General features: G+C 44.4%; 2 protein-coding genes and 1 long non-coding RNA gene across 6 annotated transcripts; 2 read left to right on the forward strand and 1 right to left on the reverse strand.

Annotated features, from left to right (window-relative positions):
- Positions 1 to 33044: 33044 nt before the first annotated feature.
- On the reverse strand, positions 33045 to 57706 carry MAP3K8 (mitogen-activated protein kinase kinase kinase 8). 3 transcript variants are annotated; one of them, XM_045003295.1, is made up of 8 exons: positions 57586 to 57706; positions 50858 to 51212; positions 46330 to 46494; positions 43881 to 44142; positions 39391 to 39497; positions 37000 to 37152; positions 36070 to 36316; positions 33045 to 34472 (listed from the first exon to the last, which is right to left on the reverse strand). In XM_045003295.1, the coding sequence occupies exons 2-8, from the start codon at positions 51185 to 51187 to the stop codon at positions 34339 to 34341; spliced, it is 1398 nt and encodes a 465-aa protein (XP_044859230.1). In that variant the 5' UTR covers positions 51188 to 51212; positions 57586 to 57706; the 3' UTR covers positions 33045 to 34338. The 3 variants fall into 3 exon arrangements, with proteins under 3 accessions (XP_044859230.1, XP_044859228.1, XP_044859229.1); XM_045003293.1 differs by lacking the exon at positions 57586 to 57706 and adding an exon at positions 56730 to 56964; XM_045003294.1 differs by lacking the exon at positions 57586 to 57706 and adding an exon at positions 52037 to 52281.
- LOC123362810 lies at positions 56545 to 60287 on the forward strand. The gene is made up of 3 exons (XR_006576580.1): positions 56545 to 56864; positions 58872 to 59020; positions 60180 to 60287. It is a non-coding gene; the product is annotated as an uncharacterized LOC123362810 (long non-coding RNA).
- Positions 60288 to 60410: 123 nt separating this feature from the next.
- Positions 60411 to 83397, forward strand: LOC123362808 (mitochondrial poly(A) polymerase). 2 transcript variants are annotated; one of them, XM_045003292.1, is made up of 9 exons: positions 60411 to 60447; positions 64511 to 64683; positions 65342 to 65575; positions 68348 to 68572; positions 74440 to 74651; positions 78784 to 79010; positions 80385 to 80477; positions 80558 to 80631; positions 82497 to 83397. In XM_045003292.1, the coding sequence occupies exons 1-9, from the start codon at positions 60426 to 60428 to the stop codon at positions 82863 to 82865; spliced, it is 1629 nt and encodes a 542-aa protein (XP_044859227.1). In that variant the 5' UTR covers positions 60411 to 60425; the 3' UTR covers positions 82866 to 83397. The 2 variants fall into 2 exon arrangements, with proteins under 2 accessions (XP_044859227.1, XP_044859226.1); XM_045003291.1 differs by lacking the exon at positions 60411 to 60447 and adding an exon at positions 61291 to 61695.
- The last annotated feature ends 60782 nt before the right edge of the window (positions 83398 to 144179 follow it).

The raw sequence follows: 144179 nt of genomic DNA on the forward strand, positions 1-144179 counted from the left end.
ATCTGAGGCTCTCAAAGTGCTGGTAATCACTACTGTCACCATTTCACTAATGGAGAAACTGAGGGTATGTCTACACTGCAGTGTAAGCCCAGGGTTCAAACTCAGGATCAAGCCTAGCTCCCCTTCTGTCTACACCCAAAATGTGCTAATCCAGAACTCAGACCCAGGTCCCAGGACACTTCAGGGGTGAAGGGTCCAAGCTTGAGTCAAGCCAGGACCCACAGTTCAAGCCCTATTGCTTTGCAGTGTAGATACAGCCCTACTGGACTTGTGCTCTGGGAGTCTGCGGAAGTATTGCATAATCCCTGACAATTCTTTGTTTTCTGGATGATCAAGTTTTGCCATACTGCAGCACAAACAAAGAGCTAGAGAGGTGATATTTTGGAAGTCTGAGATGGGGAGAGTGGGGTGGATTCAGGCTCGCACAGTGCAGTATAGACACTGGAACCCCAGGTTGGGACCAAGAGTTCAACAATTCCTAACCTCAGGTTACAAATGAGTGTAGAGGCTCAAGCCCTACATTACCAAACCCAGAGTCTGCTAACTCTAGTTCTGTGCAGTGTAGACAGGGACAGACAACAACTCTGAAAACCAGGCCATAAGTAACTTGCCTGAGGTTACACCCCAAGTGTGGGGCAGGAATAGATCTCAATTGTCCTGAATCTCAGCCTTATGTCTCATCTAGTAGACAAAGCTTCTACAAGTCCAGCACACAGTTGTGTCGGGTTCGGTCACAGAGATCCCGTTGGGACTATCACCTGATGTGCTGAGATTACCTCTGAGCCCGTTTTCCCTACCAGCTTGGGACTCCAGAACCCTGCCTTGTTGAGCCAGACACGTTAGCCTGCTGCAACACAGACCCTGGTCTGGTCCATGCCCCCAAAGCTGCAGGCTTAACTGAAAACAGCTTAGCAGGTTACCTGCCTCCAGCACCCAGACACTCAGCTCCCAATGGGATCCAAACCCCAAATAAATCTGTTTTACTCTGTATAAAACTCATACAGGGTAAACTCTTAAATCGTCTGCCCTCTATAAAACTGATAGAGAGGTATGCACAGCTGTTTGCTCCCCCAGGTATTAATCACTTATTCTGGGTTTATTAATAAACAGACATGATTTTATTAAGTATAAAAAGTAGGATTTAAGTGGTTTCAAGTAACAACAGACAGAACAAAGTAAGTCACCAAGCAAAATAAAGCAAAAACACACGAGTCTAAGCCTAATACATTAAGAAACTGATTACAGATAATATCTCACCCTCAGAGGTGTTCCAATAAGCTTCTTTCACAGACTAGACTCCTTCCTAGTCTGGGCCCAATTCTTTCCTCTGGTACAGTTCTTGTTAGTTCCAGCAGTCATCTTAGGTGGAAAACAGGGGCTGTCTCATGACTGGCGACCCCCTTTATTCTGTTCCACCCCCATAGCTTTGGCATAAGGGGGAATCTTTTGTCTCTCTGGGTCCCCACCCTTCCTGCTAAATGGAAAAGTACCAGATTTAAGATGGATTTCAGTATCATGTGACATGGTCACATGTCACTGTAAGACCTCATTCTTTGGGGAGGGGAGGGATAGCTCAGTGGTTTGCACATTGGCCTGCTAAACCCAGGGCTGTGAGTTCAGTCCTTGAGGGGGCCATTTAGGGAACTGGGGTAAAAATCTGTCTGGGGATTGGTCCTGCTTTGAGCAGATAACCTCCTGAAGTCCCTTCCAACCCTGATATTCTATGATTCATTACCCATGGGCTGGCCCAAACAGACACAGGCAGGCTTTGTAAAACCATTTACAACCAATTGTCCTAGTCAATGGGAGCCATCAAGATTCTAAACTACCATTAATAGCCCACACTTTGCATAATTACAATAGGACCTTAGAGTTATACTTCATATTTCTAGCTTCAGATATAAGAATGATACATACATATAAATAGGAGGAATATATTCAGTAGGCTATAACCTTTGTTATAATACCTTACAAGAGACCTTTCGCATAAAGCATATTCCAGTTACATCATATTCACACTCATAAGCATATTTCCATAAAACATATGGAGTGCAACATCACAAGAGTAACATTTTAATTCATAATAATAATAAAACTATTATATAATTATTTTAATCAGAAGATCTCAAAGCACAAATATCATTATCCCCATTTTACAGATGGGAAAACTGAGGTATGGAAGGGAGTTGCCCAAGGTCTCCCAATGGAGCAGCAGCAGAACAAAGCATAGAAGCCAGCTTTCCTTAGCACCAGACCAGTGTTACAGCCTCAAGCCTATACCACCCCTCCCACTATGGCCTAATAGAACAATTTCAGCAAAAGGGCATTTAAGGTTTTGACCTGCGAGCTGTTTGCTTCGGGTTCATTCACATATTACAGATGTTGGGTAAACTTTACAAGCTGAAGCTGATGAATATTTACTTTTAAACAATTTTACAAAAAATGCAAACACCTACACACAGGAGCTGTGTGTTTCCATGTGTGTCCCTCTGTGTTTTAATCTGTATTTCCTGCTGTATCAGACATTATATGTATGATCTCTCCCTCACACAGGCTTGTGTACACACACACTCACACAGATGACTGGGAAATACAAAATACCCTCAGACACTGCCTATCCTCTTTTGCAAGGTCTGCTTCACAATGTGGGAATGCCCGAGATATTGCAAGATCTGATGAAATTGTGTGAACACTTTCTCTGTTGATATTCTCACTACATTCATTAGAGTTTCACCCATCTCTAGAAAATAGGCCAATGGTTGCTGTTAGTAATAGTTCTAAGCCCTATACTTAGCCCCTCAAATCCAGCACCCTACCCTTCAGCATCCCCATCCCTCTACTTCACGGCACCCTAAACCCTCCCTTTTGTTCTTCCTATGATCCAAATACCACTATCCTTTGGGACACAGAAAAATTTTATGGTCCTTTTTTGGGATCACAGACCCCAAAAGGTTGAAAAGCACTTCACTAGTGGGCATATGAGCTTTCCTGCATGATAACTGAGAATCCCCACCTCTGCTCACCATCCAGAGATAATAATAATAATCTAGCACTTCTATATTATACAGCACATTCATCTGTAGATCTCAAAGTGGTCAGTATCAGTATCCCCACTGTGCAGAGGGAAAACTGAGACACACAGAGAAGTGAAGTGACTTACCCAAGGTCACCCGCCAGGCTAAGAGCAGAGCCAACCCAGGTTGCTTGAGTCCCACATCAGTCCTCTATCCACTAGGCTACAATGCCTCTCATACAAGAGCAAACATTCCAAGCATTACACCAAAGTGATTCTTTCTGAACCTAAGGAAACAAATGCCCACTGTGAGCCATGCTAGTCAGAAGACAGAAATTATCCATAAGGTGAGTATTTCAAAACCCTTTTCCATCTGACAAGGTGAAGCACATGTTCCTTGGCTAGGACTACATAATATATTTGCCAGTTACTGCCAGGCTTTTCAATAGCACCTAAGAGAGTTAGGAGCTCAATTTCCCTTGAATTCAGTGGTAGGTGGGTGCCTCACTCCCTTAGACAGTTTGGAAATTCCCAGGATATGATTTCAAATAAAACCATTTTTGACTAACCCATGCACAGAAAGAGCAGCTGACAACATAACAGAAACAAATCCCCCCCATACCCCGAAATTCAGTTAATGCAAAAATGATTGAATGTGTTTTTTACAAAACTTTCCACAAAACCAATTCACTTCTGGGCTGATCCAATGCATGAGAGACTTCAGCTTGAGAAGGCTGTAAATAGGGGAGTAAACTGCAAGTTGCCATCTCAACTGGAACCATTGGGCCATTAACCGGACACGATCGTTTCTCCCTCATCTAGCTGTCGTAGTGGCTAATACTGTACATGCGCTTACTAGTGAAATGTAAAGGTCGCTTGACAGATGACTCACTGTAGTGAAATGTTGGTATGGGGAATACCAAACGTCTCCTACCCTAAAACCACAATAAAGGAAGAGTCATACCGTTTTTGTGTGCAGTACCCAGGCAAGTGCACGCAAATGCATGCCAATTCTGTGTGCACGTGTATTGCTATTTACATACTCACAGGGCGAGGCAGGCACGGATCTAATTATGAGCCTAGTTGCACACATAGACACACACATCCAGTACTGCTTGCAAATACACTCATATGTGAGTAGGGAGAATTAAACCCAAATGGGGCAAGTCATTCTGCCCTACTTCCATTACCACATTGTGGTTTTCTGAGAATTTTAAACAAATGCAACATCTGAGCATATGTGCGAAGCCGATTTCTGCACTTCACATTAACACAAAAATGGTTTTCAGTATCCTGTTGTTGTTTTGCTGGTCCTATGTACACATGGCTCTCCTACATCCCCCTCCTCCTTCTGGGAACATGGTAGGGAAGAATTCCCTTCATTGCTGGCATTACTGGGGGGACGTTCTATGGCCTATGTTATGCAGGAGGTTGGACTAGATGAGCATCATAAAATCTATGTATCGATGTCTCTTATTTTTGTTTTACTCCTTTTGCCCCCAAAATGCACCTTTCTTCTCTCCTTCCACCTGTGCACACAGGCACAGCATGTCTAGATACTTACTGCCCGGATTAAGCTGCATCACTCAGTGCCAAAATCACGGCAACAGCACCGATATCCCCTTAGGGTATGAATGCACTGCAATTAGACACCCGTGGCTGGTCCATGCCAGCTGACTCAGGCTCACGAGGCTCTGCTGAGGGGCTCTTTCATTGCAGCGTAGATGTTCAGGCTCAGGCTGCAACCCAAGCTCTGGGACCCTCCCACCGTGCAGAGTCCTAGAGCCTCGGCTCCAGCCTGAGCCCAAACGTCTATACTGCAATTAAACAGCCCCTTAGCCCAAGCCCCTCGAGCCCGAGGTTTAATTGCCGCGTAGCCATACTCTTAGCATCTAAACACAAATGTAGGAGTTTGAGAGGGAGTGAATAATAATCCTCGCTGTATTATCCTGGTGTGGAAAGCTTTTATGTGTAAGATGACTATTCCTTTTATGAGTTGCTACCTGTTTACAATAGCATGGCTTGTTAGATATAGCTGACCAGCTACTGCTGTGGCAAAGGCGGTGCCATATTGCTGTGTATTCAATTCTTGAGGTGTCTGCCCTGTATGAAGTTAGCAGCTGAAGACAATTACAGGGGCCCTCCCAAAGGTTAATAGCTCAACCATGAGTAATTACGCAACAAACAGGTAGCTAGCAGTTAGAACAGGAGCCTTGTGTAAGAGGGAGGATCACTGAATTCAAGTGGGTTTCCTCTTTCCTTGCAAGAAGGCTCCAGACAGATTGTATGGGACTTGGGGGGAGATCGAGCAGAGTGTACAAAAGGGCTGATGCCATCTTGGGGGATAGTGATGCCTAAATGAAGGCCAGACACAGAAGCACTTCTTAGGTTGGGTTGGTGGGAGGGATTTAGACACAGAGTCTGATTCAGGCTAGGTCAGGGTGGTAGTAAAGGGGGACAGAGAGACACAGGAAAGGTCTGCGTTGGAGCTCGATGTTGTCATTTCCAGCTCTAGTAGCCATACTTGTGCTAGCATGCTAAAAATAGAAGAGTGGCTGCTGAGGCACAAGCAGGGAGAGTTACCAACAGTCCCATATCACAAGGGAGAGCCCTAATTTTATCCTCTCTGTACAACAAGATCAGGAGTTGTTGAGTGCTGCAAACAGCAGCAAGAAATAGCCCTGGTGAATGTAGGTGAATACTGCTCATTATTATGATGATGATGATAAAAATTATAATAATATCAGGAGGAGGGGTGGGGCAGGGCAGGTGTGCTAAAAAAACAGTCCCTTGTTTTTGAAATACAATGTTGGCAACCCTAGGAGAGGGACTAACACCACCCCCCTAAGGACAATCCCATCCAAGACCCTAGGCACATCCCCAGGCAGCCAGCCTCTCCCACTCTGCCATGGCTACACTTCTATTGTTAGCATGCTAGCTCAATCAGTGCCGGCATGGGTATGTCTCCTCAAGCTGGGAATGATACCTTCCAGCTCCAGTGCAGACATAGCCACAGACAGCAGTTGCTCCTGGCTAAAGGGCTGGGACACACACATGTTTTAGCTGAAGTCCTAAAGGCAGTTTAGGAAAAGCTAGTTGCTTGGGCATCTTACCTCAAGGTGAAGAGAAACTTGTGTAGATATAGTGAACTAAACATACTCTGGAAAGTATCCTGAGGAGATTGTGTGTCATGCCTCTTGCAACGACCATCTCCCATTGCAGCCATCTCAGGACTTGTTTATACTACAAAATTATGTCAACCTAAGTTATGTCGGCATACGGCCACCGAGTAATTAAATCATTTTTGGTGTCCACACTATGCTCCGTGTGTCAGTGGTGCGCATCCTCACTAGCAGGTAGCAGCACTTGCATCAATGCAGAGAGCACTGCACCCTGGGTAGCTATCTCACTGTGCAACATGCCACTATCTAGCACAGGGTGTTTTGGGAAGGTTTTGCAATGCCGCCATCTGTGTCAGAAGCATTGCTCCTGCACAGCTGTGCACTATTGTGATGAGCGTTGTGAGCACATGGCGCCTGATCCTGCAATATTTGCAAAGCCACCAGAGGAGCTGCGGAGAACATCATGATTCCTTGGAGTCTAGACTGCTGTGGGACATAAAAAGAAACTATTCAAAGTTGTTAGTAGCATTCCCAGAGCAGCTGCAGGTGGTGGCGTGCCAGTTCTGGGCCCGAGAAAGGAGCACTGATCAGTGGGATCTCATTGTCATGCAGGTTTGGGATGATGAGCAATGGCAGCAGAACTTTTGGATGCCCAAGACCACATGCACAGAGCTCACGGGCCCAGCAACACCAAAATGAGATCTGCACTGACAGTGGAGAAGTGAGTGGCAATCACTCTGTGGAAACGTGCAATGCCCGATTGCTAGTGAAAGAGAGCCTGAGACATGATGCCTGGTATAAGGGGCCTGGTGTAAGGCCTCAGATCTGAACTAAAGTCAGGCCCTGTTACAAAACATGCCTATTTGCAAGTTCACAGTACCTGACAGAAACAGGGCTGATGTTGCAAAAACACAAGCACTCCTAGTCACTAAGTGTTCACGTAAACCCATTCCAGAGGGGTCGTACCAGAACACTCCTGTCAAGGCTGATTCCTCACTCTGACACTTCGAGTGCAGAACATGGGGGCCCACAAGGATTCTAAAAATTAATACTGGCCACTCCAGGCTTGTATTAAACTTCCCAGGTTGCAGCCTTTCTCTGACCTTGGATTGGTAGATGCTGCTGGCTTGCTGAGTGTCCATAAAAGGGAGCTTCCTCCTTCATTTATCATAACCCTGATACAAGGTTATGGTGTAAACACACTCCTCGAAGATGATTCAGGGACACACTGGCCTCTCTTAAATATAAGGTCAGGATGACAGCGTGATAGAAAGATGTTTTGATTGAACCAGCATGTACAAGGTGAAGGGTGGTAACTAATCATGTCAGAGGGGCAATATGTAACTTGTTTGTTTTGGTGTATAAAATGGGGTCATAAAGGGGATATATTTGTCTGGCCTGGAGGGGGCAGGGGGCGGGAAGAGAGGAACGGAAAGTCCCACCATTCACTGAACTGAGTCCATTGTCATGGGAATATACGTCTTATTATCCCCGTACAGTCTGCCAGGTGCTATTACCGTGCATCATCGACAATAAACCTGGCCAGGTGCCTTTGCTACAGACAGAGTCTGTGGGTTTCTTGGGCAGTTGGATTGGAGCCTGCTGTACGGGCTATCAGGCCAGAGCCAGTGCAGCACACAGAGAACACACACACGCAGCCAACAACTGATGACGCCGATCAGTCGGGAATCAATTTGGAGCTGGGAAATCCGCCATGGGGGTTGTTTTGATGCAAGTGTGCAGGGCCATTAATCACCTCTTGCTAGGGAAGTGTGACTCTGGGCAGTGTGCAGGACATAGTGGATGGGGTTTCCAAATTGCAGTGGGGCAATAGAGGGCATATCCCTATTTTGGAACCAGAGTGCCTTGCCACACAGAGTATGTCAACAGAAAGGGCTACTTCTCTATGGCATTGCAAGCATTGGTAGATCAGCGGGATGCTTTACCAACATCAACGCAGACTGATCAGGGAAAGTGCATGACGCTCACATCTTTAAGAACACGGGACTCTTTCAGAAAGCCACAAGCAGGGACTTTCTTTCCAGACCATGGATTACCACTGGGGATGTTGAAATGCTAGTAGTGATCCTAGGAGACCCAGCCTACCACTTAACTCCTGTGGCTCATGAAGCCATACACAGGCCACCTCGATAGCACCATGGCGAGCTTCAATTCACAGGTGCTGACTTTTCATTGTCCTGCCCCAGGTCCCACCCCCACTCCACCCCTTCCCTCAATGCCAAGCTCCACCCTGCCCCTGCCCCACCTCTTCTCACCCCCGCCCTGCGTCTTCTGGCCCCTTTTGCACCCTTCCCCGCCTCTTCCCGCCCTGTTCCGCCCCCTCCCCCAAGCATGCTGCGTCCTCGCTCCTCCCCATCCCTCCCAGACTCCCTCCATACCACAAAACAGCAGATTGCAGCGGACAGGAGGTGCAGGGAGGAAGGGGGAGGTGCTGATTGGCGGGGCCCGCCGGCAGGCAGGAAGCACTGGGGGTACAGGGAGGTACTGATAGGGAGGCTGCTGGTGGGTGCTCAGCAGCCACTATTTTTTCCCTGTGGGTGCTCCAGCCCCAGAGCACACACAGAGTCGGTGCCTATCTCAATGGTTATAGTTGCCTGCTGTATCCTGCATAATATGTGTGAAGGAAAGAGGGGAAAATGTCTGCCGGGGTGGAGGTGGAATGGCTGTCTGCTGATTTTGAGCAGCCGGATGCCAGGGCTATGCAAAGAGGAGCTATTCGATTCAGGGAGCCTTTGAAAGACCATTTCAATAGTAAGCCACAGTAATGTGTGTTGCTGTAGTGTGCTCTACCTGGCATTGCTCTTGTCCACCCTGGTATGAACCTCGTAGCACTAGTGAGTAGTCCAAGCAGGAGCGCACCTGCAGTGTGTATCAATACCAGAGAGTTGCTAGGTGTGCTCTCCAAGCAGGGCAATCAGGAAGTGGATTTTCTAAAATTCCTGGGGCTTCAAAAGGGCTGGGTATGTACCTGTGTACCTGGCCACTGGGCAGCAGGGTTCAAAACAGTGACCAGAGCGGTCAAGGTGGGGCATTGTGGGACACCTCCTGGAGGCCACTAAAGTCAATGTAAGTAACATGTCTACACTGACACTATGTCGACCTAACTACGTTGACCTAATCACTATGCCTCTCGTGGAGGTGGAGCTATTAAGTCAATGTTATAGGCAAGTTATGTCAGCAGGAGCAAAATTTTAGTGTAGATACTTGCAGAGTTAGGTCAACATAAGCTGCCTTGTGGCGACCTAACTCTGTATTGCAGACCAGGCTTCAAAGTATGTGTCTTATTCTGCAATACTAAGCAGTACTGGAGCTACACTAGATTTACTGTCTCTTCTGCTGAGAGTTAGTTGGAGTGCAGAGATCAAGCGCAGCTAGAGAGGCGGGTATGGATCTGTTCCCAGTGATGACACTCGAATGGGGCCGAGACAGTGTTAGTCCCTTCTGCGGGCTAGAGTTCCTCTTGTGTCTGCCAGTTTTGGGTATAACGATTGTATAAAAGTTTCATCATCATGCAATATAAGGCCATGCCAGCCGAGATTTCACATTCTCTCTCCACACAGAACTTTCATCAATATCAGCGGGAGGTTTGTACAAAGAAGAGAATAAATCTCCTGTCTAGAGGAGAGAGAGTTACAGTGCTAATTGCCAGGCGGATTTCAACTCAGAAAAGCCATCAAGTTAGGAGACCATGTAGCAAACTTCTGGCTCCATCCTCACCTGCTCATGACTTGCCCCATCTATGGTGGAGAGATTTTCATGGGCTTGGAGAGTACACTCCTGAGTCAGTGCTACCCCTTTCATGCCTCCAGTTACCAACACAAGTGGAGGGAGCACCTAGTTATTAGGGCCACCTGCAGCCCTGAAAAAGCATTTCACCATTTGGCCTCCTGGCAAATGATGGGGGGTTCTGTTCTAGTGCCAGCCAGCCAGCTGTGGCACTGATTCTTCATGAGGCCTGCCACGGAGTTTGAAGGCGCTTGTCCAGGTTGTCTTTTGCTCAGAACCCAGTTCCATTGCTGGCCAGATTTATTTTTAATTATGTTTCTATTTTTAAATGATTTGGGCATGTTAGTAGGAGCTGCTGTGGGTCAGAAACACCAAGTGCTGGCTGATTTGTTATCCCAAGGGGACAGAGCCAACTTTGTCCTGCCTTCTAAATGCTGGGTGCTGCTATTTAGTGACATGCAGCTACATTTATAGTAGAGTGGCTAGAAGTAGGGATGGAGGGACCCCCTGTCATGGGCAGTGGGTGAAGCTTCCCCTGGGGGAGGGTAACTCCCTGTCCCACCTCTTCCACCTGTGGCCCCACCTCTTCTGTCCATGGCCCCGCCCACACTTCACCCCCACTCTGCCCCAGCCTCCCTCCCCACTTGGCCCCCCCACTGCCGCTCACCACATTCCTCCTCTTCTCCTCCCCCCGAGGCCCCCACCACTCGCCGCTGTCCTCATCCCTCCTCTCCTCTAACCTCCTCCCTTTTGAGGCCCCCACCACTCATGCTCTCCGTGTCCCTGCTCTCCTCCAAACACGCCCTTCCTCCACAAATCCCCCACCACCCATAGGGACGCGGCAGGCGGGGCAGGGGCCTCGCAGGCAGAGGGTTGGAGGAGAGGAGGAATGCAGGTAGTGGGGGGGACCTCCAGAGAGGGGGGGATGGAGTGGAGGACAGGAGGGACCCACCAGGCAGCAGCAGGTGATGGGGGCCTCGGGGATGAAGTTGAGCAGGGAGGGGAAGAGGCAGAGTGCAGGCAAGGCCACCACAGCCCAGGCGTCCAACAGTGGGGTGTGGCAGCTGCACCAGGGGAGGCTTAGCCTCCCCTTGTCTATTACACACACTGCCTGTGCCCTATATGAAGGAGATAGAGACTAGAGAAGCCATCTTTTCAAGTAGGCCCTTAAGAAAGATGTATTCTTTTGGTAACTGAAGTTGGATAAGCAAACAATGCAGGAAGAATCAAGTTGGTAGCAGGTTTTGGGAGACTCCCATTGGCCCTAGCAGATAATGAGATGAGGAAAGATCCAGTTGAAAGACTTGCCAAGTGGCTATGTTCCAGCAAACAAAGTAGAACCTCTGGATAAAGCAGAATCCCTAGCAATTAAGGCGTTGTCCTCCTTTCTAGTCTCCTAGAATAAGAGGAGGTGGACGTTTGCTGCAAGTCTGAGAGGCATGCTTAATCTGGATCAGACTGCAGCTTCCCTCCTGCTTAGTCCCACATCCTAGGCTGAACCTGAAGCACAGCTCAGTGGGGTGATGCAAAGAAGTGCTGCTCCCTTCTACTGACTGCTTGCAGCCCCATAACATCTATCTGTCTGTTGGCATTAATCCCACAGAAATACCCAATGCCTATACAAATACCCATCTTACACACTTAATCATGGCAATTGACCTAAAAAATTAGACATACAGTTGCACGTGCATTTTATATGTTCAATTGATTGCACACAGTTTTTAAACTCAAGCCCCAAACCAAAATGCCACTAAGTTTATGCAATCTCAGTTTATTGATATCGACATCTCAGCTAAAGAAGCATGCACTTAGGACGGAAGAATCCCATTCACTGTTACAGAGTAGGGACAGAATGGCTAGGCAGCAGTTCTGCAGAAAAGGACCTAGGGTTACAGTGGACGAGAAGCTGGATATGAGTCGACAGCGTGCCCCTGTTGCCAAGAAGGCTAACGGCATTTTGGGCTGTATAAGTAGGGGCACTGCCAGCAGATTGAGGGATGTGATCATTCCCCTCTATGCGACATTGGGGAGGCCTCATCTGGAGTACTGTGTCCAGTTTTGGGCCCCACACTACAAGAAGGATGTGGAAAAATTGGAAAGAGTCCGGCGGAGGGCAACAAAAATGATTAGGGGGCTGGAGCACATGATTTATGAGGAGAGGCTGAGGGAACTGGGATTGTTTAGTCTTCAGAAGAGAAGAATGGGGGGCGGGGATTTGATAGCTGCTTTCAACTACCTGAAAGGGGGCTCCAAAGAGGATGGATTTAGACTATTCTCAGTGGTACCTGATGACAGAACAAGGAGTAATGGTCTCAAGTTGCAGTGAAGAAGGTTTAGGTTGGATACTAGGAAAAACTTTTTCACAAGGAGGGTGGTGAAGCACTGGAATGGGTTACCTAGGGAGGTGGTGGAATCTCCTTCCTTAGAGGTTTTTAAGGTCAGGCTTGACAAAGCCCTGGCTGGGATGATTTAGTTGGGAATTGGTCCTGCTTTGAGCAGGGGGTTGGACTGGATGACCTCTTGAGGTCCCTTCCAACCCTGAGATTCTATGATTCTATTCTATGTTCAAGCACATTTTACAATGATGGTTCATTTAAAACAACACAATATTTCAAAGCTGACCAAGTTTCTTTGGAATTGAATTCATATCTCATTTGGTACTCAGTCACTGGCAGCTTGATGCTATTCCAGACACTGTTTGCAAGTAAAACACTCAATATGTCATTTCTGATAATGGGATCTATTTTCAGGTGGTTCTGGCTTTAATTTTGCATGCATGCAGCTTGCCTCTGCCAGAATTGCTTCTCACATAGCAGTGACTGTGGTGCACTGAAACCACTTCCTAGATATAAATAGAAGGGATTTTTTTCTGTTTACAAAAACAGTGTAATAAGTGAAGTGTGGTGACCTTTACGATTGTAAAAATTAGAAAAATTATGTAAAAAAATTAAAAAGGACAGTGTGAAAACACGGAAGTATGGTTTATGGCCAACTTCTGGCTAATAAGCCAGCTCACTGCAGTCTGAAATGGGCATAACTTTCCTTAATACAAATAGTGCTTTCCCACTTCCCCATATGAAAAAATAGCTGAAAGGAGGACAGTCTATTACTGTCATCATTTATATAGTTCCGTATGCAACCCTTCTGTCAGGTGCCAATGGCATCAGCAAGGATCAGGTTCAAACTCCCTAAGGGTCCCCGAGACGTACTCCCACTTCCAGCCCTTGGAAATTAAAATAAAACAAATAAAACATCCCCAGTCTGCCTTGCATGTGGTTCTTCCCCTCTCACAAGCACTCGGAGTCCTGTAGGAACATGAATTCACAAGTATCTTTTCACCAGAGGACAAGGAAAAAACAATCAAAAGAAACACAAAAGTCCAGTTGTAACACAGAGGCCCATAGGTTCCAGTTGGCAAAGAGCTCACTACTCTGTAACAAAAAATCCTCACAGGCCTAACAAACTCACTACACCTAAGACCTTGCTGTCATAGTATTTATCTATAAAGAATGTTGTGTGAGATATCAAATAAAAGCCAGTGGCACACTGGTCATCATAAGCATTGGTTGGTGTGTAAGGACTTATGGTACCTACTAAAATACGTTTCAAGCTATGTAGCCAGCAGGACTTGACAAACAGGTTTCTTCCAGACAGGAGATAAGATGTGTATCTCTCTGACACATGTAAATTAAGCATTATAAGCAAACCACAACGGGAGCTACACTGGCATTCCAAGTCAACCTGAGGATGTGAAGTCAACATGAGATGATACTGGAGATTAAAATCACAGGTGGTTGTCTTGTCTCTGGGGTGCAGAGACAATGAACTGTGTGGTATAATAGGAAGGCAAAAGCATCCTGTTTATCCATCACTGAGGGAACAAAAGGACTTTATTTTTTGTTACTATGAATGGTAGCTCTCAGCCATGTGGGCTGAAGGCTTTGGGAGATTGCTTTAGGTGAGAAACTTCTTTAGAGTACGATTTTAGCCTATTAACATTAGGTTTAGACTCTAATAAAAATATATTTACTCAAGTATATATACTTTTATTTCATATGTAACCTGTCATTCTTACCATCCTTGCTCTATCTCTTTAAATGTCTGCTTTGTTAATAAACTTATTCTTGTGTATATTATAAACACATTTCAGTGCTATGGTGTTAAGCAAAGTGTGAATCTTCAGTTGAATCAAACAAGCTGGTGTGCACACTCTCTTTCTGGAGACAGCTTCCCTGGTTCTTTCTGTGAGTGTCCAGTGACAGGGGTGGATAGTACAGGGAGACGCTTCTGAGCAGTGCGGGGACTGGGGTACACCAAGTGTTAACCTGCAAGCCAAAGAGGAGGTTGGCAGAGGAGAATGCTGAGGAGCTGAAGGACTAGCAGAGTCAGGAAGCTGACATCCAGCTAGGACAAGAAAGACCCCCTCTCACTAGAGGCAGGAGGGTAGCATGTCCCCGCAGTCCTGGACACCCCCAGAAAGTGTCACAGTAGCATATTTCCATACAAGGAACTGAACAACCCAAAACTGCACATCCGGAGTTTGGTCAAAGCCCTAGTCCCAAATAATAATTGCCTGGCGTCTTGAGGTCCAGAACGCTTACTTCCATCACAAGACCCACCCATGTATAACCCCACTCACAAGTCCAGTTAGGGTTGGCGATGGTGAAGGTGTGGGCTCTACTGATCTGCTCCACACCATAGAGGATGGCTCTGCCAGATCCCTCTCCGATGTAGATGTTAGGGGGCTTATTCCTTCACCCTCTCACTTCCCTGGTCCTTCTCACATGAACAGAGAGCAACAATACCCGAAGTCCAAAGGCGCAAACAATTCGATGTTTATTGGGGTGAACTTCCAGCAAGCATGATTCCAGTTTCCTTCCTCAGTGTCCCCCTTCCCAGCTCTGACACCACAGAGCCTTGCCTGTGTCCCTGTTCCTGTTCCCGTTCCCATCCCCTGTTCCCATTTTCCCCTTTAGCAAGACATGATTTTAATTTCCCCATCCCCAGTCCCTGTTCCCATCCCCCCCACCCCCGCCACTTTCTGATTGACTGTAGACTATATAGTAAAACTTGAATTCTGCTTAGCTATACCGTAACCAATCATTTTACTGAAATTTAACTAACCAATCCTAACATATTGTAACATGGTTATTTAACCAATTATATTCCACCACCTTCATTGGTTTACACCCAACAAAATTAATTATACAGCAGACAGAAACAATCACAGAACCAGACAGAGACCGTGCAAATAAACATACAAAACAAAACAGAAGTGAGGATTTCACAACTACATCTATACAGACATAAGGGTTTTCCAGCTGTGTCTATTGATAAGTGAGTTCTTGCTATCAAACCAAGTTTTCTTTTACATCTTCTAGGCTCTTCTCTTTCTCTGGAGGTGATAGAAATATCAGGACAGGATTGTATTCCTAATAGCCCAACGGCACCTTATTTCAATGTGACTAGTTTGGAATGTGAGGATGTGACCATACACTTCCCAGCTTATGGCTGCCTAACTACATCTTAGCTGAAGGCCTTAGCCTGTCACAGTAAGAGAAGGCCATTACACAGACAGTGATTTTGATTCTTTCTTTTATACCTCTATAACTAGCTAAGTGATAAGAATACACCGACATTCTTAAAGTATAGGCCTTTGCAGACAGACCTGAATATCTATATCCTAACAGAGAAACAGTGTAGCTACCTGGCTCAGCTCTGTTATATTAGCTCTGATTCCACAGGCTTGATAGGCCAGCGTGCTGAGAAGTCAGCTCTACATTGTTGCTGGGCTAGTCAAACCTTGCTAAGAAGTGAGCTCTTCATCATCGTTGTTGTCGTCATCATCAACACCAGTCTATTCCACTCAGGGTACAGAATCTCCAGGTGAGGACCATAAAACAAAACAGGACCGTTTGGATAGAGCAGGGGTAGGCAACCTATGGCATGCGTGCCAGAGGTGATTTTCAGTGGCACTCACACTGCCCAGGTCCTGGCCACCGGTCCGGGGGGGGCTCTGCATTTTAATTTAATTTTAAATGAAGCTTCTTAAACATTTTAAAAACCTTATTTACTTTACATACAACAATAGTTTAGTTATATATTATAGACTTATAGAAAGAGACCTTCTAAAAACGTTAAAATGTATTACCAGCACGCGAAACCTTAAATTAGAGTGAATAAATGAAGACGTGGCACACCACTTCTAAAAGGTTGCTGACCCCTGGGATAGAGTCTCTGCTCTTGCAATTGAGCTCCTGGCTTTCCTATTGAGCTTAGATTTTGTTACCAAACCTAAGCTCACTGCCTGTGACCTCAGGGTGACCCACTCACTCCAGGACATATCCTGCACATTCTGGTGCACTTTCACAAGTAAGTAAAAATAACAACCTGTGACCATTTATACTAGGGATGGCCAAACTTACTGACTGTCCAAGGTGCATACGACAATCTTCAGAAGTTTGAGAGCCAGGGCGCACCTGCCAGGGCTCAGGGCTTCAGTCACGCTGGGAGGAGGACTTGAGGCTTCAGCCTAGGATTGCCAGCTTTCTAGCTGCACAAAACTGAACATGCTAGCCCTGCTCCTGCCCAAGACCTCACCCCTGCCCCGCCCCTTCCCCAAGGCCCACCCCCCACTCACTACATTCTCCCTCCCTCAGTGGCTCATTCTCCCACCACACACTCACTTTCACTGGGCTGGGGCAGGGGTTGGGCTGTGGGAGGGGATAAGGGCTCTTACTGGGGGTGCGGGCTCTGGGGTGGGGCCAGAAATGTGGGGATGTTGGTGCAGGAGGGGGGTCTGGGTTCAGGCTGGGGGTTAGAGTGCAGGAGGGGGTGAGGGCTCTGGGCTGGGGATACTAGCTCTAGGGTGGGGCTGTGGATGAGGGGTTTGGGATGGAGGAGGGGGCTCCATGCTGGGAGTTGGGGCCAAGGGATTCGGAGTGGGGGAGAGGGCTGCGGGTTCAGGCCGGGGGCTGGGGTGCAGGAGAGGGTGAGGGCTCTGTGCTGGGGGGTGCAGGCTCTGGGATGGGGCTTGGGATGAGGGGTTTGGGGTGCAGGAGGGTGATCCAGGTATGGGGGTACTCAGGGCTGGGATGGGGGTTGGGGCACGGGGATTGGGGTGCAGGTTTATCTCAGGTGGCTCCCAGTCAGCGGCGCAGTGTGGGGGCTAAGGCAGGCTGCCTGCCTGTCCCGGCAGCGCACTGCATGTGTCCCGGAAGCAGCCAGCAGGTCCAGGTCCTGCGGGGAGGGGTCAGGAGACCCCACGTACCCCTCTCACCCGTAGGCACCGCCCCCCACTCTCATTGGCAGGTTCCCAGCCAATGGGAGTGTGGAGCCTGTGCTCAGGGTGGGGGCAGTGTGCGGATGCTGTGCCACCCCCCCACCCCTCCCCGCCCAGGAGCTGGACCTGCTGGCCGCTTCCGGGGCGCAGCACGGTGCCAGCCTGGACAGGTGGGGACTTACCTGCCTTAGCACCGCAGCACCACCGACCAGACTTTTAACGGCCCGGTGAGCAGTGCTGACGGGAGCCACCAGGGTCCCTTTTCGACCGGGTGTTCCAGTCAAAAACTGGACACCTGGTCACCCTACTTCATCGCCATGGGAGGCGTCTGCCTGGGCTCAGGGCTTCAGACCCACTCCTGCTGAAGCCCCAAGACCCTCCTCCCCGCTGTGCAGAAGCCGGAGGTGACATATGGTGGGGGGCACATGAGTACACTTGTCCCCCCAGATTTTTGCCAGGTTTTGCTGACCCCACTCGGTCACATGGTGCCACCAGGCCCCCTCCCTGAACGGCAGCTGCTGGAGCGGGGAAGCTGGGAGCTGCGGCCATGGGGAGAGGCAGCAGCAAACAGCTGGGATCTGCAGGGAGAGCTGCTGCTTTTGCTGCTGCCTCTCCCCACAGAGCTAAAGTAGCAGCCCTTGTCATCTCTGGCAGAAGCCCCAAGTGCCCACCCCCCCATCTGGCAGATGGAGAATGGGGGGACATGGAGGGCTCCGCGAGCTGCACTTTAACTATAAAAGACCCTCAGTTTGGCCACCCCTGATTTGTACAATCAAAACAAACAAATTCCTGCGAAAGCGACACAAGACAATAGATGGAATTCTGGGTAAACAATATTATAATTCATTTAAATGAAGCTGGCCAGAGCTAGCTTTTGCCTTCTGCCCTTACAGAGGGAGCAGAGAATTCCATCCCTCTAAATCTTCTGACCATGGGTCTTACATATGGAGTCAGGGCTCCACATCACATTGATTTTACCTCTCTGTTGTGATGGCAAACTGTGAACCTTGTGAACACGGTAGAAACAAGTGGCCAGGATCTGATGTTTCTCAAGTAAACTAGAATATTTCACATGAGTGGCAATGCTGCTCTTTCCCCTGTTCCCATGGCTTTCAGTGTCTGGGAGTATACACAAGAGTTATTTCAGCCCAGGACCCAACTATTCCACATGCTTCTGAGGCCTGCGTATGACTAGGGTAAGTTTTGATCTAATATGGCTGCTTGTGCACTTAAGATACACATGAGCTTTTGTTCCTTTGCATACTAGAATGTGGGTGCACATGAAGAAAAGTGCAGCTATGGAGAAGTGCTTTCCACATGCAATTGGTTCTGTGCAGAGCTCACCCCATAATTTAGATAATAGCTGAAGTTAATGCCCATATTTGTATTACAAAAAAATGTTTCTAGCCAGCCAGCCACTATTTACATGCAATTCAGAAGGAAGTGCCACATCTCTCTCTTTCTTTTTCTCTTTCATGTAACTTTTCATTTCCTGGTTCTTATCAAACACATGCAATGTCTTCATACCAAAAGGTTAAAAGAAAATTGTTTGTAGAACAAACAAAAGTGCTGAGTGTGCTGCACAACCTGGAAGATGTGGTGTGAAAACCCCACTAGGAGTATTACATAGTCTGGCTTGCAGAGAGACCTATGGGCCTGCCGGCCAGTGGACAGCACTTGTTACAGGCAGGGAACCTGAACCAAAGGTACGAAGGCAGAAGAGAAAAGGCATCCTCTGTGGCTGCCCAGGCCACCGCGCAAACGAACCCCATAGAGTGTCACATGGATACTCAAATTAGTTTCTTGAGGAGTCAGAATGAAAATCAATTGAACTAGTTTATGAAAGTGTATACACAGACGAAGGATAATTCCTGTTCCACGTGATTCATAGAGCCCCCAACCCCATCATAGCTCTACAGCAGGTATCACATTGCATCAGCACAACATGCTCTCATTGGCTGACCCTGGCCTTGATTCTAAGCTGTACTAAACTCAGCTCAGTGCAGTGCAGTCTGGGATGGACCCAGGTGGCTGTACACCACTTTTGAAGGCTCCTGAATGCTAGGGCTGGCAGGGATCCAGTCCCAGGTGTAAGCTAGAGAAGCCAGAGGGCTGCTCTAATTTACATTTGGTTGCACTGGTCCTGAAAGCCTCCTTGGACATCAGGGACATCTGCAAGAGGAAACATGGTCACTTCTGGAATGTGAGTGGAAGACACTGAAAGATTAATCTGGCCCTGTGGGTGCTGAGCACCCCCTATTTTTTTCGGTTGGTGCTTGAGCCCCAGAGCATCCACAGAGTTGGCACCTTTGGACAGAGCAGTTAAAGACTTCCTCTTTGTACAAAACTCATGAGGGGTTGGGTTTTTTTTTGGGGGGGGGGAAGGAATCTAGAGTTGATCTTGAATTACTGTAAGTGAGAGTTAAAGAGGAAGGAAATCTTGCTTTTCCCTCCTATTATTGCTGTTTCAGCCTCCTCCCTGTCCTGTGACACAATCTAGCCACTGAGGGTGTGAGAGCTCTCTCCTCCCGCAGTTCCTGTCATCTGGAAAAGCCTTCCTGTGTATCCAACAGAGGGACTCTCCATCTCACTTCAAATGAAAGATTAATACATGTACCCTGTCCCCACCACACAGCTATTCTAGCTCTCTGAAATGTATTATTTCATTGTGTGGCATTGTGTTAGACAGTTTATATGAGAGACACTATCCAGAGTAAAGCTGGATTTTTTTTTTTTTAATTTCACACATCACAGTCAATTTGTATGGTTAAGGTTTTGCCTCTTTGCTCTGGATTAAAGAAGAGCTATCTAGGTAATACTTAGTGTTACAGCCCCCTACTGAGAAGCTATGGAGGGCCATCTCCCATGTGTCACAGTTTCTTCACATCACCAGAACAGCAAACATCAATCCAAATCCTCCTCAGCTAACTATGTGTATCCTGAGGTGCAGATCAGGCTGCAGGAAGGTTTAGGAATGCCCTCCTCAAATGCATGGTCACAAGAACTATAGGTCTATTTCTGTGGCTAGATTTAAGTGTCTGCTTGTAGTATGACATGCTGTGTTGTGGATACCAGGCACAGACCAGGCTTCCTAATTATTCTCCAACAGGAATGGTGGAGTGTGATCATTTGTGATGCTGGTGTTGGGTGAGACTGATGTGATGGGTAATGGATGGATTTACTGGAGATACCTGAATACATTTCATTGAAAAGTTTTGAGTGTGGTATTTCTAGGGCAGGGATGGCCATTGCTTTACTTGTCTGTACAGCTCCTGGCACAATGGGGCTGATTGGGACTTCTAGATGCTATTGCAATATAAATGATAATACAGAATCCTGACAACCATACAGTGTAACCCTGAGCTGTATAGAGGGCTAATAGAAAGCAAGCATCTAACAGTAATGTAAACAATGTGGACTTCTGGGGCCAGATTATGATCTCAGCCACTCTGGTGTCATTTGGCCAAACTGGCAGGCTGAGGCAGCCTGGACAAAAGCTTCTGAGAGGCTCTCAGAACTTTGCAAAAGATCCACATGAAAGATACAGTGTGTGACCATAGACAATAATTATTTCTATCAAATCCCGCTCCCTCCATCCCAACCACCACAAAAATTCACCAATTCCACCCCCAACCGACCACAAACTCAGCACTTCCCCTACCCTGTCATGCACAAAAACCCATCAGCCCCCCCAGCCCACCACACACAAACAGAACCATCATTTTTCTCTCCCCAAACAAATCCATCTGTGTCCAATCCCCCTTCAGACAAATGCATCTGCTCCAAGTCCCCAGCCCCCTTTTGTCTTCACACACACACGCATGTGATTGAGGCAGGACTGCAGAGGAGAGAGACACCAGGCCTGGGGATCCACATCTGGAGAATGTTTGGGGAACAATCAAGAATCAGGCTGCAGCTGAGGCTGCTGATCAATTGTTCTCCTTATGTGAGGAGTCACAGAGTGATATAATAGCAGCCAGTAGAGGATGCTATTTCTGTGGGTGCCTCCTGAGGCACTTGTTGGGGAAGAAGAGCCAGGGACTGCAAGCATGAAGTACACATGTGAAAGAGACTAGCATAAAGAAGGGAATGACCTATGGGGACATGCCTGAGTGGCCAGAGACCCAGTCCAAGTTGGGAGTAATTCCATTGAAATCACACTGGATTTACACTGGTGTGGCTAAAAGCTGAATCTGGCCCCAACTGATGGGGTTCACAAAGATATTGTTGCCTTGGCCTGAGTGGTTAGCCACTATTCAGGCATTGCCAGGTTGTTTCTGTTAAGATGATGTACAAAGTTTATTTACAAAGAATGTACAAAGTTCTGTTTCTCTGAACACAGCAGGAGGCAGTTTCCTTGCTCACAATTTCCCAGCCTTTTTCCAGCCAGCCCTCTGCCTAAAAAAAGCTTGCGCTCTCAGCTTCTCCCCAGGGACACATTCACACTGTTTCTTTCACTATCTGATCACTTTCTCTCTTCTTATGACACACTCAGACTCACAGGGCTTTATCTATAGTGCCCCAGTCCCTGCATTTGCAGTCTGTCCCAGGGAAACCCTTCTTATTCTTCATGAGTTATTTTTGTTTAGGCCCTCCCATGCAGTCCAATTATTTGGGTGGTAGCTTCTGTTGTTTCAGGTACCTTTCTCCATAAAGGAGCTTAATTGCTTCTTCTGTTTAGCCAGAACAAAAGGTGACTAGCACATCCATCAGCTTCAGCAAGGTCTATGATTGCTCATAGATCAAAGACTTGCTTTCTGATAGATAGCAACATTCTCCAGCATAATATGTTAGGAGAGTTTAATTTACATTTTTACTGTAGTTCTTCCATAACTTCTCAAAATTAACCAGACAAATCTCCAGTCCTGGGTATAGCTCACTTCCCGACCCCAGAGCATAGAAACAGCAGCAGTTTTGAAAAAGGAGAAGGAACAAGGGTGCAACAGTTCTGTTCCCCTCCTCTGTTCTGGTAAGAATTTGCTTACTAGAATTTTCTGTAACACTGGGAACTAAAAATTTCATCTTTGTAAAACAAGGAGTACATATTCTCCAGCTTCACAGGGAGAAAGCTTTATTCCTTTATGCATAAAAGAGTGTAAGAACTATAAATCTGTTACAGGTCAGATATTTGGATAGTTGGGATTTGGAAGGCAGAATCAACACACAGATTAGGATCCAACAGAGAGAGGAGCTCACCTGGTGACAAAAAGAGCAGGAGTACTTGTGGCACCTTAGAGGCTAACAAATGTATTTGAGCATAAGCTTTTGTGGGCTACAGCCCACTTCATCGGATGCACAGAATGGAACATATAGTGAGGAGCTATATATACATACAGAGAACATGAAAAGGTGGGAGGTGCCCTACCAACTCTAAGAGGCTAATTAATTAAGAGAAAAAACTTTTGTAGTGATAATCAAGATAACCCATTACAGACAGATTGACAAGAGGTGTGAGAATACTTAACATGGGGAAATAGATTCAATGTGTGTAATGGCTCAGCCATTCCCAGTCTCTATTCAAGCCTAAATTGCAAAAAAGAGAAAGTGCCATCCCCTACTATAAATTATGAGGGGCAACAACAGACTTTGGGTACTTTCATAGCACCTGAAGAAGTGGGATGGAAATGAAAAAAGGTGGCCCTAACAAAATTAAAAGATGGAATAGGGGATGATCGGAATGGGTGCTGCAAAGGGGGTACTGGGAATGACCAAGTAAGTACACAGGAGGAAAAAGTAGCAAACTAGACTTTCACTAAATTGGTAAATCAGAGGAGGGTAAAAATAGAACAGTTAATAGACCAAATTAGAAGACCGGACCTGTGATTTGATCAGAAGGGAGTGGATAAAAAAGAATGTCAAGATGAAAAACCAAGAGTGAGAAGGTTAACACCTAGAATTGATACATTAACACGTGGCTTTGCCCAGAAATGGTTAACAGCAGCAGGGAAGGGCACTCCTGCAATCCGTTTGGCATGCAGACAAAAGCAACAGACACTGGGGGAACAAATTCAGGTTTTGCAAGAGCAGATAACAACCTCCACTCTCCTCTCAGAGCCAGGATAAAAACCAGGAATAGAGGTTTCCAACCGCCTGCTTTAACCCACTGAACCCTCCTCCTAGCTCAGAGTTGTTAATATAATCTTCTTTCTCAAACATTTTTACATACCAGTTAACTTTTCTTTTATATCCTCTCTCAGTTTACTAAATTTGCTTTTGCTGCCTGTACTTTAAGATAACTTGACAGAGTTCATTTCTCTTGGCTCATGCTTCTCTCCCTTCCTAGGTTGTACTTCTCCCTTCCCCCTGCTTTTTTCTTTGTTTTAAAAGTTAAAAGTGATAGTTATTACAGAAACCTCAACTGCTGAAAAAGAGGAAGCAACCAAAAACAAAATAACAAATAAACAAAGAGAAAACAAGGTAAAAACTTTACTTTAAATAAGCCCGGTGAATTAATTATTTTAACCCTTCAGGAGTGCAACAGCTGGAAATACTCCTAATTTTCTTGAAGATATGGTTGCCAACCAACTGAAATGTTAACTCTACCTCTAATCCTAATCCCTGATTTATATTTGAAATATGGGCTTTTCTTATTTCATTTAATAACATTTTTAAATAATTGTATGTTTGTTTTGTATGTCACATATGTTGTCCTGTGTTGTATATGTCAGATGACTATTTTTGTCTGTTTGTTTTAATTTTGTTACAGAAAAAGTCAATGTTATCCTTTTTTTTAAATATAAGTGGTATTGCACTATTTTAACATGATGGTTGCAATATAACCATCATAATACTAATTAAATGTTTTGCAAACTTAAAATGGCCTCAGTTATAAATATATGTGCATATATTTTTGCCTCAATAAATAATGCAATTTCAAACAAATAATTCTTTTATTAATCACAGGTTTTTTTATTCAAAGTTAAAAATGTAAAGGGAAACCTCAACATTAATGCAAAGGTAATAGTAACAAAATGTTGATTTCTTGTTTGGCCTTTACTAAATATAACATTTTTATAACTATATTTTAATAACAAAAATGTCAAAAAATATAACAAAATATACTATGTCTGGTTATGTTGCAAAATGTTAAAGTTAACCAAACAATTTCAACAGGTTTCCACCTTTGAATCCCAAACACAACCAAGTGTTATGAAAGTTTAATACCTTCAAAGTGTTTGCATAGACCTGTATTTAAAATTCACTCTGATACAGAAACTACAGAACCCAAACCACCAAAAAATAAAATCAACCTTCTACTGATGGCATCTGACTCAGATGATGAAAATGAACATGTCGGCCCACACTGTTTTGGATTGTTATCATGCAGAACCCATCATCAGCATTGAAGCATGTTCTCTGGAATGGTGGTTGAAGCATGAAGGGATATATGAATCTTTAGCGCATCTGGCACATAAATATCTTGCAACGCCGGTTACAACAGTGCCATGCAAATGCCTGTTCTCACTGTAAACAAGAAGCTGGCAGCATTATCTCCTGCAAATTGTAACCAATCTTGTTTGTCTTAGCGATTGGCTGAACAAGAAGTAGGTCTGAGTGGACTTGTAGGCTCTAAAGTTTTACATTGTTTTATTTTTGAATGCGGGTTTTTTTGTACATAATTCTACATTTGTAAGTTCAACTTTCATGATAAAGAGATTTCACCTCATACAAGTACGGTAGTGCATTGACAAATACTTTTTTTGTTATTTACAGTGCAAATGCTTGTAATAAAAAATAAATATAAAGTGAGCGCTGTACACTTTGTATTCTGTTGTAACTGAAATTAATATATTTGAAAATGTAATAAACATCCAAAAATATTTTAAATAAATAGTATTCTATTGTTGTTTAACAGTGCGATTAACCACGTGATTAATTGCGATTAATTTTTTTAATCACTTGACAGCCCTAATTACTGAGCAAAGTAAGTTCATTTGCCTGTGACTTTAAATCTTTATCACTGAAATATAGATGAATTTGGCTACTGTGTAAAAGCAACTGTATTATTGCTGTATATTTCTTTGTTAATTGATATACTAGCATCTTATCGAGATTGTGCATAAGACTCAAGGGCTGGGCAAAAGTCTATAGTGGAGTCTGGTGTCTTTCAAAACAGGACACTCCAAAATCTAGATGAAAATATTGAGTATATTGCAAGATTATCTGAATCGTAATATCCATTTGGAACAGGGGTGATATGAGAAACATGTTTGTATTTATGGGCGTGTGTGTGTGTTTATACACACACAAACAAACATTAACCACCAGGCAGCGGAAACTGTCTCTGAACCTGTAATTCATAGTATTAAGGGCTGACTAGCGAAGAAACAGTACACCATTTACAATGTGCGTGAGATTGCCAAACTGTTTAACTAAATACAAGTAAAAGATAACAAACTAATTGCAGCAAACAATATAAAGGCAAGGGAAAAAAACAAATTGGTAAAGAAAGGTTGAAGGTTGTGGCATATACACAAGACTGGGTGTTTTTCTAAGGCAAAACAATTGCACTTTAGAAGGCCCAAAGTGATTGGTGGATATGTATGTAAATAAACCCCCTCTGTTTTGGTGGCAAATAACACCACGTGCAATAAATAAGAGAAAACTCCCAACCCGCTCTGAAGTAAGCACCTCTACCATAAACTCTTTTAAAGCGAGCCAGAAGGGACCCTGTGGCAACCTCAGGCACTGACTTCCAATTTTCCCCTGGGGTGCTCAACCTCTGCTTAGCCCCTTCCCCCAAGACCCCACCTCGCCTCTTCCCTCCCTCTCCCCTGAGCAGCCCCTGTCCCTGCTCTTCTACCCGCCCTCTCAGTCTGCAGATGAAGGATAATGTGACAGAGGCTATGACAGACTGTTACCCGCACAAAATTATCTGTTACTTGCACACTCTAGGGGCACCCATCCTTGCCCTGTTCCTACGGGTCAGGCATAACCCTGTTAATTTAGGCGCCCACCCTTACCCTTCTGTGGGCTCAGGGCTTAACCTTACACTCTGCAGGTTTGAGGGGTCTTTTACCAGTGAAAGAGCCTTGCACAGTAATATCCTGATCCTCTATTTATTAACAATTACCAAGCAGAATACACATGCTAAGCATACAATGCTATACTCACCAATCCTGATCAGGCAGGTGGAGTTTCCCTGTGGGCCAGGCAAGGTCAGTCTCATCTGAATTCTGGTTGTTGCATGTCATGGTTGTGCAGAGGATTCTTAGCAGCTCTGATCTTAGGCTGTGCCTTTAGAGGTGAGTTCTTTTTCTTCTTCCAGGCCTTTCCTTCTTCTTATTCTTCTGTTCCTTCTGCTGGTCTCCGTCTTGGACCCCCGTTTATATAGTGAAACTTGAGTCCTGCTTATCTGTACTTTAACCAATCATTTTACTAAAATATTACTAAACAATTCTCTAACCAATCCTACCATATTGTAGAACAATTCTTTAACCAATCATACCCCACCACCTTAATTGATTTACACCTAGCAAAATGAAATATGTAACAGAGAGAAACAATCAAAGAACCAATAGAGAAGTGGGGACCATAAAGACAAAACAATAAAGAAGTGAGGCTTTCACAACCACAGCTATTGATAAGTGATTCCTTGCCACACAAATGCTGTCAGACTAAGTTTTCTTTAATCACCCTAAGATCTGTTCCTTTGTCTGGTGATGGCGGGTGCTATTAGGACAGAATTGCCTTCTTAACAGCCCAGTATTACATTGTTTTAATGTCATTTAGATGGAATGTGAGGATGTGACTTTCTGCTTCTTGGCTAATGGCTGCTGCTCTCCAAATATGGCTGCAGACAAAGGCCTTAGGCCTTACAATATGGCTATAGGAAAAGGCCTTCTCCTTACAAGACAATACCGAATGGGAGTCACTGGTGACTAACCTTTTTTGCACCCAGACCTCCCTTGTCCATTAACATCGCTAATTTGGTACAAAGGAAAATAGGGCAAATGGTGTCCATTGCCCAACTAATAGCCAAGCAACAAGCAATTGGGGATAATATTGTTTAGGGAATGGAGACACTCTGGTGGGCTGCACCAGAGGAGGTGAGCTTGCACATCCTGGTTCGTACTTTAAGCCTAATATTAATGGTGATTCAAATTATTACAACCACTGTGGTCTTGGGAATGTGCTGCTGGGTAATAAACTTGGGGGTGCGGGGGGAGCACAGAAAGACAGGAATATAATGCAAATGAAATGAATACTAATATAAAAAGAAAGCAGAGGAATGTAGCTGTGGCCTGGCCTGACATGAGTAATTAACACATGGTGGGAGGCCTCATTTTTTGGAAGATAGGATTAGGGAAGGAAATAAATGATTAGGCTGAATACAGAACATTTGTGTTAAATAAAAAAGTAAATAGGTCAGTAGGCTAAGAAGACAGAACGCCTGAGCCAACTCAGATAAGAAGGAGAACACCCAGGGGACTATTTGCTATAAATTCAATAACAAGGGACAAAGAATGTAGAGATGAGGTAAAGAGGAAGTCGAATCATGGTTACTGTGTGGACAATGCATTCCTGCAAAATAACCAAGCCAAAGCAAAAATGTGTGATGCAATGTATAGCAAATGCAATGAGAGATGTAACGTATATAAAGGGAGAAGGCTTCTGTGTAACTTTAGAGCTGTGATGTACCCTGCATCCATCCCTCCCGTGTTTGAATTTGATCAACTCAGCATAGCACTGCTGTATGTAACTTGCCATTAATATAAACAGATTTCCTATTGGTATCACTCAAAATTTGGGGTCAGTGACACTGCATTCTAACTAAGGCACATGTTAGTCAAAACAATTTTGTTCAGTGCCAGGTTACCAATATCAAATCCTGACAGCAATATTTGATAAATTGGTTACTGTCCATTCAGTAGGTCATCTGGAAGACAGCATCTACAACAAACAAATGAATCTACTTTAACTACTGGTGTATCAGAGAGCAATGCAAACCTAAAGAGCACCACACCCAGCTTGTTATACCAGGAATGTTAACATTGCAACTCCAGTGTGTGGCCACAATAATTGAGGCCAATCCAATGGAACAGAGAAGCTTTCAAGATGGTAACCAGCAGTAAGGGTAATCTGTAACATGGAAGGACAGTCCTGTGTAGTAACTAATTACAATAAATTTATATATAAAGTCCTTATTTTTTATGTCACTATTCCCAATTCCTGTTTTACTTCTCATGTACCTAGAACTGTGGAACATATTGTACTAGTGCCTAGCCCAGTTTTTCAAAATGAATTTAAGACTACACCTCTCAACTAAAGTCTTGGACCTAACATTCCCAGGCCCACGTTATGGGACTAAGATCAAATGACTGAAGAAATCTGTCCGCATGTCATATGAGGGAATGTGCAGACCACTGGACACTTGGGGCATGAATGTATGGCTGGGTAAAGCAAAATGGACAAGAAACAGTGTTTAGCCCACTGGGTCATTTTCAGTTCATGCATTATGCTTTTCTGGTGGGTAAATGTCCTGCTCATAAAAAAAAAGACCAAAAAGCAGGGGAATGTAGTAGAGAGAAAGAGAGCCTGGAACACAGGGCCTGATGCAAGCTTTGAGGCCTGAACCAAAGGCTGTGAACCAGAGTAGGCCTGGCCTTGGCTAAATAATAACACTTGTAAATTTGAAATACATTTCAGAAGGCTTCTAGTACAGATACACCCCAGTCTAGTACAGGATAAGATGGTTTGACAGAACAATGAGTAGGGAGGTTATTGCCGAGATATCAGGAAAAAGGGGAGGTAACAAACAGATGTACTGAAACACCTAAGGTGGTATGTAAGTTGTTTATCCCAGTTGTTTATCTCAGTCTATAAATGTTGGGGTACCTTGCCTTGATCCTTTGTGTGGCCTAGGGCAGAACTTCCCAAATTTTTCTTATTGCATACCCCCTTCCAGATCTACTAGCTGCCTGCATACTCGTACCCTTCTCATCACTGATACTTTGTGCATTCTTCTTAACGCTACCTAGCTATCTATCCCTATTTCACAGTTACATACAGATATAGTTATAGTGCGACATATACAACTGGGAAAAAAACAACCCTAAGTTCTAAACTCCGTTAGACTTGACAGTTCCTGGGCAACTGAACCCATGCTGTACGGTGATTGGAGGTGAGGGTGCTGTACATCAGCAACTCTATGTATCTGTGTTCTCGTTGGTACATCTTGAAGTAAATTAACTGCCGTATTTTATATAATAAATTCCCACAGAGTTTTAAAGCTTTGTCTCAGTAGCTTATTATGAAAATGCAATAAATAAAATCCACCATTACACAATTTCTCCTGCGTACCCCCGCAGAGCTGTCTTGCATATCCCAGAGGTACATGTACCACAGTTTGGGAACCCCTAGACTAGGGGACATCAGAGACTCCTGCTGTTGACTGAGCCATTCCTTGCCACTGGGCACTCATGGGTTAGTGTACCTGTAACCACGGAGCCAGGGCACTAGGGCTGTGCCTTGAAAGCAAGAAATCTGGCCGAGTGCCTTTGTCACCAAACTGGGCCCGTGGTCTTTATGAGTAACATTGAGGTCTGATGAATTAGTAGGCTACATTATATCCTGTTAGTACAAAACCACTGAGCAGCCTGAACAGCGTCACCAAGGCAACGACATTGCAGCCTTCAGTAATAAACCAGTACTGGGCCTTGCCCTAGGACTTAGGCGAGGGACAGACATCTGGATGCCTATGGGGAGGCTACAGTGTGCATGATCAGAGGCTGAAACGTAGATGATTAAGGAACTTTTACTGCAAAAACTTGGGCTCTTAGGGACTTTGGGTGGCTACGAAGTTGAACGTCAGCTGAGCAGAAGTTTTGTGGATTGCAGTGATGCCTAAACAGGTGTTTGAAATAGCAGTGTTTTAATGCAGTAGTTCTCAACCAGGGGTACATGTACCCCTGGGTGTACTCAGAGGTTTTCCAGGGGGCACATCGACTCACCTAGATATTTGCCTAGTTTTACAATAGGCTTTTTGTTCTTTAGTCAAAATTAATCTAGTATTCTGAACTCTGTGGGTAACTCCACTGAAGATGGTAAATTATTGTGTATTGTTCCCTTACAGGGTCAACATACCTTTGTTATCTGAACTGTCCTGGAGAGGGCGGGACAGTGCCTACAGACTACACATTCCTGGGGGGGGGGATTTGAGATTGGGAGTATGCTGGGGCCACCTTGCAAGTTATAACCCAGGCTGGTGGGAGCCAGAATTTGGTTGGTGTCTTGCTGACAAGTGTCTGTAGCCAGAGTTGCTGAACCAGAGCTGTGGTCCTACATGCAGGGTGTGACCTGCATGCTGGTAGGCTGTTTGTGAGTGACCCGGGAGGGAGCTACAACAGCAAAGCATTGTGAGGCACCCAAGCTCACAGGGCAAGGGTGACACAGCCCCTCGCTAGTCTGGATTGCACTTCAAAATGTCACAGGTTGTCACTGATGGTCATGAACCACTCCAGACAGCATGATGCAGAGTAGGGAAATTTTGCGTACACCAGCAGGGTCTACATAGGCCAGTTAGTGCGCAGCACGTTGGTGCGCTTTAGAAATCACGCCCCTCTAGTGCATATAGCTGTACCGCACAGACAAGCCCTGAGTCAGTTATACCGACAACCTAATCCCTGTTCATTTTGTTAGCCACAGCCAATACAAATGGAATGCCCAAATGCCATCCGTGTACATGAGTTTATTAGTGATGTCACACAAACTGTCCAATGTTGCAGTGTTATTCTCACATCAACATTTAGACATTCGCAAAATGAACGCTGAGAGGGGATATGATTGTTATCTATAAATTCATTAGGGCGGTAAACACCAGGAAGGGAGACAAGCTATTTAGACAAAAGGACAATGCTGGCACAAAACCAAATGGATATAAAAACTGGCCATGGACGAACTGAGGCTGGAAATTAGAAAAAGGTTTCTAACCATCAGAGAAGTTAGGTTCTGGAACAGCCTTCCAATAGGAGCTGTGGAGCAAACAACCGACCTAGTTTTAAGATGAAACTTGATACATTTATGAACAGGGTTATAGGATAGGGTTGCCCTGCAGGGGACTGGACTTGATGACCCCAGGGCCCACGAAATGGGGGGGGGGAAGCCGGTACAAGTTACCAGGGCCCGGCTGACCGGGAGGGGGCCCGGCTTCCTTGTCCCTGTTTAGCCAGTCCGCCCTTGCTGTGGGGCCCGAAAAAAAATTTTCACCGGGGCCCAAACCTGCTCTCGGTGGCCCTGGATGACCCAGGAAGTCCCTTCCAGGCCTGTGCTGGACAGAATAAAAGGGAATGATCACGTGATTTTTTTTTTCCCCTCATGAAAGCTCAGAAGCCATGAGTTGAGAATTGCTGAGCCCACTACACGGCCTTTTTCCCCCTCACTGCTACCACCCCATTCATCGTAGCTCCAAGCAAAGAAAGGTGGGGTTTTTAACTACTCTGGAAAGTGAAAACAGGCACCTTCTTACCTAGCAGACCTTGTACAAGTCCACTCAGTTGCAAAAAACAGCAAGATTTTATCGCTTTCTACTCCCATTAGTGCTGCACAAACTGGATTTTGTCCAGATACAAGTTTGTGTTGTTCTCCATTATGGAAGTTCTATCATCAATTTGCCAGAGGTTTGTATTGTTAACATTGAAGAGTGACAACATTTAGGTAAGGAGTTGGGGGATCTTGAATACACTTGTTATTATGAATGTGTCCATTAGCTGCAGAGACAGAGATATGCTTTTGTAAAGTGACAGTCTGCTGGGATAGTGAAAGGGCAGCTTTTTTCTATGACATCCAAGTGCCTCTGTGCCCCCATTTCCCCTCATTCTTGGGCAAAACCTTCCCTGAGCTGGTATGGAGATTTGACCGCCAGTTCAGAATTCCTCCATTTCTGGGGCAAACAAAAGTCCAAATGATGAATCACAACTATCCTAAGTCAATCCTTGTCTTCGTGGGGCAGGAGTATCCTCTCTCCACTCCAGGAGGGACAGCAGACATTTGGGGGAGGCCATAGCCTCCCTCTGCCACGGGCTGCAGCCCAGAAAGCCTAACTAATGAAGCAGCTGTCCAGTTCAGTCTCAAACACCTGAGTCACTCTTCCTTTGGGGCTACTTCTTACAAGGGAGGGCGGGGATCCCACACCAATTTGCAGCTGTAGGGTGCAGTTCTGCCAGTACCAACACTAATGGCTCTAACTCCCTTCCAACTGACAACAGGCTGTCTCTGCAGCTGAGCTGGCTCCCAGGCTGAGTAGCCAAAATGGCTCCGTCCCAAAGAGAGAGAATTTGATAATGAGAGTAGGCTAAACACAGGATTGAGAGCCACAGACTCCTGGGTTCAATCCCAGCTCTAATATCAACTCCCTTGGTGGCTTTAGTTAAGTCAACGCCACTGCCTCCAATGTACCATGTGAGAAACCAGAACACAATTCCTCACATACCAGCCCTTGGAGGGGCAGGGTGACAAGCAGTTAATGTTTGTGAAGTGATCTATACAGATGCCTAACATTCACCAGAGTGCACGCAAAACCCTCCACTGATTGGAGGCTTAGCACTCCAAGACCTCCCCTAGCCTCATCCTCCACCAAAGTTTATTTGAAAGTTGGTACCTCGGAAACTTTTCTAAATGTTGGCAACTATTGATAAGCAGATGGCAGGAGATGGCATGAAGATCACTCCTTTTTCCCTGGTAGTTCAGAGAGGTTTGGGAGCACCCATACAACTGTCACACTGATCTTCCCCCAAACCCTCACGTTGTCACTGGACAAGAGTAATTTACATTGGCAGGGGAAAGTGTAAACAGAGTTCCACAAGCCCACTGTAAGCTCTCCCAGTTGGCTCTGCAATTCAGCCAGAACTAAATATCCCGAAAGAACTGACAGAATGAACACTTCCTAACACATCGGATTTATTCATCCAATCGTACTGGTATCAAAGTGAAAATAATCAGTTTAAGATCATCTCCTGGATAGGCGCCATCAAATAATTTACATCTAAAAACGAGGCCTTGCTTCATAAGGGAGTTGCTATACAACATACATAGTATGCCATCTTTAACAAATGCTTAACAGAGATATGATCCTAAGCATTGAAGAGTTTTATAAAAGTTTACATTCTCATCCCATGGGATGTACAGAACTATGTAGTTTACACAGTTTTACTATCATCCAAAACAACACGTTTTAGATACATTAGGCATAGCGAGAACAAGATAAATTGTTTCCATAGGAACATAAACACAGCTTGTCACTATTGACATGCTTTCCCATACATAGTTATTAAGTCAGTTCAACATGTACAGTTTTAAAGCATTCTGTTCAGCTTATTAGTGATTAATACAACAATCAGGAATTCTCCCAACATTGCTGGCCGCAAACTCATCACTGCCCTAGATATACTTGCATTGGCTCTAATGTACAGAACATTCAGAATCACATGTAGGTTCAGGGCCAGGATGCTTGGCTTGTGAGGGAAGGTTGCATTGCTCTCATAGCACAACGCTGGCCTAAAGCCTGTGGAGGATTCTCCCTTCCCAGAGAACCTCCATGTGCTGTGGAGCCACCTAAGAAACTCCTACATACCCCCCACCTTTTTCGTGGTGTGGGAAGGACAAAGACAGAGTGACCAGTACGCCCCCGTGATGCATAGCTCCAAGGCCCACTGGTGGCTGGCATGGTTCACATCAGTCTGAAGGCTGCCCTAATCTGCCCTGAGAGATTGGCCGAAGGCTGAGCCAGTTGAAGATTGGATAGGATTGCCAAAGATGGCCCAAATTCTCCCCAGCCAGACTTACAGCGAGTGCAGCTCAGTCATGCTGGAGGATCTGCCCCAAAATATTCAATTTTTTTAAATGAAAGGATTTTTCTACTTGTATAAAATTTAAATAGCCCACAACATGTAAAGTGCATGTACAAAAAAACCACACAGTGCAGGGAAAGTCTCCAGATAACAATATTCCCAATAAGGTGTTCTTTTCTCCTTCGTATTGTTGGTTTGCTGTCAGGGAACATGTTATTGCTTGCTTGGGATACATTTACCAGAGTCCACAAATTGGTTAGCTTAATCATCTGTGCAGTTAAAAGCAGTTCACATTTTACAGCTCAAAAAGGCACTATTTTATAAACAAAATTAGCTTGAAGAGACAGATTTCCAACTCCGACCAGCAGACACAAGAAATCACTAGAGTCAGTCGTACTCTAATGTTGGTGGTCCCCTAACAATGTTAAAGTAGCCAGCTAAAGCACCAAGGTCTATGTACAGTGACCTTTGCCTTTTTAACAGCTCCGATTCCTCCGAACTCCCCGTACATGAAGATGAATCTGAAAAGGAAAGAGGTGAAATGCGTTAAATACCTTAGTATCTAAGATAAAAACTCATTTAAAACACTGCCAACATTTTTGAATGGCCTAATTTTTATTTTTACTTTTTTTGGACTTATTCAAAAAAGCTTAAATTTTTAAACAAAATATTGCAAGTCATCAGCATCTCCAGACCAAAAGGGCCAGATTCATTCAGTGGAGGTGGGGGGACTGGAACCGGTTACAGCTCCTAGGTTCCCAGAGCCCGGATAGAGCAGAATGAAAATTGTATCTAGTCTCTAAAGGTCCATACACCAGCTGGGAATTGCCAGAAGGAAGCAGAGCTCCATCATCTCCTGACATTCCCCTAAGCCAGGATTCCAAAGGACAGGCTGGCGTTATAGAGGGAGCTCTGCTGGCATTATGCCAGTTGAGAACTACCCTCCACTGGCCAGATTACATCATCACTTAGGCAGTGCAAAGTGCAGAACTAGGGCTGGGCCTCTGCTTTACTTAGCACATGATTTCATAAATTGCAATGGTTCTGAAGAAGCTATTGCAACCTCAGAACTCCCTCGAGCACTTTTATAATGAGTGTCCTGGGCACTCGCACACCGAACTCAGAGTCCCAGATTAATGGCCAAATGCCCCTTGATCATCAACAGAGCCCTGCCTCTGGAGTGCTGTAGCGGCCAAAGGACTGTGCACCTAACAAAGCAAACAGCAGGATCGTGCCATTATAGAAACATAATTTTATTTTTATTTTATTTACTTTAATGCTGCTGGGGCTTTGTTGTACCATATTACTGATTACACATGGGCATAGGTGTGATTTAAATAATTTAAAAATAAAGTAAATAACAGAAAGCATTTCATCAGGGTTAGGGCTTTTGTTTGGTTGTGTTTTATTTTTCTAAGTGCCTACTGCCAGGATGCGTCCACCAAATTTTACAAGTATTTGTAGACTACAAATATTTTAAAAGAAAGGAAAAGAGAAATACAGGCTGTTAACAGCTTGCCGGCGCCAGATCTCCCTTCGGACCTGATATTATATTCTTGAATCCTGTAAGATTTTAACTGGTTCATGCCTCACCCTTTATAAGCATGTATCGCACACAGTATGGTGGCTTGGTATGTGCGTAATCATTTGCATTTTGTTTTTAAACAGTCCCTTTCAGAGGCCTTGCATGTCAGTGCTGACACTCCTCAACTTCATGGTCAAGGTATAAAGAGTTTTTAAAATAAAACAAAGTCATATTAAAAAACTCCCAAACTAATACCTAATAATAAAAAGGCCTTAGTACTGGAGAGAGTTCAAACAATTCAGTAATGTAATATGTACTTTTAGAAAACTGTCCTGGAGGACTGCCAGGGTTTTCTGGCAAGCTGATTCTTCTGGAATTACAGAATTTAGGCCAAATTCTGGTCCTACTGAAGTCAATGGGAGTTTTGCCACATATTTTATTGAGACCTGCATTTGACCTCATCTTGTCAAGACTTTTACTAAGCTCTCTTGTCAAGAGGCCCTGGATCCCTTTAGCTTTATCTGTTTCAGTGAATACAATATAGATGGGGAATAGAGTATAAAAGCACAAGAGTGGGATGCTTGCTGTTGTACCTGCAATGTTTTCTGGCAACTCCAGCTCCTTCCTTGTCAGCAGCCTTTTCCTTTCAAACAGGGCCGAGTCCAGACTTTGGCATCGTGGCTGGTCCTCTGGTGGAGGATGCAAGGCCTCATGTTTTAGTAAGTCTGCAGCACAGAGTCTGTGATTAGGGTTCCTTTCCAGAGCGGCTTCCAGCAGCTCTCTCATGCTGGTACTGCAATCCTCTGCAATGTCCTCTAACGGGGGCGCTTGCTTGTGTATCTAGCAAACAAGAAAGAAAGATTTCTCAGCATTAAGATGATAACTTCCTCATTGCCATTGGCAGTTTTGACAATTGGGAATTCCCCTCTCATAACTCACAAGTTATAAAAACTTGCCACTCTGGCACTGTTCTGAACAGTCACAATGGAACAGGTAATCATGCAAACCTAACCTGCTTTCAGGTTTAAATGTAAACCAAAGATTCAGACTTGTTCAGCCAAAGGCCTGTAAACCTTTTAAGCAAACTGGAGCCCATTTAAGGCATTGTGCATGAGAAATTCACCAGGCTTCAGTGCAAAACTGGGTGAAATTGAGAGGCTTTTAGTTAATTTCGCTCTGGGATTTTTAGGTTTGTTCAAACCCCATAATGGCAACAAATGTGAACTCACGTGCACTTGAAATGACTGAGCTTTGCATAACTCTAAGCTCATCCTCACAGAACATCCAAGTGCCGTAGAACTGTAGCCGTTTAATCTTAATATTGGCTCTTTCTCAGTCTCCTAAGTTATCACAACCTGCTTTTCTGCTTTATAATATTTCTTTCAGAGCTGGGCTAATGGCATCATTTCTGTGGCAGCAAATACTTTCAGACTCCGCTGGAAGGTTGGGGATTTACCAGCAAGAACCCAGCGGGGTCTCTCTCTGTTTGGCTGGCTGACCTAAGCTGTTCTATGGATACTTACTATATAGAGGTACGATGGATATGAGGTGCGAGGGTATCGATTCACCCACGGTGGGCTGCCAGTCTGCATGTGAATGATGGTAGCCCCCATGCTGTAGATGTCCGCTTTCGTCGTGTGGCCTCTGCAGAGTATCACTTCGGGGCTCATGTAAATCTGGGAAGGGCATTGAAAGGAAGGTGAGCCTCTGCTTTTGCCTTCCCCCTAGGTTAGGCACCACAATTGGACAGTGACATGCCCCCTCGTCATTTGTTCAACTGTACACCCTGCATGTCCTCAATACGCAGCCATCACACTTTCCAGTTCAGCCTGGAGAGAACTTCACTTGGAGCCATCAGCTCTATTCAGTAATCAGCTGGCCAGGCTGCCGGAGACACTCTCTCTTGCTGGGGGATGAGGATGCTGCCTGCACAGCACTCCCAGAGCTCATGGGCCTGGGGAGCTAAATTTCAACAGGCCATTGCATTGTCCACCCATTAGGTTTGCAGGCCAGTATATTTGCTTTAGTTTACATTTCCCCCTCATCCAATGCCCTCTGAACAACTGGTAAAACAACTGGTATTATCCAAAATCACCCTGCAACAAGACCTTAACCTTGGAATGCTCTATGTGGCAAGTCACACACAGCATTACCACTCAAATAACAGAGCTGTGATTGTAGTATAAATACCTGCCTAGACAGAGACTAGCAGTAACCATCCCTCTAGAGCTTTCAGAGGTGACACAGGTGGGTCACTGGCAGCTAGGCCACCCACTGATGGCACAGCAACCTTGCAAGCCGGGCAGGCACTGCTGAGGGTGGGGTTGGAAGGAGATGAAGGCCAGCAGGAAGCACAGCATGAGTCTTTCCTTCTAGGCTCTAAAATTCATGGGGTAGCCTGTGTGTATTCCCACAAAGCTTTACCTAAAGTTTGAGTCTCCCCACCCCCATTCTCCACAATCCCACCTATGTCTCTTATGAGGCTGCAATGCATCAACAGCACAGCAACCACCGAGGCCCATTGCCCTCTGAGTGTCTTTCTCCCGCCCCCAGGAGGTGGAAGATGTGTCTATGCACTAAGGGACTAGATGAATTTGCATATGCCTTGTGAAGGTACAGGACTGTGAGCACTTAACTGGCTTCACACTACAGAGTCGTTTAATCAATCCTATATAAATAAGCAAGTGTGTTTTTCTCACTAAGCAGAACTTGGCTCATGCACTCTTGGTCTAATTCCAAGCAAGCCTAACTCCACCTTTCCATGCCACAAACCTAAATATTCTCTATTTACACACATCTTCTCCCTCCCTTGGAAAGTCTACCTCAGGATTTCACCTCTTTCCCACCACACAGCTCCATACCCAACACTGTCATACAGAATTAAAAGGCATTTTGTCAGCTTAACGGCAAGGAGCTAGTTATTTTTAGTAAGGTAAAAGTATCTCAGTTCTGAACTCTTCTGACTGGAAAGCCAGAAAAAACGTTCCAGCATCCTCCTGAAACAAAATGTTCCCAGAAACATAAATTGTGTCTTTGAAACGTACTAATCTGTGCTGCCCTTGCAAGTAGCACGTCACTCCTCTGGAGAGGGTTATGTAAACGTCTCCTTTAAACACATACTTATTCTTTGCTCGGAAAGGCTATCAAAATGACAAGCGAGTCAGCATTCCAGTGAAAACATTTCCTGTAGCACAGCCTCTTTGGCAGTACTAAGCAAGGCCATGCTTTCTTCGTCCATCCAAGCCAACTGCCGCTTCTCGTTTGCTAAGCAAGACCCCAATCCTGGAAAGACTTAAACCTGTCAGGAGCCCCATTGGCTTATCCAAGAGCTTACAGCTGTGCGTAATTGGGGCCTAACATATATTTTAGACACCTATATGGGGGAACATCAGGTTTGAGGATCCTGCTGGGGCTTAAGCGAGAGCTAGGCACCAGGTGTCAGGATGGAGGTGGATTTGCGCGTGCTCACCAGCAGAAACTTAGACACCTAGGGAATTTAGACGTCTACAGGATTGGCTGCAGCTGAGCAGGGGGTTTGGGATCCAAATGTTGGATTTGTGGAGCTATCCCTCGGAGTGAAACCCGAGCCCTACTGAGGTCAATGGGAGTTTTACCATTGGCTTTAGTGGGACCAGAATTTCGCCCTTGGATCTGGATTTAACCATAGTTAATAAATTGACTAGTTTGAGGATAATAAATAAAATTTACAAGATAGAACAGTTACACTTCCCCACTCACTAATCTAAAAAGTCAATTGTAATTAAGTCTATGTCACAAAACGAATTAAGTGTGAGACAAAAATGATTTTTAAAAAATAAGACATTAATTTCACTCAAGTCTTCTGGAAAGTCTGAGAATCATTACAACGCAACAACGATGCAATCACAGGGCTTTCCTTGTGCACACATTCTTACCTCTGTTCCTCGGAGGTCTTTGGGGTAGTAGGTGTCATCTGTCATTTGAACGCTTAGACCAAAATCCACCAAAACGGCCTTAGTTGACATGAAAACAATGTTGCTGGCTAAAGGCAAACAAACAAAAAAGACAGGGGTTTAGGGTCTAGCAAGCTGGTGCCATTTATTGTGCAACATAAATGTCTCGTACAGAACTAGAATGGGAAAAGGGAAGACAGTCCAAGCTCTAGACGTATATTCAGCCTATATGTCACTTCACAGATCAACACCATCACCGGCAGTAAGTTATTTAGCTCTAAGTATTACATGGATCTTATAGGTCAGACTATTTTCCAACAGTGAAAGCCACAGGGATGGCACTACCAATTCTACAAGGGTCACCTCGAGGTGTTTGGGCTTCATGGAGCCGGTAAATGGCAGAGCCGCCAAATCCTTAGGGGTCCTAGGATTCAGAGCAGAGAGGGATTTCACACGTAGGGTTTTTCTCTCTGCAGCGCTCTGAGCCCTCAGCCTCATTGGCAGCTGTCATAATTCAGTTGGCACAGTGCCACTGGCTTCCCTCACCACCCCTGTGCCTCACTGCCTCGCCCGTACATCTTAGCAGTGCGGAATCGAATTGAATACTGTTCAGACCAATAACTTCTTGATGGTTTTCCTAGTACAGTAACTCCTAGCTTAATGTTGTAGTTACGTTCCTGAAAAAATGCGACTTTAAGCAAAACAATGTTAAGCAAATCCAATTTCCCCTTAAGAATTAATTTAAATGTGGGAGGGTAGGTTCAAGGGAAATTTTTTTCACCAGACAAAAGACATATATATATATATACACACACACACACACTATACACAGAGTTAAACAAACAATTTAATACTGTACACAGCGATGATGATTGTGAAGCTTGGTTGAGGTGGTGAAGTCAGAGGGTGGGATATTTCCCGGGGAATGCCTTACTGCTAAATGATGAGCTAGCAATTGGCTAGTTCAACGGTTAACTCATTGTTGTTAATGTAGCCTCACATTCTACAAGGCAGCACGAATGGAGGGAGGGAAGATAGCATGGCAAACAGACACACACCATGTGTGTGAGAGAGATGTGCATTACTCCATTAAGTACGCTGACCCCACTCTAAGTACATTGCCTTTTTAAGTAGATCAGCAAGCTGAGACCGCTGCTGCTGCCAGGAAGCTCCCTCTGTCCTGAGCCCTGCCGTGTGTGTCCTCTGCTCTATGGAGATGGGGTAAGCAGGGTGCAGGAGCAGGGAGGAGTGGGTCACCCTGACATTAGCTCCCCTCCTCCCGCCCCCCCACTCCTCCCCCGTGCACAGCAAGCAGGAGGCTCAGGGGAGCAGCTCCAAGGCAGAGGGCAGAAGCAGCACATGGCAGTGAGGGAAAGGACAGCTGAACTGCCAGCAATTGATAGCCTGCTGGGCAGCTGCCACACAGGGAACTTAGGGGAGCAGGGAGCTGATAGGGGGAGCTCATAGGGGGGCTGCCGGTGCACCCTGGTTCCAAGCCCCCACCAGCTAGCTCCAATGGACTGCTCTTCCTACAAGCAGTGATCAAAGGAGGCGGCTGCCAAACGACGTTAGAAGGGAGCATTGCACAACTTTAAATGAGCGTGTGCCCTAACTGATCAGCAACGTAACAACAAAACAATGTTAACTGGGATGACTTTAAGTGAGAAGTTACTGTAAAAATTATTGGGAACAGAGCATGCACAAAGTGGCTATTCCCCTGGCCACAGGCCTGCTCTGAGTTTATATCATGGTTTCCTACATCCATGCAGAATTGTCTTTTAAATCAGAGTGCAGGTAATCCAAGTAATCCTCAGAATCACATATTTATTATGTAGCTGTATTTTTCAGGGTAGTGAACATCATAGTTTAAGATGCAAGAAAAATCATTAGTGTTGTTTCCAATTGCTCATAAACTTAAAATAAATATATAAATAAAATAATAAAATAAAAACACCCAACTCTTTGGGGGATGAAACTTTCCATGTTTAAAAACAACCTATGGGTTGAGGTTGTTTGTTTGTGTGTGGAAAGTCTGAGCTAAATCCTTGCAGCCATTCTTCTTTTCAAATGAGTAGTGGAAGATATTTGTATTTTAAAAAGGGGATTTTCTGCTTGCCCAAAACTCAAAAACCAAAACCGCATCCAACCTTGTGGTCCCTGAGAATCTGCCCTTGTGCAAGTTGAAAAATGAAGCAGACTCGTCATTTTGCACCTTACTGGTTCTTCAAGTGAGCTTTCAGCTGTTTTTCTGGTTATGAGTCTGCTCTCTGGTTTCACAGATTTATTAACAACTGTTAGCACAGTTGTGAAGACGCAGATTAATATAGTATGAAAGTGAACAAGAGAGTGACCCTGCTAGAAACACAAGTAGTAACTGAGATAGGTGCCTGAACCAGCACTTATTGTTCCCTAGAGTAGATTACAAAGTTTGAGATATGTGCTTGAAATCTTATCTGGGTAAGCTCTAGCACAAGACTTCCAGTAACTCCTCATTTTGGAAGGGCTGCAAATACCAAGGGCCTGATCCTGAGCTCACTCAAGTGAACGGAAGGACGTCTATTGACTTTCATGGGCTTTGGATTGGGCCTCAAAAGAGCAGTTTCTTGATATCACAGCATCTTAGCCAAGGGTTAAAAATACGGAGCTCAGAGAGGTGCAGCTGAAAGCCAATGGGGAGTTTCTCCTCCTGGCCCTCGCCTGGTGGAGCTTTGCTCCCCTGAATTTCTCCTCCACTGAGGGATGGCGAAGGGAGGATTTGCTGGTAGGGGAATCTGAAGCGGATCCGGGAGTTTGAGATTTCCCCACCGACAGAATCTGGAGGGGAAAGAAATATTGTCCCAGTTGGGAGTCCTTTTTTACCTCTACTCCCTTAAAGTAAGATTCATCCCTTCCACCAATGCTCCCTCTCTTCTACCTAGAAGGCAAGAGGGAGACACCCACTGCAACCTGCTCCTCCTCCAAAAGGAGACAGGAGACTCCATTGCCAGCTCCAGAGATTTTACATAAATTCACTTCTGAAATTTCAACTTGTAGAATGGACGAAATATCTAAAAGCTCCAGGAACAGTCTCCAGGACAGTCTCCCACTCCCGCTCCATTTCCAGTTGGTTTTGCACCAATACAGATTCTCCACCATGGTCAAGCTCTTCATTCAGATAGAAACAGGAGGAGGGGACCACCACTGACATCCCTCTGCCTCACTCAGTACACTGCACACACATGTGCTTTTGTCTGGCTAGCTTCAGGCTGCTTGGCTCCTTTCAGACAGAATTCTTCTCTTATCCCCATTCTCTTGCCAATGACACATCCCGTCACCACAAGATGATACAATGCATCACCACCACACAGCATCCAGGCCTGTGGGGACACCAATCAAAACTGGTGCTCTCAAGCCCGTCTTTTGATCTACCTAACCAATGCTCCTAACCCAGCCCAAAAAGGGAAGTGAAAAGTTGCTGGAAAATTGGGGGAAAAAAAAAAGTTTAAATTCTTCCAAACGTCAAATATGTATCACTCATATGTGGTGTTTAGAAAGACTTTTAATTAATTCCATTGTTACGGTCAATGACTGAACAGCTCTGCAAGATATTTACTGGAAAAAGACACAAAATGCAACTAGGAAAAAAATGATTTAATTTAATAGTTGCCACTGTTTCAAAGTTTACTTGTAAGATTGAAAAAAAAAATCATAACCACAGATTAAGCAGCTCTTGACAAACTACTGGGGCCACCATTTTGTGTATTGTTACTCTAACAGTAAGTTCAAATGTTTCAAGTCCTACTTTTAAACCCCCACGTTTAGCAGAATCAGCAGCAAAGTAAATATTAGAGACCAAATATTAATTAAGACCCATGCTTCCCTGAGAAAGCAGGATTTGACCTCTGTGGTGTTGCTGGGCAGAAGTAATATTTATGGGCTCTAGCATTTACAGGTGCCTTGATAGAAGGTAAACTATAATCCCCAATAAAAAATTAATAATATGCCTAGTTCAATTACAGAGTGGGAACAAAGTCTCAGAAACAGCAATGCAAAGCCACAACACAAACACCAACAATGTAAAACTAAAACAGAAGGGCAAATTGTTCACCCTAGGACAAAATAGACAGAGAGAGGCAAAGTTTTGGCCCAATCAGAGTGTTTGTTTGAACTCTTCAGGTTCTTTTTTTCATTTTGAGTTGGATTACTTAAAGGGCTCTAACGTTTCCCCCCGGAACAAACAGTGATGTTTCAGCACACCAGAATCATTAAAGAAAAGCAGTAAAAAGATCAGTTTAAATGGCTTCTATTCTGAGGGCCTGATATTGTGAGATACTGAGTGTCAGTCAGCCAATTCCCCTCTAAGGCCAATAGGATTTGATGGTCCTCAGCACCTCAAAACTGTCCTCTAAAGTAGAAGCATTAAAAAAAAAGGGTAAGTATTCCATGTGTAACAAGGAAAAGAAATAGCCTTTTAAAGAATGAAAGATACATACGTTTTATATCATGATGGATGACTCCTTTTGAATGAAGGAAATCAAGTCCTTTGAGGATATGCTTTGTCACCCAAATGATCTCAAATTCTCTCATAGGTCCACAGCTCTCCAACTTTTCCATGACAGATCCTCCCTCTCCTGCTTCCATAAAGAGATGGATAGTCTCATCCCACAGAATAGCACCATATAACTCTGCAATGTTCTCATGGCGGAAGCGGACCTGGATTTCAACATCTGATGGTTTGAACTGTTCTACTGGGACCTAGGAAATTGAGACAAAATGAAGACAGATCAGCTTGAACAAAACTTATTCTGAAGTTAGCCGTTCTACGGCTAGGTTTTCTATATGTTAACTAAAAACAAAGGCAAATACAACTATTTACTCATTAAAATAGGCTTATTTTTGCTCTTGAATTGTTCCTCCTTTCTGTTTCAGACACATCCTGTGTAAAACAGACACAGCTTTTGGACTTATGCCCAAAGGGATTGTAATGTCCCAGACAAAAGCAATTTAGCAACATCCATTCCCATCAAAACCTAAAGGAGTAGGCAAAATTCTGACCAGACTTCCTGGCTCCGGAGAAAAAAAAAAGAAAAGCTCCATTTTCCCATTAGCCATCTGAAGTCTCATCTATATGCTGAGAATCACCTGCTGCTGCTAACATCTGTCTGAACAGGAGTGTCTGCCCCTACTTACACTTGCAGCTAAACAAACAAGTGCCAAATTAAAGAAGCCCTGGTTTGGGTCTATGGGGCGGGAAAGCGCATGTGAGTCCCTCCTTCCAGGTCTTCTGCACAGGGGAAAGCCAGGTCCACGTTCCCTGAGCAAAGGCAAGGAGGGCACCCACTCTTGGCACTGTTACATGGCCCATAAGGGGGGATGGGAAGGCATGGAGCATGGCTCCACCTGAGCCTCAGTTGTGAGCTGGAGCCAGTTCCCACCGGTTCGCGGGAACCGGTTGTTAAATTTAGAAGCCCTTTTAGAACCGGTTGTCCTGGTTCTAAAAGGGCTTTTAAATTTAACAAAATCTCTGGCAGCTCCCTGCCCTGCTCCCGGCCCCAGCTCACCTAGCTCTGGCCCCGACTCCAGCCGTGCAGTGCTGCCCGGCTCCGGCCCAGCCCCAACCCTGGGCCCGGCCACGGCAGGGGTAAGAGGCTGGGGCCGGGGGAGGGTTGGATCAGGCAGAGGTTCTGGGGGGACGGTCAGGGGATGGGGAAGGGGGGGGTTGGGTAAGCGCCGCGTGGGAGTTCCGAGGGTCTGTCGGGGTGGTGGTGGATGGAGTCGGGGCAGTCAGGGGACAGGGAGCAGGGCAAGTTGGGCAGGGGGTGGGGTCCTGGGGGGCAGTTAGGGTTGGGGGTCTCGGGAAGGAGTGGTCAGGGGACAAGGAGCAGGGGGGGGTTATGGGTTGCTGTTTCTGAGCGGGGCAGTCGGGGGAAGGACATGGGTGGGGGGTGTACTCACTGGGCAGTTCCCTACTGGGTCTTCAGTGGCGGGTCCCTCAGCCGCCGGAGCCATGCCGCCTAAGACCCGGTAGGGAACCAGTTCCAAAGATTTTGGCAGCTCATCACTGCTGAGCCTTAGTTTGGCCCGACGGGTTTATTACTAAAGACAATGTCGTACTTTGAAGATAAATGCAGAGTTGTTTTCATACAAGAGATGGGCCTGACACAAAACCCCAGGCTGTGGAAAATCATGGATTTTTTTTTCCTACTTATCCTTACAATACACTCAAAGCAAATATGGAAATAGCACATATTTAGTCTCACTTAAGCTGATATAGGAAAGCATTTATACATGAGCTTAAGTCCCAGTGAAATCAATAGCATGTAAGTGTGCTGCTGAATTGGGACCCTAATGCAAGCCTTTCCCATTCAAAAGAGAGTCAGGATGAAATCCTGGCTCCATTTGAGTCAGCCAATGAGAGTTTTGCCATTGAATTCAATGGGGCTACGTTTTCATCTCCAGTGTTGTGTCATACTGATGGCTTAAGATTTAATGTAAAGACTTCAAGAATACTAGTTAGGCAACAGGTCTGCACAGCACTGCAGTAACACAAATCATTGTATGTTTTCAGAATGCTGAAGCCGTTACCTCTTACATCCCCAAAATGAGGGGTTTCCTCTAAAGAGATGTGCTTTCTTAAAAAATGCAGAATGCAACATTTCAACTTTTTGCTGACAGTACTCCAGGAAAAAAGCCATGCTTAGTAATTCAAACTCTAAGCACTCTTGAAATTTTTTTTTATTAGTGCAAATGTTAATTGTAGAACATTTCTTCTCCCACCCCTTCCCCGCTTCCCCCCCACCCCCGCACCATCTAATCCAATAAAACCAACAGCGATACCCCAACTGGCACTGAAATTAAATGCAGAAGTATCCTCTTTTAATGTGTTAAATATATCACATTGCATGATATTTACTTGGGGAGAAAAGCACCATACTAACATACCAGCTTGCATGCCATTCGCTTTTTTGTCTCTCTGTCTTGTGCCAAGTAAACTTTCCCAAAAGCTCCACGAGGAATAAAATCAGAGCCAATATTCCTGTAAGTCAGCTTCCATGGAAACAAAAGCACATCGGAGTCAATTTGATAGCGTCCGTTTTTCGGAGTGATCTATAAAAGAAAAAAAAAGCAAAGAAACAAATGTTAGAAAGGTAGATACTTCAACTTCAGAAAATTCTACATGTGCAGTCATCACATCATTACTTAAGTCTACTTAATTCAGCATTTCTTGATCAAACACCTTTGCACACATGTGATTCCTATGATATATTCAGTAGTCTTTATTTAGAAACATAGAATGAGACTAGCGTGAGGCCTACTCATTATTGGCAGATATATTTACACTTTTATTCAATGATTAATCTTTTATAAGTTGCAATTAATTGCCTGGCAGCACCACCACATTTACTGAGACTAACCATGAGGGTTGTGCAAGTTTACCTGAAGGCTTGTTTGTTCTTTACTGGAATCTGATAACCTGTTATGCCACATAGCTATTACTCACAGAGTATGTTACTGAAGATGAGTAAGACTTTCTGCATTTCCTAACATCACATGTAGTGCAGGGGAATAAGACTTACAAATGATAAAGAAATGAGATTTTCTGCAGCTTACTAAAAGGCAGAAATATGGCTTAAACTTTGCCATGTGTCCTCACATTGTTTGAATTATACCATGAAACAAAGTTCTACATGATTTTATAAATCTGTAAATTTTATTGATGATATACTAAGCACTTCGATTTTTGATGCTATTATACTTCCAGTGAATAAGTTTTCAATTAAGTAAGTCTTATTTTACTATAAAGATATATTCCAGATATGGATAGTCTGTTTTCTGGGATTTAACAAGGTTCTGAATTCACATAAAGAAACAAAAATGGACCAATGCAGTACAGTAACTCCTTACTTAAAGTCATCCGGGTCCCCTTAATAACGTTGTTTGGCAGCTGCCTGCTTTGTCCACTGCTTGCAGAAAGAGCAGTCTATTGGAGCTAGCTGGTGGGGGCTTGGAACCAGAGTCAACTGGCAGCCCTCCACCCCATCAGCTCCCCTAAGTTCCCTGTGCCCAGCAGGGTATCAATTGCTGGCAGTTCAGCTGTCCCTCCCCCCACTGCTATGTGCTGCTCTCACACACACACATTGTCTGCCATGCTGTCTCCCCTCCCTCCATTCGTGCTGCCTTGTAGAGTGTGAGGCTACATTAACAACGAGTTAACCCTTGAGGGCTCAGTCAACTGCTAGTTCATTTAGCAGTAAGGCATTCCCTGGGAAATATCTCACCCTCTGACTTCACCACTGCAACCAAGCTTCACAATCATCACTGCTGTGTACAGTATTAAATTGTTTGTTTAAAACTTATAGTGTGTGTGTGTATATATATATATTAGTCTTTTATCTGGTGAAAAAAAATTCCCTGGAACCTAACACCTCCCCCTCCTCCCCATTTACATTAATTATTATGGGGAAATTGGATTCGCTTAACATCGTTTCACTTAAAGTCGCATTTTTCAGGAATATAACTACAACATTAAGCGAGGAGTTACTGTACTTTAGTTTCACACCTGTGATGCAAGGTGTCTCACATACTGTATTGCAAAGCATCTCAGTTGCACACTACATAAAATAGCATGTTGTGGAGATTAATGTTTTTTTAAAGTGTCATTCAGGTAAAAACAAATCTGATCTATCTATGCTTGAAATAACAGAAGATGTTTTTCAATAACAAAAGGATTTTCTCAACTGACAAAATTGGTATTTATGTATTGCACCTACCTGAAAGAATGAGATTGTACATATTTAATATTGAACTTGTTTCAAGATGTTAAAATAATGAACACTTTTTGTTTATATTTTGATGATTATGAGCAGACACAAAGACCAGTTGTTATATTTCAAATTACACTACACACACACACTGCGGATAGTGGAGCAAAAACTGATGCAAAGAAGCATACATTTAATGTCCACCTCTCTGTTCATTCCATATATTACTAGCACAGAGGCTGAAGAATTTCATATTTCTCAGGAATTTTTTCATCTTTTAGAAATTAGCAGATACATTTGTAAGAAACTATTATGGCCTCTCCTTCTGCCACAGATCAACCGTGAGTTTTCCCCTTATAAAATCTCTCACATTTTCCGAGACAACAAGATATCATCAGAAGGTTCTCTCCACTTCCAGAATTCTGCCAGAGCAAACTTTGATGACTCTGTCAGACAGTGCAAAAGCAATTCTGTATTCTGGAAGACACAGGACTTTTTTATCTTGAAGCCCTAAAAACATATGAATGGCTCCATGGGGAAACCAAGACCAATGGAGCAATTGGTAATTTCACTTTTGTTAAATCTAGCTATTGGGTTGTTTAGAAAATGGAGATGCTTTGAAGTAATCTTCGGGGTTCAATGGTAATTTAAAAAAAACAAGATGAAAACTTTATTAAAAATAAACTAAGAATAGAGGCCTGAATCTGTCAATCATCATAATTTCTTGGGTGCTAACCCAGCAAATTTTGTGAGGGCAATTGATCTCTCACCTCAGTGGAATGAGAAACTGAACATCTGGCAAAACATGTTCCCTAAATTATGATCACCGTAGGATAATTTATTTATATTTAATTTAATTTAAAGTGGCTTGAAAAATACACAGGTAACTTGGTTACTAAAACACTGGGTATGGTGGTAACTAAAAAACATAAGCCCTGTAGCTTTTTCACTAAGAGAATTCCTGCATCCCAGAATGAAGTCCTTGAGGCCAAGCTATGTAAGTGAGTGCAAAGGAATGGGATGGAGGGACATCTGTCCCACCACCAACTACATGGCAGGGGAACCACTTCGCTTCCACTGCAGCAGACCAAAGATGACAATCATTCTGGCACCTTCCCCACTTCTCCTCCACTTTTCAGGGGGCAGAGACTGGTGGATCCACATAGAGGTGACCTGTTGGCAATACCCTGGGCTCCACTCCTGAGTTGCCTAACTGGTTGCGTGCACCCACATATCTGTTATCTGCATAAATGATATGCACACAAAATAATCATGTACCTAATTGAAAGTCTACCCAGGTGCGTCACAAACACGTAACACAATATTTTCAGTAGTTTCTATGTATAGGCTACATAAGCAAAGCCACGTTTCAGTGTCATCTAGTTTAAAAAGTGAACATATGTTCACAAAAATACTGTACAGTTTGCAAAACTTAATCCCAATTGTCTCAAATGTGTATGATTGCGCTAATGCCTTGCCAATACAATGAAGAGAACACATCGAAAAGGAGTGTTCTGGTGATGGGGGCCATGCTAATATTTAGATTAGGACAGAGAGGGAGAGAAAATTTTGAACTCAAGAAAATAAATAGTCACGGTACAGTATACAATAAACAGTGCACTTGAAGGTTTAGATTCATTTGTTTTTCATTCAGGTTTAGAACAGTTCTAAACCTGAATGAAATTCAGGAACCTGAGAAATTCCTGTTATTTATATATGCTCAATCTTTAACGAGAAGGTCTCCTGACAGCAGGAAGACCACCGTATTAGGAGATTTAAGGATGAGAAGAGCTTTGAGTCAACAGAAACAAGTTCTTCATACCCCATGACCTAAAGTCAAGAATTAGTGAAACCACCAGCCCTCCGTTTTAGATTTCTACCAACTCCCAGTGAGCTTTTAATTTTGTATCTTAGAACATGTAATAATAGGACTGCTCTGAAAGCCATCACTCAGTGTTATCATTACTCACGGCTGTGTATAAAAGATAGGCTCAAGTCCAGAGTTCAAATGTTCCCAAAGTTCAGATCCAGGGTTTTCAAATTGGGGGCATATATCGGGATAACAAACATACCTCTCTACCTACCAAGGGCCAAAATGTGGGATGCAAAGTGTGGCAAAGATCCAAAATGAGGGAGACAAAAAAAAATCCTTCCTGGAAACTTTAAATGCTCTGGGATTCATTTGTTTTGTGTGCATAACTCTTTCTACCACTCTGTTCCGTGACGGTTTATTTATGGATATAAGTAGTTTTCAACAACAGATTTCTATGGAATGCAAATAACTTTGGGACCAAAATGAACGATGTACCTCAAAATGAGGGGCATTTGAGAGTTACGGTAACAAAGCATATTGTAATTCATAAACATTCACTGCATTGCTAACCATTCCTTATTGTAATTTTCTACAGTCTGTAAATAGACTGTGTGTATATCAGATTATCACATTTTGTACCAGTAAGCACTAAGAGGGAGAAGTAATTCTATTGAGAAACACTGTTCCAATATTGAATTTAATCAAAAAGCATCCCCCCCAAAAGTCAAGTGGAATAATCTTATTGACCACTCTTTTCCTACAATTATAACATAACTCCTACTGTTATTGTTGGATGTCACTATGTCAATGTGTGTTTAAGAATTTGTAGGTTTGTTTTTAGTTTGCAGTAATTACATTCAAAAATTTCCATTCTTTTTCATGCAAAATGACATACCATGTTTAATAGGATTCCAGATTCTTGTTGTCTCTGTCCATTAATTTGCTTTGCAGTGTTGGACACCTGATTTGCAAAAGCGAGCAAGTCTTCCTCAGTCCCGTACCTGACACATGTCAGCAAAGAAACCTCTCTTCCACGGAATAATAAGGATTCTTTACATCCCCCATTTTGATTTGTTTCTTGGCGCATAGTAATCAGACTGTCTTCATAAACTGCCAGCTCTCCATTTGGGTAAAAGTTCTCCATAATGTCTATCACATCAGACATATTTAAGTGCGTTAGCAACAAGTCAATCTCCTTGTCACTATCAGTGCTCATATACTCCATTACTATCCGGTTTTCTAAACTTCACCTGTAAAAGGCAAACAAAAATAAACATTAGAAGCATTACTAGCATCTAAACAAATAGTTTTGGCTAAATAGGCACTTAAAGAACAGGATGAGGAATGTGTATTTGTTATACTGTTAGATTTTAAACTGAAATCTTTTTTCCACATATAATTAGTAAATCTGCACATAATTAGCAATACACTGAAACGTTAATAATATACCTTGTTTTTATATCAGAAGCGAACAACAGCTTTATAAAAAAGTGTAATTTCTCCTTCTCCACTATGACTCCCAAAGAACACGAGATATCCCATAAAGCATTCAATAATCAAGGATATTGATCAGCAAACAATGAGAGAAGCAAAATGCAGGTTGTGTAACACCATGGTACAAATTAAATGGTGCAACACCACTAGTGCCTGCCACAGCATAATCTATACAGTATAAAAAATATGGGGTTTGACTTTAAGAGGCAAGTATATATATGCTACAAAATGCTCAGTATTCAAACCTGTAAGAGCATAAGGGGATCCAGAGGAGCCAATAAAATGCTACAGTTCCGCAATCTGAAAAAAGTACGTCTGTCCTTACCATCCTCCTCTTTATTCCACGTTTATATTTTTTTCTTCATTTGTTTTTCAATTTATATAGAGCACTTTTCCACTAACAAAAATTCTTAGCATTAATTTTAAATTTTTGTATTTCAACCAAATTATTCCCCAACACACAAACACTAAGAACCTTCCTACTCAAACTGCATCCACACACCAGCCTCCTTAAAATCCATGTTAAGTAAGACTAGGGGGCTCTCTTTCATGCAGATTTCATTAGCCAATGAACTCTTACCTGAAATTAATTCTGGTTGCACTGCACAAAACCATTACAAAAAAACCCTAATATAATGAGTTCAATCAGATTTTTCTGTATATTCAGTCCCTCTTCACAGTTGACTGCACAAAATTCTGCACTTGTTTGTTCTTTTCAAAACACTCTGCAAACCTGTCCAGAAGTGACAGACATCATAACACTGAATGACTGCCCCATGCTCATATGATCATTCACTCCACTGGTCTCATGGAAAGAAAAGCAGAAGATCATAAGGTTCAGATAAGGGGAATTTTTGAAGAAAAAAATATGAGTGCACACCAGAATCAAAAAGATCTAGATTTCCGAGTAAGGTAGGAAATCAGTCCTGCAGTGTCGATTTCCACCTTTTAATTTCTATGCCTGCCATTTGGAAAAACAAGAGAAAGAGGATCCTGCCTTTCCCCTAGAATGGAGTAAAGTGCATCCCATTCACAGATGTTCTGTTTGCCTTTTCCATAATCTACCCTGAGTACGTGGTTGTATTAGAAGAGGAAAACCAGAAAGTGACACCTAAGCGGACATAATCTGCTAAGACTGTCAGGAAGTGCAGTATGTTTCTGGTCAAGATGTTATCTTTGTTCCCCTCCCTGTGAGGTCACGGAACCCTTCTGGCACATATTTCTCAAGTCACACATAGAGAGCATTTACGTCAGAACCAGCGTTGGAGAAAAGTAAAGAAAATGACGTGGCTGACTTGGCTGATAACTTCAGACCGCATGCTGCAGGTCTGAGCGTAGGTCAGGAAAACTCAGCAGATCTGGACCACGGAAAGAGAAGTGGCAGCTCTGCGACATGCTCCCCCGCTTCTCTGCAGTCCCTTCAGGCTCCATGGCTAGAAAGAGGAGGGGGCAGAAAGCAGCAGCATCTCCCCACGCCCACATGCAGCATAAATTAATGTTGCTGCATTAACCTAGACCAGTTCAGATCACCCTGTGCCAAGTGAATGCAAGCACATATGCCCTTGGCCTTAAGAAGGGGGCTTTCGGGGAGCGAGGAAAGCATGGCACTGGCAGGAATTACTAGCATTATAAGGGTGGGAGGGACACAAAAAAACCAGCATTTTGTAGCAGACACCGACTAACCAGAGCCAGAGGAAGATATGAAAGAGGGGAGAGAGGGCACATACCAGAAAGGCGGGAGGTAATGCACTGGTATGAAGTTTACCCCAATTACTACCCCAGCCTTGGGGGGAAGAAAAGAGCACTGGGATTTCTACCACAGTGCTATCCTTAGACCCTACTTTGGGGTCTTTCTTTTTGTATCAGACACTGGCAAGTAGATGTATACATTCAAATCCTCTCTCCTGCCTACCCTTAAACCGCTAGAAAGGAGAACAAGCTTTCTGATCCTTCCTCCCTGCTCAAAGCTTGCTGGCTGCTACAGATGGGACAGGTCTTCTATTGTAAGGCCAGGTCTTTTTTACAAATCTGTACTGTGTCTGAACACACTTGCCAATCATGTAAACTGGCATTCGGCTAAGACAATTATTGACAGCTATCATGAAATCTTATAGAGTAGATAAGACCCACCTCTCCAACAGCCTGGGTTAGAAGTAACTCCACTGCCTGACTTCACTGCTGTTTCTCAAGACTTTCCCTAGCAGCAGCATTTTTCACACATTGACAGTTCTGCTGTTGCCCACAAAGGTCTGAACAGCAATGAAAATGGCCAGAATATTATCTATGGCTTGGGAAAATGCAGACTGCATCAGAGACTTGGGAGGTTACTGCAGGTGGGGGAAAGCAATGAACGACACTTTTTTTTATTTGGAAGATGATTTTCATTACAATAAAGTTTAGAAAGTTTTTCTTTTAAAAAAGGAAAGCTAAAATTCTGCAGAAATTATCATCTTAAGCACCACGCAACAAGGATGGCTCCCACTTGCCCCTGGCGAATTTACTATTTTCCCCCAAGCCTGCTTAGTACTGCATATATTTGAATGTGCAAAATTGGGATCAAATCACTGTCACTTTAATTCAGCGTTGTCCAAATATTTGTAGAAATCAAAAGTCTGTAAATTGGTTTTACTCATGTTTTTAAATAGAATTCTGCTTTCACCTACAGAAGCCAAATAAAATAAAATGTATGGATTCATGTGAGCTGACTAAAGTTTAAGCATGAGACTTCCTTTATCGTCTGTCATCACTTGATCATCATCATCATCACATGAACAATTAGATGATTTTTCAAGAGCAGTTTTTAGTCACAAGCCTCCTCACAAAACAAAAAAAGGAAAAAGGAAAAACTATTGCTTTAACAACTTCTGCATTTTCAGTCTTAAAAAGAAAACCCAAGCCCTACATATAACTGGAGGTCTCAATTTTCTGAGTCCCCAGGGCACCTGCATCCATGCAGGATTCCTTGCAGAATCAGGGCCTGAAAATGAGAACTAATTGACTCAATGAAAACACATCTACTTATCTTTTTCCTCATTTAAAAAAAAAAAAGCCATGGTGTTACTGTAGTGTGACTGGCCATCAGTTATACATAAAAGAGTAAATCCTGTATTTTTACTATAAGTGCTTTCAAGGAAAGATTGACAGGGCTTGACAAGTACACTCTCCCACCATGGAAGAAGAAGAAACTTTCCCTGCAGAAAAGCCTATGCCATTTATTTCTACAAAATTTAGGCTCTCAACAGGAAAAAAAAACGTCTAGCCCTAATGATTGTAACTGATAACCTTCCAGATGTGAACCAACACAACTATATCTCCTTTAGTCTGCAGACAGACAGCTCCCACAAAACCAGAGGAAAGACACCTGCAGCAGTGTAAAAATCTAAATGACTCTAAATTGTCTTTAGGGCTGTTCAGATTGGGGAGAAGAGCCATGAAATTGACAAGAACCATGTCAATTTCAAGCTACAGTTTAAGGAACTCTAGAGGGGAATTTTCAAATTTAACAGACTGCTGCTAGACACAGGCTAATAGGTTAGACAGAACCCCTGAATATGAACAGAGTGCTTTGATAGGAATCCCAGCACCTTCTAAGCAATGTCCCTAGGCTTCTTATCATCACATATTTCCTGGACTTTGTTAATACCAGGTCATTCCCCCATTTTTATATTTGTCACTAGCTACTGATAGTGGGCCAAATTCTATGCTGAGTTCTGTAGACAGACAGTTGGTGTTACTTCATTAAACTCTGTGGAGCTACACTAGACTTACACCCATGTAATACAAAGCAGAATTTGTCCGTGTCTTTATCCCATTAACTGAATACAGACAGTGTGATGGAATATTTTCTGGACAGTAATCTTCATTAGGAGACAGGGATCCCTTGAAAAGGGTTTTCACCGGCAAACTAGAACATGCCTGCACCTCACTGCCACTTATACAATATCATTAAATAAATATGACCTGCTACACCTGTGGTACCTTGAACAGCCATTTGTTCTATCTATATTTAAAGTGGACCCTGTCTAGAGTTTATTATGTAGCCTTTAAACAAGGATGCTTTACATAGTGCTTAACTAATTCAGTGGGAGGTGGAAAAGGTTCCTGGGTATCAGGGCTTTATCAGCTAGTTAAAACACAATCCTGGCCAACTCAAGCTTCAAGTGTGTGAGCCACAGACACATTAGGAGCATACACAGGCATTACATCAGCTGTGTTCCTCTTTAGCAGGGACATAGCCTAATTTTGGAGGAATATGTTTTCTGACTACATCTTTCCAATACCTGATCTAATACAATTCACCATAATAAAATACATGACCAAAGCAGATAATTCATGGTGGGGCCATATAAGGACCCAAAACACATACTTCAATGTGGGTCAAAGGAATATTCTTTTTTCCCTCTCTAGAAGTCCTTAAAAAAAGCCTTCAGACATTGCCATTTTCCCCTCACAACTGAGGAAAACGGATGTGTGCTAACATGGTGTGACTGGAGAATAAAGGAAGAGATGTATTTCAGTTGTTTACAGGAAAAGTCTTTCATGCGAATTTGGTTTTGAATCCCTATGCTCGTAGCCAAGCAGGCATCGGGCAGGGAGTGCTAATTTGTGAGCAATGCCCCTGCTGGAGCCCCAGGGAATAGGTTGGGTTACACTAAACATTTCACTTCAATAGAGAACAAGGTCTACACTACTGCCTGCCACACTGTCTCACTCACCACTTCTTCTATCTTTACATGCGTGCGTCATTAAAACCCACCAAAAGTGTCATGGGGAAAAAGCGAATACTCCATCCACTCTCCTTCCTTAACTTCCCCTCCTCCCCAAAATTCATATTTTTTACACATTTCCATTCTTTCCCACAGCAAGGAGCATCCCACTCCAATACAGTGACCAGCTTGTGCACAGATCGTTTCCCCTCCAATTTTGGCAACAGCTGCCAAAGCATTTTACAAACAATACCGATTAACTGCAAATTGTGTTTGCACAAGTGACATCCCATTGGCGGAGATGGCAGCTCCAGCGACTCGCAGCGTCTGGGAAGCCCCGGTCTCATCTCGAGAGCAGTTCCTGGACCCGGTGTGTATGGAGGGCGATATACAGGAACGCCCACCCCAAGAGCAGTTACATCCCCTAACACGGGGGCAGATGCTCTCGCCATGTGGGTCGCTATGGGGAGCTCAGGGCGGCCCCTGAAACAAGAGGCTCCATCGCCCGAGGTGGGGATCCCCACCCCGCCGCACACATCGCCCAGCCCCGCTCCCAGCCAGCGTTACCTGCCACTACGCGCCCCCGCGGGAGGCAGGGCTCCAGGCAGCGCGGCGCCAGCCGGGCGCATCCAGCGGGGCAGTGACGGGCGCATCGGCAGCGCCGGGCTCCAGCTGACAACTCGGCGAGAGGCGGAAGAGCAGGTAGCTCCGGGTGCCGGAGCAGCCGCCCAAGGGGCGGTGACGCACCCGCGGGGAGGGCCTGAAGTGGTTTCTACTTCACTTGCCGGAACCCGAAAGGGAAAGGCCGGCGCGGCGCGAAACTGGCGGAAAATCCGCCGCCTCCCCCCTGAGCTCTGCTGGGGAAGGGTCTTTCCTAGCCCCGAAGAGGGGTCCGCGGGGCCACAACGCCACCCCTCCTGGGCAACGCGTGGCAGGAGCAAAGTCTCCCGTCCCCTCCCGCTGTATAACGAGCAAGGGAGCTGGAGTGGAGCTGTTTCTCTGTGCGCCCCTAAGAACATTGTCCCGACCCCCACCCCGGTGCAATGCGAGAGAGCAGATGGGAGAGGGGGAGTATTTCCCTGACCCTCAGCCCGGGGGATCTCATTCCTGACTCCCACCCCAGTGCAGTGCCAGGGAACGGACAGGGGGCTGTACTCCCTATCCAACCCCCCCCCCATGCCATGCCATGCCATGAATGCAATGGAGCTGATTGGGGGGTATATTCTCGCCCCCGGGCCTGGTGCATTACAAAGAAGCTGATGTGGGTGTGTAGTCTCACCCCAGTGCAATGCAAGGGAGCTGATGGGGGTATATATCGGGCCCCACCCCCGTGCAATGCAAGGAAGAAAGAAAGAGGCTAGTCACCCTCCCCCATCCACAGCGGAAAGTGCAGATTGTTCTTGGCTTTTGCTGACCTAGTTACCAGAAGTCCCCGCCCAGCTGCCCGGCCGCCGGCCTGACCGTTTCGCAATGCCCGTCCCCGTATGATACAAACGGGGAGGGGGAGGCCTTTCGGAGATCCATCATATACACTGGGACCAAATAGGCCAGGGCTCCTGCCTGGGGGAGCACCTAGGTCTGCACAGCCTGAACAGCATAACCCAGCAGCGCCTCTCCAGCCCCCTTAGCTCACAGAACTCCACCCACACCTCTTAATGCAGATTACTAATTAAATCTCACAACCCCAAATGTTCAAACATCATGAATCAGGCACACCAAAAATCATAAGATTGACTTTAAAACAGGGCTTTGGAGCTGTGCTCTGGCTCTGCTCCTGCTCCAGGCAAAAACCTGCAGCTCCACTGCTCTGGAGCTGCTCTGGGCTCCGCTCCAAAGCCCTGCTTTAAAATAACAGATTTGCTGTTCTTTTTATTTGCCTTCTGCTTGTTGAGTCTTTAGGGTGCACCAGGGTCACATTTTAAAGCTTTCACCACAGCCATGAGGGCTAGAAACTTAGTTTCTCTTTAAGAATGAAGGCTGAAATTATCACATATCCACTTGACTCCAGGAGCGGGTGCTTTAAGGAAAACAATAATTATCATGAGACTCATGACAAAATCATGAGAGTTGGCAACCATTTCGCTTACCACTGAAATGCAGTCACCTATTGGTGGACCAGAGGTGCCATTTAACAGCAAGACACTGGCACACTTAGAGCAGGAAGTGACTACCCTCTTTAGCTGAAACTGCTGGAGGATTTAGGCAGGCAGTGTAAATAGCTTAGAATTTGGTGGAAGCCCTGGAGTGAACTACCTTTACTCTTGGAAATCACTCCAAATGTTCAGGACTACATCCAAACATAGCAATGCGTAGAGGGGCCATGCAGCATCAAGTGCTCCCCAGATTTCTGCTCAGCCTGCAGGGGGGAGGCGGGAAGGGCTCTGTCCTTCTGCTGCACCTCCCCCCTGGCTTGTTCAACTCCTGTCCCTGGCAGCTGGGCCTGGGCGCGGAGCAGGACCAGCCACTTCTCAGGCTGCCTAAGGGCGGCCACTGCTTTCTGCTGCATGGCGACTGTCTGCGAGAACCCAGCTGGGGAGGCAGCTTGGGCCTGGCTGCCGGGGACAGGGGCCAAGTGAGCCAGAGGCCTCCCTTTCCCCCCCCACTGTTTGGCTTGCTCGGTCCCTGTCCGGGCTTGGACAGGGAGTGTAGGCGGTGGGCTGCTGCCGCCTTCCTAGCCAGGCGCTCTCATACAGCTATCATGCTACACAGAGTCAGCGACCTGGAGCGGCCATCTTCAGCCAGCGTAAGAAGCGGCTCCCTCCTGTTCCCCACCCAGGATCTGCTGCCAGCAAAAGTGGCCAAATATGGGGGGAGGAAGGCAGGGCACGACGGGAGAAGTACAGAGCCCTCCTCTGCAGGTAACTCTGGTGGGGTGGGGAAAGTGCAGCAGGCCTGGGCTGGGTGCAGGGGTCACTGGGGATGGTACCAGGAGCAGGTTCCCTGGCTTCTGGTCAGCCGGACGTAGGGGCATTGCCCATGCCCCTCCCGCTGCTGAGGTGTCCAAGATTTCCAGGCAGACCCTGGTGCTGAGTCTCCCCGGGCCAGGGCTGGCCCCAGCCGGGTGCAGAGGCACATGCTCCCCGCTCCTGTGGCCCCAGCTCCAGAGGAGCTGGAGGAATTGGCAGCCCTGGCCCAGGGAGGTGGGGCTGGAAGTTCCCTCCAGAGGCAACTTGGGGGGGTTACATGTTCCCCCCTTTTACATTGTGCCCCCCTAGTTACCAGGAGGCACCAGTTGTCTATGCATCCTAAAGGCAACAGCTCCAGCAGCATAGCTCCATCTAACACTCTGTTCCAGTAAGTTAGCACTTGGTTAGTTAGAGGGAAGAGAGATCCTCCAGAATTACAGACTGCCACCTAGCGAGCACCTAAACCACTTCCTGCAACACTTAGGTGTCCTCTAAGACAGTGGTTCTCAATCAGGGGTACCTCTGGGGCACACAGAGGTCTTCCAGAGGGTACATCAACTCATCCAGATATTGCCTAGTTTTACAACAAGCTACATAAAAAGCACTAGTGAAGTCAGTACAAACTAAAATGTCGTACAATGACATGTTTATACTGCTCTATATATTATACACTGCAATGTAAGTACTGTACAATATTGATATTCAAGTTGATTTATTTTATAATTATATGGTAAAAAAAGAGAAAGCCAGCAATTTTTCAGTAATAGTTTGCTGTGCCACTTTTGTATTTTTATGTCTGATTTTGTAAGTAAGTAGTTTTTAGGTGAGGTGAAACTGGAGGTACACAAGATAAATCGGACTCTTGAACGGGGTACAGTAGTTTGGAAAGGTTGAGAGCTACTGCTCTAAGAAGTGAGAGCTGGAGTACCGAAAAGGGTGGAGTTGCACAGAGGCTAGAAGTTGGGAGGATGAGTTTGAATAACAGAGTTTTACTGGTGGGTTATGTACCAGCTATCATGCAGCTGGACCTTAGCTATTATTCAGGAACCTGATGGGGTTGTTAGTTTTCTTACACCCACAATTAATTTTAATGAGATCATTTTTCTTTTAGACCAACCTCACAGGAAGAAGAGGAGGAGTTTTGCTCTTAATCACCTCAGTGAATTTATGAGGAATGTGTCATAGTATTCCAGAGGAAAAACACACAGTTGCTACATATAGGTGGAGTAAATTGAAATGTTCTGGTCACATGGAAGAACAATCCTAGAAGTAATCTTTAAAAGATCTTCTTCCCCCTGTCCCGTGTCATCCTAAAACCAAGGCTAAGATTACAAAATAATTATTTACACTGATATGAATGTTCATCCATGAATTTCAAGGTACTATACAAAATCAGATATTTCCATTTGATAGATGGGGTAACTGAGAATGAGACTGGTGGTGTGACTTACTCAAAGTCACACAGTCTTATCCCAAGTTTCTGATCCTACAGCCACTCATATGCTTAACTTTATATATCTGTGCAGGGCCAAATGAACCCTCCAAAGAGACCTCTAAAAGATATAACCAAGGGGAATGAATAGCTGTAACGTTTCACTATGGGTACGTGTAATGGTACGGTTATACCACTGACAAAGGTAGGCATGTTGTCATGGCTGTACTGCAGTAAAGGTAGAGAGTGTGTATACTGACTTTACTGCAGTAGCTCATCGTGTGTTTACATCAATAACAAGAATAGGGATCATGCAGCATTGTTTCACCTTATCAAATAATCAGATCACTCACAACGGGGTCCTCACTGCACCTTCCCCCAGCCTGGCTGCTTCCCCAAACCCTTGCCCGGCTCGTCCCCTTTTCTTCGGCGTCTGTCTCGCACCCGCCTTTGCTTTTATGTCCCGGGAAGGAGGAGCCCGTGGGCCCGGTCACGCTAGGCAGTGACAGGCTGCCCTGCCCCGCCTACGGGAGGGTTAGCACGTGGGTTTGTTTGCAGGACCGGGACCTTCTCTTGTGCCTCCGGCTGGGGGCTGGACTCCAGCGAGGAGCCCCTGGGAGCGCCTCCTTCAGCCGAAACGCCTGTTTCCAAGCCCGGCTCACGCCGGGGCTCTCGCGCAGCGGCAGCAGCGGCAACGCGCCGTGCATGAAAGGGGGGGAGCGGCTCTTTGCCGGGGCCCCCGCCCGCGGGATGCTGAACGCCCAGGGGAGCAGGGGCTCGCCGCGCCCTCACCCCGCAGGAGCAGGCCCGAGCCCGCTGAGGCGAATGGGTCCCGGCCCACGGGCGGGGGCTGGAGGATCGGACCCCGCTCCCGCTGAGCCCGGCTGGAGGCTCCTAGGCGCCAGGCAGGGCTGGACTCCGGTAGCCGAGCAGCAGAACTAGGTGCGAGATTTGACTCTCGTGCCGCTCCGTACTGCGCGCGAGTTCGCGCCTGCGCACGGCGGCTCACCCTGGCCCTCACCTCACGTTCCGGTAATGGCGTCCCGCATGGGGCTGCTGCTGTGGTGCCGGCTGCGCTGCCTCGCGCGGGGGACAGGCCGGACGCGCCGCGCGCCGGGGAGGCCGCGCCTCGGCCAGGTCCGGCTCAGCTCCAGCGAGGCCGCGGCGCAGAGGGCCCCTGGCCGAGAGGAGGCAGGTGAGGCGGCGTCTGTGGCGGGCAGGGCAGGGCAGGGCCTGGCTGGGGGGCGGCTGCACTGGGCCAAGGGGGCAGCTCCCGGCTCCGGGGCTGGGCGCTGCCGGGCAATGGGGCGGGAGGCCGCTGGGCGCCGGGGTCTGGCTGGGGCTGCGCCTCCGCCCTTCCGCGGGCCAGGGGTGTGATAGCCCCGAAGCCGGGCGGGGTTGTCGTGCCCCGGCAGCTCGGGGAGCCCCGCGAATGGCGCGCAGCGGGCTGTGACCCGGCTTCTCTGGGGAGCGGCCGTGTCCGCCCCGCCGCGTGGGAATCATTCGCCAGCCCCTGTGGCTCGGGTTAGAGCTGGGAGGGGCCAGGCTCTGCCCGCTCGAGTGAGGGGCTGCGTTGGCAGCTTGTGTACAAACCGGGCGGGTTGCAGCCTCGCTCCGAGCTACCGTCGGGAACAGTGGCCCGCAGATGCTACAGGAGCTAGTAGCCTTCCCTCAGGCTGAGGTGTGTAGGGGCTGGGGGCTGCCCTGCCCTGTGAAATGAGATCACGTCGCAGAATTCCTAGATTCCAAGGCTAGAGGGGACCACTGTGCTCATTTAGGCTGACCTGCTTAACAGAAGCTAAATATGCTCTATGAATTATTTGGAGGGAGATATCATTTAAAAAAAAACTAACCTTAATTAAAAATTCCTCATGATGCAAAATCCACCATGACATTTGTCAAATTACTCCAGTGGTTGATTGTTCTCATTATTAAAAGTTTGACGCCATATTTCTAGTCAGTGGGCTGCATTCTGGGCACGACTATGTTAGAACGTGGCAGAGCTGTCACTGTCTGCCATATACCAGTTCCTGAATATGCATCACTAAGATCAAAAGAGAATAACCATCCTGTTTTTGTCAAAACGGGAGTGGGATGGATGTGTCCAGGAAAGATGCAGTACTAAGCGTCTAGTTTTGAAGAGCATTGTCACGTGCGTTACTGTTTGTATTGGAAATTCCAGTGTTCTGTTTCAGACTGTCTAATCAGGACTTAAATTGTATCGGCTTATATTTTAATAGCTTTTGCCTGGCATACCATGCAAGTTAAAATATCTAATTCTAATCTCTGCAAACCAGAAACAACCTATTTGAATACATCCTATCTTGACTTTTTCCCTGGAATAGTTTAAAAACTGAAATATACTATTTTCAGTATCTAGTGGTTAGGTTTTTTTCCAAGATTGACCTTTTTTCTCATTAAGCATATCAGTTGAACTTGTGTAAAGGTATTTTTTTTTTAAGTTAAATACAAAAGACTGAAAAAGGTTCAATATACTTCTTCATAGAGTACTGCCAGTTATTCCTAGAAAATTGTTCAGGAATCATTGGAAGTTGAGTTTATGGAATCTCTGGGATTCTCAGAAGAGATGGTTCATATGTTAAAAATAAACAAAAGTCCCTACTAGGAATAGCTTTAGAAAGCATCACATAGAATGGACAGTGATCATATTTGTCATGTGTTTGCACAACACACATTAACAGTTACTGTTAAAGTTCAGTACCACTTTGGTACTGTGTAAACCTGATAATTTGTTTTTAAACCCAGCTGCAGTGCTGCAGATAGTGGCAGCAACTCATCCTCTTTATTTCTGTGTGTTTTCCCACCAGCTCGTCTTCAGGTGACTCTAAATAGCACCGTAGCCTGCCAGCTCTGTCCAACAGACACAGACAGCATGTGAGGAGCAGAACTCTCTAGTGCAGTGGTTCTCAACCTTTGGGCAGCCCAATCAACACACAGCTGTGGCCCATGTGTCATCTCAGGCCATACAGATAGTATATATATTGTGTGGATGAGGCCCACATAACACATAGAGAGCTGCATAAGTGGCCCACAATGGTAAATAGGGTGAGAACCACTGATCTAGTGACAGAACCTGCAACAGATAAAAGGTGGGAGAGAAAAATAAGCATAAAGTAGTTGGGAAATGAGAGAGAAAAAATCCCGGGGTCGGGGGGTGGGGAGAATAAAAAGCAGAAAGCAAAACTGAAAGAAAGACAGAAAAGGGAAAAAACAAGGACGGGGGAAAAGAGAAATAGTTGGGGCATGTCAGAAAAAGTGAGATGAGATGACTACACTAAGACATAGTGTATTAAGAGGGAGTTGGCATGGGTTTCCAGACCCAGTATCGTTGCGTATTCTGTATAGAGTTTAATGATCAAGGAAGGACAGGAGCTACTGGTCTGGGCTGAAGAATGTGTCATTATCTGATTGTTGTGCGTTTGTATCACAGCTGCTCTCAACTGTAATATGCTCTGGCTCAGTTTAAGTAGATGTTTTACATAGAAAATATCAAGCCAGTCGATAATGTCAACATAACAGGTTCACTATAGAAATACATTTTCTGTGGAATGGAAATTCATTGTTGTGGGTTTCCCCCCTTATCTGACTTAGTAAAATTGTGGAAGAATTGCACTTACACTTTCATATAGCACTCCTGTGTTTTCTGTTTGTTGGTGGTTGATTGGTTTTGGGTTTTTTTGTTCCCAGTTTCACTGTGGCTCCTGTCAGTGCCATTGGGGAAATACTGTCTGCTGAAAAAGGGCACCGGTGCAAACCTCTTGGGAGTGCACACATGGGAGGAGAAGGAAAAACTAGTGGCAAACAAGTAAAACAGTAGGGAGGTGAAGAAAAATAGATGCAAAGGGGAGAAAGAACTTCTCTTTTGGGGGATTGCCCATTAGTAACTTAGTTTTTAAAACTGAGTTCTGTAGGTTTCTTAACATCAAGCTACAAAAATCTGTATAAAACCTACATTTTTTGCAGAATTTTTTTTCTACCCCCTCTCACAGATTCTAAAGTCGGTACCCGAAAGAAGACATTTCCTGAGGTGCAAGCAGAAAGGCTAGAGCAAGCACAGCGGACTGTTTTAATTAACTGCCCAGCCAAGATCAGTGAGAAAAAATTTCTCAAGTATTTGTCCCATCATGGAAAAATTAACAGTCACTACTTTTATGAAAGCTATGTACGTACTTGGAGTATTTTAAATTAAAATCTTTTGTTAAAAGCTGTATTTCGGCAAAAAGAAATGTCAGTGACTGGTTTGCAAGAAACTAGTTTTTGTCTCTCTCAAAAGTTGGGCATCTTTCTTTGACAAATTACTTGTGTGTATTTCTTTTCATGTTTGTTAAATTTTACAAGATATTAAGTAAATCAAGAATTTTTATTCCTACTTCGCGATGTTTCAGTCAAGATTTGTTTCTTTTAATTGAATAGCGACACCCAAAATGAGTTGAAGAGCACACATTTTTGGGCGGGGCTAAAGCTCTATCGGTAACTTTCATGCCACTTGTTTGCTTGCCTAACAGCAGAACATATTTATTTGCACTCCATTCACTTCCTAAATCTAGCAGTAGTGGAAATAAATATTTTCATTAATTTGATTACTTTCTAATGCAGAAATGTGCTCATTATGTCAAATGGTATACAGCTTAAATTCTCTTTTTGACAGCTTGTGAAAGAGTATAAAGGTGCTGAGGTGTGAATTAGTGTGAAATGCATAGGATAAAAATCATATTGTAGCTAGACAGCTATGATTACTGTTGCAACAGTAATATCAATGTAATTGTTTATGCCTTGTACCAGCTATTTTACCAGGTCTCTTCACTTTTTAATGCTTTTAGGGTACCTACGCCGTGGTAGAATTTTCTGAAAAAGACAGCATAGCTTCACTACAGGATGTTATCCGAACCCCAGGCATTGAAGAGGAATGTGCTGTTCCATTTAAATCTAGACTTTTTACTTTAACATTGAAAAACCCATCAACTCAAGCTGCTGATCAGGCACCAGTTCACTGTCATAAGCAATCCACCATTCTAGTCAATGATCTTGTTCAGAAGCTTTGTAGTGCTGACAGTGTAAGTCTTTGGCAGGGGTGGGCAAACTTTTTGGCCCGAGGGCCACATTGGGGTTGCAAAATGGTATGGAAGGCCGGGTAGGTAAGGCTGTGCCTCCCCAAACAGCCTGGCCCCCTCCCACTTCCTGCCCCCTGACTGCCTCCCTCAGAACCCCCGACCCATCCAACCCCCCTGCTCCTTTTCCCTTGACCGCCTCCTCCTGGGACCCCTGCCCCTAACCGCTCCCCAGGTCTCCACCCCCTATCCAACCCCCCCTCTGTCCCCTGACCGCCCCCTCCTGGGACCCCCTTCCCCTAACCACCCCCCTGGGATTCCCCCCATCTGGAACCCCCCCCTCCCCAAGCCCCTTTTGGATTGTGGCCTTGCGAGCATGGGCGGAGGACTCAGGAGGAACAGGGGCAGCCGCACAGCTGGAGAGAAGCGGCGGTTTCCCCTTTAAAGTGCTGCTTCTCTTTGGACTGCTGCGGCTTCCCTGTGCTCCTCCTGAGTCCTCTGCCCGTGTTCCCGCCACCCGCACCGCCCACCTGCTCCCCTGAGGCTGCAGGTGAGCCTCCCTCCATGCTCTCCCCTGCCACAGCACAGTGAGGTGAGTCTGTGGGGGAGGGGGAACAGCAGGGGAGGGGCCAGGGGCTAGCCTCCCCAGCTGGGAGCTCAGGGGCCAGGCAGGACAGTCCCATGGGCCAGATGTAGCCCATGGGCGGTACTTTGCCCACCTCTCATCTATGGCTATAGCTCTCTTAAGGGTTTTTTTTTTTCTTTTTAATTTTGTGTATGGAAATGTGTAATTATCTAAAGTTCCTTTTGGGCTTTTACAGCTTAATTCCACTGATCAGAAATATTTGTCTGAGCTATTAGGGGGTTGTCTTGGATAAATGCATTTCATAAATTGAAATAAATATGTCAAGTGGTTACTTTATTTGTTATGACCATTAGTGTGTATGAAAGCAATCTCTGAATGAGATGGTCTACTTCTGTTCAGTCTTGCAAATCTTTTTTAGCACCTGTTTGTATTAAACAGTTAACTCTTCAACAAACTGATATTTATTTCCACTATTCCCACACCTTATCTTGAGGTTTGAGATTTATGAATCCATCAGTAAAAACAAGAAAGACTTGGCCTTTCTGATATTTCTGAGCTTCAAAAAGTAGAAGAAAAAATGGTGGAAAGAGGTGGAAGGGAGAGGGAGGTGAATGTTTAAGTAAACTACTATGACTGATACCTTGAAGCGTAATGTCTGAGTAATGCAACATGTCAGGCTAAGACAAGAACATAGCGGACTTGTACAATTTCACTGCAATTTTTGAAGAAAAAAATTGTTTTCAGAAGTCTTACAATATATTAATATTTACCTTTTTTGAGTCTTAGTCCAGAGCACATTTTTTTGCTCTTTATTTATTACTCTAACTCTAAAGCTTCTGTTGAAGATGATATGAGTGAGGGCTCTTGGAATATTACAATATGGGACCAGGTTCCCAGGCTATAAGTAAAAAAAACAGCTCGTAAATGTATTTTAGTTTAAAAAAAAGAAACAAAAAAAAGTGGATATATGTACTGATCAAGTCAGAAGTGACTGGTGTACTTAGGATTCCATGGAGGAAAATTGTAGAGAGGGGCAATGTTCCCTATATGGTAGCAGCAGAATTCCTGCTTAAGCGTTCTGTACTACCCCATCCCAGGAATGCAGGCCGGCCAGTGGAGTTACTCGGGATTTATACTGGTGTAAGAGTGTAAATCCAGACTAACTCCATTGACTTGTGCTGAGTTACTTTGGATATACAGTGCTGTAACTGAGATTGACTGCCCACTTTGGTTCATATATGGTGATTAGATTCTTGAATGGTGGTTAGTAATGAGTATGCTCGGAGAGCCCCAAAGAAGAAAGTCTTAGCCATAAGCTAAGTAGGACATCACTTACAATGTTAATGTCTGAGAGAACTATGGAATACTACCAGTGTTGTTCTACAGCTGAGGAATGTATCCCTCTACCTTTCTTCGTGCTCCTCTTATTTACCTGTGAATTTCTCTTTGATGCACTACTGCTATCAGTACAAAGATATTTGGGATACCTTTCAGAGCTGAGCAAATGGCACCCACTGCAGATGACTGAACAGAAATGGGGGCACCCTCCTGCAGTAGGAAATTGCACCAGTAATGGACTGGATGGCTTGATAGGATGAAGGGATCTGTGGAGGTGAGGGGCACATTCCATTTCTTCTTCAAAACGAAAAAACACTTTTTTTTTTTTTTTTTGGTAAAGCCATTACCAAATTGCAACACCACAGGAGAGGTACTCTGGGTTAGAGCTAGATTAACCCGCAGTGGTGAGTTGAATAGCCTGGGAATTGGGGCATTCAGAATGCATTTGCATCATTTATGGTGAATACTTTGGTATCTGATAAGAGTCAAAATGCTGAGTATCATGGCCAACAGGATTCATGTTTTCATTTGGATCTATTATCTTCTTTTTTTCTTTCGGTTTTACTTTGCTGCTCCATAAGGAAAAATCCTCAATAATATCTCTAAATGTGTTGGGGGTGGTTTCTGAAATGAAGGAATTGGTGTTTAAAGCTCTAGAGGGCATCTTAATTTGTAAATATTTTATTTACTTCTATAGCAATGTAAGTGACATAGCACTGACATTCATTTAAGAAGTTGAAGAATAGCCTCTGAGGGGGGTATTAAATTAGGTCAGAAAGACCGGATGCTAAGCAAAGAAATAAATAAGAAAATGGAACTAATATATATTTTGATGTTTGTTTTTTCTTCATTAGGTAAGTAATCAGTTGTACACTCTAATGGATGAATATCAGCTAACAGAGGAGAACATTAAGCTCCGGTTTCTAGCCTGTTCTCTGATTCAGGAAATTGCATGTGCATATTTCCCAGAGTGCACAGTGAAGCCATTTGGCTCCTCAGTGAACACCTTTGGCAAATTAGGATGTGATTTAGACATGTTTTTGGACCTGGATGAAATTGGGAGGAGCCCTACAAGAGCGGTAAGGGTAAACTGCATGTCTCTAACTTGTAGGAATTTTTTGACAGATTTAACCACATAAAGATATAAGTAAAACTGGATATGCTATACTGAGGTTTTCAAAAGATTTCAAATAGTCTCTCACAAGAGTCTGTTAAGAGGATTTGGTGTTTTGCGGGGGTGTACAGAGCTAGAGACTTTAATGAATTAACAACTGTGATCTGGAAACAGAGGAAGAATAAACAGGTTTTTCTCATCATGGCAAGAAGTAAACTGTAGTGTCCCCAGTAGTGTTCACTGTACTGTACAGCAACTGCACTCCATAGTTAATGCTGAGGACAAGCACCAGGACAAAACCCTTCGGGCTTAGAATAGAAATCTATACTTTAAACCCCCAAACTGAACTTGCTGAGTGAAGTAGCCAATTTGTTTGCAAGTTGGCTTGTTTAAAATAAGACAGAGAATTTTTTTTGTAGAATTTGGAGCATGGAGAATTAAAAACTTAATATAAAATTGTTGAATTTTCCATGCATGTCCTAAGTTTCTAGGACACCATATTTTGTCTATAAGACTAGGACTATGTTTACACTTAAATTGCTACAGCAAGGCCACTGTACTGCGTCAGTGCAGACACTTACTACAGTGAAGGGGGGGTTCTCCTGTTGCTGTAGTTGATCCACCTCCCCAAGAGGTGGTAGCTGGGTTGATGGAAGAATTCTTCTGTCAACCTAGAGCTGTCTACCCCAGGGGTTAGGTCTGCTTAACTATGTCACTCAGGGATGCATACTTTTCACATCCCTGAGCGACATAGCTGTATCAACCTAACTTTCTAGTGTAGACCTGGCCACAGTTTAATGACCCCTCACTTCAGCTCTCCAGCCTTCCTTTGTGACCCACCTCCAACATATGCTACTGTATTTCACTGCCACGTGGAAGTATATGAATGAGTAATGCTTATTTTTCTGATTATTGGCACTTACCAATGGCAGTTGGGGAAGTTTATACTGGGTTTGTATAACTTACTGTACTTTACTGCACTAACTAACTTCATTAATCAGAGCAAATTGAGAAGACATCTGCCAATAAAAATGAATGCAGTGAATGTACTGGACTGTTGGCAATTTGCATTCATAGTCCCTCTAAATACTTTGTTAGTCAGTTGAGTTAAACTCAAGAACTGTGTTCCATAGGTGAACCTCCTTCTGTTGAAATCTATCTCAGCCATTACCCGGGATGTGAGTAGGTCTGAGATGTCTTGCTCTGGATTTTCTTTAGTAAATCAGTCCAGCTGGCATCTAGCACTTTAGTGTAATAGGGTAGATTGATTTAAATCAGCAAGCAGGAAATCTTGATTTAAATAATTTAAATCTGGTTTTGCAGTTGTACTTAGTTATTTTCCTAAAAAAAAAGTTGATTCTTCATTGCTTGGTAACCATTAAAAATGTTGATTTGCATCTAAACGTAGCCTTTACATCAAAACTGATACTGTTTCTTGCTAACCAGGAGGATAGACTTTATCTGTGAACATTTATTTAAGCAGTTTAAGCTTAGCATATGTTTGTTCATTCTTAATTTTTACATTTTGTATTATGTTAGAAAATTGAGAATTATGTATTCTTTATTAGATTTAATGTTTTGCTTGTGATTTGTCTCAAGCTCTATTTGGAAATTGGAATTAACTGCATAAAAAGAGTGTTTTTCAAATGGTTTTATTTAACTGATAAAAATATTTTAAATGTGCTGGATACAAGAGGAAAAAATGTAAGTTAAATGCAAAAAATATTTTGATAAAAACCTAACTGATTTTTAAACAAAAAAAGTATATGTAGTTAGGGAATTGAACTGACTGTTTCTGTTTGCCATGTCCTTCAGGATTTCAGAACTGTAGATCTCATCTCACAATTAGTTTTTGTTCATAGATTGGAAGAGGAAAATAAGCTTTCCTAGTTCAGCTACCAGTCAGTTTCTTAAATTTTAATGAACTAGTCATTGAACTGAATTAGTGAAATAAATTGAAATTAGGAAAATATCTTTCTGCACCTGCAAGAAGGCTGTCAAAAGCTGGTTTACATGTGCTTAGCCGTTGACTTCCACCAGTTCAGTGGTTGTGACTTTCTTTAAAACTTTGGCCACAAACATGTCCTGCCTAATATTTTTTCTAATTTAAATGATTTTTATAGATTATCAAAATTTACTTAATTTAAATGAGTTCCATTTAAATGGAAATCAAATAAAAAAAATAGCAATTCAGTTTTGTCCACCCTGTATTGTAAAATTAAAGCTACAGGTTATCTTGCTAGTTTTCCCTAACCCACTCTATTGTTTGCTGATGCCATTTAGTAGTGCTCTAAAGCCTATTTCTTTGGCAATGCTGTTATTTTAGTTGGCGATATTGACACAAATTCTCAGTGGGGCTCTGAAAGCCATTTTGGGTTTTCTCATTGAGCTCATCCAGTTAGAATATTGTCAGATTAGTAGCAACAAGTGGACTTGAAGATAAAAACAGTGTCCGTATGTAATGATGTTGTGTCAAAAGAAGGAAATAGTACAAAACTTTGTCATCACTGCATGTAATCATGGGGTAAGTAATCATGTGGTAGCCAGCCCCGCTGCTGTGCGACCACATTGTTGATGATAGCAGGTTGCTGTCACACCCCTTATCTGCACTGGCTGTGACAAACAATACAGCTGTCTGATCTTGTAATTTGGGATTCATGATGCCACAACTCACTTTCACACTGTGCTCATATTCTTGGGTTGGTGTTGTGCAACTTGTTAGTTTACTGTTTGGATTGTTGGATGGCATGGTCTAGGCCCATGAAATTCATTTCCTGGCAGTAACCTAGTTGGTGTAGTGTTGTGTTGCTATGTGCTGGCCAAAGGTATGGATCCGCCTATCCCTAATTACCAGAGTCTAAAACTACTGCTTTTTATGGAGGCAGCGATTCTTTTTCATGTGCCTGCACCATCTGCTACCAGAAGACATTGGCAGGGGTTTCAAAGGCTATTTTGAGGCTAGAGAAGACAGAGGCAGCAAATTGCTGTTAGAAGTAGCATAGCAAGAGCAATTCCAGAGGACCATCTGGATGTGGAGGCGTGAACTGAGCGGGTATTGTTTGTAATGGCAGATGACCCCTACTCAGACCACTGCTTCTGGGCCAGGAATACAAACATTTGCTGGTGAGACCTTTTTGTGATGGAAACATGAGATGACCAGCAGTGAGCCCAGAACTTTCACATGAAGACACATTCATGGAGCTGTGTGAGGACCTTGCCCTTGCAGAGAGCATGAGAGCCGGTAATGGTCCTGAATTGTGTTGCTCTTTGCCTTGTGAAAACTGACAACCTCAGACTGATACAGATCTGTTGGCAATCCATTTGGGTTTGGAAAATTTACAGGTAGTTCAGTGATCGTTGAAGTTTGCAAGGCACGTAATGATGTATTGTCCTCCAGGCTTGCCAAAATTGGAAATATTCCTGAAATAATTGCAGGGCTTGAACAGATGGGCTTCCTGAACTATACAGGTATGATTGATTTGGACATATATACCCATCCACCATCTCAAGCAAGCAAGTATAGTAATAGGAAATGATACTACTACATCATTATGCAGGCTCTTGTGGATCTCCAGGGCATGTCCATGGATACCTACATCAGATGCACTGGCTGGGTTCATGATGCCAGGGTATTCTAGAGATCTGGCCTGTTTTAACTTGGGCAAGCTGATACGTTATCTCCCCCCTGCCCTTCTCCAGGAATGGAACAAAATCATATACAAAATAAACTGTCTGCACTGGTGGCATGGGGTCTGAACATACAGGTGTTTGGGATAGTGGTGAGTGCCTTTGAGTACAATTTTATGGCAGTTTATATTTTGGCCAGGATATGTCCACAAACCTTTACACTTTTTAATGTTAGATGCTTTCATTAAAAAAAAAAAAAAAAAAGCTGCTGCCTTCAGCCACTGTGAAGTTCCAGTTTGCATTCTTTTTCTTTGCCTATACGCCATTTTGACGCATGATTGGAAAAGAGGGATGGTGTGGAAGATATTCAAGCATAATGGTGCTGCATCCACCCTTAACTGAAATCAAAATTAGGATTATAAAATAATGTATTTATTTTGTAATATTCTGCATAATAACAAAGATGACAGCCTCCATCTTACTGGCCTGAGATTCTGAGTCCTTCATTACTTCCTCTGCCTGGGATGCCTGTACCATGTTGTGACTTCCTGGGATGTATAAGGGAACAGCTCCTGTAAATTGGGGCCAAGGTTGCCTCCCAGGCTAGGGGCACCTTCCTCTTTCAGTTTCTCTGCTTCATCTCCTTGATGGTTGTCCAGGAGAGGTTGGGTTGTATCTTCACAGACATGAAGGTTCCAGATTCCCTCCCACACTGGCTCTAAAGATGAAATGGGCTTCTCTGTTCATGAGGGTTCTCAACACATCATAAAATGGACAGGTTTTGGGGATTCTCACCAAATTTCTTATTTTTATTTCTGGCCTTCCAGTAGTTCATCTTGTGTCCCATTTATTTTTTCCCTGTCCTGCTGTCCCATCTGGTCAATCTCATGATCAACCAGCAGCTATTTAGATACGTCTTCGTACAGTGTGATATTTTTTCTCTGGTATTAAATGTGGATTTTTCTCACTTTAGCCCAAAGCTGCACCAAAATTCTGGTGTGTTCATATGGTCATGTGGCTGATACACCGGCTTAGGGGCTGCTATTCTGTTGTTTCAAACACCAGAGGTGGACAAGTATGGGGAAACTCCAGATAGGGTAGACCATGGATGCTGAGCAAAGGGATATGAAGATAGACCACTTCCAGTCATGGGTGAGAGCACCGGTAGATGGCAAAGTAATACATAGGAGTGGTGCCCAGTGAGTTTATGGAAAGGTATTGGAGGACCATGATATCTTGATTTGTTATGAGTGTTCACTTCATTAAACCTCGTAGTAGCAACACTCATTAAAAGCTGCCTTATGGCTTAGCGTGTGGTGGTGGCCTTGTGGCAGACGTGGATGTGTGAAGGCATACCATACTAAGGAGGGAAACAGGCTGACCATAAGGTTAGCGTGCAGTGAAGACAAGGCCTGAGAATTTTTTTTAAATATGCTAGAACAGTTATTTCATAAGTGTGAATAAAAATTTATTACTGTAACCTAAACTAGACATGAATTAGCAGGTATGAGGACACATTATAGGAAAATACACATTGGCTTGGTTAGAATACAGCTATAGAGAATTGTGCTGACTCTATAAAATACGTAGAACATTAGCTTTCTTTTCTGAGATAATGAATTTAAGAGTCTTCAAGAAGCTGGGCTGCATTGTGAGGTAATGATAAACCAATGTGCTGAAACTCTGGGATTTTCCAAAAGCTAAAAGGAAATGTTCTTTAACAAAGAACCTCACAAATGTGGTTTGTGCAAGCTAACAAACACCTTGGTCAAAAGAGAGGAAATAACACGTTTTGTAGCTTGGTTGTACTTCTTGTTTCTAGTTTTTTTTATTAAATTAGGTCACTAAAACAGTGTGCTTCATCTTGACCTCTCTGTTTTTACATTACTGAAAAAATCTTGGAAATTACTGTACTATTTACTTGTATACAATAGTGAGATTACAGCATTCATATATTTATCTAAGCAATTGCATTTCTAATTTCCCAGTTGTTAATCTGGAAAAAATGTAAGAGGGGCAAAGATAAAGTGATATTTTAAAATGTTTTCTTTTATTGAGTCCTAAAAACTACTTGCAATGTGTGTTTTTAAAATCTTTAATCACAAACCATTCTTTGCAAGTGGTTCCAGTTGTCTTTCAGAAGTGTCCCAGAATCTTATGTCATTTTCAGAACTGGTAATTTACCTTCATCTTTTTTTGTATTAGAAAACAGGTCCCTTTTATATGGAATATCAGATGAAGAGAGTACCTTCTCAAAGAATAGCATCGCAGAGAATCCTCTCTGTGATTGGTGATTGCATTGACAACTTTGGCCCTGGCTGTGTGGGTGTGCAAAAGATACTCAATGCTCGCTGTCCATTGGTGAGATTTTCCCATCAACCAGCGGGGTTCCAGTGTGACCTGACAACTAACAATAGGTAATGAAATGCAATAGCATTTAAAAAAATTTAAATAGAACAATAATATGTATGTGGAAAGCTATAATGAAAATTACTTATATACACTTCTCTGTGTGTCTGTTTATCAACAAATGATACATTTGAGAAGTTTTTTTCCTTTTCTACATGAGCCTAAAGCACGAAATATATTTGACAACTCTTTTAAAAATAAAACAAAACAAGCACCACATTTTCGAAGACTAATTTTGAGGACTAGTCTTATTTAATTTAGCAGTAAAAATACAGATTATAAATACTTTTTCTAAAACTAAAGACATAAAACTTACAATAATAGATGGATACAAAACAATATAATAAAATGGATATGAAATCAAAACAATATAATAAAATGGATATGAAATCAAGAACATACAGTTTTTCATTAACTTTTCAATAACTTTTTTGATTCTCTGTTGCTTTTAGGACTAGGCAATTGTATAATACCAACATTAATTTATATTCCTGCATTAACCTGAAGTCTGATCACTGTAAGGCAATTTGAAGTTGTCTTTTTCTTGGACTGAACACAGGCAAACAGAGAATTATTTTATATTAGCCTAGCATTCAAGATATATTGCCACCTAAGCAGTGCAAACAGGCAGTTGTTTTAAAGAGAAAGGAAGTGAGACTTGATGTTTCTGTACTTAATGCCTTTCATGATGATGCCCAATAGGGGGAGTAGATTTCTTAAAAATAGCCCTATGGCCTGCCACTTCTCTTCCTAGTTTTGCTTTAATTTTTTGATTACATGTACCAAATAGCCACATGATTGCCAGTGAGGCATGTAAATGTTTTGTTTTTATTGATCATGGGTTGGGAGAGACCTGGTGTGCTGTAGAAGACACTGGAACAAGCTCCTGAGTTATGCCTGTAATTAATTTTTGGTGTTCCTCCTCTTTACTTTTCTGACTTTTCCTGAGACTGTTGCATCACCTACAGTATTTACTTGTGATATCTTGTACATTAGTGATAAAAGTGATTATACAAGAGAGGAAGAGGAGAATAGCAAAGCAAGAAACTACATTTAATCACTGACTATGGGCCAAAATTTAACTATACAGTGTGGGCAATATTGTTGTAGAACCAGATGAGGTTGTCTTCTCTTGGTAACTGCAAGACTTAGTATCGTTTACAATTAATCAAATCTATCAGTTTTTTTAAAAAAGTATGCTTACTATTATTTGTATTACTGTAGCTAATAACTTCTTGAAAGCTTCCAACTGAAATCTGTTTCTTTACCATTTCCCTGCTGTCCATTGCACACTTGTTTATTTTAGTTACATTTCTTTTGACTTATGAGCTGCTGTTCTCTTTTATGCGTATAAAGGTACACACCCAAACCCATAAAAACACAGGAATATGTCCAGTGACAATGGAACATTTGGAGAATTTAGTTGCCAAATTTTTGCAAATCTCTACTAAGTATGCAAACAGATTTTTCAAAAGTTTATAACTTTGGCCACATTTGGGTGATATTTCATGGGAACAGAAAAAGGCACATCCTTGACATAGTGCAAACCTCCTGCCAAATTTCAGGTCCCAACTCCAAAGCACAAAGGCACTAGAGATGCTTAGTGGAATGTGAATTTTAACATAGGCAAAACGTGTTTTTTCCCTAGTCCTGTTCTGGGAAATGGCTGAGCCATTTTCGCTGAAACGTTCCAAAAAAAATGTATCATAAGGCATACACCTGGCATGGAAAATTTCTGCCTGTTAGTTTGGCAACTGAAAACAGGATCTTAAAAATTGCCTACTACTGTAGTTTGTACGCCACTTAATTCTTTCACTGCATTATCATTTTTAAGTCAGAAGTAAACACATACCCTTCCCTGCTCCTCCAATTCTTAACACATTCTACTTGTGGACACCCATGTGAAAAAGGGAGAATATGCTAACTGAAGTGTATATGTAGACTGATTTTTTTTTTAATAGCATGATCGTAATCCCCCTTCCTTTTTTTAACTGCACATAAACTTTAGAGAAAAATTCCTTTGCATTTTTTTAATCTTGTACTCTGCTCAGAGGTGAATTTTTTTTTTTAAGTTAACTGAGTACAATGTGTGCAATTATTGAAATTTTGGCATGCTAAGGGTATGTCCACATTGCATTGTAAACCTGGGTCTGTGAGACCTGGACTTGTGGACTTTGTTTCCAAGCCTGCGCTTGAGCATCCACAGTGCATTGTAAATTTGGGGTCAGTATAGCTGAGAGCCAGGTCCAGTAATTGTAACACATCCATTCTGTGCTACGCAGACCTTCTGTCTTGGGTCTGCAGCTTAAGTTGCAGTCACCATGCAGAATGACAGGGCTTAGACCAGAGGTGGGCAAACTACAGCCCGGGGGCCACATCCGGCCTTCCAGACGTTTTAATCCGGCCCTTGAGCTCCCACCGGGAAGTGGGGTCTGAGGCTTGCCCCGCTCAGGTGCTCCAGCTGGGGAGCGGGGTCGGGGTCTTGCTCCACTCCACACGGCTCCCAGAAGCAGTGGCACATCCCCCCTCCGGCTCCTATGTGTAGGGGCAGCCAGGGGGTTCCGCATGCTGCCCCCACATCAAGTGCCACCCCTTGCAGCTCCTATTGGCCAGGAACCGCAGCCAATGGGAGCTGCAGTGGTGGCCCCTGCAGACAGGGCAGAGGGGGGAGTCAGAGGAGGGACATGCCACTGTTTCTGGGAGCTGCTTGAGATAAGCGCCACCCAGAGCCTGCCACCCTGACTTCTTCACGTGCCTCAAACCCCTGCCCCAACCCTGAATCCCCTCCCGCCTTCCGAACCCCTCGGTCCCAGACCAGAGCATCTTCCTGCACCCCCAGCCCCTCATTCCAAGCCCTCCCGCACCCCCACCCCCAATTTCATAAGCATTCATGGCCCGCCATACAATTTTCATACCCAAATGTGGCCCTTGGGCCAAAAAGTTTGCCCACCCCAGCTTAGACCTTAGTCATGGTGGGACTCTCTGACCCACTCCGCTAGCAGGGTCCTAGAACTTTGGTCCTAAGTGCTTACTGACCGAAGCCAGGCAGATTTGGGTGTGGATGATAGGTGGGCTTGGGCTCAAATCTGAGTCAGAGCTTGGGTTTAGAGTGCAGTGTAGATATGCTCAATGAGGCTGTGGAACAAGCTAAGACTGCAAAGTGTGGTTCAGTAGTTTTGCATGTAGAAAGCTTCCCCCTCCTCTTTTGGTGCATATACAGATGGAGGAGGAATTGTCTTCACTTTTGCTTGTTTTAAAATAGCATAGAACATTGGGGCTAGTGTAAAGCACTTCAGCACAGTCTAAATTTTAAAAGAAAAGTAACTTTTCTACTCCCAAAATCTGACTTAGACTTTACGAAGCTTATGTTTGTCCTTTTGAGGTGGTGCTGCATAATCTAGAGGAGTACGTGCAATGCTGGGAGCGAGTAACTCGTGTATCCGTACCTGCCACTTGTGGTATTAATAGTTTGCTTTTAAAAACAACTTTACACTGGGCTGTCATAAACTTGGGGATGTTTCACTTTAAACCTTCATAATTTGAAAACTGCTGAATTGACTTTCTTCAAATGTGGCTTGTTTTGTAGATCTCACTGAGACTTAGTAGGTCTCATTGAGATTAAGGTCTTTAGATTTTACTTGATTTTTTGAATGCATTGTATTGTAACCCTTTGTATCCAAGGTTATCTAAGAAATTCCAGATTGTATTTGGTTTTTTATTAGATAATTTATGACAGATGTTGTCTATTAAGATACTCAGAAGCATAAGAGTCTCATTTAAGTCTGCACTTTCAAAGTTAATTTTGCATTTTCTGACTCTGGAATGCTTTATTTCTCCTTTGTAAGTTTGTATTAATTTTTCTATGGACATTTTACACAATGCAAATTCCACTTCTAAAGCGTATTGATAGTATTTCTCTTCCACTTCACTTAAGTCTCTAATTATAGGGCCATCCAGAACTTCATCTTAGACATTTTCAGGTGTTCTCTCCTACTCTTATATCATAATCAACAATTTGGAAAAAAGATCCTCTTTCTTTATAATTATTACGTCTTAGAGCAGCATGAGTTATGGTTACATTTGACAGTTGGTGATTCTCTTTAATATTTACAATTTGGTCCTTGGACTTGTGTCTCACAGAGTTGCCATGAGAAGTTCAGAACTCCTTTATATATATGGTAGCCTTGACTCACGTGTAAGAGCTCTTGTGTTCAGTGTGCGGTGCTGGGCCCGTGTACATGGCATCACAAGTACCATTCCCGGTCCCTGGATTACGAACTTCTCTCTAACAATGATGGCCTTGTTTTTCCTTCAAAAGAGAACACCACCTATCATTCCAACACTAGACCAACTTAAAGATCTAGCAGGTAAGAACATTTCCATTTTGGAGTAGGACTGAACTAGCTCTCGTGTTTTCTCTCCACTCTGGTTTCATTGAGTTTAGTGTGAATCGCAGTCACTTTTGATGGTCCAAAATAATCTTGCAAATGCCATATATTTGAGAGAACATCCAAGTCGTTGAGCATTGGTACTGATTCACTGTTGCAAGGTGAATATTTTGGAGAATCAGAGACTTTGATTGATTTTGCCTTTAAAATAAATTTTCCAGTCACAATATTAAATTCCATTGACAACATTAATTTGATACTAAATTATTCATTTAATCCCAGTAGGAGAGCTGCAGTACTTATAGAAAAGCTTTATTTTAACTGGCTCAAAGAGTGGGATTGTTCTGTGCATTAGGCAATTAAAAGTCAGCATTTTCTTAAAAGTCCAGGTTGTTGTTTCTTCTGGTTTGTTGATCTTCTGTTCCTCAATAAATTAACCATAAACTACCATGTAATATTATCTTTTCACTGTCATTTGGTATGATATGTTATTTGTAGTCATCAACTTTGACATCAATATCAAACTTTTAAAGAAATTAAAAGCAAAAGATATATTTCTGACTGATAGCTTTTACCGAAGAGGGCTCAGCGACTTGCAAATAATTCTCACAATGTCCCTGTGAGGTAGCTTTTACTCATTTTATAGATGGGTAAATGGATTAAGTTTTGCCCGAGATCAAAGAAGGTATGCCAGTGAAAAAGTGCGGAATAGAATCCAAGAGGCCTGACTCACCAGTCATCTGTTCTAACCTTTAGATGTGCTCCCTTCCAGGCTTTGAAGTGGAGAATAAAGGCTAAGGTGCATGCTGAATTTTAGTAGTTTTGAAGTAAAAACAATTTTTAAAAGCTTTCAAAATCAGTTTACCAACAAGCTTTATTTTTTAATTCCCTTTGAAATTTCGAATGTGGAAATTTGAAATGTTACAAGAAAAATCCCAATGCACTGTGGGTAAGTATCCGAGAGGAAGGATACGATCATGCAACCCTTCCTTGTGTCTGTAACCCCACTGATTTGTGATGGTACAGGCCATAAGTAGGGCCTCCTTGTGTAAGTGTCTTAGTGGCCGATTTTCAAAGGAACAAATAAGAGTCATGCACTTACCCATTTGTGCTTTTAAAAATCTCCTGTTTAGTCCTAAGCACTTTCCCTCCCCCATCCACAAATTTAAACCATTTAAATCTTTAACTAATTTAATTGTAAAAAGTAATTTACCTTCTGTACCCACTTGCACTGATTTAAGGTACTGCTTTCTTTTTGAAGAGGATGTCTGAGTAATGCTTAATAAATATGGGGGACTTTTTTTTTAACAGTATGTCACATTTAAACACATTGTTCATAACTTGTCATTTCAGAAGCAGAAGATAAGCATATAGTCGAAGGTCATGACTGTACCTTTGCTAGCAATCTAAACAAAATTAAGCCTACAGAAAATACAGAAACATTGGGTAAGTGGATCTTCATTCAATGGTTTTTCCATTTCTGTGAGAACCATATCACTTTCCTTATTTTACCTTTTTCCTTTCAGATGTGCTGCTGAGTGACTTCTTTGAATATTTTGGGAATTTTTCTTTCAACAAGAACTCTATAAATATTCGAAAGGTAAATGCATTTTAATCTCTTCCCATTACTCTTTAACTGTCACAGATCTCACTATATGAGAGAGGTAGAAATATGCAATACTGCATAAAGAGCCAAATTCTGCTGCCCTTATCCATTTATCCTACTAATTAATAGATGACTAACTGTCTAATGTACATTTCTTCATAATCATAAAAATAATTTTCTTATCACTTTCCTTATTTTACCAGTGACAGTTAAGTGTTTTGTGTCTGCTTAGGGACCTATACTGGCACATGCATTTCTTCATGTAATTCATTCAGCACAGTTGTTTGCAATGTTTACAGGACTCCCTAACCATGTTTATGTAACTGGCTTAACCAGCCCTGTTTTACTAGCTCTTTGTGAGATAGGAGATCCCAGAGTATATTGTCCCATGTGCTGCTATGTGGGTGTACCCTTTGGGCACTCAATTTCCTGCTCACGCACTAGGAGATACCTACCCAGATTTTCGCAGAAGACACTGACACAAACACTGCTGGATGTCATGGTATGTGTGGACTTATCGGTTGGTTGAAATGGCAGAGAAGTTATTTTGCAGATACAACCTGAACATTGTTAACTTGTGACTAATTAAGATAACCGTTTTTTAGAATTTGCATATATCTAAATAAATAAGATGGCCATGCTCCAAACTGCTTACCTAGATCACATTTAAAAGTTGCTGTGTGGATTGGGCCCTCAGCTCGTCTATGTTGTTGCTTTCTGTTACATGTATAAGGACTCCCTTGCCTCTTTCTTTCAAATAAGAGAATTTGTTGTTTGCATGTTACCTATTACCTATGTGCAATAGGGTAAAATAGACAGGTAAGGGTTAAGGGCTACCTTCCTGTCCCATGAACCAGCAAGTGATTTAAAGGAAGGTTATGTTCTCCTTTCAGTACTGAGAGAGCCAAAGGAGAAGCCTTCAAGGACTTCAGGGCATGGTTGGCAGGAGAATTGCTTGGTTTTGGTGTTACTCATGAGTTTTCTGTTAACCAATAAATTGTGTCCTAAGGCAAGGACCTGAAACAGACTCTGGCATGGCATTGGTTCCTTCCTTAGTTTGTGAGAGAGCCCATGAGCTTTACACCACAGTGTGCAGCAGTTGGTATTGCCCAGACAGCTCACAAGAGCATTTTATAATAGTGAAAAGGCACTCGGGAATACTGATTTAAAAATACACTTCAGTTTCGACAACATGCTCAGCACTGTAGAAAATACAAGAAGGCAGACCCTGCTGTGAAAAGCTTCAAATCTGAGAGAGATGTGCAAAAGGCAGGAGGCACTGGGGGAAATCCAGGGGAGGAAATAACTTACCGCTTTTAAAAAATTATTAACTCTTTAATGGGCATTGTGAAAGAATGGAGTGTTTTGGAGGGATTTTTGTAGCCATGTTGGCTTAACAAATGGAGCCATAGAAATCATTCCATGCATGAAGGACACCATGGGAGAAGGTATTCATTCCATGCATACAGGGCACAACGGAGACAACAGTGGAAGGCTGAAACTTGTCTTGGTGGTGTAGAAGAGAGAATGGGAGAATTGCATCAGAGACAAAGTCTGAGATGTGGAGATGTGCATTGCCTTGAAGGAGATGAGACATTTAAACGTGCTATGGTGAACAAGAAGTAGCCATTGAAAGGGCACAAAGAGTGGGAATGACATGGTCAGATTGACAGGCTAATTAAGTTGATGAACATCTACTTTCCTTTTTATGAAAGGAATTCCTTATTAGGTCAAAGGACCTTTGCAATCAAGTGATAATATTTAATATTGCTGTAATAACTTAGCTGAACTGTTCTATTTGCTGTATGTATAATACCCATGTGAAATATTTGTCTTTCCTATCTTTAAAATATCTGCAGGGAAAGGAGCAAAATAAGCCTGAGCCTTCTCCTCTCTACATCCAAAACCCCTTTGAACAGGCCCTCAATATCAGCAAGAATGTCAATCAAAGCCAGCTGGATAGATTTGTAGCTTTGGCCAGAGAGTGTGCCTGGATTTTACAGCAGGAAGATAAAGGTCATTCTTCATTGAATAATAGCCAGCCTTGGGGACTGGCAGCCCTACTGCTACCATCTGTAGCAAGTAACTGTATCAAGGGCAAGAAGAGAAGGAAGGGACCGGCGGCAAGTGAACGAATCAAAAGCCTGTTGGACTCTTTGAAGATTAATAATGCAAACAGTTTGGTGAACAATGGTGGGAAAAGGACCTTTAGCAATCAAACACGGTAGCTGCTACTCTGTTGTGAGAATTGCTTGTGGTAATAATTGGAAGAACATTACTTGAACTTAGTTTCTACTTGAGGTGAGATGGAGAAAATTACCTCCTACTTCCACTGTCCTAAACCTTGTGCAGGACTATTTAGTTTCTCTGGGCATTATCTCCTCTAAAGCCCTCCTCACTCTTCCATCTGACCTGTGGATGAAGACCATCCAGACATCAGCTTTCATATCCACCTTCTTAGAAGCAGCCTTATTCTGGGTACAGTTCAAAAAAGCAAAATAGATTGGGCCTGGGAAAAGGACTTCCGGAATCCTGTCAGCTAATGGACAAACAGTGCTAAGCAAAGGAAGTGTCAGAAGCAACTTCTTTCCAATGAAATCATGGCTTAAAAGATGATGCAATGCTAGTGCAATCCCCCCCCCCCCACACACACACATCAATGCACTAGAAACTATTTTAAATCAAAGTACTTGTATGCCTTTTGTAACCGTTTTTCACACATGTAAACGGTGCAAGATATAATAAAGCGACTGGAACTTGTTAGTATAGTTAACATGTAATTTCATATAGCAGTGCTCTCAACCCATTTCTTAACCATTTTAAACTACACAAACAAGGGTTTACTGCAGTGCAGGTTTTGTCAATCCATGGGTCATGACACAAAATTGGGTTGCCTTAATGCATCAAAAGATCACAGGGCTGCTCTTCATGATGACAGGAGAGCGACTGGACCAAATTTGAGTGGTACTGCAGTCCCATGCGCCAGGTCACATGCCTCCTCTCCCCACTCCCTCCTCGGTCAGAGGTGCCAGGGTGGTGCTGTGACCCTGGAGGTAATGCTTGGAGTGGGGAGCCAAGCCCACCTAACCCCCCCAGGATAGGAGCTGGGAAGGAGCAGTTGGTGTCATATTTTCCAGTAAATACTGGCCCTCTGATGTATCCCTTCCTCCACCCCAGGTGACTTCCCCTGTGCCATACCACCCATCCTGGTCCCTAGCACCCTACTTTACCCCCAGTACCCCAAATCCTCCCACGCCTTTACCCTCTGCCGTCATGAGTTGTGTGGGGAGGAACTGTGGGTTTTTGGGGAGTTATTGACTTGCTGCCCCTTACCCTCTGTATCTTTCTCCCAGAAGCCCCAAAACTTCTTCACTGTATTTTCAATCTCCCCACTTCACCTCCAGGCCCCCAAATTTCCCCCACCCCTTACCTTCTGTTCCCAGGGGCCAAGAGGGGGAGGGCTGTGTGATTTATTTGGGAGCTGTATTGCTCTCTGTCCATCCCCCCCCCCAATTAGTGGGGAAGGTTCCCCAGCTGTTCACATCTGGCTGGAGCATCTGGAATCCTAGCTCTAAGCTCCTCTCCTTCCCACAGACATCAGGAGGGAGAGGCATCAAGTCTGGGGGTGTTTTTGGTGGGGACAGTCTCTGGGTTGTGACTGAAGTCCTCAAGGTTTACAAATGGGTCTTGAGCGCAAAAAGGTTGAGAACCATTGCTGTACTGTACACCAAAACTAAAAAGTAATATTGACAATGACACTTTGATACCTTCTTTGCACTTCAGAGAAACAGCCATAATTTGAGCATCATATAGCCATGATATTGAAATTTATATTTACCATTTATTTTTAATATTTCAGACTTTTCAGAGTTGCAGTGGTATGGCTTAGGCTTGGTTTTCCTTTCTGGAACTGCAGTCTGATCTGGTATTGTAGTAGTAACTGCAGAAAAATGTACTTCCTCTTGCCTGAGGTGTGGTGGCTGAAAACAGCACGTTCCTGTAAAGTCGTGCACATCCCCCACAGCAAGGAATATTACTTTTCAACAGACACCACTATAATCTGTTAGGTTCTTCATGTGAGTTAAAAGTTCTTTATTAGATAAATTTCATATTAATATAGTTTTTAAAATAGTAACATCCATCTGCACGTATGAATTTCTGATTCACAAATGCTTTGTCAATAGAATGACTTTTCCTTTATTCATCATCTTAGCATTAAAAGTTAATTCCCATGTTAAAAAGCAGACTTTGATAAGGATTTGATATTAATGTTCAGAAGCTGTTAGTCTGTGGTTGAAGGTATGGAGTCCACTCAAATCATATTTTACCTGTGTAATTTTAAACATTACTAGTGTCAACGTCTTATGTGAAAATGTGGTTCCTTGTGCCTAGGCATGTAAACTACTTCATATTTGGTCTGGTCCTTAAAAAGGTTTGTAGCCCTGGGCATGGTAACTATGTAGCTATTAGGGCTGTCAAGCGATTAAAAAATTAATCGCAATTAATCACGCGATTTAAAAAATTGCGATTAATGGTGCGATTTTAAAAATCGTGATTAATCGCAGTGTTAATAATAGAATAGCATATTTAAATAGTTTTAGATGTTTTCTACATTTTCAAATATATTGATTTCAATTACAACACAGAATACGAAGTGTACAGTGCTCACTTAATATTTTTTTTTATTTGCACTGTAAAAAACAAAATAAATGGTATTTTTCAATTCACCTCATACAAGTACTGTAGTGCAATCTTTATCATGAAAGTTGACCTTACAAATGTAGTATTATGTGCAAAAAAACCCATTCAAAAATAAAACAATTTAAAACTTTATAGCCTACAAGTCCGCTCAGTCCTACTTCTTGTTCTGCCAGTCGCTCAGACAAACAAGTTTGTTTACATTTGCAGGAGCTAATACTACCTGCTTCTTGTTTACAATATCACCTGAAAGTGAGAACAGGCATTCGCATGGCACTATTGTAGCCGGTGTCGTAAGGTATTTACATGCTAGATGTGCTAAAGATTGATATGTCCCTTCATGCTTCAGCCACCATTCCAGAGGACATGCGTCCATGCTGATGATGGGTTCTGCTCGATAACCATCCAAAGCAATGCAGACCGATGCATGTTCATTTTCATCACCTGAGTCAGATGCCACCAGCAGTAAGGCTGATTCTCTTTTTTGGTGGTTCGGGTTCTGTAGTTTCTGCATCGGAGTGTTGCTCTTTCAAGACTTCTGGAAGCATGCTCTACACCTCCCCTCTCAGATTTTGGAAGGCATATCAGATTCTTAAACTGGGGTCGAATGATGTAGCTGTCTGTAGAAATCTCACTGTGATGGGTTGCCCCCTCCTTTCGGGGTGCCACTTGAAGTACTGGGTTCCCACTGAGCCTGCCCACTCCACCAGTCTGGGCTCCCTCACCCTGTCCTGCTGGGCCCGGCCCTCGGGCCTTTTCTAGCACACATCAGTAGGGACACACCCAGCTGTAGAATCACACACAGTCTGCAGTCAGCTCTGTGTGGGAAGACTCGGCTCAGGGATTGCCCACCACTCAAGTGCATACACCCTCTGGAGTGTTAACCCAAAATTATATTGTCTTGTACTGTATAGAGATCTATACAATTCGCTCCCTCTCTCAACGTGGAGGAAGATATACACAGCTTTTTACCCCCCAGCCTCACCCCAGTTATGAATTGCACAAACTGAGATTTAGAAAACAAAACAAGTTTATTAACTACAAAGGATATATTTAAGTGATTATAAGGGATAGCAAACAGATCAAAGCAGATTATTGAGCAAACAAAACACTCAAACTAAGCTTAATGCACTGAATTGACTGGTTAATAGCAAATTCTCACCCTAAATGTTATTTTATGCAGGTTGCAGAGTTTCTTGAAGCTAAACTGCACTGCTTGCAATTTAAATCAGGTATTCCTTCTATAGGCTGAACCTTTCTCTCCTTGTCTCAGCTCCCCCCTTAGTTCCTTTGTTTCTTCAGGTGTTTTCAGCAGTCTTTCTTCTTGAGCGAGGAGGCAGTGGAGAAGAACGAAGATTAATTCATTCCCTAGCCTTAAATAAGATTTACATCTGGCAGTAATCCTTTGTTTCCTAGTTTGATCCCCACCCCCTTCCAGTGGTGAAATACCAGTAGTTCAAGATGGTATCCTGTACAGGTGACATGATCATATGACTCTGCAGTGTGAAAACAGCGTCCCAGGAAGCTTCTCAGAAAGGTGAAGATTAGTATCTTCAAAGTCCTACTGTTCTTCCTAATGGCCCATCCAGGCTGATTGCCTAGTGTCTGGTGGGTGTTCCCCAGCTGCAAGCACTTTTGTAAATGATACATAATCTGTATTCCTAACTTCAGATATAGAAATGGTACATGCATACAAATAGGATAATCATATCCAATAAATCATAACTTTTCCAATGATACTGCACACAACCCATCTTGCATAAAATATATCTTAGTTATGCCATATTCATATAACAATATTTCTATGAAGAATATGGGGTGTAATGTCACACTCACATTGGTACCTTCTTTGTGTTTTGTCAAATCTGCAGTGAAAGTGTTCTTAAAATGAACAAAATATGCTGGGTCATCATCCGAAACTGCTATAACATGAAATACATGGCAAAATATGTGTAAAACAGTAAGAGACATATAATTCTCCTCCAAGGAATTTAGTCACAAATTTAATTAACACATTTTTTTAACGAGCATTATCAGCATGGAAGCATGCCCTCTGGAAAGGGTGCCGAAGCATGAAGGGGCATACAAATGTTTAGCATAACTGGCACACCTTGCAGTGCCGGCTACAAAAGTGCTATGGGAAGGCCTGGTCACCTGAAAGTGAGAACTTGTAAATAAGGGTACGTCTACACTACGGGATTATTCTGAATTTACATAAACCGGTTTAGTAAAACAGATTGTATAAAATCGATTGTGCGCGGCCACACTAAACACATTAAATCGGTGGTGTGCGTCCACGGTCCGAGGCTAGCGTTGATTTCGGAAGCGTTGCACTGTGGGTAGCTATCCCATAGCTATCCCATAGTTCCCGCAGCCTCCCCCGCCCCTTGGCATTTCCGGGTTGAGATCCCAGTGCCTGATGGGGCAAAAATCATTTTCGCGGGTGGTTCTGGGTACAGTCTCACCCCTCCCTCCCTGAAAGCGGCAGACAACCGTTTCGCGCCTTTTTTGCTTGGTGAACTGTGCAGACGCCATAGCACAGCAAGCATGGACCCTGCTCAGCTCAATACCGCAATCGTGGATGTTTTAAACACCTCGCGCACTCTCATGCAGTATATGCTGAACCAGGACCTTCGAACCGAGGCTAGGAGGAGGCGGATACGGCAGCGCGGCGATGACAGTGATGAGGACGTAGACACAGAATTCTCTCAAACCGCGGGCCCCGGCGCTTTGGAGATCCTGATGGTAATGGGGCAGATTCTATCCATTGAACACCGATTTTGGGCCCGGGAAACAAGCACTGACTGGTGGGACCGCATTGTGTTGCAGGTGTGGGACGATTCCCAGTGGCTGCGAAACTTTCGCATGCGTAAGGGCACTTTCATGGAACTTTGTGACTTGCTTGCCCCTGCCCTGAAACGCCACAATACCAAGATGAAAGCAGCCCTCACAGTAGAGAAGCGAGTGGCGATAGCCCTGTGGAAGCTTGCAACGCCAGACAGCTACCGGTCAGTCGGGAATCAATTTGGAGTTGGAAAATCTACTGTGGGGGCTGCTGTGATGCAAGTAGCCAAAGCAATCACTAAGCTGCTGCTACGAAAGGTTGTGACTCTGGGAAACGTGCAGGCCATAGTGGATGGCTTTGCTGCACTGGGATTCCCTAACTGTGGGGGGGCGATAGATGGAACCCATATCCCTATCTTGGCACCGCAGCACCAGGGCACCCAGTACGTAAACCGGAAGGGGTACTTTTCAATGGTGCTGCAAGCACTGGTGGATCACAAGGGACGTTTCACAAACATCCATGTGGAATGGCCAGGGAGGGTTCATGACGCTCGCGTATTCAGAAGCACTACTCTGTTTAAACGGCTGCAGCAAGGGAATTACTTCCCAGACCAGAAAATAACAGTTGGGGATGTTGAAATGCCTGTCGTTATCCTGGGGGACCCAGCCTACCCCTTGATGCCATGGCTCATGAAGCCATACACAGGCAGCCTGGACAGTGGTCAGGATCTGTTCAATTACAGGCTGAGCAAGTGCAGAATGGTGGTGGAATGTGCATTTGGCCGTTTAAAGGCGCGCTGGCGCACATTACTGACTCGCTCAGACCTCAGCCAAACCAATGTCCCCTATGTTATTGCTGCTTGCTGTATTCTCCACAATCTCTGTGAGAGTAAGGGGGAGACCTTTATGGCGGGGTGGGAGGCTGAGGCAAATCACCTGGCCGCTGATTACGCGCAGCCAGACACCAGGGAGATTAGAAGAGCACACCAGGAAGCGGTGCGCATCAGAGAAGCTTTGAAAAGGAGCTTCATCAATGGCCAGGGTACAGTGTGACTGCTGTGTTTGTTGATGAACACCCACCCCCCCTTGATTGACTCATTCCCTGAAAGCAACTCTCCCTCCCCCTTCGAGTACAGCTTACTTATGCAAATAAAGTCACTCTCGTTTAAAAATCATGAATTCTTTATTAATTCATTATAAAAAGAGGGAGAGAAGTAAGGGTGTGGTTTGGGAGGAGGATAGGAAGGATGGAGAAGGCCATTAAAAAAATTTCACATTAACGACAGCCTTCTGGTTGGGCTGTCCACGGGGGTGGAGTGGGCGGGTGCACGGAGCCTCCCCCCACGCGTTCTTACACGTCTGGGTGAGGAGGATATGGAACATGGTGAGGGTTGAGGGTGGTTACACAGGGGCTGCAGCGGCACTCTGTGATCCTGCTGCCGTTCCTGAAGCTCCACCAGACGCCGGAGCACGTCAGTTTGATCACGCAGCAGCCCCAGAGTTGCATCCCGCCACCGCTGATCTTCCTGCCGCCACCTCTCATCTCGGTTGTCCCTCCTGTCCTCACGTTCATCCCTCCTGTCCTCACATTCACTGGCCTCTTTCCTGTAATTTGATACCACGTCCTTCCAGTCATTCAGATGAGCTCTTTCATTGCGTGTAACTTCCATAATATCCGAGAACATCTCATCTCGCGTCTTCTTTTTCCTCCGCCTTATCTGTGCTAGCCTTTGGGATGGAGGAGGGATGGTTGAAAAATTTGCAGCTGCATGAGGGAGATAAATATTTAGAAAGATACATTTTACAGAACAATGGTTATACTCTTTCACAGTGAACAGCACTATTCACCTAGCACATGTGATTTCCCTACAAGGTTGCATTTTTCATCTTAATAGTGAGTGCTTGCAGCTCTGGAGTTACAGATCTCACAGACACAGGTCCAGGCATCAGAATTCAGCTTGCATGCGGCCATGGTAAGCCACTGTCTTTCGGCTTCTGTAGTGATTTACCTCTCCCCCCCAACGCATGGCTAATACCACACTAGCTCCCTGCTAATCAACAACCTTCCCACCCACCCCCCACCCACTGCGTGGCTGGTAGCTTGGGGAAGATCGCCGGTGACCAAACACAAAAAAGATCATCGGCATTTCACTCCCCTCCCCCCGCTTCGCTACGTGCAGGAAAGGTTTTTTTTAAAGCTTGCAGTCCACGAACCCATTAGAAAAATGGCCACCCCCCTTACTTAAATTCCTGATTTTTAACCAGGTTATCCTGAACGATATCACTTTGCTGAGGATAACAGAACAAGATAAAGAACGGATGCTTCTTGAATGCCAGCAGTCACCGGGACCATACGCTGCTATGCTTTGCCACGCAATGATACCTGATTACTTGCTACATGCATGGCGTGGTAAAGTGTCCTACCATGGTGAGCGGAACAAGGCTGCCTTGCCCAGAAACCTTCTGCAAAGGCTTCTGGAGTACCTACAGGAGCGCTTCATCGAGATGTCCCTGGAGGATTTCCTCTCAATCCCCGGACATGTTAACAAACTTTTCTAAGTAACTATACTGTCTGCGAATGCATCCCAAGTCCTCAGGGCAAATCAATCATTAAAAAATGCTTGCTTAAAAAACAATGTTTGCTATTTACAAAGGTACACTCACCAGAGCTCCCTTCCACGGCGTCATTGTCTGGGATAGTTGCTTGTGAGGGCTGGGAGCAGGGTAATTCCGTCAGGGTGATAAAAAGCTCCTGGCTGCTGGGGCTCACGGAGTGCTGTGTACTCTCTGCTAGGTCTTCCTCCTCTTCTTCATCTTCATCTTCCCCGTCTGCATAATCCTCAGACATGGCAGAGATTACAACCCCCACCTCGGAATCCACGGTCAGGGGTGGGGTACTTGTGACGCAGCCCCCTAAAATTGCATGCAGCTCAGCATAGAAGCGGCATGTTTTTCGACCTGCCCCGGACCTTCCGTTTGCTTCTTTGGTTTTCTGGTAGGCTTGTCTGAGCTCCTTAACTTTCACTCTGCACTGCACTGAGTCCCTGCTGTGGCCTTTATCCGTCATAGCCTTAGAAATTCTTTCAAATACTTTTTCATTTCGTCTTTTGGAACGCAGTTCTGTTAGCACTGAATCCTCTCCCCATATAGCGATCAGATCCAGTACCTCCCGAGCGGTCCATGCTGGGGCTCTTTTTCGATTCTCAGGAGACTGCATTGTTAACTGTGCTGATGAGCTGTGCGTGGTCACCTGCGATGATGGAGCTCTCCACGCTGGGGAAGCAGGAAATGAATTTCAAAAGTTCGTGGGGCTTTTCCTGTCTACCTGACCACTGCATCCGAGTTCAGATTGCGGTCCAGAGCGGTCACTGGTGCACTGTGGGATAGCTCCCGGAGGCCAATGCCGTCGATCAGCGTTCACACTAACCCTAATCCGATATGTTAATGCCGATACTAGCGTTACTCCTCTCGTTAGGGAGGAGTACAGAAACCGGTTTAAAGAGCCACTAAAATCGATATAAGGTGCCTCCTAGTGTGGACTGTTGTGGCGTTAAATCGGTTTTACGCTCCTAAAACCGATTTAAACGCCTAGTGTAGACCAGGCTTAAGAAGCAGACAGCATTTTCTCCCATAAATGTAAACAAACTTGTTTGTCTTAGCAATTGGCTGAACAAGAAGTAGGACTAAGTGGACTAGTAGGCTCTAAAGTTTTATATTTTTTGTTTTTGAGCAGTTATGTAACAAAAAAAAAACTACATTTGCAAGTTGCACTTGCACAATAAAGAGATTGCACTACAGTATTTGTATGAGGTGAATTGAAAAATACTGTTTCTTTTGTTTGCCATTTTTAAAGGGCAAATATTTGTAATAAAAAAGAATATAAAGTCAGCACTGTCAACTTTGTATATTGTGTTGTAATTGAAATCAATATATTTGAAAATGTAGAAAAAATGCAAATTATTTAATACATTTCAATTGGTATTCTATTGTTTAACAGTACAATTAAAACTCCAATTAATCATGATTTGTTTTTTTAGTTAATTGTGTGAGTTAACTGCAATTAATCAACATCTCTAGTAGCTATACAAAGCTTTAAAGTGTTGCAACCCTGTTACCCTTGAAACCCTGTATACCTTCAGGGAATAATCCCAAATGATTGTTCTGGCTAATGGTCACTTGTGATAAAGAAGATGTAAAAGGCTATCTTCTTAGTATTTGCATGTGAACGTAAAAAAGGCAGTAGTAGTTTGCTGTAAAGACAGGTGCACTTTGGCTTAGACAGCTAGTGATCAGGTCTGTGGTTGGCGGCCCATACCCCGATTGGGGTGACGGGCGTGCGTGAGTGAGTGATCAGAAAGCTGGTAGGCCATGTAGTGCTGGCAGCTTCGCCTTGCTTTCAGCTGCTCCTTGCAAAGAGGAACCTAGATGCCTGTAAAACATCTGGAAACAAGAAGTCAGCCTGTTTCCACAAGGGGCAGCTGCTACGCAAGAGGAAGAAAGGAAAGAGTAACTGTCATTAGGAACTGAAGCTGCAAACAGAAGGGGAACTACATGCTAAAGGGAGTAAAGCTACTTGTGAGAAGAGAAGCAGGCAGGGAAGAGGAGGGTGAACTCTCAAGGGGCATGTGTGCCTGGGGAGAGGAGGGCAAAGCAGCATGTGTAGCAGGGAGATTCCATGATGACCTTTTTCCTAAAATGACACAGTGCTTATCACATTAGAGAGTTAAAAATCACTAGATGTTTTCCTAAATATTGTTCTTTCCATGGCAGCAGGTGCTGATATTTGTCACAGGGTTGCTGTGCCCAGAAAGTAGTCTGCTAAGAAGCAGTTTGACAACTTCTGGTTTAAATGTGACCGTTGTGTACAAACAATCTAACAAGAGGAAGGGAGTCTAAGTAGATCACCCCTCTGTTTTTTGTTGCTGATGTGCATTATTGGATTGCTTCCTAAGGGAGGGTCTGTGGGCAGAGCTAAAGCGGTGTGAGATCTTAATTGCATTTCCATATTTTCTGTGTCTGGAATTATTTTTAAGTGCAACCTCAACTGTAAATCCCCTTGTTTTCTAATTATTACATTATTTAAGGAAACCTGCAGCATTCTATTAAGGGTGTCTTGCCGTAAGGTGGTAAATATAATTTAACTGCAAGTTAACATAGCCTTTTACTCCAGGATTTCTTTAGATTTTGAAGTTGCTCAGTGACAGTGTCCCAATGGAGCCTGCAGGTAGTGTTGATGGAGGCTGCTGCCACTGACCCCTCAACCCTCTCCCCTTTTTCTCTGCCTCCTATAGTTTCCTTTTGCTCCCAAGACTGGAGGTCTCCACCCTCTCCCTCACTCTGTCAGACAAGAATCCACCTCCTATATGATTCTGTGCCCAAGTGTAGCCACAAAGTTGAGAATTCCAGAGCCGATCGTACTCACTCTCTGTTCTGCCATTGACAGTAGCCTTGGTACCCTCGTTGTCTGTTTCAGTTCCCTTTCACTTGGTATGCCCTTCCTGGTCCTGTTTGCCAAGCCATTTTCCCTTGTCACCTTCAAATCCCTTCTAAAAATTTGTTTCTATGAAGGCTGGGGCAGTAGGAGGGCCGTAGAATGTAATACAACAGAAAAGTAACATAGCTGCCAAGATGCGTACATTCTTTAATGAGAAACCACATTCTTCTTGTCACCCTTAACATCCTCTCCTCTTGCCCTCTCCTTCCCCACATTTCTCTTTCATGAGTTCTGTCATATTGAACTTTGTATGGTCTATGGGGCAGGAACTGTGGTTTTTACTTTGTGTGGTGAGACATCCAACACAAGTTTTGGGTACTTGGAAGAATAAAGATACATAAATCATTTTTACTTCAATAATTCTGCCAACAAACTAGTTGAAGATTCTTGCCAAGATCAACTAACACAAGCTTAGGATTTCTAGACTGAACTGTTTTGGAGCTGTGATGAAGCAACAGTTGGGAAATGGGTCAAAAATGAGATCATCCTTTTTGAAACCTTGTGTCTCCCAGATGCCTTGCTCGATTTCTCAAAATTTTCAGTAAAATTCTACCCTCCTATAAGATCATGCCGTGACACTGAGTAGATTGATTTAGGTTTCATGTTAGGGACCAAGATAAAAACTGGATTTGAAAGAAAACTTGAACCTTAGCTATGAAAAGGCTAATATTTCTCCTTACACTACAGTTTTTAGTAGCAGTGTATCATCAGTAAATACGCTTCTGCTGCGTATTGTTTTAAACAGATTCTCCAGTTCCTTGAGGATCTGCATAGTGACCCATACCTTTTACAAGGGTAGATTTGTGTAGCTCCTTTGGATCCTGATCTTGCATTTGTAGTCCCTTGGGGACTTCCGTGGGACTCCACACAGGGAAGAGGATCTACCGTAATGGATTGGATTGCAGGATCAGGGCCTTGGTTTATAGAGCAGGAGCTGATGGGCCTTTCAGTATCCTGCTTCATGAGTGATCTTACTGGTCTATCACTCTCTGCCTGTCTGTCATTCATTTTGGTAACCTGTCTGTTCTTACTCTAGTCAGTAATCTGAGCTGGATGACATATAAGGTGATCCCAGAATTCACAATCCCCTTTGCCAGTCTGAAATAAATGGGTGGGTGATGAGCCTACCAAATCTAGTAGGTAGGTTGTTTGACATGTGGCTTTGAAAATCTTTAACTAAAACTGATTCTCAGAATCATTTTTAATCCCTCTCTAAAACAGTAGATCTATTTAACTGTAATACTGTTCATGGTACTTGTTCTCTGAGGTAGGTCTTCAACAGCTGTGGTTGCGCATTCCTTATATTTGACCTTTTATTTAAATCTCACCATTGTGATGTTAATGAAAGATTCTTTCTCCCGTGTTACTGTTCTATAAACATTCTGCTTTTGTCCTTCCAGGCTCATCTGGGTTTTATTTGCAAGCAATAACATTAAAGTCAGTTGATCTGGCCAGAGCCATTGGCATCTTGTGGAGACTGTCATATCCAAGAAGTCGGGGTCATTTTTAAGTGGCTCTTCTCAATCACTGTGCATCTCACTTTCTTCTGCACTGCGTAACCCGCCTGTCTCAAGCCCATGCCTATTTAATGGACTAGTATTATGATGTAAATCTTTGTGGCCAAAGCTGGACTTTAAGGGTATGTCTACACTGCAATTAGACACATGTGGCTGGCTCAGGCTAAGAGGTTCTTTAATTGCAGTGTAGACATTCGAGCTCAGTCTGGAGCCCGAGCTATGGGACCCTCCCACCATACAGGGTCCCAGAGCCTGGGCTCTAGCCTGAGCTCAAACATCTACACTGCAATTAAACAGCCTTTAGCCCAAGCCCCATGAGCCCAAATCAGCTGGCCCAGGCTAGCTGTGAGTTTTGAATTGCAGTGTAGACATACCGTAAGTGTCAGATGACTTGTATATTCAAGATTTGCATGAAAATAAGTCTCTTCAGATAAGGAATTATTGTTTAACTCTGTCTGCAGTATGGGAAGTTATAACTTCCATATAGAGTGCCTGAAACTTCTGAGACAGTTTTCCATTTACACTTTAGAAGTAGTTCTGTTTTTCTTTAATGATGAGAAACTTATTTTCAATTTTACAGAAAGGCCTCAGTTACATTTTAGTTCTCGTGCTGATCTCTCTTACTTATGGATACAAATTCATGTTAAACATAAACATTACAGCCTTGTTTTGGAATTTTACATGGAACTACTCCCAGAAAATGTCTATTCTACATATTATCTTTATAGTCTGATACAGGAAGGAAAACCACCATGAATTACTGAGACATATACTCCCATTCATTTTTCTGACATGATTCCTCAGGATATAACCACTGCCATAACTCTGTATGACTCTTTCCCATTTCAAGCATGATAAAACTCCGCTGTTCTCTTTCAAATCGAGGAATATGTACATATTTTTGAATATTCCAAGCTGTTAACATCAGCTTTCTTTTTCTGTCCAGTATCGACTTATTTCTTCCTCCATCCCCTCACTTATTTGCATCTTAACATTGGAGGGTGTTTTAAACCCTGCTTCTCTGTTCCCTTTTGGAGTTTTTCAAGGAGGGAGAACAGGGCCAGCCCACAACATTTTGGCACCGGAGGCGGGGAGCTCAAATGATGCCCCCATGCCCCCTCACTTGGGCCAAAACTTTGAAAGGTCTCAATTCTGCCTTCTTCCTGTTCTACTCCTCTCATGGTACTGCTCTGCTACCAACCCCAATAAAGGAGAACTAACAACTTAAAATGTCTTGTTCAAAAATTGTAAGTAACACTTAATTTTCAAATGCCTGAACAGCAAACATAACTTTTCTTGTCTGCCTAGTAAACACTGGCATTTTTATCTGTTTGAATAACCAAAGTTGTGCTTTCCGTGCCTTCTTGGTTGCGAAGATTTGAACTGCTTCCTGAAGGTCCACAGTCTTGGCCAGCTCATGCTCTATTGAGATGGTTGCAAAGCCGACCAGCCTCTCCTGTGTCATTGTGGAGCATAGATGTGTTTTTTATTAACTTCAGTTTGGAGAAGCTGAGTTCTCCACTGGGAAGTGTTAGAAGTATGCGCAGAGCAACAAAAGCAATTGGAAATAGGGTGGCCATCTTATTTGTGCACATATATTCCAGAACAGCCTTTGGAATTGATCCTGCTGAAATGTACATTGAAAGGGCTTTCAGTTCATCATTAAATCATTCGCATCAATATCGTGCATGTCATCATGTGTCAACACTGTCTCTAGTGCCCTGCATTGCTGGTGTAGGTCTTCTTCAGGTATAATGAGGAGTTTTGGAATATCATACAACATCCCAAATATACTGCTGTGTTCCTTGAGCTGCATGAAATATTCTTCAACTGATTGTATTGCACAATCTAGCACCTGGTTAAAGAATTCAACTTTGAATTGTTGTTTGGGGTCTCTTATGGGATTATCCCGTGCCTCGTAATCAAAATATCATCATCTTCGGTGACTCTTGTATTCTTGAATGGGTGGGAAAATAGCTTCGGTGTGAAATTCCTCTGCCAACTTCTGTGCACTCTTCAGAATGTTTTGAAATCCCTTATCTGACCAGTAAGACTGTAGGTATGACTTTGCTTTGTCCAGTTGTTCCATTGCTTCAGATATATCAAGGTCAACACCTTGGAGTCTCTTGCTTACAACATTTATTTCAAACAGTATGTCATGCCACAACACTAAGCCACACAGAAATTTGAAGTTATATATGTATCTATCTTCCCAGTTTGGTGTCTGATAGGCTTTATCGCCTCCACTTGACTTTCCCATCGTATGGCACTCAGTGGTTTCAGTGTCAGAGAGGATGTTCCCAGATGTTGCTTCAAAATTTGCCATCAATGAGTTGATGCAGAGAAAAATACATAGATGCTTTGAATTACATTAAAAAATTCAGCAGCCTCACTAGAAGCTGATGCTGCATCACTGACCACCAAGTTCAATGAATGAGAACTGCATGGGTCAAAAAAAGCTCGAGGGTTTAACTCTTGGATCTGTGTCTGCACTCCTCTGTTCTTTCCTCTCATGTTGGCACCATTATTGTAGCCCTGACCTCTCATGTCAGCTATTGCAATTCCCGTCTCTTCCAGCTTTTTAAGAAGCACATTTGTCATACCAGCTCCTGTAGTATCATCAATGTCAATAAATTCTAGAAAATGCTCTCTGACAGTCACCATTGCAGGGACATTTTCACTAGGTTCTGTTGTTGTTGTTACAAAATGCACCATTAAAGTAATTTGTTCCATATGGCTGATGTCAGGTGTGCAGTTCAGAATAACAGAGTAATTTCTTGCTGACTTCAGATCTGCCACAATCTGCTGTTTGACTTTTGTTGCCAGTAACTGTGTGATCTCATTTTGAATTGTTTTTCCAAGGTAGTGGTGTGTGTACATTTCTTGGCTGGTGACTCTTCTTAGATGCTCCTGGAGTACAGCATCAAACTCAGCCATCAGCTCCACAATTTTAAGGAAGTTTCTATTGTTTAGCACATACATCTGATCTGAAGTGCCACGCAGTGCTAGGTTTTGGGTAGCAAGCATTCTCACAATGGCAATGAGCCTTTTCAGAACATTTAGGCAGTAAAGAGACTCCGATGCAATCTTCTCTTGATGCTGATCATCTATGGTGGCCTTTAACCTTAGTCTCATCTCAAGCTCTTTCCACCTATGGAACGCTCCCTGGTGACTTGCAGCCTTCTTATGGTATGCCAGATTTTTAGCCAGCTTTTTCCAGTCCTTTGTTCCTGTGGAACCCAATGTGGCTGGAACATTAAACTGGAAGAGTTTGCAACAAAAACAGTATGCAGCATTCTGGGGTTTTGAGTACATAAGTCATGGCCTCTCTACTTTGTCACCATTGGGGATTTCACACCAGTAATGTGTTGGATGGAAATTTCTATTTTCATTGTCTTTGGGGAACATGAAGTTTTTCACTTGCTGTGGCCCATGCAGTACAAGGAAGTCCCTTAGGCTACAGTTCAAGTGGGTCCACAGTTCTGGATCATCTAGACTTAAGGAACTAACCTCAGCAGCAGCTGTTTCTTGCGCCTCCACCACACTCTTCTCTGATCTACACTTTTCTTCAGGAATGTGCATGGTTACATCCATTTGAGATGGCGATATGAATGCTGCAGTAGCTGCCAGGTCACCTGCACTCTGACTAACTGGAAGATCAGGCATCTCCTCATCACTCACATCCTCACTGGGGCTGGAAGGCTCACCGTGAACATTTGTGTCTATGTATCTCAGGAGAGCTCCTTCCTGCTTAGATAGAAAAGCTTCCTTTGCTTTTTTGAATGCTGCCCCAGAGGGGCGTTTTCTTCTTTCACTCATGACTGCTGTTCTGTGCCAGTTATAGTGGTTCTCAACACTCAGTTGAAGGGGACAAATAAGCAGTCTGGTAGCAGGGCCTGAGTGAGGGAAGATATCAGCATCTTAAGGGCCTAACTGGCTCCTACTACTTCAGTTGACTGCCTGTTCTCCTCAAGTGGGTTCGGGGAAGCAGCAGGAAACAGGAAGCTCCCTGAGAAGCTGGTGTTAATCAGTCCAGGCTCCTGGGGAGGCTAGAGAAGTACATAAGAGGCTCCTCCTTCTCTCTCTCCCTGCAGCTCCTGCTGCTTTCTGTTATTCCCTCTCACCTTTTCTCCTGCCTGCCTGTTTGGTCTCTTGTGCCCTCCTTCCTCCAGCACAGTACTCCACCATCTCTGTGCATCTAGAGCAGAGAGAATACATATGCACCAGCAGCAGACACAATTTTCTACACTCTGGGTCCTAGTGGTGCCCCCCACAGTCTGGCACCTGAGGCGGCCGCCTCAGTTCGCCTCATGGTAAGGCCAACCCTGAGGGAAAAGAATTGTTTAGAATGATACATAAAGTTTTCAAACTATGAGTAATTGGATACAATTAAGGGAAGGTACAATTAGACTGAATATCAGGGAAAACTTCCTAGCAGGAACATCTATCTATTACACAGGGAGTAGGAAACAATCCAGCATTAGTAGGATAATCAATTTTCTAAGAGTCTCTGAACATAAATATATTTGTTAAATTATTCTATTGCCCATGCCTCCTATTCCTTAATGATTAATCCAACTATTTTGTAATTTATATGCATAATTCTAGTTTGTTTCAGCCAAGGATTTTTTCCTTAAGTGGTTAAATTTTCATTTATATTCCAAAACTCTACATTGGCATAGCACATTGGTTCAGTATCTTTTAACTTTTGGATTTGTTACCCGTTATTAGGTAACTGTTTCATATTGGAATGGGGGTCACATTCTATTTTCTTTTAATAAAATATTACCTTTCCATCCTCCCAGTCTCATCTGGTTTGATGAGCAAGCAGTAGCATTAGTGTGATCTGGCGACAGCAGGGAGATTTAAGTAGCCCTTGGATAATATGGTGAAGCTTTCTCTATAAATACCATAGATTGAGGCACTGAAAAGATTAATATTTTTAGATAGCCTTCTGTTTTGCTCTTATTTCCTAGTTAGTCCCTCTGAAACTCAATGTGTCAGACCTTTGGAAGTGTTTTGATCCATTGATGCTTTCTCTTTACCTTAACGGCTCCAACACATTCTTCTGCTTCTTTTCAGTGTCCCTTTTGCTTTTCAGTTCAGCAGGTGGTTTACGGTGTGGTTGCTTGGTTAAACTCCTCTCTTTCAGTTAATCTTTTAAAACGTTATTAGGATTCCAGTTTTTTTGTCTCACTTTCACTTTTCACTTTCATTTCCCTGTTAACAGTACATAATCAGTGAGCAGCTGCTGACTTAATATGGCTCTGTTTACAGCATATGCTTTTTAATTAGACTAGATAGAATTCTAAAATTAATACAAAGTAGAAGGCTTTTTCCTGGTTATTAGAGCAAGATTTTAACACAGTTTGGAAATACAGGTTCCAAAACATTATGATACTACTTAAAAATCAGGCTGGTCACACACGGAAATTTTAGAAATACATCTCTTCCCTGACTCTCCAACCTAGTAGCATTGGTTACGCTTTTCCTGTTTTTATGTGGCTTGGGCACATGCCTATCTGCTCTCTGTTGTGCGCAACTGCCCAGCCGACCATGATGGCTACATGCTCCAGACATGTTCCTGCCTGGCTTAAACAGGAGATAATTGGATCTCCTGGGCCTGTGGGGAGAAGAGGCTGTGCAGACACAGCTCCCAACCAGCCGTAGAAACATTGACATCTACTAGCAGATTACTCAGGGGATGCAGAGAAGGGGTACGATAGGGACCAGAAGCAGTGCTACGTGAAAGCAAGGGAACTGCAGCAGGCACATTAGAAGCCCAGCAAGGCCAACAGTGCCAAGTCTCAGACCTGGCACTATTATAAGGAGCAGCTTGCCATACTTGGAGGACACACCACCACCACTGTGGATACCTCTGAGGAGCCCAAATCCCAGGTCTCTGCCATGAACAGCAAGAACCAATGAAGAAGAGGAGTAGGAGTCTGGGAGATGGGCAACAAGGGGATCCAGCTGTGCCGTGAGCCAGGACCTGTCTTTAACTCCTCCGAAATCCAGTCAAGCACAGATTAGCCTGATGCCAGGAAAGGAACCTTGGGTAGGTGTGTAAATTTCCATAACAGTGATGGCACCCCCAACTATCAACTGTTCATTAGTTTACTCATACTACAGGAGGTAATGTAACAATAAAGATAGGTAGAGGTGCTATCTCCTTTTCATTCCCCTGTAGAGTTAGGCAGGGAATGGGGCATGCTGATTACTTTGTTTCTGTACACAGAGATGTCCTTTGAATCCTCAATAAAACTTCCAAGGAAGTTCACTGCAATTCTCTCCTGAAAGTTTCTAAGGATCTCAGCCTTATTTCTTCTTCCATGGTAGGACACTTTCCCATGCCAGTCAGCAACAACTTCAGCAGACACTATTGCAGTACACCGGCTAGTAGCATATAGGCCCAGACACCTTTGAGACCCCAGCAGCAGCTGTGCTCTTTGCTCCTTTGTTACCCCCAGGGGTGATAGATCAGCTAAAACCATCACCACTTGTGGCAAATGGTGCTAGTATTCAGTGCCATTGCCTTATATTTATAATTTTATTCAACTGATTAATTCCCTTCTCATTCCCATGACTCCAGTGGGTCACACTCACTGTGGCTTGAGCTGAGTGCGGCACCAGGAATCAAGAACTCCAAAGCACGAGTGTCAATAAGCTTGTCTTGTTTAATATTTTAGGGAAGCAAGGGAAGGGGGGAGTTCTGAATCTTAAGTTTAGCTTTCTGTTCCTACTCTACTGACAATAGTACCTTTGCTGTGTTTTATCTGTAGCTGCAGCCATTGTGGCCTTGCGGGGTATGGACTGTGGAATGACTCTCTCAGATGAGGAGAAAAAAGAGGACGTGGGAGGACTTGTCCTGCAAGATGCTGCAAGCCCATTGCTGCATCCAGCCTTGGACAGAGGGCCTGTAGGGGGAATATTGGAGACTATATGGAGAAGAAGAGTGGAGAGGAGAAAGGCCTGGGAAAAGGAGAGGGAGATGCCCCAGACTATAATGGGGCTTCTCCGTCAGCAAACTCAGATGCTGCAGACTCTTGTGGACCTCTAGGTTCATGAATTCTGGGCTCATCTCCCATTGCTGTCTGTGGAGAACTGCAGCATTCCTCATGGCCTCAGGGATAGCACACCTACCTCTACCACTCCACACTAGGGCAATGCATGGACAACCCCAGCTTCATCTACACTGACCTGTGAGAGCCACTGCTGATGTGTAGCTACAAGGAACATCAATGTTCCTTTCTCTGGTGAAGGACATAAATCCACACCGTGTAGAGGTCAAGCACAGGAGTTTATTACACACAGTGCTGGCAGTGTCACCTTGCTTATTAGGCTTTGAGACACTGTCAATCAATTGATTACAATAGAATATATAGATTTTCCATGGGTGGGGGAAAGTGACAGGGTAGGCAGTTCCACACCCCAGGATAGGTTTTGCAGCAAGACAAGATAGCACAGTAGCCAATGGTTAATAGGTTACATAATGCTTCCGCCCGTGGTCTCAAGTTAGCAAGTTAACATTTAATTAATACTTTGATAAAATGTTAGTATAAAATATATATGTTGAATTCTGATATGGGGTCCATAGGAATGGGTAGCTCCTCTGATTGTCCAGCAGATACATTCCTAGGGCTTAAAGCAAAGAATCAGTGAAAGCATATGGCAATAAAGATTGTCTCCTTTGTGTTTTAAGGCAGGCATTGGTCCCTTGGAAGGGAAGGTGGGAGGATGCCATATCTTATACTGATATGTGCCAACTTTTTATAAACTCAAGGTTGGATCTGTGGGAAGATCGTCTCCCTACAGAAGAAACTAACACACTAGGAACAGGGATCCTTTGTTCAATCTGCAACTCTGAATAAGACACAATTATTTAGTTCTTAGCTCCAACACCTGGCAATTTGCTGACTAATCTTATTTTAGCAAAACAAGAGTATCTGTTTACCCCAACTTTCTTTTAGCTGATCACTATTTGCTAGGCCTCTGGTCTGTTGACCATACTCTAGACTTTGGGTCTGGAAAAGAGCTGGCACAATCCATATACCAGGTTATCTAAAATGCACATGGATTTTGACCCTTCAGTCCCTCCTCTTGACCCTAGGGTTCCCTAACGCACCAGGTCAAATATATCAATCATAATGTACCCAGCCTACTGCGGAGTCACCGATAAAGCACTAGTAACATTAGGAATGTCAGGATAGACACTGCCCACATAACTTGACAAAATAGCACCCAGATCCATCCCCAGGGGACCTTATTACCTGAGATTGCATTGCCCATAATTATTGCTTTAACCTTCACCGCCTGTTCCGCGCCTTCGAGTACTTCACATCAGCCTGGTCCACAGTTTCCCCTGAGTGTACCTCAGACGGCCTTCCCCAATATGCCTCTGGGCCTCGGCCACCAACTCCTCGATTTTCGCCTGCAGGGCCAGTAGACCCTCCTCTAGATACTAACTGCATAGTGCTATTCTGGATCCCATGTTAAGTTACCCATCATTGGCGGAGTATGGTGGAGCCGCATCCCATCAACCGTCAGGGTTGACCTTCGAGGGACTGTTATGCACACGGATGGATGTCTCGAGGGGCGGGGCTTTCCATTTAGCTCGATGGAGTGGTTCTGGGCAATCACACACCGGTAGGTACCATTCATTTGGACCAGCTCCGTGTGCGCCAGTTTCTCAGTGATGGCCACTTTGAACCTACACAGATTCATAAGAACATTATATGGGCATGTACACAGAATTTCTTGCACCAAACCATCCTACAAGGGTATCTAGTAATCCCGTCCTCTGTCTAATTAAGCGATCACCAATTTGGTTTGTTAGGCTAGTAATGTTTCTACTCATTCAAGGCCTGACCGTTGCACATTGTTCACTTCCTCTAAAGGAATACGCACCTCGACCCTGTAGGTGTGGAATACCACCGAGGTGAGGACCGGTAGCACTGGTCCTATTATTATTAATCCTGGTTCTGGAATGGGGATTTGTTCAGGGCATAACACACAGTCAGGTGGTTCCACTCTGTCTCTGATAACCCAGTTATTTACCAGTCGTGGACATTCTAATTTGGGCCATCGTTTAACAAATGTGTGCCATGCCTTTGGGGTTACCTTCGTCCGTGCTTTAAGTGGTAGGCCCCATCCTGAATCAGCAAGCCCAAACGTTATAGGTACCATGTTAGTATAATTGGCACATGATTTTTTATGAGTGTTTGTTTTTTTCCCCACAAAATCCCACACAAATTTCAGTATCAAGGTCTGTGTGATTCCTCCCAAGCCATTGTGGCAATATGCCATCTAATTGTGTTCAAATGAGGGATAGCCCAAGACTTTGTAATCCTCTTTACTAGTAGTACGCAGCTGTCCCCCTTTAAAGGTAATTCAGACACTGGGTGCATTAAGTATAGACACTGTCCCTCTAAGAGGGCCACAACATCGTCTAAGAGTGTCACCCTGCTCAAAGGGGGAACTCGTACACTTCCATGATTCCTTCCAAATGCCTCCATGAAACTCCATAATCTGACACCAGCCGATAACAGGGCAGTCGCTATTATCAAAATTGTAATGTTACTAGCCTCCCTGTTGTTATGAGCATCAGTGTATGATTTTATTTGGACCTTCTTGTGTTCTACTGTGTGCTCATGTCCTAACCACAGTGCCACCTGTACTTCTGGCCAGGCTTGTTTCTTGGCCACTGCAAGTGTTCTGCAAAAGCTAAATGTTTCTTTAGTGTGGCAATTAAAGCGAAGCAAACCTGGAGGAGGGAGATTAGTGACTCATTTCCAGTCCTCCTTTTCACTTGGCACACTACTTGCATCCTTGCTCATCACCACAGGGACAGCAGGAGACATAGCAGGAGCCTTCCTATGGTCTCTCTGGTTGTCCTGGTCACCCTTCAATTCTTCCTCCTTCACCTCTTGTTGTTCACCTGTGGAAACATTGTTAGTATTGACAGATGCTGATTCAAACAATTTTAACTGATTTTGGTGACGCCAAAATGTCCCCAATTTCCCCCCAATATTTGCACATGTATTAGTAGTCAGAAAGACCCTCATAGGGCCTTGCCATTTTGGCTTTAAAATTCTTTTAACCTTTGGGTAAATGCGACACATTTGTGGCAAGCGTCCAGTAAAATCAATCTGCAAATTTTGCCATGGTCCCTCTGGTCATGGTTGGTGATTCAGAGACACCTTTTTCCTTCTACCCACATTTACTTGTGCACATGTCACACATCTCTTGAGAAATTGTAAAGCATCTTTTTTCATGGCTGGCCACCACCAGTATTCCAGGGCGGCCCTCATTTGTCTCCACCCCAGATGAGCTGGAGAGTGGATGGCATGGAGCAGTAGAGCCAGTATGCACTCTGGGGCTACCAGCTCCTCCCCCCAGCCCATACCAGAGGTGATTTTTATACACACAGCCTTGTTCTTTTAATTTACTTTTCTCTTCTGGGCTTATGGTTGCATATAGCTTTTTAAAATGTACTTCCTCTTCTGGCACTCTAGCTGCACAAACCTTAATAGGACTTGCTTGTGCAATTTTTTTGGCACATTTATCTGCCCAATAATTTCCTTTTTGTTCCTCACTAGAGATCTTATTGTGTGCTTTTATTTTTACTACTGCTAGTTCTGATGGTCGTTTGGCAGCTTCTGTTAGTCTTTGAACTGCTTCCATATTATTAATTGGCTTGCCAGTTGTTGTTATAAAACCTCTGTGTGACCAAACGTCCATGTAGTCATGCACTACTCCAAATGCATATCTGCTGTCTGTGTATACAGTGAGCTTTTTGCCTTCCCCCACTCTCAAAGCTTCAGTGAGGGCTGTTCGCTCCACTTCTTGTGCTGACTTTGTTTCTTCCATCTGACCTGACGCTATCACTGTCCCATCACTGACTACCACTGCCCATCCGGTGTGTGGCACTCCATTTTTATACTTTCTTGATCGATTTACCTACAAAACTATATCTGGATTCTTTAATGGCTCTTCTTTAATTCTTCCCAACACTACTTCTTCTCTATCTATAAGACATTCGTGTACCTCCCCCTCTATGTTCAGATATTCGGCTACATTTATTCCCTTGTCTTTTACTATGGAGAAGTTAGGGGTTTGCAAGCACAATGTTGATTCCCACTGACGCCTGCGGGCATCTGTTACAGATCTTAGTCGCCCGGTGTTAAGGAGATCAATAAGTGTATGAGGTGTATGGAGCACTAATTTTCCCATGAGAGTGTATGATACACAAGCTTTCACAGCCCACGTAACACAATCTAGAGCTGCTACACTCCGGTAATCCCTGGGATACAGGGGGTCTTATGGTAGATAGGTATGCTACCATACTCTGCTTGTCTCCATGGAGTTGAGTTAAAGCAGCTGAATACTGGGTCTCGCTGTGGCTGTAGTAAAGGTGGAACGGCTTCCCCATATTGGGTAAGCCCAGGCTGGGGGCGGAGGCTAGAGCCTGTTTTATTTTTATAAATGCCTCCTCTTGTTCTGTGCCCCATATTACTAACTCATTTGCAAGCTTTTCCCCTCTAGTGAGGTTTTGAATTGGTTCCACCATCTCTGAGTACTCTGGTATATAGGTTCTACAAAAATTAAGGAGTCCCAGGACCCTGTCTGTGGTTTTTTTAACCCTAAAATTGCCTGCTTTCTGTCGCTTGTGAGTGCCTTTTCTCCCTTGGAGATGTTATGCCCTAGGTATAAAACCTGCTGCTGTTGCAATTGAGCTTTCTTCGGGCTTAATTTAAATCCTGCCTTGCGAAGATATAGGAACAGTCTGTTTAGGGTTTTTAAATGGTCCTTTTCATTTGAACTGGCAATTAGCAAATTATCTACATACTGCATTATCACAGTATCCCCTTCCAAAAACACTTGTGCTATTACTTCTGCCAATGCCCTGTGGAAAATGGAGGGAGAATTATGGAACCCCTGAGGTACTCGGGTCCAAGTGTACTGCTGGTCTCCTACTGTAAATGCAAATTTTCCCTGACTCTCTTTTGCAAGGGGAATATTCCAAAATCCATTAGCTACATCCAGGACTGAAAATACTGAGTGTCCTGGTGTTAGCAAATTAAGAATAGTGGCAGGGCTTGCCACGATAGGATGTGCCTTTGGAGTCACCCGGTTAAGGTTGGTGTAGTTTATAGTTAACCTCCAGGTCCCGTCTGGCTTCCTGACGGGCCAAATTGGGGAGTTAGTTGTGGAGATGGTTTTTCTAATCACCCCTCTAGATTCCAAATTAGTGACTATAGCTTTAACTGCCTCTAAGGCTTCCAGTTTAATTGGGTCCTGCCTGTGGGCTTTGTGAGTTGGTCCTTCTACAGATATAGGCTTCATGTTTACTAGCCCACACTCTTGTTTATCTGTTGCCCACACTTCAGGGCGAAGAGAACACAGGGTTTCTACTGGACCCCCCCCACTCTGGTATTATTACCCTATTACTGGCAATCATGGCTATATTTTGAGATGATCTTTCCTGTTTGGACCCTCCGGCCCATTCAATGCAGCTAGCTCTGGGGTTGATTACTCCCCCGAGCTCCTTAAGGAGATCTATGCCGCAAATTGTGTCTCTCTGCTTGAGGCAAACCCAGATTTGACTGACTGTGATCATATCTTTAAATTCTATTTCCACTGGCTGGCTTAGGGTTGCTTTTAATTTTCCCCCTCCCACCCCTTCAATCCATATGGTTCTACGGGTGAGAGGGAGATTTTGGCTGGTTATCGATACCGAGGCTCCTGTGTCTATTAACATGTTGCACAGTTGGCCCCCGACTCGTGTGTTAAGAAACATCCTGGGGTCGCCTTTGATTCCAGCCACAGAGGCCGCTGATACCTATTTGCTAGCCAGGAGTTTGAGCAACTCCTGGGTTTGTTTATCCTTTTCTTGTTCTTGGGCACTAGTTGTATCAGATTTATTTTGCTTGTTTGGCCACTGCCCTTCTTTTCCCCCTCCGGGGTGGAAGCAGTCTTCCTGTAAGTGGCTGCTCCTTTTACAATTACTGCATGTTTTGATTTTATTTTTATTTTTACAATCACGTGCCAGATGTCCAGGCTTATTGCATGTGAAGCAGGTAGTGATTTTAACTGCATGAACCGCTACAATTTCCTCGGAGGGTGTGGTCGCTGCTACCTTCCTCTTTTTTCTGTTTTCTACTTCTGTGGCCCATTTCATTACTGCTGAGTATGGGTACGTCTACACTACGGGACTATTCCGAATTTGCATAAACCGGTTTTGTAAAACAGATTTTATAAAATCGAGTGCGCGCGGCCACACTAAACACATTAAATCGGTAGTGTGCGTCCATGGTCCGAGGCTAGCGTCGATTTCTGGAGCGTTGCACTGTGGGTAGCTATCCCGTAGCTATCCCATAGTTCCCGCAGCCTCCCCCGCCCCTTGGCATTTCCGGGTTGAGATCCCAGTGCCTGATGGGGCAAAAATCATTGTCGCGTGTGGTTCTGGGTACAGCCTCACCCCTCCCTCCCTGAGCAGCAGACAACCGTTTCGCGCCTTTTTTTGCTTGGTGAACTGTGCAGACGCCATAGCACAGCAAGCATGGACCCTGCTCAGCTCAATACCGCAATCGTGAATGTTTTAAACACCTCGCGCACTCTCGTGCAGTCTATGGTGAACCAGGACCTTCAATCCGAGGCGAGGAGGAGGCGGATACGGCAGCGCGGCAATGACAGTGATGAGGACGTAGACACAGAATTCTCTCAAACCGCGGGCCCCTGCGCTTTGGAGATCCTGATGGTAATGGGGCAGATTCTATCCATTGAACGCCGCTTTTGGGCCCGGGAAACAAGCACTGACTGGTGGGACCGCATTGTGTTGCAGGTGTGGGACGATTCCCAGTGGCTGCGAAACTTTCGCATGCATAAGGGCACTTTCATGGAACTTTGTGACTTGCTTGCCCCTGCCCTGAAATGCCACAGGATAGGAGGGATGGAGAAGGCCATTAAAAAAAATTCACAGTAACGACAGCCTTCTGGTTGGGCTGTCCACGGGGGTGGAGTGGGCGGGTGCACGGAGCCTCCCCCCACGCGTTCTTACACGTCTGGGTGAGGAGGATGTGGAACATGGTGAGGGATGAGGGTGGTTATACAGGGGCTGCAGCGGCACTCTGTGATCCTGCTGCCATTCCTGAAGCTCCACAAGACGCCGGAGCATGTCAGTTTGATCACGCAGCAGCCCCAGAGTTGCATCCCGCCACCGCTGATCTTCCTGCCGCCACCGCTGATTTTCCTGCCGGTCTTCCTGCCGCCACCTCTCATCTCAGTTGTCCCTCCTGTCCTCACGTTCATCCCTCCTGTCCTCACGTTCACTGGCCTCTTTCCTGTAATTTGAAACCACGTCCTTCCACTCATTCAGATGAGCTCTTTCATTGCGTGTAACTTCCATAATATCCGAGAACATCTCATCTCGCGTCTTCTTTTTCCTCCGCCTTATCTGTGCTAGCCTTTGGGATGGAGGAGGGATGGTTGAAAAATTTGCAGCTGCATGAGGGAGATAAATATTTAGAAAGATACATTTTACAGAACAATGGTTATACTCTTTCACAGTGAAAAGCAGTATTCACCTAGCACATGTGATTTCCCTACAAGGTCGCATTTTTCATCTTAATAGTGAGTGCCTGCAGCTCTGCAGTTACACATCTCTCAGACACAGGTCCAGGCATCAGAATTCAGCTTGCATGCGGCCATGGTAAGCCACTGTCTTTCGGCTTCTGCAGTGCTTTACCCCTCCCCCCAACGCATGGCTAATACCACGCTAGCTCCCTGCTAATCAACACCCTTCCCACCCCCCACCCCCTGCGTGTCTGGTACCTTGGGGAAGATCGCCGGTGACCAAACACAGAAAAGATCATCGGCATTTCACTCCTCCCCTCCCCCCGCTTCGCTACGTGCAGGAAAGTTTTTTTTTTAAGCTGATGCATTCCACAAACCCAGTAGAAAAATGGCCACCCCCCTTACTTAAATTCCTGATTTTTAACCAGGTTATCCTGAACGATATCACTTTGCTGAGGATAACAGAACAAGATAAAGAACGGATGCTTCTTGAATGCCAGCAGTCACCGGGACCATACGCTGCTATGCTTTGCCACACAATGATACCTGATTACTTGCTACATGCATGGCGTGGTAAAGTGTCCTACCACGGTGGGCGGAACAAGGCTGCCTTGCCCAGAAACCTTCTGCAAAGGCTTCTGGAGTACCTACAGGAGCGCTTCATCGAGATGTCCCTGGAGGATTTCCTCTCAATCCCCGGACATGTTAACAAACTTTTCTAAGTAACTATACTGTCTGCAAATGCATCCCAAGTCCTCAGGGCAAATCAATCATTAAAAAAGGCTTGGTTAAAAAAACAATGTTTGCTATTTGCAAAGGTACACTCACCAGAGCTCCCTTCCATGGCGTCATTGTCTGGGATAGTGGCTTGTGAGGGCTGGGAGGACGGTAATTCCGCTTGTGAGGGCTGGGAGGACGGTAATTCCGTCAGGGTGATAAAAAGCTCCTGGCTGCTGGGGCTCACGGAGTGCTGTGTGCTCTCTGCTAGGTCTTCCTCCTCTTCTTCATCTTCATCTTCCCCGTCTGCATAATCCTCAGCCATGGAAGAGATTACAACCCCCACCTCGGAATCCACGATCAGGGGTGGGGTACTTGTGGCGCAGCCCCCTAAAATTGCATGCAGCTCAGCATAGAAGCGGCATGTTTTTCGACCTGCCCCGGACCTTCCGTTTGCTTCTTTGGTTTTCTGGTAGCCTTGTCTGAGCTCCTTAACTTTCACTCTGCACTGCACTGAGTCCCGGCTGTGGCCTTTATCCGTCATAGCCTTAGAAATTCTTTCAAATACTTTTTCATTTCGTCTTTTGGAACGCAGTTCTGTTAGCACTGAATCCTCTCCCCAGATAGCGATCAGATCCAGTACCTCCCGTGCAGTCCATGCTGGGGCTCTTTTACGATTCTCAGGAGACTGCATTGTTAACTGTGCTGATGAGCTGTGCGTGGTCACCTGTGCTGATGAGATGAGATCTCCACGCTGGGGAAGCAGGAAATGAATTTCAAAAGTTCGCGGGGCTTTTCCTGTCTACCTGACCACTGCATCCGAGTTCAGATTGCGGTCCAGAGCGGTCACTGGTGCACTGTGGGATAGCTCCCGGAGGCCAATGCCGTCGATCAGCGTCCACACTAACCCTAATCCGATATTTTAATACCGATACTAGCGTTACTCCTCTCGTTAGGGAGGAGTACAGAAACCGGTTTAAAGAGCCATTAAAATCGATATATGGTGCCTCCTAGTGTGGACGGTTGTGGCGTTAAATCGGTTTTGCGCTCCTAAAACCGGTTTAAACGCCTAGTGTAGACCAGGCCTCTGTCTCTCCCACTGAGATGCCTAATGCCAGGACTGCTTGGTGATCTGCAGACAGCCCTTTCTTTAGGATTTGAAGGAATACATCATGGTCTCAGGATGTTATATTCTCCAGACCTGAATAAGCTCGAAATGCATTCCATTTCTTTTCAGCATAGGACATGGCAGACTCCCACTTCTGCTGAACCACAGATTGCAGAGCCCCCCAGTTAGTGGTCTGGGCTCCTAGAACAACAGTGCATTCCTGAATTCTGTTACAGTGCCTGCGTCTGGGTTTGGGATTCCTGCTGGTTCTTCAGCCTGATCCCCTCCCACTGGGTTGGGGTTATGATCTTCAGCCCAGCGCCCTGTCTTCCATCTATTATCTAGGTTCTCCCACACATCCATGGGGCACTTGCACTTGACCAGGATGTGAACGTCCTTCCTATGGGGGCCATGTATTTCAGTCAGGCCATCCAGCTTGTCCCAGAACTCCGTATTTTTGTTATTACAATTGAGTTTGGGTAAATCAGACAATAGTGTCTGTTTTTCCTGGGGGGTAAACTTCAGTTGTTTCTGTTCTAAGTCCCCTTACTGGTTCACCCTCCGCATTAACATTTCTGAACCTCCTTAGCTGTGTTTTGATTGGAGCCATACGCTGTACTTGCTCCCCTGGGGCAATTAATCCTTGTGGTGCTCCTTTATTATCTCTGTGGGTGCTTAAATTTGGCCTTTCATGCGAAGAAATGTATGGAGGAGGTTCTGATTCCTCCCTTTTGCTTTGTGCTGCTGAGTTTTCCCACAGATAGTTAATTGGTGGAGCAGTTGGCTGACAAATGCCAGGAGTGTGCTCTTCCCCTCCCAATCTGGAGGTGTGTCCCTCCAGGCATGGTGAATGTGATTCTCTTGCTCTGGGATCTTTTCCAATTTCCAGACAGTTACATTTAGAGCACAGGCTCTTATCTTTCAGAGCCTAGTTGTCAAATCTTAAAGTTGCAACCTCTTTCTCCTTTATGTTAAGAATATCCAATAGAACTATTACTGCTTTGTCTGGTTTGTCACTTTTCTGATTATTCCACCAAGTAACCAGATCTGCCTCTGGTCTGGCTGCAGAGTATTTTGCTTTTTTAGCTGCTGCCTGCAGAGTTTTGACGTGTTTATATTCCAAGTACTCTCGAGGACTAATTATCACCTCTCTTTTTGACGCCATGGGTTTTAGTCACCCCGGCTGCTGACCTTGTTGGAAACTTATGTTTTCCCCCACTAAATGCCGTAGTTTCAATCTCCACAGCCTGTCAGCCTTGATGAGGAGTTACTTTCACCCCTTTTTTATGCTATTGTCTCAAATCTCCACAGCCTTGACAGTTTTATGAGGACGTCTCCCTCCTTTTTGAATACCGCACGGTCTTTAGGACTTGCAATGTTACGTGCAATGAGGAAATGGACCACCAGTTTGCACTGCCTACTGCTTGTGTACCCAGCCAATCCTGGGTTTAACTCACGGCCAATCGCTTGCTGGTGGTTTATCCAAGTCCTCCGTAACACACCCCTTAGTTTAAACAGTACATAACCCTCTTGCACAAGTCTTCCCTCTCAAGTGGTACCCTTATTTAACCCCTCTGCTTGGAATACACGTGTCTAGGTTCCTCACACAAATTAAAAAAAGGAAACAAGATGTGTCTGAAAGGGGATGAGAGACTTCTATCCCTGGCCTAATGAGGTGGTAAAGTAAACATACTCACCTCTTTTGGATTTCAGTCTCAGATCCTCAGCCAGTTCGCAAGCTTGAATCCCGGAAAAGCCCCCAAACTGAAGGACATAAATCCACACCGTGTAGAGGTCAAGCATAGGAGTTTATTACACACTGCTGGCAGAGTGTCACCTTGCTTATTAGGCTCAGAGACACTGTCAATTAATTGTATCAGAGGGTTAGCCGTGTTAATCTGGATCTGGTGCCACAGAACTCTTTGCTGCTTTGTCAATTAATTGATTACAATAGAATATATGGATTTTCCATGGGTGGGGGAAAGTGACGGGGTAGGCAGTTCCACACCCCAGGATAGGTTTTGCAGCAAGACAAGATAGCACAGTAGCCAATGGTTAACAGGTTACATAATGTCTCCACCCATGGTCTCAAGTTAGCAAGTTAACATTTAATTAATACTTTGATAAAATGTTATTAGTATAAAATTTGTGTTGAATTCTGATATGGAGTCCATAGGAATGGGTAGCTCCTCTCTTTGTCCAGCAGATACATTCCTAGGGCTTAAAGCAAAGAAACAGTGAAAGTATATGGCAGTTAAGATTGTCTCCTTTGTGTTTTAAGGCAGGCATTGGTCCCTTGGAAGGGAAGGTGGGAGGATGCCATATCTTATACTGACATGTGCCAACTTTTCATAAACTCAAGGTTGGACCTGTGGGAAGAACATCTCCCTACAGAAGAGACTAATACAATAGGAACGGGGATTAATTGTTCAATCTGCAACTCTGAATAAGACACAATTATTTAGTTCTTAGCTCCAACACCTGGCAATTTGCTGACTAGTCTTATTTTAGCAAAACAAGAGTATCTGTTTACCCCAGCTTTCTTTTAGCTGATCACTATTTGCTAGGCCTCTGGTCTGTTGACCATACTCTAGACTTTGGGTCTGGAAAAGAGCTGGCACAATCCATATACCAGGTTGTTATATAAAATGCACATGGATTTTAACCCTTCATCTGGTTTATTTATTAAGGTTCCGATATTTAAGTTCAAATGCAATTTAATAAGACTTTTGTTTTGAAAGTTATTCATCTTCGTTAGTTTACAACACATGGTGTGTAATGACTGCTGGCAGTATAAGTAGTGGTCTTGTACATTCACAGGATCAGTGCCAAACAGTGTAGCTGTCATAAATGTACAGCAGGCCCTCCAACATGAATAGGTGCATCACCATTGATCTATGCACAAATGTGCAGCAAGCACCACACAAATCATAACAGGCCCCCAAACTGCTGCCCCATGCTAAACACAGTACACCACAACACGTGACTGTGGCTTGCTGTTTAAGTGCTCTTTCAAAGCCTTGCTAAGCTGTATAGCTTCTCATTGAGCTTGTCTGGTAGTCCTTGTGTCTGACTGTTCAAACTCAGCAGACAGCCACTCCACCTCTGCCCTCCGCCTCTGGAGTAAGTTTTCCCCCTTTGTTTCAGAGATGTTGTGCAGGACAGAGCAGGCAGCTATAACCATTGAGCTATTTTTCACACTGAGATCCAATCTGGTGAGTAAACATGCTAGATACTTGTTTACTAGCAATTGTTCAATGCTTTGGATGAAAGGACAGGAGTCCGAGTGTAATGTATGATACTGTAAATCCTTAAGTGCTCTGCTGAATCTGGGCCATAGTCAGGACGTCCAAAATTACATCACACAGCAACAGTAATATGGCCCTATTGTGCATATGTAGTGTTTAAAATGCAGTTCTTCTATGAAAAGTGACTATACAATGTCATTCTTCCTGAACAGACCTGTCTGCTAGGTCAGAATCTGATCTCACTCACATCAGTGTAATTTTTGTCAGCAGTGGCCGCAGGTCCATGCCTGTGCCTTAGGCACCTTTGTGCTGTGGTACAAGGGCACATAGGGAGGGGCAGACTCACTGCCACTTACGTTTCTTCTTAATCACCTGTGTCTTGAGACAGACCATCACGGTGCACATCTCACTTATTTTGTTTATTTTCTTAATATGTTTATTTTAATTATTTTTTCTGTTATTTAGAACAATCTAATGAAACATATAATAGACAGTTTACAAATTCCACTAGAGGAGGTACAGGAGCCTCAATGCTCCCTGTTGGACATTCTTCATACATCTTGCCAGGGCAAGATCTCCTTTCCCATCAATGACTCTCTAGGCCCTAGCACTCACAGTATGGGAGACTCCAGCTACCATCCCACCAAGTGCAAGCAGGCTGACAAAAAATATTAAATTCCACCTAGGGTCTCCGATTCTTTATTTTTTCCCTCTCACCCTACACCCAACTTCATGGTTGTTGAGACCACTCAAAGGAGAAACAGACAACACCATTTCCAGTCAACACCATCAGACAATGAGCTAAAGTGACTGGACCTCCTGGGTCACAAGAGCTACTGCTTGGCCTTTCTGCAGTTCAGAGTAGCCAGTGACCAAGCCCTGATGGTGAAGTACAACAAATTATTCTAAGTTCTCAGCCTTTATTGAACACCTGCCTCAGGATCAGAGAGAACAATTTCAAGTCCTCATTACAGAAGGCCAGACAGTTGCCAAGACGTCTATCCAGGCCTCACTCAAGGCCGCCAACATATCTGCATGTTCCATGGCTACAGCAGTAGTCATACTAATCTTCCTGACTGTAAGCCATCTGGCCTCCCACAAGAGACGCAAAACACTGTTGAGGATCTTCCTTTCGAGGTCCCAAGTTGTTTAGTGATGCCGTGGATAGGTCCTTTCATTTTCTCAAAAACTCCCAGGTGACATTATAATCTCTGGCTATCTGTACACCTGTGACAAGAAAAATACAGCAGGTTGCAGAGGGATCATTAATCTCATCCAGTCTGACACCAGCTCACAAGACTGGCTGAACTTCCCAGGAAGAAGCCCAGATTCCATAAGAATGGGCCCTCCTCTTCAGCAGCCTCTCAGCCAGTGATGTCCTCAAAACATCTCTACTGAGCCATTGGTCGAAGGTCACAAACTACCTTCCACTGTGGATACCACACTGCACCTCTCTCCTTTTCACCCTTATGGGGATTGTCTATCCCATTTTCTACCTTCCTGGGAGCTCATCACCTCAGACAGATGAATCCTGCAAATGATTTCTACAGGCTATTCCATTCAGTTCAGCTTCTTATCACCACCTCACTCTCAGGCCTTGTCTACACTACAAGACTATTTCGAATCAACTTAGTTCGAATTTGTGGATTCGACCTTATGAAGTCGAATTTGTGTATCCATACTAAATACACTAATTCGAATTTCTGAGTCCACATTCACGGGGCCAGCGTCGACTTTGGAAGCGGTGCACTGTGGGAAGCTATCCCACAGTTCCCACAGTCCCCGCTGCCCATTGGAATGCTGGGTAGAGCCCCCAATGCCTGCTGGGGGGAGAAATGTGTCGAGGGTGGTTTTGGGTAAGTGTCGTCATTGAACCGTCAATCACAACCTCCCTCCCTCCCTCCTTGAAAGCGCCTGCGGGCAATCTGTTCGTGCACTTTTCTGGTCAGTGACAGTGCGGACGCCACAGCACTGCAAGCATGGAGCCCGCTGCGATCATCGCCGTTTTCTCCTCCTCGCACTTTATCGTCCACCTCTTCCACAGTCAGCTGATGAGAAATTGGGCTACTTTTCAATGGTGCTGCAAGCACTGGGGGACCATAGGGGACGTTTTGCAAACATCAACGTCGGGTGGCCGGGCAAGGTTCATGATGCGTGTGTTTTCAGGAACTGTGGGCTGCTCAGACGCCTGCAGGAAGGTAGTTTCTTCCCGGACCACGAAATAACTGTTGTGGATGAGCAGATTCCTAAAGTCATCCTCGGGGACCCAGCCTGCCCGCTAATGCACTTGCTCATGAAGCCCTATACAGGCGCCTGGGACAGCGACAAGGAACTCTTCAAATACCAGCGAGCAGCGTGACCTGTGACTGTTCATTTTCTTTACAGAGAAGCTGAACCTGCCCGTTTCTTTACCCACTGACTGTTGACTCTCCTCTTCGGTTACATACCCCGTTCACCCCGTTTCCCCCACTTCCAACACACGTGTAAAAATAAAATACATGTCCCATTGTTACTGAAGAAAGGTTTCTTTATTCATGACTTTGCGTTAAAGGGTTGAAACTGGGAGGCAGACTGTGCTGGGTAGAGTGTGCGGTGATGTAAAGACCGCCTCTAAACTCAACGAATGACAGGCTCCTGCTCCTAGAGCGGTCCGCAGTGCCAGAATGCTTCTTTCAACGGAGCCTGCCATCCCTCTTTTTCGAATTCTGTGTGCGGGGGGATATGTGACCTTGTGGCGGAGGAGTACGGATACAGATTCCTCTGCTGCGTGACTCAGCGGTCCAGGACAAGGACCGCTGTATAAGATCTGTAACCGCCCTCCCCCGCTACAAAGTCACATCCCCCCCCGCCCACACAGAACCTGGAAACCACCTCCCATACCGACCATGGTGCCTACTGACTGCACTGTGTGTGTGACCCGCTGCTGATCCTGCCCCCGTGTCTGTACCCTGGGAAAGATGACTGTCCTATGCAATTAACAACCCCCTTCCCCACGCCCCCCATTCAAACACAGTCTTCTTTGAAAAAACATGACAGAAACAGTAATTAACAGCAAAGTATTTTTATTACTTAAGTAGACACTTAGGGGATGGAACTGGGATTGGGACTTGTGTGAGTCCGGAAGGGAACGACTTCTGCAAATGTAGGGTATGAGAGCTTTTGGGTACTTGAGCACTCTGCTGGGGTGCAGTGACAGTTTACATGGCCTCTGGCGCCCCTCCTTCTGGTTATTTTGGGTGAGGGGGGTATGGGACTTTGTGGCGGGGGAGGGCGGTTGCAGATACACTGCAGGGGGGCTCTGTCCTCCTGCGGTCCTGCAGAACATCCACAAGGCGCCTGAGCGTGTCCGTTTGCTCCCTCACTAGTCCAAACATTGTTTGAGTCGCCTGCTTGTCTTCCTCACGCCACCTCTCCTCCCGTTCGCTGTGTGAGCGCTGGTACAGAGAGACGGTCTCCCTCCACTGGCTCTGCTGGTCCGCCTCGGCTAGGTAGCAGCCCATACGTTCATCGAACATCTTGTCCCTTGTCTTTTTCTTTCTCCGCCTAATCTTTGCCAGCCTCTGCAAGGGGGATGCTGTGGCAGGTCTGGAGACAGTGGAAGGTGTGAGATGGGAAACAGGGAGTGAATTCCTTGCAAAGATACATTTTTGCGAACAATTAACTGAGTCTAGGCTGTCTCTGTGAATTCTGGGTTGAGACCCCTGTGCCTGCTGGAGCACAAATAATTTTCGCGGTGGATTCTGGGTAAATGTCGCCAGTCATTCCTTCCTCCGGGAAAGCAACGGCAGACAATCATTTCAAGCCCGTTTTCCCAGAATTGCCCTGGCATACGCCATAGCGTGGCAACCAGGGACACTGTTTTGCCTTTTGTGTATGTCACCATATGTGTACTAGATGCCGCTGACAGAGGCGGTCCAGCAGCGCTACACAGCAGCATGCTTTTGCTTTTGCATGACAGCAGAGATGGTTACCAGCCATATTGTACCATCTACCATACCATAAATTGGTAATAAGATGGTAATAAGATGGGCATGGTTACCTGTCCTTTTGCACTGCACCATTTGGTGCTGTCATAAGTGCCCCTGGCCAAGCAGCCAGGGGCGCAAAAGCAAAAATTGGGAATGACTCCCTGAGTCAATCCCTCCTTTTTGGTATCTAAAAATAGAATCAGTCCTGCCTAGATTATGGGCAAGTGTACTAGAGAACCACTGTATCATAGAACCAGAGAGCACAGCTGCTCTGTGTCCAATCCTGCATAAATTTGGAGCTGTATGCTATTCACAGGGGGTGCTCCTGCAACAACAACACCTGTTCATTCCGGCCTTCCCACAGCCTTCCTGGGCTACCATACCATTGTCCCACCACTTGTGTGATGAAGTAATAAAGAATGCAGGAATAAGACACAGTGACTTGTTTGTGAGAAATGAGTGGAAGGAAGCCTCCAGCTGCAATGATAGTCCAGGCAGGACATTAATTACTGTGGATGAAGGAGCCCATCATCCCTCTGCTAGTCCAGGGGCAATTCAATCTTTTCTTTACACAGGAAGGGTGGGGGCTGATGGAGCTCAGCCCCCTGTTGCAATGATGAGGACGGTTACCAGCCATACTGCACCATCTACCATGAAAAATTAGGGCCAGGCGCCCTTGATCGACCTCACAGATGCTAGTACGCATGGTTACCAGTCCTTTTGCACTGCCCCATGTGCCAATAGGCTGATGATGAGGACGGATACCAGTCGTTTTGTACCATCAGCCATCCATAGCGTGGGGGGAGCAAGGATGTTGGTGTTGAGTGCTGCACCATCGCGTCTATCTGCAGCATTCAGTAAAGATAGGGTGACATGTAAAAGAGTCAACAGAGGATTGTTTTCCCTTTCACTTCTGGTGGTGGGTGGGGTGTGTGCGCAAATTGCCGAACTATGCCCTGACCCACCGCAGACACTGTGTTTGACCCTAGAAGCATTTGGAGCTCATCCAAGAATGCAAATACTTTTCGGAGACAGCAGGAACTGTGGGATACCTTGCGTCCTCATTCCCCCCTCCCTCCATGAGCGCCCATTATATTCTTTGGCTTTCCGTTACGCTCGTCACGCAGCTGCGTGCTGAGTCTGTGCTATGCCGTCTGTCCGTAGATTTTTTAAAAATACTTTGGACCAGGCGTAAAATTACAGTAATTACCCTAATTAGATGCAGGAGTCTCCGAGCGAGATCACCCTGAGGACGGTCACTGAAGGAGATAGAGAGCGCATGCTGCGTGAAAGCTAGCACGAACCAGGGCCCGATGCAGCCGTGCTCGGGGAGGCAATGCTCCCTGAGTACCTCATGAAAGCCTTGCGCGGAAAAGTGTGCTACCACGGAGCACCCAATAAGGCAGCTCTCCCCAGGAACCTCCTGCTGATGCTTTTCGATTAACGCAAGGAGAGCTTCGTGGAGATCTCCAAGGATGATTTCTGTTCTATCCCCATATATAGAGAGCCCTCCTTTTCACACACTTAAGATTCCTGTTATATTAAGAATAAAAGTTAACATGGTTAAAGCACTTACCGACTGCTCCTTCCCCTGATTCAGGATCCGGGTTCATGGCCGGGGAGGGTTGGTAGGGGATCTCCGTGACGGTGATGAATAGATCCTGGCTGTCGGGGAAACCAGCGTTGTAAGCGCTCTCGCCTGCCTCGTCCTCCACAAACCCTTCCTCATCTTCCCCGTCCGCGAACATCGCCGAGGAACTGTCCGTCGACACTGTCCCATCATCAGAGTCCATGCTCACTGGTGGGGCAGTGGTGGCAGGCTCCGTAGCGTCCGTTTGCCGGTTTGATTTTTTGGTAGCCTTGTCTGGGGTCCTTTATTTTCACGCGGCACTGCGTTGCATCCCGGCTGTATCCTCTGTCTGTATCATGGCTTTGGAGACCTTCTCGTAGGTCTTTGCATTCCGTGTTTTGGAGCGCAGCTCCGAAAGCACAGACTCCTCGCCCCACACACCGATCAGATCAAAGAGTTCCCAGTCAGTCTATGCTGGGTCCCTCTTTCTATTCACAGATAACAAGAGCTCTGCATCGTGGCAGGTGCTGCGGAGCTCGCCCCGATGTCCAGCCAGGACGTCAGATTCAAAGTGCCCAGACAGGAAAATGAATTCAAATTTTCCCGGGTCATTTCCTGTGTGGCTGGTCAGAGAATCCAAGCTCCGACTGCTGTCCAGAGCGTCAACAGAGTGGTGCACTGTGGGATAGCTCCCGGAGCTACTAAGTTCGATTTGCATCCACACCTAGCCTAATTCGAGCTAGCCATGTTGAATTTAGCGTTACTCCACCTGTCGGGGTGGAGTACCGAATTCGAACTAAAGAGCCCTCTAGTTCGAATTAAATGGCTTCCTGGTGTGGACGGTTGAGCGGTTAGTTCGAATTAACGCTGCTAAATTCGAATTAAAGTCCTAGTGTAGACCAGGCCTCACTCTCTGTCCCGCTTCAGGGATCCATCTCATGAGAATCTCTTCCCTCTAACACTGAGGGTGATCGAACCTGTTGCACTGGACTTCATTGGAAAGGGTTCTTTTCTCAGTACTTCCTGGTCCCGAAGAGATATGGGGGATGGAGACCAATTCTGGACCTTGGGACTTTGAGCACTTTCATCTGTGCTAATTGTTTAGAATGATAACCCTAGAAATGATTATTCCTTCTCTGGATTCTGGAAATTGCTTTGTTTCCTCAAACTTGAGGATGCTTATTTCCATATCGCCATGCATCCCTCACACAAACAATACCTACATTTCGAGGTAGGCAAGAACTACCACCTACCCTTTGGCCTTTCTGCCACCTAAGGGTCTTTCAAAGGCCCTATCAATTGCTGCAGCCTAGATGGGAATAATTTTTTTCCCCTACCTGAGTAATTGGCTCCTGAAAGGTCACTCACTTCTAGAGGCTCAAACAGCAACCAGCAAGGTTCTATCTCTGTTCCACTCACTAGACCTCTGCCTCCATGAGAAAAAAATCTACCAGTACATGCATAGACTTCATGGGGGCCACTCTAGACTTCTGCACTGCCAGAGTATGTTTGCCCAAGGACAGATTTACCACAATGTCTAACCTTGTTTCAAACACACAGCAAAGTCCGTAAATTACAGCACAGGCTTGTCTGCAGGTTCTGGGCCATATTGCAGCCTGTATGTTTGTGACACCGTAGCAAGACTACATTCTTGGTGTCTTCAGGCCTGGCTGAGAACTGTCTACCTGCCCAACAAGCACAGTCTACGCAAACAGATGTCTGTATCTCAGGGTGTCCTTGGCTCTCTAAATTGGTGGAAAGATCCACAAAAAGTGTGCGTGGAAGTTCCATTCTTCCCATGAGAATCATCACCACAGACACTTCCTTGATAGGCTGGGGTGCACACTCCCGGAACCTCACAGTTCAAGGAAGATGAACCCCTCAGGTGGCTATCCTCCATATCAACATATTAGAGCTCAGAGCAGTTTGTTCCACTTGCCAGCACTTCCTATTTCATATTGGGGCCACCTGATCAGAATACACTGAAACAAACTGAAACAAGAAAAATTGGTAGCCATCCTTATAGCACCATCTTGGCCAAGACGGGTGTGGCTCCCAGAACTGGTTCACGTGTCTTTATGGCCACCTTTCTGCCTTCCCTTGACAGTGAATCTCCTCACCCAAAAGTCAAGATCCATAACACACCCCAATCTTCCAGCACTTCACCTCAAGACGTGGCTATGAGAGGGCTCTCTGATCTAGAACAAGACTGCTTCCCAGATGTACAAATGATTACTCCCGGGGGGATTCTGCATGATTGCGTGCCCACAGAAAATGCCATCCTCTCCCCTCCGCCCCCATACACAATTCCTGTGCTTTCCTGCAGAAAATGTCAGGGAAGCAAAGGGAAGCCACGTGGGGTAGGGGAGGGCCATGTGTGCAGTTTTTTTGGGGGGGATTGCCCCCCCCAGACAGAGGTGAGGCATGGAGGGCACATGGAGTTCTGTGCCACTGGCCCTCCCCCCATTTCTGCAAGCGCAGAGCTGTCCAGCTGAAGGAGGCTGTCACTCAGTTCCACTGACTCTGCAGCTGAATGCCGCCTCCTGAGTCCTAGTGTCTCTGTGCTGGGAGCCTTCCTGTTTTCTGTGCAACAGTGAGTGCCCGCGGTGGGGCTGGGTAAGGGGTGGAGGAAATGAGGGAAGGGAGTATGAGGGGATGGGGGAAGAGGCAGTGGGGAAGGAAGGGGTGGAATAGGGCAGAGGAGGGGAATGTGGGAGTGAGGGGAGGGGGATGGAAAAGATAATGGAATAGGGGAATCGCAGGGGAAAGCAGGAACCCAGCATGCAGCATCCCCTCAGCAGCAGCTGGGGTTTCCCCATTAAGCTGGCCCATCGACCCCTCACCCTGACAAGTCCTACCGCCCTACTCCTAGACCCCACTGATGAGACCACACCCAGACCCAACCCCACTAATCCCCAATCAGTGGCACTTGGACCTTCACCCCATCAAGCCCCACTCCCCCAGCACTCGTACCCTGCACTGTGCCCCCCAGACTCCCCATGCTGAGCCCCAATCACCTTCATCTGGATTCCCTGCAGAGTCCCATTGCCCCTTCACTTGAAACCCCCCAACAAGCCTCTGTGCATCCAGATCTCCCACTGAGCCACCCTACACCTGGATTCCCCCACACTAAGCCCCTCCACAGTTGGATCCTGCTGGGCTGAGCTTGCCCATCCCCACCTGGTGCACGTGGTGCAGAGGGGCAGGGCCCCAGGGTGTTTCTGGGGCAGACCCAGCCCTTGCACAGTGTCAGAGTCAGGTGTAGCCTCACTGCCGAATCCCTTTACTGGGGGAGGTGTGGGCTTCAGGTTAATCTTCCACCTCAATGCAGTCAGTGGCCTGTGCTCCCCACTACCACACTAGAACCACTTTATTTATTGACATTTGCAGAATTTTAAAATATTGTGTGCATCATTTTTAATTTTTTGGTGCAGAATTCCCTCAGGAGTAAATGGTACTATTTCATAGCAGACAACTTACAACAAGGAAAATTTATCTGCAGAAGTGGAAACAATTCCAGTCTTGGTACAGTCACTGATCTATAACTCCTCTTGAGTGTTGTCTTGACACTTTCTTGATTATATGTTCAGTTTAAAAACCTCAGGATTATCATTACGTTCCTTTAAAGTTCACCTAGCTGCTATCACTTTGCACTCCCAAATCGTGAAGTTTTCAGTTTTCATCCACCCAGTCACGACTAGGTTTGTCAAAGGCCTCTTCAATTTCTGTCCACCTGTCAAGGAATCAACTCTACCATGGGACCTCAACTCTAGTCCTCAACATGCTGAGGAAACTCCCATTTAAACCTATGGTGATCCAAACCAATGGATCAGCGTTTGCGACATGTCCCCCATAAGTACCCAGCTGCAACTTGTTTGTGATCTGAAGAAATGGAGAATCCAACTGCAGATCAAAATCAAGGATTATTGCGAATCTCAGTCAACCAGTCCAACAGGTTCTGGACGATCATTTTCTAGTCATAGGTTGGGTACTTAAGGTCCTCCAGCTTAATGCTGAAGGGTTGTCTGCTGCCAAGTGGAAACTTACTGGTGTTCTGGCAAAGGAAGTTCTAGCTGACGTCATTTGTCTACAAGAAATTCACATTGATCTGAATGAAGCACATCAATTTAAGATCATTGGTTTTGATCTAAGTCAAGTCATGATCTTCATGTGAAATATGGCCAAGCCACATACATCTGTAATGACATATTGAATGCTGTCTATATTCAATTTTCACCCTTTTGTGACATGATTGAAGCTGGTGGGTTTCAAATCACAAATATATATAAACCACCAGGTGAAAGATGAGGTCCACAAGTTCTCCCAAGGCTTAAGCATCCAGCAGTGCATATTGATGACTTTTAATAGTCATCATAGCAAATGGGGTAATGCGACTGCAGCCCCAAATGGTGAACAGTTGTTGAAGTGGGCAACAAATAATGATCTTGCACTGGTCCATGACTCTAAGCAGCATGGTACCTTCCATTCAGCATGTTGAAATAAGGGCTACTGCCCAGACCTGTGCTGCATCATGTCATTTGCCAGTCACCCGCCGCCAGTGGTGTGTGCTATACTTAATGATTTTCCACATAGCCAACATCATCCATTGTTGATTCAGATCGGAATGTGTCTTCCGATTATAAGGAGTGTACTGAAGCCTAAATGCTTGCAGAGCTGATATGTCTTTCTGTAAAGCTGTTTTACCATCTGTATTGAATCCTCCTCCTTGGCACCACCTCCATGATGGGGGTACTGCTCGGTAGTCTCCTCAGATGGAATACCTATACGGACACGACTTGAAGAAGGAGAGTTTACGTACAGAGATGCCCAGAGGATTCAGGGGGTCTGGGGCAAAGCGGGGGAGCTGCGGCGCTTGCACTCACCCGGCGGCGGTCCGGGTCTTCGGCGGCATTTCAGTGGCGGGGGGCCCTTCAGTAGCTCCGCATCTTCGGCAGCACTGAAGGCCCCCTCCGCCGCCGAAATGCCACCGAAGACCCGGACCGCTGCTGGGCCAGGGCTCACTTGCAAATTGCCCCACTTGCCCCCCCTCTGGGCAGCCCTGGTTATGTACGTTGTACAGTAACTAGAGTTCTTCAAGATGTGTGTCCCTATGGGTGCTCCACTACCCACCCGTCCTTTACCTCTGCTTCGGAGTCTCTTGTTCGACTTTCATGGTTGAGAAGGAAGTGGACTGGCAGCGGATCCACCTCTCTCTATATACTTTCATGCTGGAGCACAAAGGCCTCGAAAGAGCAGACACAGACCAGTGGACACCGCTGCCAAAAACCTCCAGTCTAGAGTGCACAGGTGCGTACGTATCCTCACCTGGAGCATCCATAGTGACACATGTCTCGGAGGACTCCAGTTGCTGTACCAAGTAAGTAATTTCTCCTTTTCAATTTACTACAGGACTTTCCAAAGAAACATAATTTGTTATAAAAGGCTATTATTTGAGATAGCTAATTGAATGGAAAGGATGAATACTAAAATGTACTTGAAGAGTATTTAGCGCTGGTATCAGGTAAATAAAATTGGGTGTACAGTCTTCTGGACTCTATTTTAAAGATTTCAGATGCACATGGATTCAGAAACCTTTAGTGACTCCAAATATTGGTGTGTCTTAATGTGGCTTATGCTTTTTTCTTTTCAAAATGCTGTTATTGTTAAGACATCTGTCAAAGAAGGATTTGATATAACTGCCAAACATATAAACTTGTCAAGTAAGACTTATTTTAAAAAAAGCATGAGATTTTCAAACACTTTGTTTTGGACCACTAAATCCTACTGTATTACTAGCTGTAGTATAAAATACACATTTAAATTTCCCTTGCTAAATTACGGTTGGCTGGGAAATGTGGACTATTAAGATTTCCACTTATCTAGAGTATGCAGACAGACTCCTACAGTGAAAAACCAACTTTTGCACTTTCCTATGTAAGTTGTGTAAACTGAGGCCACCCGCCCCGCCCCCCAACACACACATTACAACTAATATACTTAGAAGAATAAAAACATTGTGCTAAGTGCTTTGCAACACACCTTTTCCAGGGGATGTTCTGGGCCAAAAGTATAACAAGGTTCAAAAAAGAACTTGGTAAGCTCATAGAGGATAGGTCCATCAATGGCTATTAGTCGGGATGGGCAGGGATGCAACATCATGCTGTGAGTGTCCATAGCCTCTGTTTTCCAGAAGCTGGGAGTGGACAACAAGGGATGGCTCACTTAATGATTGCTTGTTCTGTTCATTCCCTCTGAAGCTCCTGGCATTGGCCACTACTGGAAGACAGGATACTGGCTAAATGGACCATTGGTCTGACCAAGTATGGCCGTTCTTATGTTCTTAATCCTCCTGTACCCTTATAGGTAAGTAACAACATATAAGATCTCTGCATTACATGTATTTCAGTATATTACTGTTCTGTCTTTCAAGAAAAAAGAGTAAAATGTGCAGTTCTTTCTTTCTCCAGATGTAGGCAAAATTAGTTTGCATGCTGAAATACATGTGTGTTCTATAAAGGCATGGTTATAAAATAATAGCCTCAGCGTAGAATTTCCTGCCTCCTGTCACTTTGTCACCACTCTATGATTAATATTTTGTCTGATTAAATGACAGTATACAGAAGGTTTATTTCTTCTTGCTTATGAAGTATTAGTGATGGGACGGAAGGCTTATCATAGAATCATAGAATCATAGAATCTCAGGGTTGGAAGGGACCTCAGGAGGTCATCTAGTCCAACCCCCTGCTCAAAGCAGGACCAAACCCAACTAAATCATCCCAGCCAGGGCTTTGTCAAGCCTGACCTTAAAAACCTCTAAGGAAGGAGATTCCACTACCTCCCTAGGTAACCCATTCCAGTTCTTCACCACCCTACTAGTGAAAAAGTTTTTCCTAATATCCAACCTAAACCTCCCCCTCTGCAACTTGAGACCATTACTCCTTGTTCTGTCATCTTCTACCACTGAGAACAGTCTAGATCCATCCTCTTTGGAACCCCCTTTCAGGTAGTTGAAAGCAGCTATCAAATCCCCCCTCATTCTTCTCTTCTGCAGACTAAACAATCCCAGTTCCCTCAGCCTCTCCTCATAAGTCATGTGCTCCAGCCCCCTAATCATTTTTGTTGCCCTCCGCTGGACTCTCTCCAATTTATCCACATCCTTCTTGTAGTGTGGGGCCCAAAACTGGACACAGTACTCCAAATGAGGCCTCACCAGTGCTGAGTAGAGGGGGATGATCACATCCCTTGATCTGCTGGAAATGCCCCTACTTATACAACCCAAAATGCCATTAGCCTTCTTGGCAACAAGGGCACACTGTTGACTCATATTCAGCTTTTCGTCCACCGTAACCCCTAGGTCCTTTTCTGCAGAACTGCTACCCAGCCATTCGGTCCCTAGTCTGTAGCAGTGCATGGGATTCTTCCGTCCTAAGTGCAGGACTCTGCACTTGTCCTTGTTGAACCTCATCATATTTCTTTTGGCCCAATCCTCTAATTTGTCTAGGTCCCTCTGTATCCTATCCCTACCCTCCAGCGTATCAACAACTCCTCCCAGTTTAGTGTCATCTGCAAACTTGCTAAGGGTGCAGTCCACACCATCCTCCAGATCGTTAATGAAGATATTGAACAAAACCGGCCCCAGCACCGACCCTTGGGGCACTCCACTTGATACCGGCTGCCATCTAGACATGGAACCATTGATCACTACCCGTTGAGCCCGACCATCTAGCCAGTTTTCTATCCACCTTACCGTCCATTCATCCAGCCCAGACTTCTTTAACTTGCTGGCAAGAATACTGTGGGAGACTGTATCAAAAGCTTTGCTAAAATCCAGAAATAGTACATCCACTGCTTTCCCCTCATCCACAGAGCCGGTTATCTCGTCATAGAAGGCAATTAGGTTAGTCAGGCATGACTTGCCCTTGGTGAATCCATGCTGACTGTTCCTGATCACTTTCCCCTCCTTTAAGTGGTTCAGGATTGATTCCTTGAGGACCTGTTCCATGATTTTTCCATGGACTGAGGTGAGACTGACTGGCCTGTAGTTCCCTGGATCTTCCTTCTTCCCTTTTTTAAAGATGGGCACTACATTAGCTTTTTTCCAGTCATCCGGGACCTCCCCCGATCGCCATGATTTTTCAAAGATAATGGCCAATGGCTCTGCAATCTCATCGGCCAACTCCTTTAGCACCCTCGGATGCAGCGCATCTGGCCCCATGGACTTGTGCTCGTCCAGCTTTCCTAAATAGCCCCGAACTACTTCTTTCTCCACAGAGAGCTGGTCACCTCCTCCCCATACTGTGCTGCAGAGTGCAGCTGTCTGGGAGCTGACCTTGTCTGTGAAGACAGAGGCAAAAAAAGCATTGAGTACACTAGCTTTCTCCACATCCTCTGTCACTAGGTTCCCTCCCTCATTCAGCAAGGGGCCCACACTTTCCTTGACTTTCTTCCTGTTGCTAACATACCTAAAGAAACCCTTCTTGTTACTCCTAACATCTCCGGCTAGCTGCAACTCCAAGTGTGATTTGGACTTCCTGATTTCACACCTGCATGCCTGAACAATACTTTTGTACTCCTGAAGTCTTGTTTCACTGAAGTGATTGGGAACATTATTTGCAGCACTGACAATTTTTTTAAAAAACAAACAAAGAACAAAACAAACAAAAACTCTTACTGGGCAGAACTGAAGTTTTATTCTTATTTTAGCAGAATCTCTGAAGTTTTGAAGCCAGGGCAGTCAGAAAATGTAGACTTTGTTGCAATAAATTACAGAGGGAGAATACGGACATCTCGGTTTGCCTTGCTTTAATGTTATCCCACATGTACAGAGTTACATGTGGCAGTTAGGCATAAATGATATGATTTTATGCTCCAAATACTGGTAAGAGAGATGCTTCAGATCACATAGGTCAGTGCTGACTTGATTCAAAGACACCTTGTCTCTGAGTTTCCTGAATCAGTTTAAACCCCTCCCACCATTGCTGCAGAAGGCCATAAATATTAACCAGAGCCAGCTGTTCACTGTACAGGTTTAATTTCACTGTTCTATACACTTGGAGTTGGCAACCTTTCTGACAATGGGGAGCTTTTAATGTCAAGCTGATCATGGACTTCCCAGATCATCTGTTTGTTTTTATCAGCCTCTTTTATGTCTCAGAGAATTGTTAGTTTCTTACACAAATTTTACATGTAGTGTTCACAGATTAGGTTCCAAGGCCAGAAGAGACCATTGTGATCATCTAGTCTGACCTCTTATATACCACAGGCCACACAAATTCCCTCAAATAGGCTCTAGTTCAAACAGGAACTATCTTTTAGAAAAACATCTAATCTTGATCATATTCCCACTGATTTAAATGACAGGTCCTAATATCAGGTCCTAAATAATATCAGGTCCTAATATCAGGTCCTAAAATTCTTAGTTTCATAAAGGTAAAGTGGGTAGAAATGTTATCCCAGGGGCTATTTGGAGGGTGAATATAACTGAGGAGTATCATTTTGAGATGATGGCCCTTGTAAAGGGAAAGTAGTGTGCTCTGTTTTCACTCTGCAGTGTTTCTATCACCTCTTCAAATGTTTGAAAATAATGTTCATGTTCCTAATAGCTTTCTCCTCTTTTCATTTGACATACTGGAGTTTTTTCCTGAGTTTAATGAGCCAAAGACAACAAAGTTATGCTTTGTTTGCTCCCTTGTTTGTCCTGGCAAAGCCATGGAAATATAATTTAAAATTGTGTTTTCTTTGGTGGGTGTTTTTTTCTCTTTTTGCTAGAAGAATACAAACTAGGTCCTTCACAGATAGTGGATATTATTTGCTTGTTGGTATCATGGTGGACTGCAAACAATTGATATAGAATCCAGATGACATTCTGTAACAGAAAATTTTCAGTCATGCCATGATGCCAGGGGACAAAGTAATGACCCAGTCCAAATGTTTTTCTGATACATTAATAACACAGTCATACATGTTGCAGCACACAAAGCATCATGGATTCTACCTAGCATCTTTGTTTGCTGTCTTAAAAAAGAGGCAAAGGACTGAATGGGGTTGGGGAAGGAATTATTCCATGGCCTCTTTTTGGTCCCTTTAGCAAAGGGGGTAGGTATAGGCAGCTTGTTGTAGAGCAACTCATGTCACAGACATTGCTGTACATGTTCTATAGATAAAAGAGGGGGTTAATTTTCCAGGGCTGTTAATCTAGCCATTTCATGAGCACTAAATTCACATAAAATTTTAAAGAATGGAAAAAAATTGCCATTTTTTGCCAAGAGTAACTTGTATTTCTCTTCTGTAATATGGTACCTTTTCAATGTTTGTAACAGGCTTTTCGAGCCATTGTCCACTCGACTATTCTTTCTCTTCTCCATTTGGTAAATACAGGACACACACACACACGCCTATATTTTGGAGATGAAGTCAGCATGGGTATTCTTTTTTTTTAATACAATGCAATGTCTTTTATTTGGCATCCTTACTGCATCACCACAAAATGCCTTCTAATGAGTGTCAATTAACTTCAGCCTACTGTCTCTTCCTAAAACATCTTAAATTTTACTGTGGTCAGAGATAATTGGCCAAAGCATGCTTCCCTCAACTCAGTTGTGAGAGTATATCCATACATTCCACTGTATGAGTGAAGTGAGCAGAAATAGGCCTAGGATCAGCACAGTTCTTTAGATTGTAAGTTTGTTGGTGTGTACGCGCAGGTATACAGTATCTAGTATAATAGGTCCATGGTCCCTGACTGGAGCATCTAGGTGCCTCCACAATACAAATAATAAATATGTTCTAAGGATAGTTATTTAGTTATGGCTATACAGCCAGAAAAGATGCACAGAAATCTAGAAGTACGTTAGTGTTCTAACAATAGGTAACTATTTTCTTTCCCAGGCCATCCTCTTCTTCAAGAATGAATGTCTGTCTGTTCTCATATTCTTGGGGAAAATGTACAGTGGCTTACAGAATTAGGTGAATATACATTATGGCAAAGACTGCAGCAAAAAGATATTTTATGGCGCTTTGCATCATTTGCTTTCAAGGACAGATTTATTTTCTAGTCTCCTAACCTTTTGACTCAAATGTGTCTTTGAAGCAGTTGCAGGCAATGTTCCTAGATCAGATTACACACCACTTTATTTTTCTCTTGAAAAGAGTACATAAATCCTGGTGGTTGGACATGACATTGTCTAGTGATCCTACTTTTTTTGGCACATTTAAATGCACATTGTGGACTTTTACGAGACTGTTCCCTCTTTCTATCAATCCCAACTCTTTATAGAAGGCAGAAAGACTTTTCTCTAGGGTGCAATTATTTCATAAACATCAGCCTCAAACAGTTAAAAAGCCAACTGAGGCGACAATAGATTTGAAGCAAAAATGTGCTTATGCAAACAATTTAAAGTTAAAACTTGAGGTTCTGAAGGGAAGTGAATGGTCTAGGATCTCTTTAAAATCAAAATCTCATCCAGAAGGCTAAAATTAATCTGCATCTTGTTAAACTGAAGTTTTATCAGCAAAAAAGTAAGCCTTGAGAAATCCTAGCCTATCTAATTAAAGGTCCATCTTCCCCTACTAATATTTTACTAACTAAGCATATTGGGATAGATCCTCAGTTGGTATAAATGGCTGTAGGTCCATGGACTTCTGAAGCTACAGCTACATGGATTTATGCCAGCTGAGAATCTTGCTCACTGTTGATGGAAAATGGTGCATGAGAAAAATAATAAAAGCTTTTCTTGGCTTTTATTATTACACTCTTGTTTATGGGGAATAGAGCAGTAGGACACCACATTAAAATATTTTGGATGATGTGAATAAGCATCTCTATTTATGTAATCACGGTTGGGATTTTCAGTTCTTAGGCGCCATTTGAAAACCCCAGACTACATCAATTGAATATATGTTGCAGTATATATAGGGCATAAGGAAGGGGGCATGCCTTCCCCTAGAGCACCAGATATTTGCCACTGATTATAGATTTGATGAACTGACAGGCTGGTCTGGCCTGGCACATCTTCCATTTCTATAAAGGAGCTAACGTGCATTTAGAAGGAAAGAAAGTCATCTTGAACTCAAAAACTGATCCAGCAAATAGACTAGGTGATCCTGGGATAAAAGTGTGATTGACCTTCACACTGCTGAATGTGTTCAATCATTCAGTCAGAGAAGATAATATAGTTGCAATTAATGTGTCCACTACTTTTTACTGTTAAAACAAGTATAGAAAGGCATGTGGGTCATATTGTAACACCTAATCTCCCTGGTTAATTTTTGTACCATCAATATGGTAGCCAAATAATGGAAATTTAATAAGTCTTAAGCACATAGACTTTATCCAAGGCTCACATTTGATGTTTCTAAGTCTGGTAAAGAGTTATGGAAAATGGAGAGAGTCGTGCACAGATATTATACAAAGTAGTATTTGCAGATATCCTAGATTATGGATATATAGATATTATGCCTCTAATTTTTATGTACTTATTTTTAATAAAACTAATTTAAAATAATGTATTTCTTGCTTTAGTCTAAGTCAGTATATACAAAAAAGATCTTTGTTAGGCATTCTCCCTTTATGCTGAGAAGGCATTTGACAGTGTGGAGTGGAAGTGTTTACTTGAAATACTTCTTAAAATTTTGACTTTGTGTAAATTAGAAGGATGCCTAGCAAGATTTGGGCATCACTTCTCTGATTTGTGTAGACATGTTTCTTCTTTAGCCCACCATACTAAAGTGTTTTATGTCTATGTAGTAAATTAACTATAGGGTAGTCTATATAATAGTTTAGCAATACGTTTTCAGAAATAAATTCATGTTAATATAATTTAAAGAAAGCATGCTGAAATTCTGCTAGAAAAAAAAACCATATTCAAACAGTTGTGACTGTGATAGTTCCAGTCTTAATATGGACAGGGATTTTGAGTTAGGGACAATCTCAAGATTGTTAAACCTTTAATGTGAATCTGCTTTGACATAGGTGCCAACTGGAAGGTTTTATTATAAAGATTGCAATCACATAGTTTTAAAAAAAGTATCTCTCCTTTCTGAGTGTGGGGTGAGCAGCCTTATTTCAGTGAGATGGTCAATAGTTTGCTGCATCCAGACTATGCTAGATGGAATAGCAAAATTCTTCTAACATTTCAGTTCTGGAGATCTCGTATTAAATGCTCCCCTTCTGTAAGTGAATTCAACTCCATTGCTATCAATGGAGTTGCCTTGTTCACACCAGCTGCAAATTTGACTGCTAGACTCAAATACTGAGTGAAAATTGTTACCAGTAAACAGATATGCAATTCAGCTCAGACTGAAACAGCAGCAAGGGGACTGCAGGAGCTAAGTCAGATGTTTTAACACAGCCATGAGGGAAAGCTTGCTCAGCACCTACCTACACTATTTCTGGCTACAGCCAGTCTGACATTTCTTTCACTTTCATAAGCAGTAAGCTCACCCACTAAAAATATGTGAGCAATCAATAAGAAAATTATAAACTGGTAAATCTACATCTTAAGCTTTTAGAAAGAGACCAGCATTGCTGCTTTCTATGAGTTTCTTGGCCATCTTCCTACATGACAATAGTAACATGACTATACACATTCAACGCTGTTCCAAAACATGGAGACCTTTCCCCATGGCACCCATTACTCTGGCCCAGCAAGCTGCCACCATCTCTTGGGAATATTCTTTTCCCCTGAGTCTCACAATAAGCAAGTCATTGATATTCAATAATCTGTATCTTTTATCATTTTTATATATGTATGGAAGAAGTGGGCAAAAACAGCCATCAGGTTGTGCACATGCTTTAACCAAGTAACCACATAGTTGTATTGCTGTGACCCTTGGTCTTACCCACTTCAACTTCTGCCTACTGCTTTATCAACTTCACTTGTGTGGTCATGTGTAAAACGTTGATCACAACTCTGGTTAGGTTTTGTTTGTGAAATCCAAATTTCCATTGACTGCATTGGGGGCCAAGATTTCACTGTCTCTTACGTGAAGCACATAGCATAATTCTGGGTGGTATAAATTGTGTTACAGTCCTGTTAGGGGATTAGTCCAAAGCACTTTCCCCTATCACAACGGTTGAGTGGGGGGCGGGGGGGAGAGACACTCCTGTCTACACTGGTTATTAGGCAGTGGAACATGTAAATTCAGACATAGATTCAGTTCTAATGTCAATGCATGGAAGAGTGTGGCGGGGTTTCTGATGCTGTTCCTGTAGCCTCATCTGTAATAGTATGTCTGGATGTTTGAAAATGTACTGACCCAACTTAAAAATGGGCTGGTTTATGGAGGGATTCATCACAAAGCAACACTAGGATTTGCACCTGTGTCCATAGGCGGCAGGTTCGTATAATTTTTGGTGGGGCCCAAAATGGTGGTCTCCCCCCCCCCCTGCTCTCACCCTGTAAGCTGATATAAAATGAAGCTACAATGCGTCAGCACCACAAGATTACAAGGGTCAATTAAAAGTGGAAAGTCAGAAGCAGCACTTGCCTGCTTCAATATACAGTATTAATTTTTGTTGCACCTGTTGTGACAAAGTGGGAATGTTCTTAATGTTTTCTCTGAATACTCTGTGGGTGCCTCAGTTTCCCCTGCAAAGTGCCAACTGACGGTGTTGGGGACAAAGAGATCAGGTGGCCTCCTTGTCCGGAAGAGACACAAAGGCCAGATGAGGGAGTGTCAGTTTGGAGCTGGCTGGGGAAATCGGGAGAGGCCCAGAACTTGGGTCTGGGCTCCCCACCCCCCAAGATGGACCTGACTGAGGGGTCCTGTTTTCTGTACCTACAAGCTCTGTTTTAGACTGTATCCCTGTCATCTAATAAACCTTCTGTTTTACTGTCTGGCTGAGAGTCACATCTGACTGCAGAGTTGGGGTGCAGGGACCTCTGGTTGCCCCAGGACCTGCCTGGGCAGACTCGCTGCGGAAAGTGCATGGTGTGGAAGGGCATGCTGAATGCTCCGAGGTCAGACCCAGGAAGGTGTAAGCTTCTTGCCCTGGAGACAGTATGCTCAGAGAGGAGGCTCCCCCAGAGTCCTGACTGGCTTTGTATGGAGTTGTTCCAAAGCATCCCAGCATCCCCTTCCACACCATGCGCTTCCCGGAAGTCTACACAGGCACTGACACTCCCTCCTCTGGCCTTTGTCTCTTTTCCAGGCATTAGGAGGCCACCTGATCTCTTTGTTCTCCAACACCTTCAGTTGGCACCTTGCAGGAGAGTGGCCAGGCCATCAGTTGCCTGGAGACAGGGTGTCGGCCATTCTCTGTGCAGACAGCATCACACTGGCCCTCTAGGGCTTTACAACAATCACACCCCCTTATCCCACCATCTAGAGCCTTAAGAAATGCATTGGGGAAACTGAGGCACACAGACAGTATTCAGAGAAAACACCTGTATACGACCAGTTACATACTTTGAAGGGTGTAAAATAATCAAATATTGTGCTAAATACAATGATACTCCAAACTGACCACCAAATTTAAGTTGCATGTTTTTCCCCTCTGGTGAGGGTTCTGGGGTGGGGCTGGGGATGAGGGGTTCACAGTGCAGGAGCGTGCTCGGTGCTGGGGGTGCAGGCTTTGGGGTGAGGCAGGGCTGAGGATGAGGAACTTGGGGTGCAGACAGGCTGCCCCAGGGCTAGGGCCAGAGAGGACTCCCCATCACCACCACTGGCAGCAGCAAGCTCCAGGGGAGGGACCCCTCCTGCCCCCCATGGCACACACACTCTGCACATGCTCCTAGAGCCCCTCTCAGGTCCAGAAAGCTCACTCCCCTCCCCTATGATGGGTACTGGGGGGGGGGGGCACAGGTGGCCTTCCATGTTGCTGCCCCTCACCATAGCCTCACTGTGTATGGGGGATGGGGCTGCCCCTTGCCCAGCATGGGGCAGAAGTGGGGTAGGCAGGGTGGTGGCTGGCTATGGGACGGGGGAGCAGGGTGTCATAAAATTCACCCAAGCCCCAGCTGCTCAGATCTAGGAAGCCTCCCTCTCCCATCCCTCCTGTGGTGGGTGGGTTGGTGGGTGCTGGGGGAGGGGGCATTGCCTTCACATGTGGCTTCCTGCCTCCCCTGTGCAGCCTGCTGCGCCTCACTGGGGGTAGGAGCTGGGGCAGAATCATAGGGTCAAACACTCAAACATAATAAAAAATCATAGGGTCAAACACTCACGGAAGCTGCTGCTAAGGTGAGTGATGTCTGTCTCCTGGCCAGAAGTCCCCTTCGGTCTCCTCCAGGTAGGGGCAGGGGAGGGGAGCACAGCACAGCACGGCCCCCTCCACTCTTCTCCCCCTCCCCCTCCCCTTCCCGAGGTGCTACAGCAGTAGCTAGCATTGCTCTTTCTTATGCTAATGCTGCAGCTTTAGCCCTTAGGCTGCGGCAGCAGAAGGGAGAGAGACGGGCGCTGCGTGCTCTCTTTACATTCAGGCAAAGAAGCTCCAGGGAGGGGGAGAAAATATTGGTGGAACAGAGCCCCTGATTATGAATATTCCTGGGGCTTTAGCTCCACGAGCCCATATAAGCTGGCGCCCATGCCTGTGTCTTGATATTCAGCAGTGTGTTACTATTCTCATTGCTCTATTTTTAAAAAACAAAACAAAAACACCCCAAACCTTTTTCATGATAAAGTAAATATGAAGGGGTTTATGGGCAGAAAGGGAGCTGTATTGCTCTGGGATGATTCCAAGCAAAAAAGACCACTTGCCTTTTTATGATGGTCTCTCTTTAAAAAAGAGGATTTTCTTTGGATCTAATAAGATCTGAAGGGGAATTGTGAGGTCCCAGACAGCCTTAACGCTACAAGAAATCAACCTCACACCAGATAAACAGAGACAGTTTATTTTTTATCACCAATCTGAAAAACCAGGTGGGAGCCACTAAAGCTAGTGAGTTACTCCCATGCCAGTCTCTCCTAATGGCTCCTTGCAGAAAAGTGACTTCCCTTCATGGATTTGTTTTGACTAGAATTTGTGGATGAATTATAGCTCAATTGTTCCTCAGTTGTGAGTCTAACTCACCCTCCGTGCAGACTCACAAACCCTTCAGTCATGTGGTGGTTGAGTTACAGATCGTGCCAGGTCAGGTAGGCAGAGGTCTAGGTTTTATCTCTGTGCAAGGCTCAATCATAATGTGAAAGATCAGTGCAAGTGTTGCTGCAAGTCAGTTAAGACAGTGGTTCTCAACCATTTTTCATTTGCGGACCCCTACAAATTTTCCAATGGAAATCTTAGACATAGTCTGTGGGCAGGGGCAGTGGATGAAACTTCCCCTTGAGGAGGCTAGCCCCTGCCCTGCCTCTTCTGGCCGAGGCCCTGCCCCCTCTCACTGCTCTCCCCCATGGCCCCGGCCGGGCCGGGGGGGGCGGGGTGCTGAGAGCTTGGTCGGGGCCATGGGGTAGGTGGGGCAGCTGAGAGCTTAGCCCTGGCCGGGACCACAGCAGAGCTCTCTGCCCTGGTGGACCTCCAAGCCTGGAGCCGCTCTGCTGTTCCGCCTGTGGCTCCACCCATGGCCCCATCCCATTCCACCCCTTCCCCCGCAGCCCTGCCCCTGTTCTGCCCATGGCTCCATCCCTGTTTCACCCTCACTCCGCCTCTTCCCCCCCCAAAGGCCCTGCCCCCAGCTCACTCCTCCCCCTCCCCCCCGCAGCCCCAATACTGAAATGCTCTGTGCCTCTTCCGTTGCTGTGGCACTGCAGCAAGGAGCGAGAGCTCTTTCAGCTTCCCCTAGCCCCAGTATACACCACCCATGTCTGTGGGTCCCCAGGGGTCCGCGGACCACAGGCTGAAAACCACTGTTCTATGGTAACAACAACCTTTCGCGGACCCCTTAGACATAGACTGAGAACCACTGAGTTAAGGGTTACAACAATTGATCAAAATCAGTTCTCCAGTGCTACCTCACAGTGTCCTGCAAAGTCACCGTTCTGAGTGTCTCCATGTACCCATGCGTAGCTCTTTGGATACATAAAGGAATGTGTGATTGCATATCGTTGTCAAAATTAGCGTCTTAAAAGCAATTCAGAAACAACAGATTCCTACCTGCATTTATTTATGACCTGAAGCTTTATTTTCCAGTGTGTAAGCCAACAACCCTGACTGAGAGAAGAATTCCTCAAGGTTTGTTCATTTTCTATGTTGCTGTTATATCTTTGCATCTTGTACTAAATGTTCATGTACTGGTGCTGTGTACTTTTAAACAGTTATCATGTGTTCATCCTAAAGAGAGCTGTACTTCTGTGCCTGCGTACGTATGCATAGACATGCACACAGTCTAATCGAAGCAAAGGACTGATTTTAGGATTCTGATCATGTTGCACTTTGGTGTACACACTTCCATGCACTATTCTGCAGGCAGGTGCCTAAGATTCCACTACTTGCATGTGTAAGTGTAACAGGGGCCCGTTCTGCCCCCATCATCTTCCCTGCAGAAACCGCACGGGCTCCACCAGGTGTGCTCTTAGTGTAACTTTATTTCTATTTCCCTTCACCTTGTTAGGGTCACCACAGTCCCCTGTGCTCTTGCCTATTAACAATATTTGCTGAGCTTTAGGTTCTCTGAGCAGGATCTGAAGGGAACAGAGATCTCTGAGGCCTCTGTATGGCTAGGCTCAGCTAGCCCTATTCGTTCGTTCCTTCGTTCGTTCCTTCCTTCCTTCCTTCCCCTGCACTTTCTTCCTGTGCCTCTTTTATCAGCCCTGGGCTGATGGGGCCAATTAAGTTCTTATCTCACCCAGCCCACCAGTCTGATTCAGATCATTGCCCTCAGTCAGCTTCTCCTGGGGCACTAATCAGTCTCTAGAGTGATCAGAGTGCAAGCTCACCTATGCACGCCTTGCACTCCGTCACAGTAGGCAGTAGAATTCTCCAGTGCCACATCCACTGGGACACACAAGTTTTACTAGTGAAAACTGTACTACTCCCCCCCACCCCTTGTTAGGGTCATTCAGCTACGTGCACCAAAGTATGCTCATATAGGCAGAGACCTTACTGATGCTTTAGCCCCAAATTAGTTACTAGGTTCTTCGGAATTGTCCTTGATCCGCCTTTTTTATAAATGTAGCTGTTTTGTGTTGAATAGATTTTGTCACAAATCCATGTATTTAGGCAGTTTAAGTGTTCTGCTCTAGAATCCTAAAGTGAGGGATTAGAGCTGAGTATTCTGCTTTATTTCTGTTCATATTCCATGCCCATCATGGTGACATGAATGCATTGCTGTGGTGCATTAAGCAGTCTTGTGTGACTCCTCCTCTATTTCTCTCCTTGGGCAAACTGTGCCTGGGTTCTTTTTATTTTGTTCTGCTTTTGTTGGTGAAATCAAGATAAAAGAAGAGCACATTCTGTGCTTCTGTTTCATCCTTTCCTTCCACCTTGCTTGGAACCACCTCCCCTTCTTGTTCCGCTCCCTCCCACGTGCTGAAAGGGATGGTGGGTGGGTGGTTATCCATCCTCCTGCTCTCCACCCACTCTCTACCATCTACCTACCAACTTATTCAGCATAGATCCATTTTGGGGCTTGATGCTAGGAAGTACCTATCCTGGACACTTGTGGCTCTCTGAGCTGGCTGCCCTCTTCTCCATATCTCCAAATCAGCCAGTGGGGAACAGGCACTGAAAGTAGGAGTGGCCAGGCAAAATGGAGGCAGGGGGGATTCTTGGCCTAAAGAGGCAGTGCTGGATGGGACTGCCTTTGCCCAGGATTCTCAACCTGGCCTCTCACCAAGCAGTCACACCTGCCTCCCTATTACAATACTTCCTGCAACCCCAAGAAATAGGCTAGTTCTAATTTTGGTTTATCCTCAGCATTAATTGAAACAGTTTAAATTCACATTCATTTTTGGAGCAACTGATCTTTTCATGTGGCAAATGTAGTGGTGTGTAAAGTTTTTCTTTTCATTATGCATGGGAATGGCAAAGTACAGAATTGTCTTAGCAATGGTATGTAATATACTGAAAGATACATTGGGTTGTCTGCCCCTTGGGTAGCAACTTGGTGGGTGGGGAGCTGCCACACACCATGATTTTGCATGACTTCAATGCTGCACAGAAGACTAAAATTTACACTGCTGTTCATTGTCAGAACATATTTGCTACTTAACTAAACTGAAGCAGTCTCCTTTTTCCATGATCTTAAGCACTGTAAGGCACAACAACAAGGTGTGGGTTACTTGGCTATGGGTACATATTTGAGTGTCTTGGTGTATGTTCAAATGCACTGGGAGGCTAAGCACCTTCAGCCACCCAAGGTGCACTGCAGTAGCCAAGTTACACATCCCAATGTAGCTTATTGGAGTTTTTAGAAAGTCACAACAGATTGCTTGGAAAACTATGAAAAATAAAGTGTGTTCCTGGCTCTGCCAGAAAAAATAGCTCCTAAGGAGGGAAAATAACTGAAAACTTTGAAGCAGGCCCACTTTTCAATAAAGCATATGGCATCAAAACAGTGGTGGGGAGGTTAAAGGAGTCACTTAATAGATATCATAACAGTTTGGGTGCATTTTTTTAGTATGAGCTATATGTCAGTTCTGCGTCCCACTAGACTCTGATCCAGCTCCCTCCCAGCCTACAAACCTTGGTTTTCTAACTCGGCTGTAACAGGGGGGTGCAGGGTAGGGGGAGGGGAGTTTTTGAAGTGTGTACTTTGAAATGTGAAATTGCTCCTGCAGGTGCCAGTTGTGAGTATCAATGCACAAAAAGCTACAACATGCAGAGAACCAAATACATTTGACCTTTGATTGTGAGGTTGAAACATTCATCTATCAAAGGGGCCTAAAGGAGTTAGATGCCCACCTCCCTTAGCTTGTTCAAGAATTCCAGTTTTTCCAATCCCTTATGGGAAAGCTCACTAGAATTTAATGGAAAACAGCTTTTCTGTAGTGTCTTGGGGTTTTTTTTGTGTGCCATCCTATATAACTTATTAGAAAATGCCAGTTTATGGCTTACTACTTTCTATTAGAGTTTTAGAGCAATTATTTAAAACCTTATTAAATTTCTATAGAAATGTATGGGTTTAATCCCTGTGAAATTCAATAGGACTGTTCCAGCAGGAATGAAAGTTGATAATTTCTAGACTATCAGATGCTTCTTATTAATGAAAAGGTCCATGTATTATTCCCTTTGGTAAACAAGGAGCTGAATCACATGAAAGCTGGAACTCAGTAATCTGAGGCAAGCTTCTTCTAGGGCCATTGATTTTAGTGCCAGCCAGCACAGGCTCTGAATCTATTGAGGTAGACCCCGGGAGGTTTTGCTTATTTATTTCAACTTGTATTTGTGGTCTGTAGCATCTGCAGAATTAAATAGTGATGAAAGCAACAGGACTCTGTACACATTTGGTAGGTTTCTGTGGAAATTACTCTAAAAACCTATAGATTTTTTTTTCTTTGAACCATTCTATAGAAATCAAGGACATAATTTGCTATTAAACTCTATGAGATGGTTTAAAAACCCATAAACGTTCATTTTTTGTAATAAATTCTATTAGACTTTTCCATAAAGGACAACAACTGTAAAAATGTCCCTGCATAAGAATTCAACACATCAACATTTAATTCCCTCTTCATTCCTCAACCCACCTTCTTCCTAAATGTCTGAGAGAATTGATGGGTTTTGCAGCATGTCCAGAAGTCTAACACTTCATGACTCTGGGGACTAAGATCACACACTAAATCAGTTGCTGACACTGGTGTGTGTGTGTGTGTGTGTGTGTGTGTGTGAGAGAGAGAGAGAGAGAGATACAGGGAAGGCTTTTTATTAACCTTATCCTACTGATCTTGCATACAACTAAGTAATAACAATTGACATTGTGAGGTCTCTAGTGAAGGGCTATTGCTAACAAATATTCAGTATAAAAGGAACAAGAAATGTTCAAATATCTATATTAGCCTGAAGTCTAATGTATGCATAGGAATTTTGTGGGCTTGTCCTGAAAAGTTAATGATGATCAAACGTTCCAAAGGGAGAAATCAGCTGCATTTAGAAATGCATTCTGATTCTGGCACTGTAAAAGCCAAATGCAGGGATGGAAGCAGTGCCTCTTTGCCCTACAAGGGAGATGTTCTGTCAATTTTAAAATACTGTTTAAGATCCCAGATCAACTGTGTCAAATGTGTAGATTTAAATTATACCAATATATTTACACTTTTAATAAATAATCAAAATTCTACCAAGTACTGAGTTCAGATTTGTGTCTCCCCAACAAGCGGAGGTAATCTCAAGCAGAGAATTGCTATGCTTTAAGATGCTGGCCCAGTTCCCATTAAAATCTATGCAAAGACTGTTTTTTATTTTAATGGGAGTAGGATCAGGCCTAAGTGCTTATGTTACTGCATCAGGTAGTGGAAAGGGAAAAATAACCTTGAACTCAGATATTTCTTAGACCAAACTTGAATTTCAAATATTTTATTTTTAAATCTAGTATGTAAATGAGATGGGCATGAAAATTAAACCACGTACCACCGTGGGGGAAATTCAGATCCAAGGCCATAGCTCTAGTTTTAAGCCTAAATCTTGTTACTAATTTGAGATCCTTAATAGTTTCACTATTCACTAATAGTCCACTTTCCAGTCGACTTTTAAATATAATGCTATGGCCGAGGCAGTATCCCAGTATAGCAAGAGAGGAGGAACAAAGTAAAACAAAGTGGCAAAGCTCAGAACTATTCACCCGATCTCTTCTAAACGATTGCCGTTGTCTATGCCATGTTATGGCCTCGTGTGGCCAGCAGAGGGCATCAAGGTCTGTGCTTTCCCCAGTGGCTGCACACACACGGAAAGCAACAGGAGAGGTAGGAACTATTCAGATAGTTAATGTGTTCAGAAAAGTCTTGTTCAGCACGAGTCTGCTTTCTGCTGCTGAGTTTCAGCACATGGGTGATATCTGGACATGGTTTCAGTGTGTTTTGTCTTTTCTGTTCCCTGGGTAATCTGCTTCATTAACATTGATGGGGTAACTTGCAATTTACTTGCGCGTTGATCCTAAACACATTGAAATTAGCTGAAAGTCTTTGGGTCAGGGCCCTGGCACCCAGGGTGATAGTGCAGCCTAGTCTGACTGAACCCCTCTCTGGATCAAATACCAAATACAGAACAGACACCTTTGCCCCCAAGCGCTTACAATCAAAGTATAAGGCAAAACCACCAGCTGTCTACATCCAAACATCCTTAGGCCCTACCCTAATAAACATGGTAAATAATCGATACCACTAGTAGGCAACACTCAAAAATACACCTGAAACTCGCCAGATTACAAGTGTCAGGAGTATCTTCAAAAGTTTATTGGGTACAGGGACTTGGCCCCAAAATTACCACTTTATTAGCTGTATTATACAGTCAATATGCTGAGTGCTGTGTTCAGGGACAAAGTATTAACGTTGCCGGAAAATGCACAGTTTGTTTGGTTAGTTTTGTGTTTTGTTTACATGGGGAGTCAAATAGATTTCCCAGCACATCCCCACTATTCTCTGCAAGTGTAGGAAGTGCTGGGGGGTGAGGGGGTGGGACAAGGGGTCTAACTGCAGGCTAAAAGGGAGACTTTTTGTGGAAGCCTCTTATTAAAATGTTAGCAGCAATCACTGGAAAGGTGTGAAGAATACAAGGCTGTAAATATCCCCAAAGCCACTTCATTGTCCTCCTTAAAACTCTCCTTTGCCTTGATGCCTGCAGCAAGCAGACAAGTTAGACTGATGGTGTGCTGAGATTACTGCCTGTCATGCTGACCCATATGGTCTCATTGTTTCCTTGTGCTCCCCTCGTGGGAGCCTGTTGTGCTAGGGGCTGTACAAACAGTAGCAGATAGTCCCTGCCCTGAAGAGTTTACAGTCTAAGTAGGAGGGGGAAGGGTGTAACTCAAGCAGAGTGAACTAAGTGATGGGAGCAA

This window comes from Mauremys mutica, chromosome 2 (genome assembly GCF_020497125.1).
Source record: "Mauremys mutica isolate MM-2020 ecotype Southern chromosome 2, ASM2049712v1, whole genome shotgun sequence".
Taxonomy (NCBI): domain Eukaryota; kingdom Metazoa; phylum Chordata; order Testudines; family Geoemydidae; genus Mauremys; species Mauremys mutica.

What these genes read in the sequence shown, in the direction of transcription:
- MAP3K8 (XM_045003295.1), bottom strand. Translation starts at nt 51,187, where the DNA reads ATGGAGTATATGAGCACTGATAGTGACAAGGAGATTGACTTGTTGCTA. An exon ending in CTGGAATCCTATTAAACATG is followed by an intron (nt 46,495 to 50,857) that starts GTATGTCATTTT and finishes TTTCTTTTATAG; the next exon opens with ATCACTCCGAAAAACGGACG. An exon ending in GTTGCCAGAAAACATTGCAG is followed by an intron (nt 34,473 to 36,069) that starts GTACAACAGCAA and finishes TTTCCTTTTCAG; the next exon opens with ATTCATCTTCATGTACGGGG.
- LOC123362808 (XM_045003291.1), top strand. Translation starts at nt 61,536, where the DNA reads ATGGCGTCCCGCATGGGGCTGCTGCTGTGGTGCCGGCTGCGCTGCCTC. An exon ending in ACTACTTTTATGAAAGCTAT is followed by an intron (nt 64,684 to 65,341) that starts GTACGTACTTGG and finishes TAATGCTTTTAG; the next exon opens with GGTACCTACGCCGTGGTAGA. An exon ending in GACCTGACAACTAACAATAG is followed by an intron (nt 74,652 to 78,783) that starts GTAATGAAATGC and finishes TGTGTCTCACAG; the next exon opens with AGTTGCCATGAGAAGTTCAG.